Below are 134309 nucleotides of genomic sequence, written 5' to 3' on the forward strand. Positions count from 1 at the left end.
CACATGCCTGTAGTCCCAGCTACTTGGGAGGCTGAGGCAGGAGAATCACTTGAACCCAGGAAGCAGAGGTTGCAGTGAGCCGAGATCGTGCACTGCGCTCTGGCCTGGGCAAAACAGCAAGACTCTGTATCAAAAAAAAATTGTGAACAGTCTTTTTTTAATTTTTTAAACTTTTTTTAGTTTAGGAAAATGGATACAGGACATTAGACTCTTTTTAAAAGGAAAAATATAGGTCGACAGGTCAATGTATGTTTATTTGGGAGGACAAAAAATCTGCTTTATCTTCAAAAGAGGATTTTAGATGAATTGTTTCCTGATTTAGCTTTATACTATTATTAATGTCTTTCAACTAACATATGCCAGTTTTCAAATTGTTTCCTATAATGAAGATATTTTAACCAAGAAATGGAAAGGAAGAAACTCTTAATAATAAATCATGCTCCGTCACCTACAGAATCTTCTCCAGTTTTATGGCATTGAATCAGACATTGGGTGTCAGATTGATACCAATGCCAAGCTCTTCAACAGTTATACTTGCTTTAAGATACTTAGCAATTCACTAACTTCTCTGAAATTTAGTGTTTCTACATCTAAAGTAGAAATATTACTACCATGAGAATGTTAAATGTAGCTTTTCCATGAGGACACAGCTTCTCCATTGGTTGCTGGAATTTTGTTTTTCCTGTCAAACCAGTGGTACCACAGCATCTGGACTAGGGGTGTAACTGAGAACCACCATTTTTCTAAGAGACAGCTTATTTATTTCTCTCTCTTTTCTCATTCCCTTAGTTCCCCACTTCCTATGTAGCCCTTTAAAAATGCAAATATAGACTTTTACCTCCCCTTCACCAGACACTTCCTACAGGGAAAGTTCATCTAACTGTGTGCTCCAAGCCAGAACTCTCCTCCAGAATTAACAGTCAATTTACAAACTAAAGCATGCTGGCCTCTGAACTCTCACTCACCAGGAGGTTGCCTGAAGAGACAACAGTTGAAAGCATGCCTGCTACTCTCTCCCTTCTGGTTACAACTTATTTCTGCCCATGAAAAAGCCAACTCAACTGCCTAATAGATAAGGCACGAAGCCAGCACACAGACCCCTTCCCTTCTTCCTCCCCTACCTTTTAAAAGTGCCTGCTTTCTGCTCTAAAAGCCAAGCAGTGCACTTAAAGACAACACCTGTGCTTCTTCCCCTACGCTAGCTCTAGAATAAATCACTTTCTTTATACCAGATCTCCCTCTTGTTAACTGGACTTTGCAAACGGGAAGCCACTGATCTACTTTTCAGTTACAGGGGCTGATGCTTTCCTGGCTTCTCATTGCCCCTCCCAACCCATTCTACCTGGCTCATTCTTTAAACCAGTGGTCCCCAACCGTTTTAGCACCATGGACCGGTTTTGTGGAAGACAATTTTTCCACGGACTGGGGAATGGTTTCGGGACGAAACTGTTCCACCTCAGCCATTAGATTCTCATAAGGAGCGCCTGACCTAGATCCTTCGCACGCACAGTTCACACTAGGGTTCGCGCTCCTATGAGAATGTAATGCTGGGCTGATCTCACAGGAGGTGGAGCTCAGGCCATAATGCTCCCTCACCTGCCGCTCACTTCCTGCTGTGCCGCCCGGTTCCTAACAGTCAGTGGACCGGTACAGGTCTGTGGCTCTGGAGTTGGATATCCTTGCTTTAAACCCTGAGCCTCCTTTCAGCCATCTGACGGCTCAACAGTCACTCTCTCTAGCTCCTTGAATATTGCATCTCCTCGCTTGTTCCCTGTCCAAGAACACTCCTGTCAATCATGGGAGACATTTAGACTTCATAAATTCTTTCTATTCAATATTTTCGCTCGAGGACTCTGGGAAGGACAACTGTTAGGGTAACAGTCTGCATTCCCCACCAGGAACCTGGGGCTATGAAATTCGTTCCCCGTGGGTGTTGCGGGAAGTGTAATCGAGGAGCACCATGTAGTCGCAACACTTGCGCCTAAAGGGTGAGATGATGGACATTTTCCTTTTGCATCTGAGGCTCTGCAGTCCAGACACCTTGCGGGATTCCTGATACTTCAGCTCAGGTAGGCGTTTCCGGAGAATTCTGGGAAGAGTAGTCCCTTTTACGGGAAGTGTAGTCCACTGGCTCGTGGAACACTGGGCATTTTGGCTCTGGCAGGTGAACCGTTGAATTCTGGGAACGATAGTCCAGACACTCTGCGGAGTCCCGGGCCCTTTGGCTCAGGGGGGCGGGTCCGGGGAATTCTGGGGAGTGGAGTCCAGACACTCTGGCGCAGAGAGGACACTTCCGGTCTCCTAGCCTGAGGTTCCTGCTTTAATGACCGGGGTAGTTTGAGCCATTTCTGCGTCTTGCAGGACATTTTGAACGAACCCCCTTTGCTTGAGGCTCGCAACCACCCGATGATCGATGATCCTCTCAGGGGAAAAGAAGCCTTGGCGAAGAGCAGAGGTTTAGAGGTACGAGGGCGGGGAGGGTGTTTATTGTTCCCGTCAGCGGAGCCTTCTGGCGTCGGGGGGCTTTGCTCGCGTCCCGGGGGGTGGGATTGGGGTGGCCCTGTGTGCCCTGCTCTGAGGGTTTCCAGGACTTTGACCTCGCTCAGTCCGCCTCCCTACGTATGCAGTGTGTACACTCTTTCTCGCAGTGTGATGTGGAATGTTAATGTCTCTGTATTTCCCATTGCTGTTCTTTAAAATGGTGCTTATAGGGTCATAGAATTGTTTTGCGAATTGAAAGAGATAATACAAATGAAAGCCTTAAAGTTGTCCCTGTCACTTGGTGAGTGGTGGTCTCTTGTTTCCTGATATTTTAAAACGTTTGATATCATTTCAAAGCTATAGAAAAATTGCAAAAACAGTATAAGAAATTCTCATATACCCTTTACCCAAATTTGCCAAGTGTTTACATTTTTCCTGTTTGCTTTGTTGATGACCATCAACCAAATACCACCAGGAACATACCTGTAACCAGAGACAGCTGATTGGTAGCTTTCTGCAGCAAGGAAACCCACATACCACGGTAATTGTGGGGTGTCTTGGTAAGAGGCATTTAGGAAGGGCTGGTTATAGGGTTTCACATAACATGGTAGATAATATTGGATATTATGTTAAATAATACTGTTACCGATTACATGTCAGATAGATGTGTTAAAAGAATACTAGTATTTGTAGTGTACTTACTAGATAGTGTTGGATAGCATATTACCTAGCATCATGTTATCTAATCTGCAGTTCCATATATGAATTTGTTAAATTTTTCATTTAAAGTCCTTATGACTGTCCTCTGCCCCACCCTTCACCTATTCAAAGTCCAGTTTATGCGTTGTCTTTAGCTGTCACATTTCCATAGTTGTTCATTTGGAGTTTGATATTGAAGGGGGCCTGCCTCTCCACACCTGTGGGTGTTTCTCACAAGGTGGAAATGAGAAACTGAGAAAAGAAATAAGACACAGACACAAAGTATAGAGGAAGAAAAGTGGGCCCAGGGGACCGGCGCTCAGCAAGTGAGGACCTGTACCGGCACTGGTCTCTGAGTTTCCTCAGTATTTATTGATCACTATCTCTACTATCTTGGTGAGGGGGATGTGGAAGGACTATAGGGTAATGGTGGGGAGAGGGTCAGCAGGAAAACATGTGAGCAAAGGACTCTCATAAATAAGTTTAAGGAAAGGAGCTGTGCCTGGATGTGCACATAGGCCAGATTTATGTGTGACTTTACACAAACATCTCAGTGCAGTAAAGACCAGTATTGCCGCCAGTATGTCTCACCTCCAGCCATAAGGCAGTTTTCTCCTATCTCAGTAAATAGAATGTACGATTGGGTTTTACACCGAGACATTCCATTCCCACGGATGAGCAGGAGACAGATGCCTTCCTCTTAACCTCAACTGCAAAGAGGCCTTCCTCTTTCACAAATCCTCCTCAGCACAGACCCCTTATGGGTGTTGGGCTGGGGGACAGTCAGGTCTTTCCCTTCCCACGAGGCCATCTCTCAGGCTGTCTCAGTGGGTAGAAACCTTGGACAATGCCCAGGCTTTCTTGGGCAGAGGTCCCTGTGGCCTTCCGCAGTGTATGGTGTCCCTGGTTAATCGAGACTGGAGAATGGCAATGACTTTTACCAAGCATACTGCCTGCAAACACATTTTTACCAAAGCACATCCTGCACAGCCCTAAATCCATTAAACCTTGAGTCAATACAGCACATGTTTCTGCGAGCACAGAGTTGGGGCTAGGGTTACAGATTAACAGCATCTCAAGGCAGAAGAATTTTCTTAGTACAGATCAAAATGGAGTTTCTCATGTTTTCCTTTTTCTACATAGACACAGTAACAGCCTGATCTCTTTTTCTTTCCCCTACAGATATATTTCACATTTAGGTTTAGATTATACGTTGTTGGTGGGGATTCCACAGGAGTGTTAAGATGCCCTTTTCTTTTTTTTTTTTTTTTTTGTTTGAGACAGTTTTGCTCTTGTCACCCAGGCTGGGGTACAATGGCGCAATAGGATGCCCTTTTCATTGTAACATAACAAGGTCCAAGTGATGTTCGTTTGTCCCTTCATTGGTGATCTCAGCTTTGTCACTGGCCAAGAAGACGTCTTTCAGATTTGTCCACTCTTGTTACTTTTTTTTAAATTATGAAGTTTCTTATGGGAAAATACATTATTAGTGGGCATTTTCTTGTAAAAAAGAGCTTCCATTTCTCCTCATTGGTTCATTGATTTGTTCAACTATAAATATTCTATCAATGTGGACTCAGAATCCAGTCTTATTGATTCTAATGATATGTGCATTAACAGTTTTTTTTTTTAACTCTAGGTTTATTTTAGTTATAGCATTCACCCATCTCAGGTATACAAGTCAGTGGTCTTTAGGAACTTTGAAGTGGAGTAATCATCATCATAATTCAGCCGAGATCACTTTCATCCCCCAGTTGGACTCCTCATGCCCATTTACTTTAAACCTCATTCTCAACTCAAATTTAGAACAACTGCTAACCTACTTTCTATTCTATTCTACTTGTCTATTCCAGACATTTCATATAAATGGAATCGTAGGGTCTGTGGGTTTTTGTGACTTGCTTCTTTCATTTACTGTAATGTTTTCAAGGTTCACAGGTGTTGTTGCATGGTCAGTATTTCATTCCTTTACGTTTCCAAATAAGATTCCATTGTATGAATATGCCACAATTTTTCTATCCCTTTACCTATAGGAGAGCTTTTTGGTTGTGTGCAATTTGGGGTTAGTATGAATAATGCTGCTGTGAGCGTTCATGTGCTAATTGACAATATGAGTCCTTGTTGGTGGGTGACATCCCTGGCCACCATTTCATGTCTCTTTTTCTGTCTTCATGGCACTTTCCAGGCACAATTCTGCTTTCCCTGGAACTGTGTCATTCAGGACTCTGCAAATTCCCTAAAGTTGGAGGAAAAATGACCATGTCCAAGGTAAGTAGGACTTGCCTCTCTTACTGTTAAAATTCCATCTCACTACTCAGATTGTTGTGTGTTTTTCTCTGCCCTGGGAACACTCAAGGAGAACAGCAGGACTTTGAGGATCTCTTGTCACCTGGCTAATTTTTGTAGTATTAGTGGAGATGGGGTTTCATCATGTTGGCCAGGCTTGTATCGAACTTCTGACCTCAAGTGATCTGCCCGCCTCGGCCTCCCAAAGTGCTGGGATTATAGGCGTGAGCCACCGCACCCAGCCAGAAAGTCTTCATTTAAAATGGCTAGTAATACTGGGCTGGGTGCAGTGGCTCACGCTGGTAATCCCAGCACTTTGGGAGGCTGAGGCGGCGGATCACCTGAGGTCGGGAGTTCGAGACCAGTCTGACCAACATGGAGAAACCCCATCTCTACTAAAAATACAAAATTAACTGGGCATGGTGGTACATGCCTGTAATCCCAGCTACTCGGTAGGCTGAAGCACGAGAATCACTTCAAACTGGGAGGCGGAGGTTGCAGTGAGCTGAGATCGGGCCATTGCACTCCAGCCTGGGCAACAAGAGTGAAACTCTGTCTCAAAAAAGAAAACAAAACAAAAAAAGTCTAGTAATACTGAAGATTGGCCAGTCACTTGTGTACTGTCACTCATTTACTTCTCAGAGCAGCAGAATGAGGAGGTTCCTGATCTCTTCTCCTAAACTCATGAAATATGAGAAACCTGCTCAAAATCAGAGGCAATCAAGGAACAGGAATGTTAGCCATTCTGCTCAAGTGAAAGAGAGAGATGAGAAGAAAGAAAAATTCTCCATTGAGGGTCTGGTGCCCTGTTGTGTGAGTGTCTGGAGTGCTCCCTTAAGTGATGACATCCATAGGTGGCGCTGCTTCTCCCTGTCCTGGGTTGGTATGACATCTTCTTTTCCAGACCTGGCACCTACTCAGGTGTACTCATTGTTCCAAGTACCCAAGGACAGTGATTACCACAGCTGTTCTTATCTCCAAATTCCTCCTTATGGCAGAAGATACCTCACACATTTTTTCTTTGGCTGGGCGCGGTGGCTCACGCCTGTAATCCCAGCACTTTTTTGGAGGCTGAGGCAGGTGGATCACTAGGTCAGGAGATAGAGACCATCCTGGCTAATATGGTGAAACCCCGTCTGTACTAAAAATACAAAAAAAAAAAAAAAAAAAAAATTAGCCGGGCGTGGTGCGGGCACCTGTAGTCCCAGCTACTCGGCAGGCTGAGGCAGGAGAATGGCGTGAACCCAGGAGGCGGAGCTTGCAGTGAGCCGAGATCGCGCCACTGCACTCCAGCCTGAGTGACAGAGTGAGACTCTGTCTCAAAAAAAAAAAAAAAAAAAAAATCCCTAAATTCCTCCTTATGGCATAAAATGCCTCACCATTTTTTTTTTTTTTTTTTTTTTTTTTTTGAGACAGAGTCTCTCTCTGTTGCCCAGGCTGGAGTACAGTGTTGGGATCTCAGCTCACTGCCAGCTCTGCCTCCCGGGTTTACGCCGTTCTCCTGCCTCAGCCTCCCGAGTAGCTGGGACTACAGGCGCCCGCCACCACACACCCGGCTAATTTTTTTGTGTGTGTTTAGTAGAGACGGGGTTTCACCGTGTTAGCCAGGATGGTCTCGATCTGCCCTCATGATCTGCCCGCCTCGGCCTCCCAAAGTGCTGGGATTACAGGCATGAACCACCATGCCCAGCCTGCCTCACATATTGTTACCAGAAAAAATGACAACCTGGGGCAAAAATATTTACCCCTTGGATAGTTAAGGAAGAATAAATCCAGAATAAGAATCTTCTAAAAGGATAAAGAAAAAAGTTCAAACAGATTGGAACAAAGAATACTAAAAGGCAATCGTAAAAGAAGAAACAGAGATGGCCAATAATCTTGAAAAGTGGTGATACTCATTTATAATAATAAGTGAGAATGATAGAATGAATTGTTCTTCCTAATCAGATTACAAAACCGTGGGAATATTTATAAACTGCTCTTGGCTATCATAAGGAGAATTAGGGTACTTGTATTCTGTTGAATGATTAGAGAGGTAGGGAAAAAAGTGAGAAAAAAGTATGCAATTATATGATGATAATATTAAATGTGCTTATTCACATTTTAATTTTCATATGAAATTATTTTAAATGAGACAGAGTCAGATGTTCTTACATCTTACTACTTACCATATCATCTTTGCCAGACTGATAATGGAAAATATGTAAAATTAAATATTTATTCTTTAGTGTAGCTAAAAATAGATCATCAGTTCCCTGGAATACTATGGAACCCTGAAATAGATAATGGTAATAACAGTAATAAGTAATACCAGCTAATGTTCATTAAACAGTCTGTGCCGTAGACTTTTCAAAATACTGTATATTTCTTTTCTTAATTTTTGAAAAAACTCTGTCATGTAAGAACTATTATTCAGAGAGGGAACAAGGCTTGTAGGAAAACATGTCTGAGGTCACATGGTTAGAAATGGGCAGACTCTCAGAATGTGCACTGAGGCGTTCTGGCTTCTGATCAGGACACTAAATGCTGCAATAAGCATATGTGGTTTGTGCCTTGCTAGTACAGAAGAAACACTGCATAGCTGTCTCGGGGTACCATGGAGCAGGTTCACTGTGCACTGATTACCAACTCGTGTGAGTCCTGTGGGACAGAACACATTCACACGCAACAGATTGCATGAAGCAGATTTATTATTACAGATTGGCAGCAGGGGAGCCCAGAAGCCTAGGGTCCAGTGTGAGCTGGCCATCCAGGGCTCAAGAAAGCTACCTGGAGCAGATGGAATCTTGACTGTATGTGCCCCACTTGCACCAGAGCTGAGGCACCCCAGAAGGTAACCTGCCCCCATTTATATACCTTGGGGTGCCATGACTCATGGAGATAAACTTGAAGGTCATCTTCCTTCCAGGTGAGAGAGGAACAAAGCCCAGACTGTCAAAGGCAGTTCCTCCCCATAATATTGCATTCTTAGAATAATCTACAGTTATTCTTGAGAACTACAAGCAATAAAGGGGAGAGAGCTGGGTGGTGTCTGCACCCCAACTGTCCTGCAGTCCATCCCCTGACCCAGATATCCCTCTTAGCAAACTGGTCCATTTCATATGTGCATCGACCTCCCCTGGCCTCCCCTGATCTTGTTAGATCAGTGTAACACCTTGACTGACACAATCTCTGCCAACTTCATGGAATTATAGCTGGAATACATTCCGTGGACCCCAGAGGAGCATGACCACAAGCAGCACAGCCAGACCTTCCTGAAGTAGTAATCCTGCCCAGGTCCCAGTTATCAAAATAAGAAGCTGCTGAAGATACCAAAGAAGAATCATTCAGGTGGCCCCAGTGTCTGAAGCCAGTGGACCTGCTTCTGGGTTGCCTCTCATTGAGTTTTTACAATAGCTATGTATCCAGAGAAGGCCGGAGGTGTTGGCAGTTGCAGACCCACTCCTCCCAGTAGGGCTAAAAGCACAGAGCACTTGTGTTTTTTGAACCTTCCTGAGGGAGTGAAGGGATGTTGCTGGGCTCCCAAGGCAGTGGCCGTGGAATAAACAGTATCTATTGGCCATTGCCTGTGACAGGTGTCTCATCATTTTTCATGGGAATTCACTTGTAGGTGTAGGACATAAATCTGGAGCTAGCTGCACCTCCAGGCAGGTCCCCAGTCAGCCTGGGGCACAGCTTTAGCCTTCTTGCCCAGTGGTGCATCTCGCTCCCAGGGTGACATCTAGGGGCACCCCCAGCATGCCCAATGTTTAGGATCTAACAGTCTGCCAGCTTTCCAGGCATGACATTGCCCACCCTGTATCTGGGTCACCCTCCAAACCACCCACAGAGAAAGCCATAAGGCTCAGGTGCACACAGCACCCATTCCCTTGTTTGGCTGTTCTGTGACCCATTTGTGGGAATGGGGACATTATCTTTTGCCAGCCACATCTCATTTTTGGCACAGTTGCATAAGGTCAGTTGCCCCAGTATGACATTCATGCGGCTCTTACAGAGAGGAATACCACTCATCCAGTCCTGGTTTTCATTATGTGGAACATTTCTCATCCAGGTAGTCAAAGGAGCATGGTGTCAGAAAGCACAGTCCACTGTAGCTTTGTTGAGGTTGTGTGATTCTGCTGCCTTACACCAGTTACCACAGGGCCCTCCAGCTCTCTCTCATGTGGCAGGTGCCAGGTTCTGACTTGACAAGCCAGGGTTATGGAGCTGTTGGTGTGCACCGTGGCATGAGGGATGCTGGTGTGGTTTACCATAGTCAGGATGAGAGGGTCACTGTGGTTGGTGATAGAATAAATGCAGGGTAGCAGATGGAACACTTAGCCAGGTGACATGAGGTGACTGCAGCTTGAGATAAGGAATGTGCTGTGCTTCCAGGCCTCTGCTGCCATATCCTTGGGGGAACAGCAGATTAATAGCTGTTGGATAATGGGTGGGCTGAGGTGGTGCAGTGACCCAGTCTGTCTGTCCCTGTCCTGAGGCTACTATCATTGTAGACATCCATTCCCCTGGTTGTTTGGCTCAGACCTTCCTGCCTCAGTTGTTCAGTCAGGAAGGGAGGTCATGTCCTATACAAAAAATGCCTGCTAGTACCAGCCACCCAAATGGGATCAGGTGTCCCCAGTACCATCAGAAAGACCCTGGTACCCCCTATGGTATTCCGTGGTCTCATTCTTCACCACTGTGGGATCCCGTAGAAGTCAGGGGATGTTCAGGAAAGCATCACCTCCAGATTAGAGTCAGGAGGACCTTTGTCAGTTACCGCGGTGATCCGAACCGCAAATTACCAACAGGATGTGCATTATAAAGTGGAAAAGGAAAAATAATTATTGGGAATACTGAGATTGGGGTTTCACAGCCACAGCCTCATCAACCGGCTGCCAGGTCGGGCAGATACTGACTGAATTGCTCACTGTCGCTGGGACTATTAGCAAGGTTCATTGAGACCTATATACGTGTAGCCCAGGATGCAGCATTTAGACTCCTAGGGGGCTACATACAAGTAAACTCAATGAGTCCACTAAATAAGACCACAGGACTTCTTCGTCGTTGGACTTCTGATGACGCTTGGGATAATCAAGGTGTGTCATTGTCAGGACACAGACTAGAATGAATGGGAATTCTATAAGTTGACCTACATCTCTGAAGATCCTGAAAAACTTTCCATTTTTCCTCTTGGCCTCCTCAATGTTTCTTCTCTCCCAGTAACCATTGGTAGTGAGATTGAGGTTGCATATGTTTGATGCTGTAGGAGGCAGTGACCTTCAAGGATGTGGCAGTGATCTTCACTGAGGAGGAGCTGGGGCTGCTGGACCTTGCCCAGAGGAAGCTGTATCGAGATGTGATGCTGGAGAACTTCAGGAACCTGCTGTCAGTGGGTGAGGACAGGCATCTTCTATAAGGGAATGTCAGGCCCCAGGAGTGGTTTTGTATCCTAGGGTGTTCAAGTTTGAGTGTGCAGTGGGAACCTAAATTTCCAATAAGTGTTACCATGATATTATCTATAATATGTTGGGATTAAGCATGTGACTTTTCCTGTTTACAGGGCATCAACCATTCCACCAAGATACTTTCCACTTTCTAAGGGAGGAAAAGTTTTGGATGATGGATATAGCAACCCAAAGAGAAGGGAATTCAGGTAAGAAGCACGCAACTGTGTGTCCTTGTTTGTGACTTCCATCTGTTTTACTTCTGTGCACGTCCAACTCCATTACCTTCTTCTAAATGGCCAAACATCTTTGCTGGATTATTATAACCTCCTTCCAGCTGGTGGCCCTGCTCCGTGCCTTCCCACTCTGACATCTGTTCTCCTCATGGCAGGTAAAGTGATCCTTAGGACATGGATGTCAGATTGTCATTCCTCAGCTTAAGAGCCTTTCTGTCTTCTTAATTTTATGAAAGCCTCTTTTAAGTGGCTTCTAGAAACCCCTGTGGTCTACTCTTCATTCTTCACTGCCTCTTGACTACATCTCCCATACTCTCCCTCATTCTCCATCTTTTCTGGCCACCTTGTCATCCCTCTTATTTCTCCATCCTGCCAAGGACACTGTATCACCTGTTGCTGGTATCCAATGACCACGAACTTAGATGATTAAATAAGAAGCACTTATTATTTCTCTGTTCTTTAGGCCTGAAGTCTGACACATCTCACTGGGAAAAAATCAAGCTGTCTTAGGGCTTTGTTCCTTTCTGGATGTTCATGGGGAGAAGCCTTCACTTTGTTTTACCAGTCCCTAGACACTGTCCACACTCCGTGGCTCTAGTTTCCATTCCTCCATCTTTGAAGGCAGCTACATTGCATCCTTGACCATTCTTCCAGAGTCATGGTCCCTCTGCCACTCTTCTTATGCCTATGTCTTTCACCTTTCAGGTCCCTTGTGGTTGTATTCATCACTCCTGCATGATCCAAGTTGACTTTCCTACTTTCTGCTTAGCTGATTAGTGACTTCAGTGACATCTGCAGCCTTAATCTGCCTTGCTGTGTAATGTGTCAGAATCATAGGTCCTGAAGGTTGGATGTGGACATCTTTCAGGAACAATTGTGTTCCCTACTACAGAAGCTTCTGCCTCAGAGCCCCCACTTGCTTTTCTCTCTGACTGGAGTCCTCTGTTCCCACAAAACTTACTGACCCCCTCCATTAGTTTATGCAGGTCTGTGCTGAGTTTTAATGTCATGGAAGAGGTCATCTTCAAGCACCGTATTGAAAATACCATCCTATCTTTACTTGGCCTGCAAGTATTATGTGTCATATGCTTTTGTTTACTGATAGATCACCTGTTCCCTTTCAAATATAATCTCTACAAGGTGTTTATCTGTTTGTTTATGACTGCATCTTCAGCGCCTAGAATAGTCCTAGTACATGGAGGGATCTGTAAATATTTGGTATCCTGATGAATGAATTAATGGATGGGGGGACTTCACTGTCTGTAGGAATCATGGAGCTAGCTAATAAGTAATACATGAACCAGAGTGTATGAAGTATATTAGTCCCTTGGAAGCCATAGGGGTTTGATTTCAGGACCCCACATGGATACCGAAAGCCGGAGATGTTCAAGTTCCTGATATATGTGAAGTCTTTGCCTAAACCTATGTACATCCTCCCATATACTTTAAATCATGTCTAGACCAGTTATAATACCAAATGCAATGCCTACCTGTCACTTCATTCACAAGGATTCAACATAGGACTCAGTGTGTGAGAAATTCCAGTTTTGCTCTTTGGAACTGGAGTTTTTTTCCCTAAATATTTTTTATGTCCTGTTGGTTGAATCCATGGATGCCAAACCCATGGATATGGAGGGCTGATTATATATTGCAGAACAGATTTTTTTTTTTCTCTGTGGATGGCTGCTTATCCATTTTCAACTTTCTTAGGTTTCCTTGACATGATTGGTTTTATGTGTGTGCAGTTGACCCGTGTCCTGTGGAAACTTCTAAGCATAGCATTTTTTTTTTCATGACCGCACTGAGTAATATGCCTTCCCCGGCCCCTACCCTGGAGCTTTCCATAGGGAGCATATTTATATCTGAGAAGAAAGTCTTTTTGAATGAGGATTTGCAGCTAGCTTTCCTTTGAGAGATTTACCCATCTGCAGCCCATTTGCCTTTTCCAAAGTCGGCCCACACTTCACTGCCTCCAGTTCCTCCTTCCTTCCCTTAGAGGGGGAAGAATGAGGATGAGAGGACACAAGTTATGTAGCTGAATGTTGACTCTGTTTCTGGTCATCTTTCTTCAAAAATGTGTGTATTTCCCTCGTCTTTACATTATGCAAATTTAATTGTCAAAAAGTTAAAGGACAGGCTTTTTGTTTATTTTTATAGATTTAGTGCTATATTTTGAACTAGTAAGCTTTATGACCTGGAAGGAATTGGGGAATTACTCAAAATAGAAACATCCTGAGAGACCTTCCCATCTCCTGAAAGACCTCTTATTTATAAGTCACAGTGTATTAAATATATCCATGTACCTATTAGACAGGATTGTTCCCTTGACCATCTTTGCGGGCAGGAACTTCAGGGTTTGTTTCACTCAGCCCACCACTGTCGACTCCTTGCAGGAGGGAGTGTGCAAGCGAGCGAGTGCAGGAACCGGAGCAAATGAATGCTGGAATTGGCTGGTCGCTCCTCTCTGGCGAGAGCAGGCTCTATTGTGCACGCCCCACAGCAGTGTCCAAGCATGTTACAACCCATGCTGTTTCAGCTCTGCCATCTAGGGATGGCCAAGTGCCAGTCAGCTCAGTGGAGCGTCAGGGTAGCAGCCCCTGCCCTCTTGGCACCTGGGTTCTTGTCCAGCATCCAGGAAGAACCAGGTCACATGAACTGTGTGAAAGGTGATGAACGCAGAAGACTTTATTGAGTGGTAAGTGGTTCTCAGCAGAAAAGGAGGCTGGAAAGGGGATGGGAAGGGGATCAACATGTTCCTGAAGCCAGGCCATTTGTGGCTGGGCCGCTCTCCAAAGCCACAGCTTCTGAAGTTAGCCACATCTATCCATACTTTCCGACACTCAGTTGCTTCTCTGCTCACCGCTCAGTGACTTGTATCCTTGCCACTCAGCTGCTTGTGTTGCTCTGCCAGCTGAAATCTTTTATGGGCACAGGATAGTGGCAGGCAGGCCAAAAAAAGCAACATTTGGGCAGAAAAATGGGGTCATCTGTTTTCACTTAGGGCCGAGGTTCTAGGCTTAAGGTTGGAGTTTGGCCAGGTATACTGATGGGTGCCCACTTACCTATTAATATTTTCCAAGATTCAACCTTTGGAACTTAACTCTCCATCAGAAAAATTTACCTAATTCAGGACTTGGTAATATCCTGACAAAGTTTTGAACATTTTGTGAGCATGAACCATAATAAGAAACACCTCTTTCAGTATAACCTGGACAGTTTTCATGCACGTAGGTGTATGTGAGTGACTTTAGCTGACATTTCATGTAACGACACCTTTCCTGCTTGTCTCCACACTGTGATAATTTTCATTCTGGCTCCTTTCTATAAATGTCTATTGAAGGTTTTAACTTTATTTCAGCTCACTGATGTTTAGTCTTGAATATAAAAACAGTTATAAAGGCCTGTTTATCTACATCATAGGCTTTCTTTTCATTCCAAGTGATTCTTCACATCATTGATTGTCTGATGAAGAGCATCCTCCTTTGTGGACCTCTGGAAGGACAGCCTTTCAGATTCCCCTCAGAACTGCAGTTGTCTGTCTCTGTACTCTTTCAGATAACCAACTTATCACCCATATCAAAACAGAAAAATAAGATTAAGTATTTTATATGTGTCATGCAAAATTCTTGTATAGGAATACTTTTGATTTGTAGATATAAACATTCTAAGGTGTTTGATGTTTAGTATCATGAAGGGTTAAACTAAAAAGTTTAATGGGACATTTTACAGAGAACTGCTCTCACTTCACTCCAAGTGCAAATTCGGGAGTTTTTCAAAACTACCTTCACATTCAATAATTTCCTAGAAAAACCCTCAGAACTCACTGGATGCATTTATTCTCACAGTTACTGATTTTTACAGGGAAAAGATGCATATTATAGTTAACCAAGGGGGAAAAACCAAATAAGACAGAGTCCAGTGAAGTACCAAATGTGGATCTCCTCTTGTATTCTCACAGTAGAGTCGGGCATGTTACATACCCAAAATTAGCATGTGACTTAGACACAAGGAACCACCAATCAGGGAAACTCAACTGAGTGCTGGGATCCAAGTAATTATTGGGGCTCCATTACATAGCCATAATTGGTTGGTTGATTCCTGTGTGGTTATTTAGTCTTTTGGTCCACTGGTTCCCTGTGACCTAAAGACCTACATTAAATCACATCGTTATTTTTTCTGACATGGGGAACGCCACCTGCCATTTCCCATCCCCCAAAGCTGTGGCTAGTCACAACCCTAAATTATGTTATTTCACTATCAAGAGTTACCCAAGATTTGCCCCCAAGCAAACAGAGAGACTCTCCTCAGGCATGCCCTTTCAAGATTCTACAGATTACCTCTCAGATACTGAGGACAAAGTCCCGACCTCTTTTTAGTTAGGTTAACTCCTTTTCTTATTTTTAAAAATGTTTTTTAAGCCATCTTATACTGAAAGGAAGGTTAACTTCTTTATAAGGATATATAATATACAGGCAAATATACAAAGTATTTATTATGTTACTGCTTTCCCTTAGAGTTCCTTTTGATTCATATTTCAGTATGTACATAATAGTTTAGTAATTTATCATGTAAAATTTCAGACTGAGTTGGAAATTTTAAAAACAGTAACAGGTTAAATGTATGTGTCATATTAATTTTTTATTAAACTTTTTATTTCTATCAATGATTTTTTATTTGAAATGTGTTCTGTTTTTCTCTTTCTTTTTTTTTTTTTTTTTTTTTGAGGCAGAGTCTCACTCTGTCGCCCAGGCTGGAGTGCAGTGGCACGATCTCGGCTTGCTGCAACCTGCGCCTCCTGGGTTCAAGCAATTCTCCTGCCTCAGCCTCCCAAGTATCTGGGATTATAGGTGTGTGCCACCACACCTAGCTGATTTTTGTATTTTTAATAGAGACGGGGTTTCACTATGTTGGTCAGGCTGGTCCCGAATTCCTGACCTCAAGTGATCTGCCTGCCTCAGCTTCCCAAAGTGCCTTGGTCTCCCAAAGTGCTGGGATTATGGGTGTGAGCCACCGTCCCCAGTGACATGGTATGGTTTTAGATTGCTCTCATGCAAACCAGAAACCAGGGTGCACTTGGAAAACACAAACTGAACATTCGTTGAAGTTTCATACCATGTCCTAAGTGTGAACTCTTAAAAACACTGAACAGGGCATAGCTTGTCCTGATCTCCTAATTTTGTATTCTGATAGGAGGCAAGATCCAACCTGAGATGAAGACTTTTCCAGAAGCAGGACCACATGAAGGGTGGTCCTGCCAGCAGATCTGGGAAGAAATTGCAAGTGATTTAACCAGGCCTCAAGACTCTACCATAAAGAGCTCTCAGTTCTTTGAACAGGGTGATGCCCACTCCCAGGTTGAGGAAGGACTATCTATAATGCACACGGGACAGAAACCTTCCGATTGTGGGAAGTGTAAACAATCCTTCAGTGATATGTCCATCTTTGATCTTCCTCAGCAAATACGCTCAGCAGAGAAGTCTCATTCCTGTGATGAGTGTGGAAAAAGCTTCTGTTACATCTCAGCACTTCATATTCATCAGAGAGTCCACCTGGGAGAGAAACTCTTTAAGTGTGACGTGTGTGGTAAGGAATTCAGTCAGAGTTTACATCTGCAAACTCATCAGAGAGTCCATACTGGAGAGAAACCTTTCAAATGTGAACAATGTGGGAGAGGCTTCAGATGTAGATCAGCACTTACAGTTCATTGCAAATTACACATGGGAGAGAAACATTATAATTGTGAGGCATGTGGGAGGGCCTTCGTTCATGATTTCCAGCTTCAGAAACATCAGAGAATTCACACAGGGGAGAAGCCATTCAAATGTGAGATATGTAGTGTGAGCTTCCGTCTTAGGTCAAGTCTTAATAGGCATTGTGTGGTCCACACAGGAAAGAAACCAAACAGCACTGGGGAATATGGAAAAGGCTTCGTTGGTAGGCTGGATTTGTGTAAGCATCAGACGATCCACACAGGAGAGAAACCATATAATTGTAAAGAATGTGGGAAGAGCTTCAGACGGTCCTCCTATCTTTTGATCCATCAGCGAGTCCACACTGGAGAAAAGCCATACAAATGTGACAAGTGTGGGAAGAGCTACATTACTAAGTCAGGTCTTGACTTGCACCATAGAGCCCACACAGGAGAGAGACCTTATAACTGTGATGACTGTGGGAAGAGCTTTAGACAGGCCTCAAGTATTTTGAATCATAAGAGACTCCACTGCCGAAAAAAACCATTCAAATGTGAGGATTGTGGAAAGAAGCTTGTATACCGGTCATACCGTAAAGACCAACAAAAAAACCACAGTGGAGAAAATCCATCCAAATGTGAAGACTGTGGGAAGCGCTATAAGAGGCGCTTGAATCTTGATATAATTTTATCATTATTTTTAAATGACACGTAAGTGTTGTACATATTTATGGGGTACAGTGTGATATTTAAATGTATGTATATGATGTATAATGATCAAATCAGTATAATTAGCACATTTATCACCTCAATTATCTCTTTTTTGTGTTGAGAAAATCAAAAATTCATTGTTCCAGCAATTTGAAAATAAATTGTTGTCGATGATAGTCACCTTTAGTGCTGCAGAACAGCAGAACTTCTTCCTCTTATCTACCTGTACTTTTGCATCCATTAGCCAACCTTTGGCCATCCCACCTATCCCTTACCCTTCACTGCCTCTAGAGCCACTGTTCTCACTACTTCTAAGAAATCAGCTTTTTTAGCTTCCCCATGTGATTGAGGACAGTTTAAAGTTAGTGTTTCAGCCATAGCTCAGCATACCCCAGTGGTTGTGGGACTGTCAGAGCAGAGAATGCTGCAGGGTTTCTAACAGAAGTTTAACAATTAGTTATTATTCAGGAGACAGGTCTTAGTATAAGAGTTTGTTCACACATTTTCAAAACACTAATGATGAACATGTCAAAATTGATGACCACTAGAATGTCAGCCACATGTGTCTTTGTATTTTTGCTGCATCCTTACATTGCTTGAGTCTGGAAGATTGAGGCTACAGTGACCTATGATAGTGCTACTGCACTCCAGCCAGGGCAACAGAGTGAGACCCTGTCTCCAAAAAAAAAAAAAAATTAAATAAATACCTTTCTTTGTTTCTAGACTAGCATTTCTCTGTGTTTCTGGAATTTTTTTTTTGAGTGTACATACATAGTGTGTTACAATTATATTCTTATTTTCTTCAGCAGTGAATATTTGCTGGTATTTTTCTATTTTATAATTGTATGCATTATTTTTAGATTTCTCAGTGAACATCAGAAACCCCATCTCTACAAGAAATACAATAATTAGCCAGTTGTGTTGGTGTATGTCTGTAGTCCCAGCTGGAGACTACTGGAGAGGCTGAAGTGGGAGGATCGCTTCAACCCAGGAGGCAGATATATAGACAAATGGAATAGAAGTGAGAGTCCGTAAAGAAACCCATACATCTAAGGCCACTTGATTTTCAAGAAGGATCCAAGATTACTTTATGGAGACAGAATAGTCTCTTCGACCAATACTGCTGGGACACCTACACACAGACACACAACATAATGAAGTTAGATTGTATCTCACCCTACACTTAAAAGTTAATTCAAAATTCATCAATGACCTAAGGTAACAGCTAAACTATAAAAGTATTAGAAGAAAACATAGAAGTAAATCTTCCTGACTTTATTTGGAATGGATTCTTCAATGAAACAACATAAGCAAAAGCAAATATAAATACCTAAATGGGACCTAAGTTTTAAAAAATGCTGTGCATACATGGACATTGTCAAGAACATGAAAAGACCATACAGCATGAGTTCTACTATCCAGATTATATAAAGAATTCTTACAACTCAATAACAGAAACCACTCAATTAAAAAAATGGGCAAAGGGCTGGGTGCAGTGTCATGCCTGTAATCCCAGCACTTTGGGAGGCTGAGGTGGGCAGTTTACTTGAGGCCAGGAGTTCAAGACCAGCCTGGCCAACATGGTGAAAGTCTGTCTTTACTAAAAATACAACTAGCTGGATGTGGTGGCCTCCTGGGCTCAAACCATCCTTCCACCTCAGCCTCTTGAGCAGCTGAGACTACAGGCGTGCACCACAGCCTCTGGTTAAGTTTTGCATTTTTTTATAGAGATGAGGTTCCTCCATGTTGCCCAGGCTGGTCTCGAACTACTGCACTCAAGTAATCTGCCCACCTCAGCCTCCCAAAGTGCTGGGATTACAGGCATGAGCCACTGCACTCAGCCTAAAAAAAAAAAATCCTAATTTTTATGGGTACACATATGGAGTATATATGTTGATACAGGCATACAATGCATAATAATCATATCAGGGTAAATGGGGTATCTGTTACCACAAGCATTTATCAGATTTTTGTGTGTGTTAGAAACAATCCATACTCGTTTAGTTATTTCAAATGTACAATAAATTATTATTGACTGTAACTCTGTTGTGCTATCAAATACCAGATCTTATTCATTCTATCTAAGCATATTTTTGTACCCACTAACCATCCCCACTTCCCTCACCACCAACCCTACCTTTCCCTCCCTCTGGTAACCAACATTCTGCTCTCTGTCTCCATGTATTCAATTGTTTTAATTTTTAGCTCCTACAAATAAGTGAGAAGATGTGAAGTTTGTCTTTCTGTGCCTGACTTATTTCACTGAATGTAATGTCCTCCAATTCCATCCATATTGTTGCAAATAACAAAATCTCATTCTTTTTGTGGCTGAATAGTACTCCATTGTGTATATGTCCATTTCCTGTGTCCATTCATCTGTTGATGCATACTTAGGTTGCTTCCAAATTTTGGTTATTGTGAATAGTGCTGCAATAAACATTGTAGGGGAGGGTGCAGATATCACTTTGATATAGTTTTAATTTTTTGAGGAACCTCCATACTGTTCTCTGCAGTGGTTCTACTAATTTACATTCCCACCAACAATGTGCGAGGATTCCCTCCTTCACTCCTTCCACATCCTCACCAACATTTGATATTGCCTGTCTTTTGAATAAAAGCTATTTTAGCTGGAGTGGGATATCTCATGGTAGTTTTGATTTGTATTTATCTGATGATCTATGATGTAGAGCACCTTTTCATATACCTGTTTGCCATTTATATGCCCTCTTTTGAGAAATGTCTATTCAGATATTTTGCTCATTTTAAAATTGATTTATTAAATTTTTTCCTATTTGGTTTGAGCTCCTTATATTCTGGTTATTAATCCCTTGTCAGATGGATAGTTTGCAAATATTTTCTCCTATTGTGTGGGTTGTCTCTTCACTTTGTTGATTGCTTCCTTTGCTGTGCAGAAGCTTCTTAACTTGACGTGATCCCATTTGTCCATTTTTGCTTTGGTTGTCTATGCTTTTGGGGTATTACTCAAGAAATCTTTGCCCAGACCAATGTCCTGGAACATCTTTTCCCCAATGTTTTCCTGTAGTAGTTTCATAGTTCGAGGTTTTAGATTTAAGTCTTTAATCCATTTCGATTTTATTTTTGTATATGGTGAACAACAGGTTGAAGTTTCATTCTTCTATATGTGGATATCATGTTTTTCTAGCACCATTTATTGAAGAGACTGTCCTTTTCCCAATATATATACTTAGCACCTTTGTTGAAAATGAGCTCACTGTAGGTGTAGAAATTTATTTCTGGATTTTCTAGTTTACGCAGCATTAAAAGAATGTACTGTACATGAAGTGATTTCTAGGATATGTTGTTACATGACCATAGAAGAGTTAGAAACGTGCTTTCTTTTAAGTAATAATGGAAAATAAGAAATCTACACATACTGATATGGTTTGGCTGTGTCTCCACCCAAATCTCATCTTGAATTATAGCTCCCATAATTCCCACATATCATGAAAGGGACCTAGTAGGAGGTAATTGAATCATGGGGGTGGGTCTTTCCCATGCTGTTCTCGTGATAGCAAGGACAGATAGAGGAGTGACTTTGAATATAATGGGAGGCAGGTTTGCCCTAAGCGATTTCCAGCTTGAGGTTTCCTTAGTGATTTTGGGGGCCCAAGATATTTTCCTTTCACAATACTAAGCAGTTTAATTTCTCTTAAATGTGGCATTTCCACGTCTAAAGAATATTAATATGAAAACTTTAAAAGTGGGAAGATAGCTTTTCCAGGAGGGCAATTGGCCCTCCATATTGGCCCTTGACAGGGCACAAGCATCGCCATCTTGGACAAACACTGCCATTTTAAAGTTCGCGTTGATCAAAAACTGCCTAAATCCAAAGGGCATCAGCCTAATGGCTAAGGTCAGCATGACCATAAACCACAAATGACATCTCCAATCAGAAACATTCCAACCATAAGATAAACCCCTCCCTTACCAGTGACATGCCAGCCCCGAGATAACCTCCCTTCCATTGGAGAGATGTCAGTCCCAAGATAACTTCCCCTCCAACCAGAGATATTCCAACCCCACAACAGACTTCTCCCCAATACAGAAACATTCTAAGCCTGTGGTAAGCTCTCTCTCCCTAAAGCCAATACAGACTCTTAGTCCGTAAGAGAGAGCGCTCCTGACTGCAATCGGCCAGAAGCCCCTCTCAGGTTTATTCTCCAAAACGAACCTGTCTTTGACTGTTGAGCCGCTTTTCGTGTTTTTTTTTTTCTCTTTAACTCTTACAGCCCTCTTAAACACTTAAACTGTGGTTGTTTTTCTTGCCAAACCAGTGGTACAACAGTGTCTGGTTGTACCAGGGGCTGGTGCCCCACTCAATGCCTCTCCCAAACCATTTTTCCCAGCCCATTATTTAAGCTCTTAGATTTAGCCTCATACTGTTAGCGTCTAGTGTATTAGCCTTTCAGCCATCTCCTGACCGCTCCACAGTCACTCCCCGCTAACTCCTTGAAGATTGTATCTCCTTGCTTTGTTCTCTTTCAGTAACACTCCTGTCATCATGGGAGGCGTGTAGACTTCAGGAATTCCTGACTATTCAATATTTTCTCTCGAGGACGCAGGGAGAGGGAAGGACCACTCTCAGGGCCACAGTCCATATTCCAAACCAGGCGCTCGGGTCTATGGGATTCATTCCTCGTGGGCATTGCAGGAAGTGTAGTCAAAGAGCACCGCGGAGTCCCACGCTTCCCGCCGGAAGGTGATACTGTAGAACGTCTCCTTTGAGATTCAAGGAAGTGTAGCGCAGGAGATCTGTTGAATGACGAGCAAGTAGGCTCAGGAGGGCGTATCCGGGGAATTCTGGGAAATGTAGTTCACACGCTGCGCGGGGTAGGGGCACTTCCGCTCCCGGGGGGTGAGGTTGCTGCAGTGCATTCGGTGGTAGTTTGGTGTCAGTCCTGTGTCTTGTCGGTCCTTCTAAACGTGTCCCCTTACGATGCTGGCTCGCAACCACCTGGAAGTTGACTAAGGGGAGAAGGAGTCTCGTTGGAAAACGGAGGTTTGGAGGGACAACGGCCTCTCTTTTCGTTCTTGTCAGCGGAGCCTTCTTGGTCTTGGGGCTGTCCTCGCGTCCCCGGGGATGAGGCTGGGGGTTGGGACTTGGTCGGAACGCGTCTCGCCTGGTTTGAGGGTTTTGGGGGCTCTCAGCTCGCTCAGTCCGCCTCCCTCCATCCCACCTGTGAGGCTACTTTCTTACAGTTTAAGGTTGGGATGTTATTAATCTCCCTGTACCTCCCACTGCTGTTCTTTAAAATGGGGACTTTAGGACCATCCTAATGAAATCGTTTTGGGAACTGGAAGAGGTAACACAAATGAAAGCCTTAAAGCAGCCCCTCCCTTAGTGACTGGTGGTCTCTTCTTCGTGTTAATTTCTCACGAAGCCTGTCAGGTCCCCGGGTGGGGTCAGAGCTCCATCTACAGGGACCCCCGCCCTTGTCTCTGATTCCTGCAGGACGCTGGGTGATCCTGGACGCTTCTGACCTCTTTTTAGGAAGGCGAGGGTTGTTTCCACTTCCACGAAGGGAGAGGAACATTTAACTTTTATGCCGGACGGCAACGCGGTCAGGGTGTTTCACAGCTTTCTCCTTCCCCAGCCTGATTCTCAAAAAGAGCTGCAGGGAGGGACTTCTTGGCTACTGAGGGCAAAGCTCCACGAGAGTGGTCCTTGGCTTTTTTTCTTTTACAGAGATGCTCACCCCAACCAAGAGTGTAGGATGTGTCCTCAGCCATGGGTGTTGATAATAATTAAGCCTCAATTGGTAACTTTATCCCAAGAGCTTTATACAAGTAATCACATTTTCGCCACACCGTGACTCTGTGGAGAGGTACTACTTTTTTCAGTTTTAAAGATGAGTGAGATACAAAGGAGCAGGAGTTATCTGAGAATAGTCACCTAAGCAGTAAGAGGTGGAGCTGCGGTTGAAACCTGGGCATTACAGGTCAGAGCCTTAGTTGATAATCTTTTGGATACATTCTCATTGAGGCAGAGGAACTAGCTGGAATCTGGTGGGGAAAGCAAGCTAGGACTTGATTGAAGGGAGCCTTGAGAGCAAGGCTCATGGGCTTGGACTGTTCTGGGAGTTTATCAACTATTTCATTCATTAGAACTATTTCATTTATTACAAATATTTCACTTGTTATGCAACGGTATCCTTGTGGAGCGTTCAGAAATTGGAGAAATACGAGTAGTACAAGTTTATAATTACCCATGAATCCAGCATGTAAAGATAGTAACTGTTAAACTTCGGGTGCATTTTTTTTTTTTTTTTTTTTGAGACAGAGTCTCGCTGTGTTGCCCAGGCTGGAGTGCAGTGGCACGATCTCGGCTCACTGCTAACTCCGCCTCCCAGGTTCACGCCATTCTCCTGCCTCAGCCTCCTGAGTAGCTGGGACTACAGGCGCCCGCCACCACGCCCGGCTAACTTTTTTGTAGTTTTAGTAGAGATGGAGTTTCACCGTGTTAGCCAGGATGGTCTTGATCTCCTGACCTCATGATCCACCAGCCTCGGCCTCCCAAAGTGCTGGGATTACAGGCGTGAGCCACCGCACCCAGTGCATTTCTTTTTGGTCTTTCTTTGGCATATTTGCATATTTATTTATAAACATTTAAACAAAATTTTATGATTAAAAAATGTGTTTTCCCTTATGTGTTTAACTATGGAAATTTGGAAACACTGCCAAGAGGGAAATAGCTAGTGAGCTTACATGTTATATCATGCTCATCCTAATTTATCTCATTGTTATCTCATTTTTTTTTTGGTAAATGTTTCCTGATATTGGCCGGGCACGGTGGCTCATGCCTGTAATCCCCGCACTTTGGGAGGCCGAGGTGGGCGGATCACCTGAGGTCGGGAGTTTGAGACCAGCCTGACCATCATGGAGAAACTCCATCTCTACTAAAAATATAAAATTAGCCAGACATGGTGACGCATGCCTGTAATCCCAGCTACTCGGGAGGCTGAGGCAGGAGAATCGCTTGAACCCGGGAGGCAGAGGTTGCAGTGAGCCAAGATTGCACCATTATACTCCAGCCTGGGCAACAAGAGCGAAACTGTATCCTCTGCCTCCCGGTCTCAAAAAAAAAAAAAAAAAAAAAAATTAACATTTTATTTTCATATCATTTGAAACCTATAGAAAAATTGCAAAAATAGTGTTAGAAATTCTCATATACTCTTTACCCAAATTTGCCAAATGTTTACATTTTTCCTGTTTGCTTTGTTCTTGCTGATCACCCAGATACCACCAGGAACATACCTGTAGCCAGAGACAGTTGCTTGTAGCTTTCTGCAGCAAAGAAGCCCACATTTCAAGATAATTGTGGGGTGTCTTGGTAAGAGGTGTTTAGAAAGGGCTGGTTATAGAGTTTCACATAACATGCTAGATACTATTAGATATTATACTGGCTAGGCATGGTGGCTCATGTCTGTAATTGTAGCACTTTGGGAGGCCGAGGCAGGTGGATCACTTGAGGCCAGGAGTTCAAGACCAGCCTGGCCAACATGGAGAAACCCCATCTCTACTAAAAATACAAAAATTAGCTGATTTGTTCACTGTGAAGTTACTTTTTTAAAATTTGAGGGGGCGTGCGCCTGTAATCCCAGCTATTAGGGAGGCTGACGCATAAGAATCATTTGAACCTGGGAGGCAGAGGCTGCAGTGAGCTGAGGTGGCGCCCCTGCACTCTGATCTGGATGACAGAGTGAGACTCTGTCTCAAAAAAATAATTAAATATTATATTAAATAATATTGTTATCTATTACATATCACATCTGTTAAAAAGCTAATAATAGTAGTTGTAGTGTCATTTATTAGATAGTGTTGGATACCATATTACATAACGTTGTTATCTAATCTGCAGCTTCCATATTTAAATTTATTCAGTTTCTTCTTTTGGTCCTTATAACTATCCCTTGCCCCACTTTTTACCTGTAACCCCATTCAAAGTCCAGTTTTATGCATTGTCTTTATTGTCACATTTCTATACTTTTGTTTAATCTAGAAGGATTCCACAGCCTTTGTCTTTTATATGCATGGTTTTTTGAAGAGTATAGGCAAGTTGTTTTGCAGAAAGACATTCATTTGGGGTTTGTCTGGTAAATTTCATGTTTACGTTTAGATTATGCATGATTGGCAGGGATACCATAGTAGTGGTGAGGTGTCCTTTTCATTGCAACCTAACAGTGTCCAAATGATGTTGGTTTGTCCCTTCACTGGTGATCTCAACTTTGTTCACTTGGCCAAGACGAAGTCTTTCAGATTTGTCCACTGTGAAGTTACTTTTTTTTAATTTTGAAAATAATAAAGTTCCTTATGGGGAGATACATGATTAGTGGACATTCTACTGTAAAGAAGAGTTTCCATTTCTCCCCCATTTATTCATTCCTTCATTCAACTATAAATATTCTATTGATATGGACTCAGAATTCAGTCTTACTGATTTCAATGACATGTAGATTAACAATTATTTTTTCCAATTCTATCAAGATGTATTTCACATATAGCTTTCACCCATTTCAGGCATGGAACTCAGTGATTTTTAGGAATTTTGTGAAGTGGAATAACCATGATCATGATTCAGTTTAGATCATTTTTATCTCCCAGTTGGACTCCTTGTGCCCATTTACAGTTAAACCTCATTCTCACCTCAAATGTGAAGCAACTACTAATCTACTTTCTCTATGATACATTTGCCTATTCTGAACATTTCATATAAATGCGATCACACAGTCCATGGGTTTTTGTGACTGGCTTCTTTCATTTAACATAATGTTTCCAGGGTTCATGCATGTTGTAGCATGAGTCAATATTTCATTTCTTTAAATTTCCAAGTAAGATTTCATTGTATGGATAGGCGACAATTTGTCCATTTACCCATAGGAACGCATTTTGGTTGTGTGCAATTTTGGGTTATTATGAATAATGCCCCTGTGAACATTCAAGGGCTAATTCACAACACATGTTCGTACTGTTGGGTGGCATCCTTGACCACCCCTTCATGCCTCTTTTTTTTTGCCCTCCATGGCACGTTTCAGGCACAATTCTGTCTTCCCTTGAACTGCATAACTGGAGAACTCTGCAAATTCCCCAAAGGAGGAGGAAAAATGACCATGTTCAAGGTGAGTAAGTCTGGTCTCTTTTGCTGTTCAGATTCTGTTTTGCTACTTAAGATTGTCACGTGTTTTTCTCAGTCTTGGGAAGACTCAAGGAGAACAACAGTTATTTGTGCACCTGTTGTGTGCCAGATGCTTCCTTGTTTCTTTTGTGTTGAATTTGCGTTTGGATTTGATTGTGTTTACTTTTACCATTATTTATGTTATGAGTAGAAATTTAGTGGGAAGGAACAATTCTCCCATTTCACTACATCTTTTCTCACTAATTAGGCATTTTTATTTTCTCATGCTATTCCTCATGTATATTCATAACTGTATTTGTATTGATACTTATCTAATTTAAATTGTGTTCTTTTTGTTTAATATTATGTAATATTCATTATTTATGGTTGCATCATGTTCCCATTGAATTGATGCTCCTTTTTTTTTTTTCCTCGAGACAGAGTCTTGCTCTGTCGCCCAGACTGGAGTGTGGTGGCGCAATCTTGGCTCACTGCAACCTCCGCCTCCCGGGTTCAAGCGATTCTCCTGCCCCAGCCTCTCAAGTAGCTGGGATTACAGGCGCTCACCACCACACTTGGCTAATATATGTATTTTTAGTAGAGACGGGGTTTCACCATGTTGGCCAGGCTGGTCTCGAACTCCCGGCCTCAAGTGATCTGCCTGCCTCGGCCTCCCAAAGTGCTGGGATTACAGGTGTGCACCACTGCACCTGCCGATGTTTCTTTTTAACTACTTTATACTCACAGGCACTAGGAGCTCAGTTTTGAAAGAGTACTTTTGACATGTGCCACGTTGGTTGTTTTGTAGATAAAATATCCACATGTGGCATGGCACAGCAGGCTGTAACTGTGGCTTCACACAAGGATTTCTGGAGATTTTCACATAGGAAGAGCTAGCTTTTGTTTTCCCCATGCTTAAGTCATGCATTGTGTGTATTTTATTTACTGGTCTTTTCTTATTCCTTTATGTATTAAGGAGTTTGACCAAAATGTAGCATCCTGGGCTGCACATATATCGGTTTCAGTGAATCTTGCCAGTTGCTCCAGCAACATTTAGCAATTCAGTCTCAACTTTGTTTGATAATGCCCAGGGTTCTCGTACTTGAACCCTGGATGTAATCATTTTTCTGTCTTTTTTTTTTTTTTTTTTTTTTTTTAGTTTTTTAGTTTTGGTAGCTTTAGTTTCAAATGTCCATGATATCAGAAGATTCTCTAGTCACTGTGTTCTATTCCTTTGTTTGTTCCTCAGAACAGCTGAACGATGAAATTCTCAGCCTCATCTTCCTCTTAAATATGTGAAATATGAGAAAGCTGCTGAGGTTCAGAGAGGAAACCCAGGGTCGGCATGTTAGCTATTTTGCTAAATTGAAAGAGAGAGAGAAGAAGAAAGAGGATTCTCCATTGAAGGACCTATGCCTTCTGGTATGGGTGTCTGGAGTGCCCTCTTGAGTGATGACAACCACTGGTGACATAGCTCCTCCCTGACCCCTCCTCGGGGGTCCTCTTCTCTTCCTGTTGTGCCACCTCCTCAGGTGCACCTAGTACTCCAGGCACCAAAGGACAGTGATTGCTACACTCATTATAGAAAATCTTTAAATTCCTAATGGCAAAGATGGCTTATAGAGTGTTAGCAGGGAATATAACAGCCTAAGGTGAAAATATTTACAACTTTGATATCTAAAAAAGACATAATCCGAAATAAGAATCTTATGTACAGAATGGAGAAAAAAATTCAAAGGAATATGAATAAAGGACATTAATACATTAATTGGTAAGTTTTAGAGAAGAAATAGAAGTGGCCAATACATATTTGAAAAGGTGATAGTATTATTTATATTCAAATACATGGGATTAATAAGGTGAATTCTCTCTAATGAGATTATCAAAATCACAGGAAACTTGATAATCTGCTTTTGGCTATTTTAAGAAAAACCAGGGTAATATATCCCCTTGAAAGATTTTGGAGTTTGAGAAAAAATTGAGATCTGACATATATGATCACAATTTTAAACATTCTTATTTTTTGACACTTTAATTTTCATTTGAAATTATTGTATTATAGTTTATTCTTATTCTTTAGAGACAGAGTTTTGCTCTGTTGCCCCGGATAGAGTACAGTGATGTAAGTGTAGCCCACTGCAGGCTTGAACCCCTGGGGTCCAGATCTTCCTGCCCCAGCCTACCAAGTAGCTAGGACTACAGGCACGCACCACGATGCCTGGCTAGTTTTAAAAATTTCTAAAGATGGTGTCTTGCTGTGTTGCCTAGTCTGGTCTTGAACTCTTGAATTCAAGCAATCCCGCCACCTTAGCCTCTTAAAGCACTGGGATTACAGGTGTGAATCACTGCACCTGGTTTGAAATTATTAAATTAAATTAAATTATTATTTTATTTTATTTCTTTTTTGAAATAGAGTCTTGCTCTGTTGCCCAGGCTGGAGTGCAGTGGCGCAATCTTGGCTCACTGCAACCTCCGCCTCCTGGGTTCAAACGATTCTTCTGTATCAGCCTCCCAAGTGTCTGGGATTATAGTCACGTGCCACCATGCCCGGCTAATTTTTGTATATTTTGTAGAGACAGAGTTTTGCTATGTTGCCAAGGCTGGTCTCGAACTCCAGAGTCAAATGATTTGCTTGTCTCGGCCTCCAAAAGTGCTGGGATTACAGGCATGAGCCACCATACCTGGCCAAAATTATTTTCAATGATCAGACGGGAGAGTAAGGTCCACATACATGATTTTCTTTGCAGGATTGGTATTAATGAAAACTACATAAAATTAAATATTCATTATTTAGAATAAAGATAGATCATCAGTTCCCTGTAACAGTATGCAGACATGAAATGAAACAGATAACTATAATGAAAGTTATAATAAAAAATCCAAAGAAATACGAATAAAGGACATTACCAGCCAGGTGCGGTGGCTCACGCCCATATTCCCAGCACTTTGCGGGGCCGAGGTGGGCAGATCACCTGAGGTCGGGAGTTCGAGACCAGCCTGACCAACATGGAGAAACCCCATCTCCGCCGGGTGTGGTGGCTCATGCCTGTAATCCCAGCACTTTGGGAGGCCGAGGCAGGCGGATCACGAGGTGAGGAGATCGAGACCATCCTGGCTAACATGATGCAACCCCGTCTCTACTAAAAATACAAAACATTAGCCGGGTGTGGTGGTGGGCACCTGTAGTCCCAGCTACTCGGGAGGCTGAGGCAGGAGAATGGTGTGAACCCAGGAGGCGGAGCTAGCAGTGAGCCCAGATCGTGCCACTGCACTCCAGCCTGGGGACAGAGTGAGACTCCGTCTCAAAAAAAAAAAAAAAAACAACAGCAAAAAAAGAGAAACCCCATCTCTATTAAAAATACAAAACTAGCTGGGCATAGTGGCGCATGCTTGTAATCCCAGCTACTCAGGAGGCTGGGGCAGGAGAATTGCTTGAACTGGGGAGGCGGAGGTTGCCGTGAGCTGAGTTTGCGCCATTGCGCTCCAGCCTGGGCAACAAGAGCGAAACTCCGTCTCAAAAAAAAGACAAAAAGGTAATAAAATTAACTAATGTTAATTAAATACCTAGTCTGTGCCACAGACTTTCCCCATTTATATTCTCTTGCTTATTCCTGGAGAAAACTGATGTGACAGTCTTTATACAGAAAGGAAACGAATGCATGTAGGCAAACTTACCCACGGTCACGCGGCTGGGAAGGCAAAGGCACAGAGCCTTGGGATTGAGCCTTGTGAGTGAGCACACACACTCAGTGTGATCATAGGCACACTGGCTGCAGATCATGACATTCAATGCTGCAATTAATATATGTAGTTTGTGTCTTGAATACAGAGGACCCACTCCATGGCTGTCCCACACAGATCACCGTAAACTTGTTAGTTTGGCAGATATTAAAAAAAATGGGCCGGGTGTGGTGGCTCATGCCTGTAATCCCAGCGCTTTGGGAGGCCGAGGCCGGCAAATCGCCTGAGGTCGGGAGTTCGTGACCAGCCTGGCCAACATGGTCTCTACTAAAAATACAAAATTAGCTGGGCATGGTGGCAGGTGCCTATAATCCCAGCTATTCAGGAGGCTGAGGAAGGAGAATTGCTTGAATCCAGGAGGCAGGGGTTGCAGTGAGCTGAAATTGCGCCACTGCACTCCAGCCTGGGCGACAGAGCGAGACTCTGTCTCAAAAAATAAAAAGAAAGAAAGAAAGAAAGAAAAATGATTACATCCAGGGTTCAAGTACGAGAACCCTGGGCATTATCAAACAAAGTTAAGACTGAATTGCTAAATGTTGCTAGAGCAACTGGCAAGATTCATTGAAACCTATATATGTGCAGCCCAGGATGCTGCATTTAGAGTCCTAGAGGGTTACTTACAGGGAGACTTAATAAGTGCACAAAGTAAACCTATAGGACTTTTTCATCATTGCACTTCTGGTGGAGCTCTGGAAAATCAGTGTGTGTCATTGCGAGGATACAGAGAGAATGAATGGGAAATCTGTACGTTGACCTACATCTTTCAAGATCCACAGCAACTTCTCACCCATCCCCTTCACTTGCTCATTGCCACCCTTCTCCCAGGAATCACTGGTCATGAGATTGAGATTGCATACGTTTGATGTTGTAGGAGGCAGTGACCTTCAAGGATGTGGCTGTGGTCTTCACCGAGGAGGAGCTGGGGCTGCTGGACGTTTCCCAGAGGAAGCTGTATCGAGATGTCATGCTGGAGAACTTCAGAAACCTGCTATCAGTGGGTGAGCACAGGCACCCTCTGTAATGGAACATCAGGCCCCAGGAATGGCTTTGTATCCTAGGGTATTTGTGTTAGTTTGTTCTTATGCTGCTATGAAGAAATACCCAAGACTGGGTAATTTATAAAGAAAAGACATTTCATTGACTCACAGTTCTGCATGGCTGGGAAGGCCTCAGGAAACTTACAGTCATAGTAGAAAGCCAATGGGAAGAAAGGCACCTTTTTCACAGTGCAGCAGGAAGAAGTGCCAAGCAAAGGGGGAAAGGCCCCTTATAAAACCATCAGATAGGGCCGGGCGCGGTGGCTCATGCCTGTAATCCCAGCACTTTGGGAGGCCAAGGCGGGCAGATCACGAGGTTGGGAGATGGAGACCATCCTGGCTAACACGGTGAAACCCCGTCTCTACTAAAAATACAAAAAAAATAGCCAGGCGTGGTGGCGGACGTCTGTAGTCCCAGCTACTCAGGAGGCTGAGGCAGATAAATGGCGTGAACCCGGGAGGCGGAGCTTGCAGTGAGCCGAGATCGCGTCACTGCACTCCAGCCTGGGCGACAGAGCGAGACTCCATCTCAAAAAAAAAAAAAAAAACACATAAATAAAACCATCAGATCTCGTGAGAACTCATCCACTATCACGAGAACAGCATGGAGGAAACTGCCCCCATGATTTAATTACCTCCCACCAGCTCCCTCTTATGACATGTGGGGATTATGGGAACTACAATTCAAGATGAGATCTGGGGACACCGCCAAACCATATCAGCGTTCAAGTTCGAGTGTGCAGTGAGAACCTAAATTTCTAGTACATTTTACCTAAGATGTATTGGGATTAAGCATTTGACTTTGTTCACAGGGCATCAACCTTCCCACCGAGATACTTTTCACTTCCAAAGAGAAGAAAAGTTTTGGATCATGGAGACAGCAACCCAAAGAGAAGGGAATTCAGGTAAGAACCAAGCAACCATGCATCCTTGTACGCGACCCTTCTATCTGTTTTACTTCTGTCCATTGCCCAACTCCATTGCCCTGGTGTAAATGGCCAAACCTGTTTCCTGGATTCTTACCTCCTTCCTGCTGGTTGTCCTGCTCCCCCACCCCCTCTTCCCACCCTGACATCTGTTTTCCTCATAGCAGCCAAAGTGATCCTTAGGGAATGTAAGTCAGATTGCCATTCCTCAGCTTAAAAGCCTTTATGGCTTCTTATTTGTGTTAATGTTACAACTGCTTTAAGTGCCTTTTAGAGACCCTTGATCTGCTCTTCATCCGCCACTGCCTCTCTGACTGCATCTCCATTTTCCAGTCATGTTGTACTCCCTGCTGTTTCTCCATCCTGCCAAGGACACTGTATTGCCTGTTGCTGTCACCCAGTGACCACACACTTAGCAGATTAAACAACAAACAATTATCTTTCTGTTCTTCAGTCCTGAAGTCTGACACATCTCACTGGACAAAAATCAGGGTGTCCCTAGGGCTTTGTTCCTGTCTAGATGTTCTTGGGGAGAAGCCTTCACTTTAGTTTACCAATCCCTAGGCACTGTCCACACTCCTTGGCTCTTGTCTCCCTTCCTCCATCTTCAAAAGCAGCTACATTGCATCTCTAACCATTCTTCCGTAGTCATGCTGCCACCCTTCTTAAGCCTCTGTTTTCCACCTTTCGGGTCCCTTGCGATTGGATTGGTCACTCCTGCATAATCTAGAATGACCTTCGTACTCTCTCTTTAGCTGACTAGTGACCTTAATTGCATCTGCAGCCTTAATATCTCTTGCTATATAACATAACAGGTTCATAGGTCCTGGGAATTGGATGTGGACGTCTTTCAAGGACCATTGTTCTGTCTACTACAGAAGCTTCTGTCTTAGAGTTTATACGTGCTCTTCTTTCTGATTGGAATACTCTTTCACCTCAAGACCTTCTGATCCTTCCTTTATTCTGGTCTCTATTCAGTTTTAATATCATGAGAAAGGCCTTCTCTGACCACTCTATTTAAAATATTAGCCAGGCGTGGTGGCTCACACCTGTAATCCCAGCACTTTGGGAGGCTGAGGCAGGCAGATAGCATGAGGCCAGGAGTTTGAGACCAGCCTGGCCAGCATGGCAAAACCCTGACTCTACTAAAAATACAAAAATTAGCTGGGTGTGGTAGCACAGTCCTGTAATCCCAGGTACTCAGGTGGCTGAGGCTCGAGAATCACTTGAACCCAGGAGCCAGAGGTTATAGTGAGCTGGGATTGTGCCACTACACTCTAGCCTGGGTGACAGAGTGAGACTCTGTCTCAAAAAATAAATAAAGGAATATATATATATATATATAGAATGGAATACCATCCTATCTTTACCCTTCTGGTGTTGTCTTATACTGTGTCTTATATATTTCTATTTAGCTGTCATCTCTACCCACTGGAATGGAATGTCTTAAGAGGAGGACTTTTAGCTGTTCAATTTTTATTTTAAGATTCAGGGGGTACATGTGCAGGTTTGTTACCTGGGTATATTGTGTGATGCTGAGGTTTGCATTGCAGATGATTCTGTCCACCCAGGTACTGAGCACAGTACCCAATAGTGGTGGCAGGATAACCTTCAGGTTTCAAGGCTATGTGTACTGGTGTTAGAGGTAATAGTGATGGGCTGGGTGGGCCAGTCCGGAGGCCCCCACATGTTGTGTGCAGGTGAGTGTCAGCGGTGATGGTGGCAGCAGGCTTGTAGGACCTGTCCTCAGATCACTAGGAGGAGTACACAGATGCCAGTGGTGGTGATCAGGGCAGGGAAATCCTTAGGTCTCCAGACAGCATGCTTGGGCACCTGTGGCAGGGTTCTGGGTCTGTTGTAAAGCTCCCTGCATGGTACATACTCACGCCTGGGGCAACCAACATGGCAGGGTGATCTCAACAGCCCCAGGTGGTATGCTTAGGTAGTGGAGGAATGACGCCAGGCCAGGTGAGCCTGTCCTCAGGCCTTTCAGTGGTGCAGGCAGATATAGGCTGTGGTGGAAGAGGCAGCATGATCCCTAGGTCCCCAGATGGCATGCTCCAGCACTGGCAGCACACAAGCTGGGTCTTTGTCAGGTCTTCTGTTTGTGCACACGTGTGCCTGAGGCAACACAGGGTAGAGCAATCCCCAGGTCCCTCTGTGTCATGCTCTGGCACTGAGATGGGCAGTACCAAGTGAAGTGGGCTTGTCCTGTGCACAGGCACAGGTTGTGGTGGGCAGTGCAAGGGACTCCCCATGCCTTTAGGAGGTGTGCTTGGGTGGCAGTGGCAGAGTGTGCAGAGAACCTTTCCTCAGAATGAGAACACATATAAGTGTACAGTGGCCCTGCTGCTGGGGGTGAGGTAGCATTGCCGTTAGAGGCAGCAGCCCCAGACAGGCAGCTTTGAAGCTCTGGTGAGTGCACACACTTTGGGTCCCTTTGTACTGCACTGGGGGCAGCCTCCCTGGTGTCCTGCATGGCCCATTCCCCACAGTATGGGACACTGTGGCCTAGATTGCTGGGGACTCTGCCATACTGCTGGGTCTAACAGGCATTCTTGTAATCCTCTGGGTGGATGTGGAGGCATGTCGATGGGGCTTCAGGGATTTGGAGATGCAAAGGCTGTTGGGCCCCAGGGCAAGATGCAGTCTGGTGGGGGTGCGGCTCTCAAAATAGCGCTGTGCCATAGCTGCTTGAGTCTCGGGACGTGTGTGGGTCCCATCATGAGCACCCTCTCTGAGTGCCATTGCGTGGACTCCAGGTAGCCCCCTGTGCTAGTCTCAGGGCCCACAGGGGTCGAGGTCCTCTCTCATGGCTGATTGCTGGAGTCCACAGCGGAAATGTAAACCACTAGGGCTCTCTCACTTACCCTTTCCCAGCACTAGGAGCCTTTCCCGGCTTTCAGGTGATCACGGCCAGAAGGGCTACCTCCCTTCACTCTCCTTTTGTGCTTCGGGTGTTTTCTGTCACTTCTCTGCTGAATTCCAGTGATCCCTCTTAGATGCTATTTGATGTATGAGTATCTATTTGCTTTTTAAATTTTTTAGTAATAAAATATGTAGAACACTTCATGAATTTGCATATCGGCCTTGCGCAGGGGCTGATCATTCCAGTTTTACCATATGTGCTGCTGAAGTGAGCACTACTCATTATTTTGGCTCTTTGTGGAGGACGCAAGCTCTGGGTGTCTTTAGTCAGCCATCTTGAAGTCTTCCTACCCTTAACGTTCCTTCTGATTCATCATATATATAATTTAGTAGTTACATAATATACCATGCAAGATTTTAGACTGACTAGGAAATTGGTAGAAATAGTAACACATTAACTGTATTATATTAATATTTTAAATTAAGTCTTTCATTTCTACCACGTATGAGACATTATGTCGTTCAAAATTGGTTTTGTGACAACAAGAGACCGTGGTGCCCTTGGAAAACACAAACTGTACCTTCTTTGTATTCAGTAAAGTTTCAGGCCATGTCCTAAGTGAAATCCTGAAAACATTGAACAAAGGTTTCACTTACCCACATCTCTTAATTCTGTGTCCTTATAGGAGGCAAGATCCAAACTGAGTTGGAGTCTGTTCCAGAAACAGGACCACATGAAGAGTGGTCTTGCCAGCAAATCTGGGAACAAACTGCAAGTGAGTTAACTAGACCTCAAGACTCCATAAGTAGCTCTCAGTTCTCCACACAAGGTGTTGTCCCCTCCCAGGTTGATGCAGAACTATCTATAATTCACACAGGAGAGACACCTTCTGAGCATGGGAAGTGTAAAAAATTCTTCAGTGATGTCTCCATCCTTGATCTTCATCAACAATTACACTCAGGAAAGATATCCCATACATGTAATGAGTACAGGAAGAGATTTTGTTATAGTTCAGCTCTTTGTATTCATCAGAAAGTTCACATGAGAGAGAAACGCTATAAGTGTGATGTGTGTAGTAAGGCATTTAGTCAGAACTCACAACTGCAAACTCATCAGAGAATCCACACTGGAGAGAAACCATTCAAATGTGAGCAGTGTGGGAAAAGTTTCAGCCGTAGATCAGGAATGTATGTTCATTGCAAATTACACACAGGAGAAAAACCTCATATTTGTGAGGAATGTGGGAAGGCCTTCATTCACAATTCCCAGCTTCGGGAACATCAAAGAATCCATACTGGGGAGAAGCCATTCAAATGTTATATATGTGGTAAGAGCTTCCATAGTAGATCAAATCTTAATAGGCATTCCATGGTCCACATGCAAGAGAAATCATTTAGATGTGATACCTGTAGTAATAGCTTTGGTCAGAGATCAGCACTTAATAGTCATTGCATGGACCACACAAAAGAGAAACTATACAAATGTGAAGAATGTGGAAGGAGCTTCACTTGTAGGCAAGATCTTTGTAAGCATCAGATGGACCATACAGGAGACAAACCATATAATTGTAATGTATGTGGGAAGGGCTTCAGGTGGTCCTCATGTCTTTCAAGACATCAGCGGGTCCACAATGGAGAAACAACATTCAAGTGCGACGGATGTGGGAAGAGATTTTATATGAATTCACAGGGCCATTCACATCAGAGAGCCTACAGAGAAGAAGAACTGTATAAATGTCAGAAGTGTGGGAAGGGCTACATTAGTAAATTTAATCTTGACTTGCACCAGAGGGTCCACACGGGAGAGAGACCTTATAATTGTAAGGAATGTGGAAAGAGCTTCAGGTGGGCCTCAGGTATTTTGAGACATAAGAGACTCCATACTGGAGAAAAACCATTCAAATGTGAAGAGTGTGGGAAGAGGTTTACTGAGAATTCAAAACTTCGTTTCCATCAAAGAATTCACACTGGAGAAAAGCCTTACAAATGTGAGGAGTGTGGAAAGGGATTCAGATGGGCCTCAACTCATCTAACCCATCAAAGACTCCACAGCAGAGAAAAACTATTCCAATGTGAGGATTGTGGGAAGAGCAGTGAGCACACTTCATGCCTTCAAGACCAACAAAGAGACCACAGTGGAGAAAAAACATCCAAATGTGAGGACTGTGGGAAACGCTACAAGAGGCGCTTGAATCTAGATATGATTTTATCATTATTTTTAAATGATATATAATTATTGTCCATATTTATGGGTTACAGCATATTTCAGTACATGTATACAATGTATAATGATCAAATCAGTGTTATTAGCATATCCATCACCTCCTTTATCATTTATTTGTGTTGATCATTTATCATTTCTTTGTGTTTTGAACCTTCAAAAACTGCTGTTCTAGTTATTTGAACATAAGTTATTATTAATTATAGACACCTTTAGTGCTGTGGAACACTAGAACTTGTTCCTTTCATCATCTTACTGTACTTTCATATCTGTTAACCAATCTTTCATCATCCACCCTCTCTCCTACTTTTCCCTTCTAGTAATTGCTATGCCATGCTGCTTCTGCTTTTTTTTTTTTTTATTTTGAGAACAGAGTCTTCCAGGCTTGAGTGTAGTGGCATGATCCTTTCTCACTGCAGCCTCCACCTCCTGGGTTCAAGCGATTTTCCTGCCTAAACCTCCTGAGTAGCGGGGATTACAGGCACGCGCCACCACACCCAGCTAATTTTTGTACTTTTTTTTTTTTTTGAGACAGAGTATCGCTCTGTCGCCCAGTATGGAGTGCAATGGCCTGATCTCGGCTCACTGCAACCTCTGCCTCCTGGGTTCAAATGATTCTCCCTGCCTTGGCCTCCCGAGTAGCTGGGACTACAGGCGCCCGCCATCACACCTGACTAATTGTTGTATTTTTAGTAGAGATGGGGTTTTGCCATATTGGCCAACCTGGACTTGAACTCCTGACTTCAGATGATCCGCCCACCTCGGCCTCCCAAAGTGCTGGGATTACAGGCGTGAGCCACCATACCCACCAGGCCTAAAAATTTTTGTATTTTTAGTAAAGATGGGGTTTCACCACATTGGCCAGGCTAGCCTTGAACTCCCAAACTCAAATGGTCCACCTGCCTTGGCCTCCCAAAGTGCTGGGATTACAGGCATGAGCCACTGTGCCCAGCCAATGCTATGCTGCTTCTATGATGTCAACTTTTTAGCTTCCACATATGTGTAAGAACATGTGGTATTTATCTTTCTGGGCCTGAATTTACATCACTCAACATCATGTTCTCCAAAGCTTATCTTTATCTTGCCATAAATGACAGAATTTTATTATTTTTTTATGGTTAAATAGTGTACCTTTGTGTATGTATGCCACATTTTCTTTACCATTTTCTGTTGATGAACACTTAGATTGGTTCCATATGTTAGCTATTGCAAATAGTACTATAATAAATATAGGAGTGCAGATAGGAGTTCAACACACTGATTTCCTTTCCTTTGGATATACAGCTAGTAGTGGGATTGCTGGATCACTTGAATGCTGATATGCATAAGAGGATCTACACTGGAGAAAAACCATGGAAGTGTGGAGATTGTGGTACATGCTTCAGTCAGGGCTCACATCTTCAAATTCAGTGTCTGTTCTGTAGAGAAACCTTAATAATGTGATATATGTGACAGCAAAGAGTTATAAGGTATGAATATGTTAATTTTAGTAGATACTTCCGAAAAGTATTTCAAACTGGTTGTACCACTATAAACTCTGACCATTATTAGGCAAGAATTGGCTTTTTTTTTTTCTTTTGAGACAGTCTTGCTCTGTCACCCAGACTGGCATGCAGTGGAATGATCACGGCTCCCTGCAGCCTTGACCTCCCAGGCTCAAGAAATCCTTCTGCCTCAGCCCCTCAAAAGCTGGGACTATAGGCATGCAACAACACACCTGGCTAAATTTTTGTTGTAGAGATGGGGTCTCACTATGTTGCCCAAATTGGTCTCAAACTCCCGGGCTCAAGCGATTCTCCCTCCTCAGCCTTCCAAAGTGCTGGGATTACAGGCCTGAGCCATGTGCACAGCATTTTGTTTTGTTTTGTTTTTGAGATGGGGTCTCTCGGTGTTGCCCAGGCTGGATTGCTTATTCACAGATGCAGTTACAGTGCCCTATAGCCTCGAACTCCTGCGCCTAAGTGATCCTCTTGCTTCAACCCCCTGAGAAGCTGGGACTACAGGCATGGACCACCACCCCTGATTGATCTTCTTTAGTTTCTATCAACAAAATAGTACACAGTTTCCACAAACTTGGGAAGGCTAGTATTTTTGGAGGGGGGGTAGAAATCACTAAACAACAAAGAAAATCTGATGAATTGGACAGCATAAAAATATTGGCATAAAGATGAACATAACATAAGCAGAATATTTAAAGCACATACTTTTTATAGAGTGTCTCCCCTGTAATGTCTCTGGTTAAATGAAAGGGTTTCAAATGTGAAGACAACCCTAACCATACTAATTATCTGTAAAAGATGTAGCATTGTCATGGACTCCTTAATAAACATGAAGACTTTAATCCATCTGAAGGTGCATCACATTTCTGAAGTTTCCAACACTGACAGGGTGATGGGCTTATGGATGAAAACTCATGAATGGGAAAAACTCAGCTATCGTTAAAGCCCATATATCTTATTAAAGATATTGGGGCTGTCTCCTAAATCTAGTTAGTGATGAATTTCAAGTCTAGAGCCATCACTGAATCCTTGTCCACATTCATTACACATACGTTTTCTGAGAAAATTGTCTGCTGGTTATGAGAGGTCTTCTCCAGTGCCAAAGTGAGTATAATAACCTTGCTTTCGGCCAGGTGCGGTGGCTCACGCCTGTAATCCCAGCGCTTTGGGAGGCCGAGGTGGGCAGATTGCCTGAGGTCAGGAGTTTGAGACTAGTCTGGCCAACATGGTGAAACCCCGTCACTATTAAAAATACAAAAAAATTAGCTGGGTGTGGTGGTGGCGTGTGCCTGTAATCCCAGCTACTCAGGAGGCTGAGGCAAGGGAATTGCTTGAACCAGGGAGGTGGAGGTTGCAGTGAGCCAAGATCGCGCCACTGCACTCCAGCCTGAGTGACAGAGCGAGACTCCATCTCAAACAATAAAAATAAAAATAAAAGTTAACAAGCTTGCTTTCTTTTATGTGCTCCTTGATTTTGATGGTGATGTGAAATCAAACTGAAGCTGAAAATACAATAATCACATTTATACAGGGCATTTTTCAAGGAAATTTATTGATTTTTACTTTAATAATTTAGTGCCTCACTTTTGTAAGTCTCTTGTAAGTGGCCAGGCATGGTGGCTCACACCTGTAATTCCAGCACTTTGGGAGGCTGAGGCAGAAGGATCACTTGAATCTAAGAGTTTGAGACCAGCTTTTTACAGAGTGTCTCCCCTATAATGTCTCTGGTTAAATGAAAGATTTTCAACTGTGAAGACAACCCTAACCATACTCATATTCTAGTTCCTTTGCCTTTCCATATAAATTTTAGAATAATTTTATACCTACAAAATATCTTGCTGGAATTTTGATAGTAATTATTTTAACCCTGTGTATCAATTTGGGGAGAATGAACATTTTTGCTATATTGAGTCCCACGATCCTCAAACATGGAATGTGTCTCCATTCATTTAATATTGTTGGATTTTCTTCATCAGTGTGTTGTAATTTTCATCTTACAACCCTTGTACATCTTTTGTCAAACTTCCATCTAGGTATGAACTTTGATTTCCATGTGTTCATTGCTAGTATAATATATATAAATTAATTTTGGTATCCTGATCATGTATCCTATGATCATGCTGAATTCACTTATTGTCCAGGCATTCATGGATTGGAAGACTTCACATTTTTGTGATGACAATACTACCCAAACCAATCTACAGTTTTACTGCAATCACTGTCAAAATCCAAACAGCCTTTTTTTTTTTTTTGCAGAAATCAATTCATAAATTCATATGTAATTGTGATGGAGGCAAATATACAAAATCTTTCTTTTTTAAAGGAACATGATGGATGGCTCCCACTTCCCCATTTCGAAACTTACTACCAAGCTATAGTAATGGAATAGAATTGAGAGTCCATAAAGAAACTCATACATCTAAAGTCACTTGATTTTCAAGAAGGATCCAAGACTACTTAATGGAGAAAGCATAGTCTCTTCAGCAAATAATGCTGGGCAAATATATATACATATGCAACATAATGAAGTTAGATCCGCACTTCACACTGTACTTAAAAATTAACTCAAAATGATCAATGACCTAAATATAAGAGGTTAAGCTATACAACTCTTAGAATAAAACATAAAGGTTAATCTTCAAGAATTTTTATTTGGAATGGATTCTTAGATAAGACACCATATGCACAAGCTAAAAAAACCCCACATAAATTGGACTAGAGCAAAAAAAATGCTATGCATACAGAGACATTGTCAAGAGCATGAAAACACCATACAGCATGGCTTCTAGTATCAGAATATATAAAGAACTCTTAGACCAGGTGAGGTGGCTCTCACCTATAATCCCAGCACTTTGGAAGGCTGAGATGGGTGGATTGCTTGAGCCCAGGAGTTTGAGGCCTGCCTGGGCAACATGGCGAAAACCATGTCTCTACAAGAAACAAACAAACAAACAAACAACAACAACAAAAAAAAACAAAGGTAGCCAGGCATAGTGAACCATGCCTGTGGTCCCAGCTACTCAGGAGGCTGAGGCAGAAGGATGGTTTGAGCCTGGGAGGTCAAGGCTGCAGTGGGGCGTGATGTACCATTGCACTCCAGCCTGGGCAACAAAGAGAGACTCTGTTTCTTAAAAAGAAAAGAAAGAAAGAAAGAACTCTTACAACTCAATAACAAGAGGAGAAACCAGCCAATTTTCTAATGGGCAAAGATACAAATAGAAATTTCAGATATACAAGTTACCAACAATTATGTGAAAAGATGCTCAACTATTAGTCATTAGGAAAATGCAAATCAAACCAATAATGAGATGCCATTTTACAACAGCTATGTTAGCTATCATCTTTAAAAATAGAAAATAGCCGATGTGGTGGCAGGCACCTGCAGTCCCAGCTACTTGGGAGGCTGAAGTAGGAGGATCGCTTGAGCCCAGGAGTTTTGAGGTGTAGTGAGCTATGCCCACTGGGTGTCCACACTAAGTCGACATCAACATGGTGATCTCCCAGGAGCAGAGGACTACCAGGTTGCCTCAGGAGAGGTAAACTGGCCCAGGGTGGAAACACAGCAGGTCAGAACTCCCATGCTGATCAGTAGTGAGATGTTGTCTGTGAATAGCCACTGCAATTCTGCCTGCACAACGCAGGGAGACCCCGTTTTCAATTTATACACACACACATATACATATACATATATATTTTATACATACATATATACAAAATAAGTATTGGAGAGGATGTGGAGAAATTACTACCCTCACACACTGAAGGTGGGAATGTAAAAATGGTGCAGTTGCTGTGGAAAATTGTTTCGTGGTTCCCAACGTAGAATTACCATATGAATCACTAAATTTCATATCTAGGTATATACCCCAAAGAATTGAAAGTAGGTGATGAAACAAATACTTGTACACCACTGTTTGTAGCAACACTATTGACTACAGCCAAAAGGTGGAAAGAACCCAAATGTCCCTCAATCAATGAATGGATAAACAAATTGTGGCGCACGCCTGTAATCCCAGCACTTTGGGAGGCTGAGGTGGGCAGATCACCTGAGGTAAGGAGTTCGAGACCAGCCTGACTAACCTGGTGAAACCCTGTCTCTACTAAATACAAAAAAATTAGCTGGGTGTGGTGGCGCATGGCTGTAATGCCAGCTACTTGGGAGGCTGAGGCAGGAGAATCGTTTTAACCCAGGAGGCGGAGGTTGCAGTGAGCTGAGATCGTGCCATTGCACTCCAGCCTGGGCATCAAGAGGGAAACCCCATCTCAAAACAAAACAAGACAAAGCAAACAAAAAAAAAATCGTAGCAGAAACATAAAATATTATGAAGTACTGGTACATGCTGTGATGTGGATGAACTTTAAAAGCAGTATGCTGGCAGGGCATGGTGGCTCACGCCTGTAATCCCAGCACTTTGGGAGGCCGAGGCGGGAGGATCATGAGGTCAAGAGATCGAGACCATCCTGGCTAACACGGTGAAACCCCGTCTCTACTAAAAATACAGAAAAATTAGCCAGGCGTGGTGGCACGCGCCTGTAGTCCCAGCTACTCGGGAGGCTGAGGCAGGAGAATCGCTTGAACCCGGGAGGCAGAGGTTGCAGTGAGCTAAGATCGTGCCACTGCACTCCAGCCTGGCCACAGAGTGAGATTCCGTCTCAAAAAAAAAAAAAAAAAAAAAAAAAAAAAGCAGCAGTATGCTAAGTGAAAGGTGTCAGAAACAAAAGGTTCCATAATGTATAATTCCATTTATATGAAATGTCCACAATAGGTAATTCAATAGGACAGAGATTAGTGTTAGACAGTGACTGCTTAGTGGGTATGGGGTCTTTGGGGTGATGAAAATGTTTCCTAACTTTTTATTTGTACTACATATATCCTAAAATGGTGAATTTCACGTTTTGTGCATTACACCTCAATAGAGATGTTTTAAATAATAAAATACATTAAAATGTTTTGCATAGATAATAAAGAAAAAAATAAACGTTTTTGTTGAGAAAATATTTGCGAGATAAAATGTTAATATCATGAATATAAGAACAGTGCTTGAAAAGTGAGGGATAAAACCAAAAACTCAATAAGAAAGTGGGCAAAACATCTGGACAATTTACAAAAAATGTAATAATGACACCTGAAAATATGCAAGAATATGCCATCTTTACAAGAGATATAAATTAAAACTACATGCCACTTCTTACCACTGGCAAAACTTATTTGAAGAGTGTATCATCTCGCTTGTTCCCTTTCCAGTAACACTCCTGTCCTCACTAGAGGGGTTTAGACTTCAGGAATTCCTTTCTATACGGTATTTTCTCTTGGGCACCCAGGGAGAGGGAAGGACGACTCTCAGGGTAGAAGTCCACATTTCCCAACAGGCGCTCGGGGGTACGAGATTCGTTCCCCGTGGGAAGAGTGGTCAAGGGCTTCCCAGTAGTCGTCAACACTTCCCTTGAGTGTGATACTGCAGGAGTACAGTCCAGACCCTCAGTGGAATCGCAGTCTGTTTAGCTCCGGCAGTTGGGTCCCAGGGAATTCTGGGAAGTGTAGTCCAGACGCTCAGTGGAGTCGCGGTCAGTTTGGCTCCGGCTGGCGGGTCCCGGGGAATTCTGGGAAGTGGAGTCCAAACATTCAGTGGAGTCGCGGACACTTCCGCTCGGGGACTGAGGTTGCTGCAGTTTTTCCGCGATGGTTTGGGGCAGTTCCGCGCGTTGCGGACCCTTCTGAATTTCCTGGACCTACGCATTGGATCCTCAAAGAACTGGTGATCGAATTAGGGGAAAAGGGGCCTCGTCGGAGAGTAGAGGTTTGGAGGGGCAAGGGCCGCTGTTTGCGTTCTCGTCCGTGGCACCTTCTTGGGCTTGGGTCTGTCCTCGCTTCCCGGGGGCATTGGTACTTGGTTGGGTCGCGTCTCACCTGGTTTCAGGGTTTCCGGGGCTCTGAGCTCGCCCACTTCGCCCCCTGCACCCCACGCGCGTGGCCACTTCTTCGCGATATAACGTTGGGGTGTTAATCTCCTTGGGTTTCCCGTTACTGTTCTTTAAAATGGGGACTTTAGGACCATCCTAATGGAATCGTTTTGGGAACTGGAAGAGGTAACACAAATGAGAGCCTTAAAGCAGTCCCTGTCACTTGGTGACTGGTGGTCTCTTGTTAATTTCCCACGAAGCCTGTCAGGTCCCCGGGTGGGGTCAGAGCTCCAGCTGCAGGGGCCTCGGCCCTTCTCCCTGATCCCTGCAGGACGCTGGATGATCCCGGAAGCCTTCTGACCTCTTTTTAGGAGAGCGAGGGTTGCGTCCACTTTCATGAAGGGAAAGGAGCATTTAACTTTTATGGGGGACGGCGACGCGGTCAGGGTGTTTCACAGCTTTCTCGTTCCCCAACCCGACCTTTCCAAAAGAGCTGCAGGGAGGGACTTCTTGGCTTCTGAGGGCAAAGCTCTACGTGAGTGGTCCTTGGCTCTTTGACCGAGATGCTCACCCCAACCGAGAGTGTATAGGTTGTGTCCTCGGGCGTGGGGGTCGATAATAATTAAGTCTTAATTAGTAACTTCATTCTAAGGGCTTTATACAAATAAATTTACGCCACACCGTGGCTCTGTGGAGAAGTATTGCTTTTTTCTATTTTAAAAACGAAAGTGAGACACAGAGCGCATAGGCATCCGACTAGTGAGAGGTGGAGCTGGGGTTGGTTGGAACCTAAGCAGTCTGGGTCAGAGCCTGATTTGATCTTCTTTTGGGATACCTTGTCATTGAGGCAGAGGAACTAGTTGGACTTAGGTGGGGAAAGCAAGACTTAGGGGCTTGAAATTTTCTGAGTTTATAAAAATGTTGTCAACTATTTTGTTTCAATCATTACAAATATTTTGTATTCTTATAGAACCATGTCATTGTACAGCATTCTATTTTTCTTTATTAAGAACAAAATGGGCCTGGCGCGGTGGCTTACGCCTGTAATCCCAGCACTTTGGGAGGGCTAGGCGGGCGGATCACGAGGTCAGGAGTTCGAGACCAGCCTGGCCAACATGGTGAAACTGCATCTCTACTAAAAAATAATTACAAAAATTAGCTGGGCGCGGTGGTGGGCGCCTGTAATCCCAGCTACTCGGGAGGGTGAGGCAGGAGAATCGTTTGAATCTGGGAGGCGGAGGTTGCAGTGAGCGGAGATCTGCCATTGCACTCCAGTCTGGGCGACAGTGCGAGACTCCGTCTCAAAAAAAAAAAAAAAAGAACAAAATGTTTTTATTACCTACAAATCCATGATGTAAAGATAGCAACTGTTAAGCTCGTAATGTGTTTCTTTTTGTATATTTATAGGTTTATTTATGAACATTTAAAAATTTTTATAATTTTTTTCTTAATATTTCCCCCTTATGTGTTTAACTATGGAAATTTCCAAATACTGACAAAGAGACTAAACTAGTGAATTATCATGTTATATCATACTCATTAATCTCATTATTGTTATTATTTTTCCTATGACTGTTTCCTAAAATTATAAAACTTTTTATTTTCATATCATTTGAAACCTATAGAAAAGTTGCAAAAGTAGCCTAAGAAATTCTTATTTACTCTTTACCCACGTTTGCCAAGTGTTTACGTTTTTCCTGTTTGTTTTGTTGATGACCATCAGCTGAATACCACCAGAAACATACCTGTAACCAGAGACAGCTGATTATAGCTTTCTGCAGCAAGGAAGCCCACGTACCAGGGGCTGTCTTGGTAAGTGGAATTTAGGAAGACCTAGTATATGGTTTCACATAACAGATAATTTCAGATTGTATACCAGATAATGTTATTTATTAAATATTAGATATCTATCCAAAGACTGCTAATAGTAGTTTATTGTATTATCTATTATACAGTGCTAGATAACATATTACCTAACTTCATGTTATGTACTCTGCAGTTCTATATTTAAATTTGTTGAATTTTTCACTTAAGGTTCTTACAAGTGTCCCCTACCCATCTGCCACCACCACCTGTGTTCACAGTCTAATTTTATGCATTGCCTTTAATTGTCACATTTCCATAATCTTTAATCTTGAGGATTCTACACCCTTTGTCTTTCTATGCTTGATATTTTTGAAGAGTATAGGCAAGTTATTTTGGAGAAAGGCATTCATTTGGAGTTGTGTCTGATGTAATTCATGTGCGGGTTCAGATTATGCATTGTTGGTAGGGATACCACAGAAGTGGTGAAATGCGGGTTCAGATTATGCATTGTTGGTAGGGATACCACAGAAGTGGTGAAATGCGGGTTCAGATTATGCATTGTTGGTAGGGATACCACAGAAGTGCTGAAATGTCCTTTTCATTGCAACATAGCAGGGTCCAAGTGATGTCAGTTTGTCTCTTCATTGGTGATCTCAACCTTGTCCACTTGGCCGAGACGCTGTCTTTCAGATTTCTCCACTATAAAGTTACTTAAAAAAATTGAAAAGAATAAAGTTTCTTAGGAATAGATAACATTATTAGTGGGCATTCAGCTGTAAAATGACCTTCTCCTCCATTTATTCTTTGTTCAACTACAAATATTCTATCAATATGGCCTTAGAATTGACTCTTAAGTTAGATAATGTGTACATTAACAATTATTTTTTCCAACCTATTGTATCATATAACTTACTTATATCAGGTGTACATCCAGTGATCATTAGACAGTTTGCTGAATGGAGTAACCACCACCACAATTCGGTGATCATTTCATGCTCATATTGATCTCCTCCTGCCTACTTACGGTTAGACTTCATTCTCACTCAGATCTGAAGCAATCACTAATCAGTTTTCTCTATGCATTTTCCTACCCAGACATTTTATAGAAATGGAATCCTGCAATATGTGGTCCTTTTTAACTGGCTTCTTTCATTTAGCAATAATGTTTCAAAGGTTCATGTATGTTGTAACATGAGTCAGTACTTCATTTCTTTAAATTTCCAAATAAGATTCCATTGTATGGATAGACCATGATTTGTCTATTCATTTACCCACAGGAGGGCATTTTGGTTGTGCCGTTTTGGGTTTTTATGATTAATGCTGCTGTGAACAGTCATGTGCCAATTCACAATACACATCCCTGTTGGTGGGTGGCATCCCTGGCCACCTTTTCATGTCTCTTTTTCTGCCTTTCCTGGCACTTTGCAGGCACAATTCTGCTTTCCCAGGAACTGCATCACTCAGGACTCTGCAAGTTTCCAGAAGTAAGAGGGAAAATGACCACATTCAAGGTGGGTAGGACTTGCTTCTATTACTCTTAAAATTCCCTCTCAGTACTTAAATTGTCACAAGTTTTCCTCTGTCTTGGGAAGACTCAAGGAGAAAAACAGACATTTGAGAATCTCTTGTGTACCATGTACTTCCTTTGTTACTTTTGAGTGGATTTTGCATTTGTTTTTACTACTTGTTTTCTTGTATCATTTATTCTATGGAGTAGACAAGATTGTAGGAATGGATAATTATTTCATTATACTACTTCTCTGCTCACACATTAGCTATTTTTATCCTGTGATACTCTTCCTCATGTGCATTCATAACTGTATTTGTATTGGTGATGTTAATCTAATTTAAATTGCACTCTTTGTATTTAATATTATATAATGTTCATTTTTAATGGTTGCACCATATTCCCATTTAATCGATGTTCTTTTTTAATTACTTTATACTTCCAGACACCAGGAACTCAGTTTTGAAAGGCTGCTTTTGATGTGTGCCACGTTGGCTGTTTTGTAGATAGAGTATCCATATGTGGCACATCATGGCAGGCTGTAACTGTGGCTTCACACAAGGATTGCTGGAAGTTTCCACACAGGAAGATCTAGATTCTCTTTCCCCCATGCCTGAGTCATGCCTTCTGTGTCTTTTATTTACTGGCCTTTCTTTATTCCTTTATATATTAAGGAATTTGACCAAAGTAATATGTAAGCTAATTTTTTTTTTTTTTTTTTTTTTTTGAGATGGAGTTTCACTCTTGTTGCCCAGGCTGGAGTGCAATGGTGCGATCTCGGCTCACTGCAGCCTCTGCCTCCCAGGTTCAAGGGATTCTCCTGTCTCAGCCTCCTGAGTGGCTGGGATTACAGGCATGCGTCACTACGCCTCATTTTGTATTTTTAGTAGAGACAGGGTTTCTCCATGTTGGTCAGGCTGGTCTCGATCTCCCGACCTCAGGTGATCCACCTGCCTCGGCCTCCCAAAGTGCTGGAATTACAGGCATGAGCCACCGCGCCCAGCCTAACCTAAATTTTTTTGTGCATGATACTAGAAAATTTGCCAGTCATTTGTGTTTTGTTTCTTCATTTACTCCTCAGAACAGCTGAATGAGGCTGTTCTTATCTTCCTCTTAAACCCATGAAATATGAGAAACCTGCTCGGGTTCAGACAGGAGACCAAGGGTCAAGAATATTAGTTATTTTAGCCTTTTTACTCAGTTGAAAGAGAGAGAAAAAGAAAGAGAGAATTCTCCATTGAGGGAACTGTGCCCTGTGGTGTGGGTGTCTGGAGTGTCCCGTTGAGTGATGATGTCCACAGGTGGCATCGCTCCTCCCTGGACCTACCTTGGGAGGGGGGCATCTTCTCTTCCTGTCGTGGTACCTCTTCCATGGCCCCCAGCACTTCAGGCACCCAAGGACGGCAATTACCACAATCGTTATAGAACATTTTAAAATTCATTATGGGAAAAGATGCCTTACACAAACCAGAAAATGTAACAGTCTAAGGTGAAAATATTTACCATTTGGATATCTAAAACAAGATACAATCCAAAATAAGAATCTTATGCCCAGACCAGGGAAGAAAATCCAAAGAAATACGAATAAAGGACATTACCAGGAATGTATAGAAGGAGAAAAACAGATGTCAGTAAATATTTGAAAAGATGGTGGTATTCATTTATAATCAAATAAGTGAGAATAATAAAACAAAATCATGGCCAGGCCTGTGACTCACACCTATAATCCTGGCACTTTAGGAGGCTTAGGAAGGAGGATTGTTTGAAACCAGGAGCTCAAGACCATCCTGGGAAACATAGCAAGACTCTTATCTCTACAAAAAGAAAAAAAAAGAAAAAAACAATTTCTTCCTAATCAGATTACCAAAGTAATGGGAAGATTGATAACTTGCTTTTGGCTATGTTAAGAAAAACCAGAATAATGTATCCCCTTGAAAGATTTTGAAGTTAGGTAAAAAAAAAAAATTGAGAAAACGTGACATAATCATAATTTTAAATTTCTGACATTTTGTTATTTAAAACTTACTTTAAATAGGAGAGTAAGATCTACCTGAAATGTTCTTTATTGGATTGGTAATCATGGAAAAGATATAAAATTAAATATTCATTATTTAGAATAACAATAGATTAGTTCCATGGAACACTATGCAGACATGAGATAAAATCAACAATAATTGACAAAAATAAAAATAGCTAATGTTTATTAAGTATTCCGTCTTGCTACATACTTTTCCCCAGTAACATATGTATATTCCACTGTTTAATTATTTGAAAACTATATCATGTGACGATCATTATATAGAGAGGAAAGTAATGCATTCAGGCCAACTTGTCCAAGGTCACATGACTGGGAAGGGACAGAGCCTTATATATGCGCTCTGAGGCACGCTGGCTGCAGATCATGACGTTCAGTGTTGCAATTAATGTATGTAGTTTTTGCCTGGAGAGTACAGAGGACTCACTGCATAACTACTCAAACATGTCACCATAAGCTTGTCAGTTTGGCAAATGTTGAAGAAAAACAATAACATCCAGGGTTCGAGTTTGAGAGAGGAAGACAATGGGCATTATCAAACAAAGTCAGGACTGAATTGCTAAATGTTGCTGAGGGTGATTGTCAAGATTTATCAAAACATATATATGTGTAGCCCAGGACGCCACATTTAGAGTCCTAGAGGGTTACTTACAAGAAGACTCAATGATTGCACGAAGTAAAACTACAGGAGGTCTTTTTCATCTTTGTGTTTCTGGTGGAACTCAGGGAAATCAGTCATTGTCAGGATACAGACAGAATGAGTAGGAAATATATGAGTTGACCTATGTCTCTCAAGATCCAAAACAACTTCCCACCCCTCCCCTCTGTCTGCTCAGTGCCACCCCTCTCCCAGGAATCATTGGTCATGAGGTTGAGATTGCATATGTTTGATGCTATAGGAGGCAATGACCTTCAAGGACGTGGCTGTGGTCTTCACTGAGGAAGAGCTGGGGCTGCTGGACCTTGCTCAGAGGAAGCTGTATCGAGATGTGATGCTGGAGAACTTCAGGAACCTGCTCTCAGTGGGTGAGGACAGGCACCCTCTGTAACAGAACGTCAGGCCCCAGAAGTGGCTTTGTATCCTAGGGTACAAAGTTTCAAGTCTTTATTAGTAACTTGAACCTATGGTTCAAGTTTGAGTGTGCAGTAAGAACCTAAATTTCTGGTAAACTTTACCTTGATATTACCTAGAATGTGTTGGGATTAAGCATGTAAGTTTGCCTGTTTGCAGGACATCAAGCATTCCACAGGGATACTTTCCACTTCCTAAGGGAAGAAAAGATTTGGATGATGAAGACAGCAATCCAAAGGGAAGGGAATTCAGGTAAGAATCAAGCAACTGTGAATCCCTGTATGTCTCTTCCACCTGTTTTACTTCTGTCCATGCTCAAATCCATTGCCCTGGCCTAAATGGCCAAACCTCTTTCTTGGATTATTGACAACCATCTTACACCTGGTGGCCCTGCCGCCCGTCTTCCCATCCTGATATCTGTTCTCATAGCAGCCAAAGTGATCCTTAGGAAATGTAAGTCAGATTGCCATTCCTCAGCTCAAAAGCCTGTTTGGCTTATTTTTATTAAAGTTACAACCTCTTTAATTGACTTTTAGAGACCCTGTGATCTGCTCTTCATCCCCTCCCTGCCACCTCTCTAACTACATCTCCTGTCCTCTACTTCTTGCTCTGTCTTTACCAGCCACTTTATTCTCCCTGCTGTTTCTCTGTCCTCCCAAGGACACTGTGTTGCCTTTTACTCGTACCCAGTGACCACAGACTGAGCAGACAGAGACAAACATTTATTATTTTTGTGTTCTTTAGGGATGAAGTCTGATACATCTCACTGGGCAATTATCAAGTTGTCTGTAGGGCTTCATGTTTTCTGGATGCTCTTGGGGAGAAGCCTTTACTTTAGTTTATCAGTGTCTAGGCACTGTCCATACTCCTTGGCTCTTGCTTCCTTTCCTCCATCTTTGAAGGCAGCAACTTGCATCCCCACAGTCACGCTCCCTCTGCCACTCTTCTTATGCCTTCCTCTTTCACCTTTTGGGTCCCTTGTAATTGTTTTGATCACTCCTGGATAATCCAGGATGATCTTTCTGTTCTCTGGTTAACTGACTAGCAACCTTAATTGCATCTACAACCTCTGTTCCCCTGCTGTATAACAACGTGATCATAAGTCCTGGGGACTGGATGTGGACATCTTTTAGGAACCATTATTCTGTCTCTACAGAAGCTTCTGTCTCAGCCCTTACTTGCTTATCTCAGTCACTGGGATACTCTGTCACCTCAAAACCTTCTGGCATCTCCTTTAGTTATTCAAGTTTCTTTTCAGTTTTAAAGTCATGAGAGAAGCCATCCCAAACCACTCTCTTTATAATTCCATTCTATTTTGATTCTTTTTGTGCTCTCTTGTACCAAGTCTCACATACTTCTGTTTATCTGTCACTTCTACATGCTGGACTGTAATGTCTAAGGAATTTTAACTCTTCGTGGCTGTATTTTCAGTGCCTAGAATAGTCCTGGTACATGGCAGGTTTCCAAATTTTTGTTAACCTGATATATGAGCTAATGAATGGGGTGACTTCACTGTCTCCTGAAATTATGGAGAGAGCTAATAAGTGAAACACAAACTACGGTGAAAGAGAGATATTGCAGAACATGTTTTTTGTCTTCCAATGGCCATGTATTTAATTACAATGTTCTTAGATTCTGTTATTTGATTGCCTTGTGTGTTTACGGTGGACCCACATCCCATGGAAACTTCTAAGCATTCTATTTATTACCATACTGAGCTATATGCCTTCCATGTGACTTATCCTGGAGCTTTTCATAGGAAGCATATTCATTTCTGGAAAGAAATCATTTTTGAATGAGCATTCTGATGTCTACTAGTGAGACAGCTCTTCTACAAGGGGAAAAAATTCTCCATTTTTGTGATGTGTCAGATAATAACCAGCTTCCCAGCTAGCTTTCCTTTGAGAGATTTACCCATCTGCAGCCCATTTGCCTTTCCAAAGTCTGCATGCACGTCACTGACCCCAGGTTTCTTCTTCTCCTGGATGGGGAAGAATGAGGAAGAGAGCAACACAATTCATGCAGCTGAACATTGCCTATATTTCTGGTCATCTTTGTTCAAAAATATGTATATTTCTGCATCTTCATTGGATACAGATTTAATTGTTAAAAAAATAAAAGAATATAGATTTTACAACATAATTTTTCCTTTATTTTTTAGAGACCTAATGCTCTATTTTCAACTTTATAACTTGGAAGGAATCAGGAAACTGCCCTCTCAAAAATCGACATCCTGAAAGAGACTCTCTCTTCTCCCCAAAAACCTCTTAAGTAACAGTGTGTTAAATATATCCATGTTCCAGCGTGTACCATTGGGTATACATTTACCTATTACTGTTTTTCCAAGATTCAACCTTGGAAGTTAACTTTCCATTTGACTGACTTAATTTAGGACTTGGTAATATCCTGACCAAAGTTTTCAACATTTTTATGATTGTGAGTCATAGTAAGAAACGCATCTTTCACCGTAACCAGGACAAACATTTTTCATGCATGTAGATGTCTATGGGTTACTTCAGTAGGCATTTCATGAAATGATACCTTTCTTGCTTGTCATGAAGATGTGATCATTTCTTTTCTAGTTCTTTTTTTCTAAATGCTCATTAGAAGGTTTTAAATTTATTTTATAGCTCACTTTTTGTCTATATTCTTCCATTTGGAAATAAGTATAAAGGAGTATTTATCTATATCATATATTTTCTGCCCTCTTTCTTCTTCTTTTTTTATTTTTTTGAGACAGGGTCTCACTCTGTCACCCATGCTGGAGAGCATTGGCATGATCTCAGCTCACGGCAACCTCTGCCTCCTGAGTTCACATGATTCTCATACCTCGGCCTCCCACGTAGCTGGGATTATAGGCGTGTGCCACCACACCTGGCTAATTTTTGTATTTTTAGTAGAGACAGGGTTTCACCATGTTAATCAGTCTGGTCACCAACTCCTGGGCTCAAGCGATCTGCCCGCCTTGGCCTCTCAAAGTGCTGAGATTACAGACACGAGCCACTGTGCCTAGCCTCTGCTCTTTTTTATTTTAATGAGAGTCTAATATCCCCACATGGAACCAACCAGGGCATGACCCCTCAGGCATTCTTTTTATCCCAAGTGTTCTCACCACCTTTCATTGTCTCATCAGGAGCATCACCCTTTCTATACCCCTGTCAGGTCCAACCTTTCAGATTCCCCTCAAAACTGGTTGTCTGTTTCTTACCTATTTCAGTTAACCAAATTATTGTTCACATCTACTGAAAAATAAAAGATACATGTTATGTAAAATTCTTGTGTAGGAATATTATGAATATGTAGATATAAACACTCCTAGGCCTTTGATATTATTGTGAAGAGTTTAACTGGCTGCACAGTTTAGAGCAAGAGTTTACAGAAGATCGCTCTCACTTCACACCAACTGCAAGTGTGGGGATTTCCCAAAACTACCTTCACATTCAGTAATTACCTAGAAAGATAAGCAGAACTCACTGAATGCTTTTATATTAAAAGTTACGGATATTTACAGGGTAGAGATGCACATTACATTTCACCAAGAGAAAAATAAGAAACAGTTCTGGGACGTACCAAATGAGGATCTTGTATTGTATTCTCCCCATAGAGTAGGATGCGTTAAATTCCCAGAATTAAGGTGTGACGTAGAGAGTACAGCGAATCAGGGAAGCTCACCTGAGCCCTGTTTTTTTTTTCTGAGACGGAGTCTCGCTCTGTCACCCAGGCTGGAGTGCAGTGGCGCGATCTCAGCTCACTGCAAGCTCCAACTCCTGGGTTCTTGCCATTCTCCTGCCTCAGCCTCCTGAGTGGCTGGGACTACAGGCGCCCGCCACCACGTCTGGCTAATTTTTTTGTATTTTTAGTAGAGATGGGGTTTCACCATGTTAGCCAGGATGGTCTCGATCTCCTGACCTCGTGATCCGCCCGCTTCGGCCTCCCGAAGTGCTGGGATTACAGGCGTGAGCCACCGCGCCCAGCCGAGCCCTGGTTTTACAAGTAATTTTTGAGGCTCCATTACATAGCCATTATTTGTTGATTGATTCCCATGTGGCTAGTCAGTCTCCTGGGCCACTGATTCCATGTAACCTAAAGCCTCACCTTAAATCACGTTGCTCTTTGTGACATAGGGGGCACCAACCCCCAAAGGCGCGGCCAGCCACAACCCTAAATCATATTGTTTCACTTTCCAGTGACCTAGTTTTACTCTCAAGCAAACAAAGACACTCTCCTCAGGCATAAACTCCTAGACATTACCTCTCAGATCCTGAGGAAAACATCTAGACCTCATTTTGAGTAAGGTTATATACACAATATATACACAATATAAACACAAATGTACCAAGTCTTGATTATATTACTTTTCTTTAAAATTGGTTTTGATTCATATTTTATTATATACACAATTTATTAGTTTCATAATTTACCATGCAAGATTTTAGACTGATTAGGAAATTCACTAAGAAGAGTAGCAGGTATAATGTTTGTATCATATTAATTTTATTATTGTCTTTTATTTTTATTTTATTAAAAATTTTATTTCAGTAGTCTTTTTTTATTTTATTAAAGTATATACTGGTTTTTGGTTACATGGATGAATTGTCTAATGGTGAAGTCTGAGATTTTAGTGTACCCATCACCTGAGTAGTGTACATTGTACCCAACTTGTAGCTTTTTATCCCTTACCCTACCTTCCACCCTCCCCATTTTGAGTCTCCATAGTCCATTATATCACTCTGTATGCCTTTGCATACCCATAGCTTAACTCCCACTTATAAGTGAAAACACGGTATTTGGTTTTCCATTCCTGAGTTACTTCACTTAGAATAATAGCCTCCAGCTCCATCCAAGTTGCTGCAAAAGACATTATTTCATTTTTTATGGCTGAATAGTATTCCATGGTGAATATATACCATATTTTCTTTATCCACTCATTGGTTGATGGGCACTTAGGTTGGTTCCATATCTTTGAAATTGTGAATTGTGCTGTAATAAATATAGGCATGCAGGTGTCCTTTTGATGTAAGGATTTCTTTTCCTTTGGGTAGACAGTAGTGGGATTGCTGGATCAAATGGTAGATCCACTTTTAGTTCTTTAGAGTATCTCCATACTGTATTTCATAGAGGTTGTACTAATTTACATCCACACCAGCAGTGTATAAGCGTTTCTTTTCACCACACCAATGTCAACATCTATTGTTTTTCGTCTTTTATTTCTATCAAGTATTTTACATATGATACTTGGTTTAGTTCGAAATTGGCCTCATCCAAACCAAAGATTATGGTGCACTTGAAAAATACAAACTGAATGTTGTCTATACTCATGAGAGTTTCATGCCGTGGCCTAAGTGAAATCTTGATAACACTGAACAAAGGCTTCACTTGTCCTCATCTTTTAATTCTGTATTCTGATAGGAGACAAGATCCAAACTGAGATGGAGACTGTTTCAGAAGCAGGAACACATCAAGAATGGTCCTTCCAGCAAATCTGGGAAAAAATTGCAAGTGATTTAACCAGGTCTCAAGACTTGGTGATAAATAGCTCTCAGTTCTCCAAAGAAGGTGATTTCCCCTGCCAGACTGAGGCAGGACTGTCTGTAATTCACGCAAGACAGAAATCTTCCCAGGGCAATGGATATAAACTGTCCTTCAGTGATGTCTCCCTCTTTGATTTTCATCAACAATTACACTCAGGAGAGAAGTCTCATACGTGTGATGAGTGTGGAAAAAACTTTTGTTACATCTCAGCCCTTCGTATTCATCAGAGAGTCCACATGGGAGAGAAATGCTATAAGTGTGATGTGTGTGGTAAGGAATTCAGTCAGAGTTCACATCTGCAAACTCATCAGAGAGTCCACACTGGAGAGAAACCGTTCAAATGTGTGGAATGTGGGAAAGGCTTCAGTCGTAGATCAGCACTTAATGTTCATCATAAATTACACACAGGAGAGAAACCTTATAATTGTGAGGAATGCGGGAAGGCCTTCATTCACGATTCCCAGCTTCAAGAACATCAGAGAATCCATACGGGGGAGAAGCCATTCAAATGTGATATATGTGGTAAGAGCTTCTGTGGTAGATCCAGACTTAATAGGCATTCCATGGTTCACACGGCAGAGAAACCATTCCGATGTGATACGTGTGGTAAGAGCTTTCGTCAGAGATCAGCACTTAATAGTCATCGCATGATCCACACAGGAGAGAAACCATACAAATGTGAGGAGTGTGGAAAAGGCTTTATTTGTAGGCGAGATCTTTATACGCATCATATGGTCCACACGGGAGAGAAGCCATATAATTGTAAAGAGTGTGGGAAGAGCTTCAGATGGGCCTCGTGTCTTTTGAAACATCAGCGAGTCCACAGTGGAGAAAAACCATTCAAATGTGAAGAATGTGGGAAAGGATTTTACACAAATTCACAATGCTATTCCCACCAGAGATCCCATAGTGGAGAAAAACCATACAAGTGTGTGGAGTGTGGGAAGGGCTACAAAAGGAGGTTGGATCTTGACTTTCACCAGCGCGTCCATACAGGAGAGAAACTGTATAATTGTAAGGAATGTGGGAAGAGCTTTAGTCGGGCCCCATGTCTTTTGAAACATGAGAGACTCCACAGTGGAGAAAAACCATTCCAATGTGAAGAGTGTGGGAAGAGGTTTACTCAAAATTCACATCTTCATTCCCATCAGAGAGTTCACACTGGAGAAAAGCCATACAAATGTGAGAAGTGTGGAAAGGGCTACAATAGTAAGTTTAATCTTGATATGCACCAGAAGGTCCACACAGGAGAGAGACCATACAATTGTAAGGAATGTGGGAAGAGTTTTGGCTGGGCCTCGTGTCTTTTGAAACATCAGAGACTGCACAGTGGAGAAAAACCATTCAAATGTGAAGAGTGTGGGAAAAGATTTACTCAGAATTCACAGCTTCATTCTCATCAAAGAGTGCACACTGGAGAAAAGCCATACAAATGTGATGAGTGTGGGAAGGGCTTCAGCTGGTCCTCAACTCGTCTGACCCATCAGAGACGCCACAGCAGAGAAACACCTCTCAAATGTGAGCAGCATGGGAAGAACATTGTACAGAATTCATTCTCTAAAGTGCAAGAAAAAGTTCACAGTGTAGAAAAGCCATACAAATGTGAGGACTGTGGGAAGGGCTACAACAGGCGCTTGAATCTTGATATGCATCAGAGGGTCCACATGGGAGAGAAAACATGGAAGTGTAGGGAGTGTGATATGTGCTTTAGTCAGGCCTCAAGCCTTCAACTTCATCAGAATGTTCATGTTGGAGGAAAACTTTAGTGATGTGATGGTGCAATAAAGTCTTCACTCAGTCTTCATGAATGCAGTCTCATCTGAAAGTTCACAAAGGAGAGACACATTAAAATATGAGGCACATAGTAAGCACTTCCCTTTGAGTATTTTATCTCTGAATCCACGCTGGTGATAAATTTCACCCATTCTTGGAAGAGGGAAAACATTTGTTTAAGATAACATCAGTGCTTCAGCCATAGCTCAGCATGCCCCAGTAGTCTCAGGACCACCATAATGGAGAATCCTTGTAAATGGTGCAATAAAGCTTCATTCAGAAGTTTGATAATTACAGCTGTCATTCAGGAGACAGGCCTTAGAAAGAGTAAGAGTTCATGAATTTACCAGACTAATGGTGGACATGTCCAAATTGATGTCCACTAGAATGTAAGCTACATGTGTCTTTCTTTGCTGCTAAATCGTCACAGCCTTAACATTGATTAGCACTTTGTATGTGTTCAGTACTTGTTTGTTAAATCAATGAAAGGATAAAACATATGTATGGATTTGGATACAATTTTGTGTATCCAAAAAGGGAAGCCTGCAAAAAATAATTCTGGGAAACATGAGTTGAAATGCAGAGTAAACTCAGTACTGCAATCCGTAGCAATATTTTGCATATTATTATTTTTTCTTTTAAATTTTTTTCTTGATCAGATTTATCATATTCATTGAATATTATTTTATTGCACTTGGCTCCTGGCTTCCCCCCATCCTGTGCTCTGAAGTCAGAGTATTATTTGTGGCTCTATGAAATGTCCATTGCTTGTATACGGTATAAATTTAATTATCTTTTGTAGTTTTTCTCACAGTATAGACTGAAAAGGTTTGGTTAATTTTGCAATAACAGACCACTGCATATTTCACAATTAAGTGTTTTCAACAGTATTAAGGCAAGATTTACAGTAACACTTTTAAAGTGCCAGATGTACATTGACAGAAATTTTCTTAGTCAATCCTAGATTGATCATGATTTGTGATTTCTATGCAGGCCTTGGTATGATTGCCTTTTAATTGCTGTACAATTTCTTTTTTTTTAACTTCTCTGGTATAAAATATTCTAAATTTGAAGGACAGCTTTTGTCAACCTTCTTATCCAATATTCTTCCACCAACGCTATGAAACAGGAAGAGAAAATGGAGTTTGGTAATTTCATCAAATATATTCATTATTGGGGGCAGGAGTAACATTTAAATCCTCCTCTTTATTGCTGGCAGTAAAAATATGTCTTTTGGAGAGCAGAACATGCCAGAATGTATAAGGTGCAACTGTTTGATATGAAAACCATAGGATAGGAAACTATGCCTATGACACTAAAACTCCAAAAAGTAGAAGACCACATTGATGATGTCACTGCATTTTAAAATGGAAAGAACAAGTGTTCAAGAACAGGAATATGTGTGAATTGCATTTATTCCTATAATAATATGAACTCAATGAGATGATGACATAGACACAATAACAAAAGGAGAAAAACAATGTGGCTTTTTTTAGCCTTCATAACCTAATCAAATAAATATCTTTGTGTGTTTTATGTTCTTTTGAGTGTTTACATACTGTGTAAATGAATATTTTTACTGATCTTTGCTGGCAATGAGTATTTGCAGGCATTTTTCCATTTTATACTTCCATGCATTTTTAATTTTTTTATGCCACGATCTTTTAAACAACCAGCCCTTGTGTGAATTAAGAGTGCGAACTCACTCATTACCATGGTGGGGACACCAATGTTTATGAAGGATCTGCTTCCATGACCAAGCACCTTCCAATAGTCCCGACCTCCAACACTGGAGGTCATACTTGAACATGAGATTTGGAGGGGATACATATTCAAACTATTGTCTGTTGCTAATTCATCAGGTATAAACCATAGTAATATCTTAAGTGTGTTAAGTTAAAGTGATGTATTTTCTAAGGTATAGAACAAATAGGGCTTATCACCCCCCTACAAGCAAAGAAAATGTCACAATGCTTAGTGTGCCATTTTTGATATTGGATGCAACTTATTGTTTCGATTGTGCTACTCTGACTTTTATGAGTGACCCAAAAACTTTGACTTGTCCCAGACAAGAGAAGTTTGTGTAATATGTCCCAGCTTCCATGTAAGCTTCTCTGCCACTAAAACCCTGTGATCCCGGAGGTCCAAAAGTGTTTGAAATGTCCGTGGCAGATAGTATGTTTGAAGCCTATGGTTGGCCCTAATTGGAGAATCAAAATTCAGATGCTTAGTATTTTGAAGCAAATTTCTGCCATCCTCTGCATATACTTACTCTCCTCTGGAGAAGAAGCTTTTCATTTTGCTAGGGTGTTTTTTTTTTTTTTTTTTTTTTTTTTTTGAGATGAGTCTTGCTCTGTGGCCCAAGCTAGAGTGCAGTGGTGCAATCTTGGCTCACTGCAACCTCTGCCTCCCGGTTTCAAGCGATTCTCCTGCCTCAGCCTCCCAAGTAGCTAGGATTGCAGGTGCCCGCCACTGCGCCCGGCTGATTTTTGTATTTTTAGTAGAGATGGGGTTTCACCATCTTGGCCAGGCTGGGCTCAAACTCCTGACCTTGTGATCCACCCGCTTTGGCCTCCCAAAGTGCTGGGATTACAGGTGTGAGCCACCACGCCCGGCCACTAGGGGTCTTAAAAGGGACAGAACACTTGACCACAGACCACCAAATTAACATGTGACTTATGCTTTCCATCATGAATCGGGTGTTGACCCCTGCATCTTTTTAAGTTACATGTGCAGATTAGTATTCCATTTGGAAGTGGTATATATGAGATTGTGTTTGTGCAGGCTCTGAAGCCACAGGTAAGTGCACCTAATATTCATCTTCCTACTCTTGCTGTATTCAGAATGAGTGAATATAAAGAGAAGTCATCTGAAATTATTGTGTCTCAGCAGCAGAAAGAAGTGGAATACACGGTTGGACGCGGTGGCTCACGCCTGTGATCCCAGCATTTTGGGAAGCCGAGGCGGGTGAATCACCTGAGGTCGGGAGTTTGAGACCAGCCTGACCAGCATGGAGAAACCCCCTCTCTACTAAAAATACAAAATTAGCCGGGCGTGGTGGCACATGCTTGTAATCCCAGCTACGCTGGAGGCTAAGGCAGGAGAATCGTTTGAACGCGGGAGGCGAAACTCCCTCTCAAAAAACAAAACAAAACAAAAAAAACAACCAAAACTGAAAGCTGGTAATGAAACAAGTACGTATACACGAACATTTGTAGCAACACTGTTCACTACAGCCAAAAGGTGAAAAGAAGCCAAATGTTCGTCAATGTATGAATGGAGAAATAAATTGTAGTATAAACATAAAATATTCATCTATGAAAAGGAATGAAGTACTGATACGTGGTATGATGTGAATAACATTAAAAATATTATGCTAAGCAAAGGGAGTTAGAAACAAAATGTTCCATTCATTTTTATGATTTGTCCAAAATAGGTAATAGAAAAGAGAGACAGATTAATGTTTCCCCAGGAATGGGATTATGGACAACAGTAGTGATTGCTTAGTGGGCATGGGGTTTTCTTTGGGTGATAAAAATGTTTTGGAATTCAAGAGGTGGTGGTTTCACAATGAAGCAGCTACTTTGTCTGAGGTTTAAACCCGGGGTTCGTCGTTAAGCGCCAGGAAAATTTAGGACACGGACACACAAAAACTCCTCAGTTTAGGAGCGGAAGCTTAATAGGGAGAAGAGAAAGAGAAACAGGTTCCTCCATACAGGAAGGGGTCTCCGAGCGGAAAAGGGTCGGCTGGCAGTGAATGTGCTGAGTTTTACAGACCAGTCTGAGGAGGCAGCGTCTGATTTACATAGGGGTCATACATTGGTTCGATCAGTTATGACGTTTACGTAGTGCGTGGGGAAGGCTGGTCGCCCCACCCTAATCTTCTTATGCAAATAGGCTTCCCAGTTGATTGGCCCATCTTGTCAGCTTCTTACTGTGCACGTGGCTGACAAAGAGAAGGGAAGATGGAGCCGCCATCTTTAACATGATTGGCACAACTGCTGGTTTCTATGTCTGCGGCAGCTGGATTTTACAGGCTGCTCTTCCTTAGGAAGGGAAATGATTTGGGGCTGCTTTTCATTAAAAAGAAAAGCCTTACCGAGGGCTCCCATACCCTATCTGCCTAAGTGATGGCTTCTTAACTCGTATATATTAACAACACTGTATTCGTGCTAGATGCCATTGCCATTGAATTATGTGCCTTAAAATAATTTTGTTTTGTGAATTACACCTCAAAAATGTCTTTTAAATAATAAAACGACCACGTTAAAAACGTTTTGCATAGCGAAAAACAAGTCAAAGGAAAAAAGCTTTTTGGTTGAGCAATATTTGATACAATGTTAATATGAATATGTAAATAATACTTAACGGAGGGAAAAAAACTAAACACTCAATAGAAATGTGGGCAAACTATTTGACCAATTCACAAAGACTATAATAATGGCAACGGAAAATATGCAAGGATGTTCCACTTTATTTACAAAACAACAAATACAAAACTACATTTAGATACCATTTCTTACCATTAGATTAGCAAAACTTAACTCCTCGAAGACTGTGTCTTCTCGCTTGTTCCCTTTCCAATAACACTCCTGTTATCATTGGAGGCGTTTAGACTTCAGAAATTCCTGTCTATTCAGTATTTTCTGTCCTGAACCAGGGAGAGAGAAGGACGACTCTCAGGATAACAGTTCACATTCCCCACTAGGCAGGCGCTCATGGCTTTGGGATTCGTTCCCAGTGGGCACCCCGGAGTGGCAACGCTTCCCCCTGAAGAATGAGATTTTGAGCGTTTTTCCTTCAGCATTCGGAGGAGTGTAATCCAAATGCTCTGTGGAGTCGTACACACTGGCTCCAGGAGGAGGATACAAGCAATTCTGGGAATGGTAGTCCAGACGCTCAGTGGAGTAGCGGTCAGCTTGGCTCCGGCTGGCGAATCAGGGGATTTCTGGGAAATGTAGTCCAGATGCTCAGTGGAGTCTCGGTCAATTTGACTCCGGCCGGTGGATCTCAGGGAATTCTGGGAAGTGTAGTCCAGACGCTTGGGGTCGTTGCGGTCAGTTTGTCTCAGGAATTCTGGGAAATGGAGTCCAGACACTCAGTGGAGTAGCGGGCCACTTCCGCTCCGTTACTGTGAGGTTGCGGCAGTTTTGTCCCTGGTAGTTTGGGTCAGTTCTGCGAGACCCTTCTGAATTTCCTGGACCTACGCATTGGATCCTTAACGAACTGGTGATCGAATTAGGGGGAAAGAAACCTTGTCGGAGAGCAGAGGTTTGGCGGAGCGGGGCCGCTGTTTTCGTTCTCGTCAGTGGAGCCTTCTTGGGCTTGGGGCTCTCCTCGCGTCCCCGGGGTGTTTGGGACTTGGTCGGGTCGCGTCTCGCCTGGTTTTAGGGTCTCCGGGTCTCTGAGCTCGCCCACTCCGCCTCCCTGCACCCCACGCGCCTGGCCACTTCCTCGCGATAAAACGCTGGGATGTTACTTAATCTCCTTGGGTCTCCCGTTACTGTTCTTTAAGATGGGGGAGTTTAGGACCATCCTAACAGAATCGTTTTGGGAACTGAAAGCGGTAACACAAATGAGAGCCTTAAAGCAGCCCCTGTCACTTGGTGACTGGTGGTCTCTTGTTAATTTCCCACGACGCCTGTCAGGTCCCCGGGTGGGGTGAAACTCCAGCTGCAGGGGCACCGGCCCTTCTCCCTGATCCCTGCAAGACGCTGGGTGATCCCGGACGCCTTCTGACCTCTCTTTTAGGAAGGCGAGGGTTGCATCCACTTCCAGGAGGGGAGAGGAGCATTTAACTTTTATGGGGCACGGCGACCACGGTCAGGGTGTTTCACAGCCTTCTCCTTACCCAGCCCGACCTTTCCAAAAGAGCTGCAGGGAGGGACTTCTTGGCTTCTGAGGGCAAAGCTCTACGTGAGTGATCCTTGGCTTTTTTCTTTGACAGAGATGCTCACCCCAACCGAGAGTGTATAGGATGTGTCTTCGGGCATGGGTGTTGCTTTCAGTTGTCATGTTTTTCTAGTCTTTAATCTTGAAAGATAGCATAGCTTTCATCTTTTTTTCTTGATATTTTATTCTTGTTATTTTTGAAGAGTATAGATGAAGTTATTTTGGTCAAAGATGTTCATTTGGAGTTTTTCTGATGTATTTCACGTTTAACTTCAAATTATGCATTTTTTGCTGGAATACCACAGAAGTGGTAAATCTCTCTCTCTTTTTTTTCTTGAGACGGAGTTTCGTTCTTGTCGCCCAGGCTGTAGTGCATGGCACGATCTCAGCTCATTGCAACCTCCACCTCCTGGGTTCAAGCTATTCTCCTGCCTCAGCCTCCCAAGTAGCTGGGATTACAGGTGCCTGCCACCACATTCGGCTAATTTTTGTATTTTTAGTAGAGACGGGGTTTCACCATGTTGGCCAGGCTGGTCTCAGACTCCTGACCTCAGGTGATTCAACCGCCTTGGCCTCCCAAAGTGTGGGATTACAGGCATGAGCCACCGTGCCCAGCCTGAAGTGGTAAATTTCTTATTGCAACATAACAGGGGCCATATGTCAGTTTGTCACTTCATTGGTGATCTCAACTTTGTTCACTTGGCTAAAGTCATGTTTGTCAGATTTCCGCATTGTAAAATTATTTTGAATTTTTTTTTTACCCCAGGAACACAGATTCAAGTTGCTCTCAATATACACTCCCTAATTTTTTAGTTAAATAAAATTTTGTAAGGAGAAATACATTTATTAGTGCACATTCTACTGTAAAGGTGAACTCTCCCTTCTCCTTCATTTGCTTATTCATTCATTCAACTATAAATATTCTATCAGTGTAGATCCAGAATCCAGTCTTATTAAGTTAAATGACATGTGGATGAACAATTACCAATGCTTTGTCCAACTTTATTGAGGTGTATTCTACATATCATAGAAACTACCCATTTCGTGTGTACACTTTAATGATTTTTAGGAACTTTGTGGAGTGGAATAAACATCACCATAATTCAGTTTAAATAATTTTCATCCCCCGTTAAGACTCCTTGTGCTCACTTATAGTTAATCCTCTTTGTCACCTCAAATATGCAGAGACCACCTACCTACTTTCTCGTTATATACACTTGCCTACTCTGGAATTTCATAGATATAGGATCATGCAATATGTGGGCCTTCCTGTGTGACTGGCTTCTTTCACTTAGCATCATGTTTCCAAAGTTCATGTGTGTTGTAGCATGAATCAGTACTTCATTCCTTTTAATTTCCAAATAAGATTCCGTTGTATGGATAGGCCACAATTTGTCTATCCATGTACGCATAGGAGGAAATTTGTTGGTGTGCAGTTTTGGGTTACTATGAATGATGCTGTTGTGAACATTCATGTGTTAATTTACAATACACATTCGTGTTGGTGGATGGCATCCCTGGCCACACTTTCATGTCTCTTTTTCTGCCTTCCCTGGTACTTTCCAGGCAGGATTCTGCTTTCCCTCGGACTGTATCACTCAGGACTCTGAATATTCCCTGAAATAGGAGGAAAAATGACCACGTTGAAGGTGAGTAGAGCTTGCCTCTCTTGCTGTTAAAATTTCTTTTATGGAGACTTGTTCTGTCGCCAAGGCTGGAGTGCAGTGGCCTGATTTTGGCTCATTGCAACCTCCACCTCCGGAGTTCAAGTGATTCTCCTGCTTCAGCCTCCCGAGTAGCTGGGACTACAGGCACACACCACCACACCCAGAAAATTTTTGTATTTTTAGTAGAGACGGGGTTTCATCATCTTGGCCAGACTGGTCTCAAACTCCTGACCTCAGGTGATCTGCCTGCCTTAGCCTCCCAAAGTGCTGGAATTGCAGACGTGAGCCACCATGCCTGGCCGTATTTCTTCTCACTACTCATATTCTCACAGGTTCTTCTCAGTCTTCGGAAGACTTAGGGAGTACAACAGAGATATAGCATGGGACAAATAGAATCTAGCTCTACCTGTGTGAACACCTCCAATAATCCTTGTGTGAAGCAGCAGTTAAGCAGTTATAGCCTGTTGTGTTGTGCCAACACGAGAGCCAGCATTCACAGGTGGCACTGCTCCTCCCAGGCACCATTTTGGGATGATCTTCTTTCTTCCTGACGTGACACCTACTCAGATGCACCCAGTGCTCCAGGCACCCAAGGACAGTGATAACCATAGTCATGATAGAAAATCTTTACTTTCAGTATGATAAAGGGTACCTCACACAATGTTACCAGAAAATATAACAGCCTAGAGCGAAAATATTCACTACTTGTATATTTGAAAAAGATAAAATCCAAAATAAGAATCTTATGTACAGAATAGAAAAAGAAAATCCAAAGGAATGTGAATAAAAGACATTAACAGGCAAGTTTAAAAGGAGAAATTGAGATGGCCAATAAATATTTGAAAAGATGATGGTATTATTTATAATCAAATAAGTGAGACTGTTAAATTCTTCCTAATATGATTACAAAAATCATGGGAAAATTGATAACCTGCCCTTGGTTATGGTAAGACAAATCAGTGTACATGTATCCTCTTGAAAGATTAGGGTTTGGTAAAAAATTGAGACCTGATATTATATGATCACAATTTTAAATATGCCTATTTATTGACATTTTAATTTTCATTTAAAATTATTTTAAATAAACAGTAGTAAAATCTACCCAAAATGTTTTTTTTTACAGGATTGGTATTAATGAGCATATATAAAATTAAAGATTATTTAGAGTAGATAAAAATAGATTATCAATTCTTTGGAATACTATGCAGACATGAAATGAGATAAAATAGATGGCAACAATGACAATAATAATAAAAAATAATTTTAAAAAGCTAGTGTTTATTAGGTATTTAGTCTGCACTGATCAACTTTCCCAATGCTGCATGTATTTCCTTGTTTAATCATTGAAAAAACTATAATATGAAAATTATTAGAGAGGGAGTAAATAGGTGAACTTGTCCAAGGTCACGTGACCAGGAAGGCACAGAGCCTTGGGATGTGCTTTTAGGCACAGTGTCTGCAGATCATAGATAATGCTGCAATCAATGTATGTAGTTTATGCCTTGAGAGTACACAGGATGTACTGTATAGCTGTCCCACACAGGTTACCACAAGCTTTGTTAGTTTGGTGGCAGATATTAAAGAAAAATGATAACATTTAGGGTTCAAGTATGAGAGAGAACAATGGGAATTATCAGACAAGACTGGGACTGAATTGTTAAATGTTACTGGGGCAATTGGCAAGATTCATTGAAACCTATATACGTGCAGCCCAGGATGCTGCATTTAGAGTCCTACAGGGTTACTTACAAGGAGACTCAGTAAGTGCACAAAGTAAACCTACAGGAGGTCTTTTCCATCGTTGCACTTCTGGTGGAGCTCAGGAAAATCCATCATTATCAGGATACAGACAGAATGAATAGGAAATCTATGAGCTGGCTGGGCGCAGTGGCTCATGCCTATAATCCCAGCACTTTGGGAGGCCGAGGCAGGCGGATCACCTGAGGTCAGGAGTTTGAGACCAGCCTGGCCAATGTGGTGAAACCCCATTTCTACTAAAAATACAAAAATTAGCCAGGCATGGTGGCAGGCACCTGTAATCCCAGCTACTTGGGAGGCTGAGGCAGGAGGATCACTTGAACCTGGGAATTGGAGGTTTCAGTGAGCCAAGATCACGCCACTGCACTCCAGCCCGGGCAACAGAGCAAGACTGTCTCAAAATAAATAAATAAATAAATAAAATAATAAAAAAGGAAGTCTGTGTGTTGACCTATGTCTCTCAAGATCCAAAACATTCCTCCCCTCTGTCTGCTCAGTGCCACCCCTCTCTCAGTAGTCATTGGTCATGAGACTGAGGTTGCATATGTTTGATGCTGTAGGAGGCAGTGACCTTCAAGGACGTGGCTGTGGTCTTCACTGAGGAGGAGCTGAGGCTGCTGGACCTTGCCCAGAGGAAACTGTACCGAGAAGTGATGCTGGAGAACTTCAGGAACCTGCTCTCAGTGGGTGAGGACAGGCACCCTTTGTAAGGGAACATCAGGACCAGGAGTGGCTTTGTATCCTAGAGTGTTCAAGTTTGAGTATGCATTGGGAACCTAAGTTTCTAGTAAATTTTACTTAGATTTTTTTCTAGGATATATTGGCACTAAGCACATGACTTTTCACATTCACAGGGCATCAATCACTCCACAGAGATACTTTCCACTTCCTAAAGGAAGAAAAGTTTTGGATGATGGAGACAGCAACCCAAAGAGAAGGGAATTTAGGTAAGAAGCAAGCAACTCTGTGTCCTTGTGCATGACTCTCCTGTCTGTTTTACTTCTGTCTGTTGCCCAGCTCTGTTGTCCTGGTCTAAATGGCCAGACCTCTCTCCTGAATTATTACAGCTGACTTTCGGCTGGTTGCCCTGCTCCCACTTTTCCCACCCTGACATCTGTTTTCCTCATGGCAGCCAATGTATTCCTTAGGAAATGTAAGTCAGACTGCCATTCCTCGGCTCAAAAGCCTTTCTGGCTTCTTTTTTTTTTTTTTTTGAGATGGAGTCTTGCTGTGTCGCCCAGGCTGGAGTGCAGGGGTGCAATCTCGGCTCACTGCAAGCTCCGCTTCCCGGGTTCACGCCATTCTCCTGCCTCAGCCTCCTGAGTAGCTGGGACTACAGATGCCCGCCACCATGCCCGGCTAATTTTTTGTATTTTTAGTAGAGACGGGGTTTCACCGTGTTAGCCAGGATGGTCTCGATCTCCTGACCTCGTGATCCGCCCGCCTTGGCCTCCCAAAGTGCTGGGATTACAGGCGTGAGCCACCGCGCCCGGCTGACTTCTTATGTTTACTTAAGTTACAAGTGTTTTAAGTGCCTTTTAGAGACCATGTGATCTGCTTTTCATCCCCCACCACCTCTCTGACTACATCTCCTGTCCTCTCCCTTTTGCCTTGTCCTTCCAGCCACGTTGTCCTCCCTACCGTTTCTCCGACCTGCCAAGGACACTGTATTGCCTGTTGTAGTAACCAATGACCACACATTTAGTCGACTAAACAACAAAAATTTATTATCTTTCTGTTCTTTAGGCCTGAAGTCTGACACATCTCACCAGACAATTATCAAGCTGTCTGTAGGTGTTTGTTTCTTTCTGGATGCTCTTGAGGAGAAGCCTTTATTTTGGTTTACCAGTCTCTAGGCACTCCTTGGCTCTTGTTTCCCTTCCTCCATCTTCAAAGGCAGCTACTTTGCATTTCTGACCCTTCTTCCATAGTCATGCTCACTCTGCCACTCTTCTTATGCCTCTCTCTCCTGCCTTTCAGGTTCCTTGTAATTGTGTTGGTTACCCCTGGATGATTCACAATGACCTCACTTTCTTGTTAGCTGATTAGTGACCTTAATTGCATCTGCAATCCCAGTCCCCCTTGCTGTGTAATATAACATGTTCATAGGTCTTGGGTACTGGATGTGGACATCTTTGATGAATCATTGTTCTGTCTACTACTGAAGCTTCTGTCTCAGAGCCCTTACTTGCTTTTCTCTCTGATCAGAATACTTCTTCACCTCAAAACTTTCTGGCTTCTCCTTTAAGCATATTCAAGTCTCCGTTCAGTTTTAGAGAGGCCATTTCCAACCACCCTATTTAAAATACTATTCTAGGCCAGGCGCGGTAGCTCACGCCTGTAATCCCACTACTTTCGGAGACCAAGGTGGGTGGATCACTGAGGTCAGGAGTCGGAGACCAGCCTGGCCAACATGGTGAAATCCCATCTCTACTAAAAATACAAAATTTGCCAGGCATGGTAGTGTGTGCCTGTAGTCTCAGCTACTCGGGAGGCTGAGGCAGGAGAATCACTTGAACCCAGGAAGCGGAGGTTGCAGTGAGCCGAGATGGCGCCACCGCACTCCAGCCTTGGTGACAAAGTAAGACTGTCTCAAAAAAACAAACAAAACACTGTTCTATTTTTTTCTTCTTGTGCTGTCTTGCACTGTGTCTTATATATTTCTGTTTACCTGTCACTTTTACCCCCAGGAATGTGATGTCTAAGAGGATGAATTTTAGCTGTTTTGCTCATGGCTGTCTATTCACAGGCTAGAAGGTATTGTTCTGGTACATGGCAGATATCTAATTATTTGTTATCCTGATAAATAAATTAATGGATGAGGGGAACTTCAGTGTCTCCAGTAATCATGGAGATAGATAGCTAATAAGTGATACACAAACTAGAGTGAATGAGAGCTACTGCAGAACATGTTTCTGTCTTTTGATGGCTGCCTATCTAATTAGAACTTTCTTAGGATTCCTTGTTGGGATACTATTTTTAGGTATGTGCAGTTCACCTACATCCCATGGAAACTTCTAAGTGTTCTTTTTATGGCCACACTGAGTATTACGCCTTCTCTCTGGCTTGTCTTGGAGCTTTATGTTTTTATTTTTATTTTTTAAAAATTTTCCATAAATTATTGGGGTATAGGTGGTATTTGGTTACATAAGTTCTTTAGTGATTTGTGAGAATTTGGTGCGCTCATCACCCGAGCAGTATACGCTGCACCATATTTGTAGTCTTTTGTCTCTCGCCCTCCTCCCACTCTTTCCCGCAAGTCCCCAAAGTCCATTTCTCTCTTTTTTTTTTTTTTAAACAGAGTCTCGCTCTGTTGCCCAGGCTGGAGTGCAGTGGCGCCATCTCGGCTCACTGCAGGCTCCGCCTCCCAGGTTCACACCATTCTCCTGCCTCAGCCTCTCAAGTAACTGGGACTACAGGCACCCGCCACGATGCCCTGCTAATTTTTTTTTATATTTTTAGTAGATACGGGTTTTACCGTGTTAGCCAGGATGGTCTCGATCTCCTGACCTCGTGATCCACCCGCCTCGGCCTCCCAAAGTGCTGGGATTACAGGCCATTGTCTCATTCTTATGCCTTTGCATCTTCGTAGGTTAGCTCCCACATATCAGTGAGAATATATGATGTTTGGTTTTCCATTCCTGAGTTACTTCACTTAAAATAATAGTCTCCAGTCTCATCCAGGTTGCTGCAAATGCTATTAATTCATTCCTTTTTATGGCTGAGTAGTATTCCATCGTATATAATACCACAGTTTTCTTTATTCACTCGTTGATTGATGGGCATTTGTGTTGGTTCCACGATTTTGCAATTTTGAATTGTGCTGCTGTAAACATGCATGTGCAAGTATCTTTTTCACGTAATGACTTCCTCCGGATAGATACCCAGTAGTGGGATTGCTGGATCAAATGGTAGTTCTACTTTTAGTTCTTTAAGGAATTTCCACATTGTTTTCCATAGTGGCTGTACTAGTTTACATTCCCACCAGCAGTGCAGAAGTGTTCCCTGAACACCACATCCATGCCAACATCTACTGTTTTTTTGATTTTTGATTATGGCCATTCTTGCAGGAGTAAGGTGGTATCGCATTGTGGTTTTGATTTGCATTTCCCTGATCATTAGTGATTTTGAGCTTTTTAAAATATGTTTGTTGGCCATTTATATCTTCTTTTGAAAATTGTCTATTCATGTTCTTAGCCCACTTTTTGATGGGGTTGTTTGGTTTTTTTCTTACTGATTTGTTTGAGTTTGTTGTAGATTCTGGATATTAGTCCTTTGTCAGATGTACAGATTGTAAAGATATTCTCCCACTCTGTGGGTTGTCTGTTTATTCTGGTGACTGTTCCTTTTGCTGTGCAAAAGCTCTTTAGTTTAATTAGGTCCCAATTATTTATCTTTGTTTTTATTGCATTTGTTTTTGGGTTCTTGATCATGAAATCCTTGCCTAAGCCAATGTCTAGAAGGATTTTTCCAATGTTACCTTCTAGAATTTTTATAGTTTCAGGTCTTAGATTTGAGTCCTTAATCTATCTTGAATTGATTTTTGTATAAGGTGAGGGATGAAGATCCAGTTTCATTCTCCTACGTGTGGCTAGCCAATTATCCCAGCATCATTTGTTGAAAAGGGTGTCCTTTCCCCCACTTTATGTTTTTGTTTGCTTTGTCGAAGATCAATTGGCTGTAAGGATTTGGGTTTATTTCTGGGTTCTCTATTCTGTTCCTTTGGTCTATGTGCCTATTTTTATACCAGTACCATGCTGTTCTGGTGACTATGGTCTTATAGTATAGTTTGAAATCAGTTAGTGTGATGCCTCCAGATTTGTTCTTTTTGCTTTAGTCTTGCTTTGGCTCTGCGAGCTCTTTTTTGGTTCCGTAAGAATTTTAGCATTGTTTTTTCTAATTCTATGAAGAATGATGGTGATGTTTTGATAGGGATTGCATTTAATTTGTAGATTGCTTTTAGCAGTATGGTCATTTTCACAATATTGATTGCACCCATCCATGAGCATGAGATGTGTTTCCGTTTGTGTCATGTATGATTTCTTTCAGCAGCATTCTGTAGTTTTCCTTGTAGAGGTCTTTTGACTCCTTGGTTAGGTATATTCCTGAGTATTTTATTTTTTTTTGCAACTATTATAATAGGGGTTGGGTTCTTGATTTGATTCTCTGCTTGGTTGCTGGTGGTGTATAGAAGAGCTACTGATTTGTGTACATTAATCTTGTATCCAGAAACTTTGCTGAATTCTTTTATCAGTTCCAGGAGCTTTCTGGAGGAGTCTTTAGGATTTTCAATGTAGATGATCATATCATTAGTGAACAGTGACAGTTTGACTTCCTCTTTACCTATTTGGGTGCCCCTTATTTTTTTCTCTTGTCTGATTGCTCTGGCTAGGACTTCCGGTACTATGTTGAGGAGTGGTGAGAGTAGATGTTCTTGTCTTATTCCAGTTCTCAGAGGGAATGCTTTCAACTTTTCCCGATTCAGTGTTATGTTTGCTGTGGGTTTGTCATAGACGGCTTTTATTACATTGAGGTATGTCCCTTGTATGCCGATTTTGTGAGAGTTTTAATCATAAAGCGTTGCTGGATTTTGTCAGATGCTTTTTCTACATCTATTGAGATGATCAAGTGATTTTCGTTTTTAATTCTGTTTATGTGGTGTATCACATTTATTGACTTGGGTATGTTAAACCATCCCTGCATCCCTGGCATGAAACCCATTTGATCATGATGGATTATCTTTTTGATATGTTGTTGGATTAAGTTACCTAGTATTTTGTTAAGGATTTTAGCATCAATGTTCATCAAGGATATCGGTCTGTAGTTTTCTTTTTTGATCATGTTCTTTCCTGGTTTTGGTATTAGGGTGATGCTGGTTTCCTAGAATGAATTAGCAAGGGTTCCCTCTTTCTCTATCTTGTGAAATAGCATCAAAAGAATTGGTATCAATTCTTTGAATGTCTGGTGGAATTCTGCTGGGAATCCATCTGGTCCTGGACTTTTTTTGTTTGTAATTTTTAAATTACCATTTCAATCTCATGGCTTCTTATTGGTCTGTTCAGGATATCTAATTCCTCCTGATTTAAGCCAGGAGGGTTGCATTTTTCCAGGAATTTATCCACCTCTTCCAGGTTTTCTAGTTTATGTGTGTGAAGGTGTTCATAGTAGCCTAGAATGATCTTTTGTATTGCAGTGGTGTCAGTTGTAATATCTCCTGTTTCATTTCTTAGCGAGGTTATTTGGATTTTCTCACTTATTTTCTTGGGTAATCTTGCTAATGGCCTATCAATTTTATTTATCTTTTCAAAGAACCAGCTTTTTGTTTCATTTATCTTTTGTATTTTTTGTTTTGTTTCAATTTCATTTAGTTCTGCTCTGATCTTGGTTCTTTCCTTTCTTCTGCTGGGTTTGGGTTTGGTTTGTTCTTGTTTCTCTAGTTCCTTGAGGTGTGATCTTAGAATGTAAGTTTGTGCTCTTTCAGTCTTTTTGATGTAGGCATTTAGGGCTATGAACTTTCCTCTTAGCACCATCTTAGCTGTATCCCAGAGGTTTTCAAAGGTTGTGTCATTATTGTCTTTCAGTTTGAATAATTTTTAAATTTCTATCTTGATTTCATTTTTGACCCAATGGTCATTCAGGAGCAGATTATTTAATTTCCATGTATTTGCATGGTTTTGAAGGTTCCTCTTGGAGTTGATTTCCAGTTTTATTCCACTGTGGTCTGAGAGAGTGCTTGATATAATTTCAATTTTCTTAAATTAATTGAGGCTCGTTTTATGGCCTATCATATGGTCTCTCTTGGAGAAAGTTCCATATGCTGTTGAATAGGATGTGTATTCTGTGGTTGTTGGATGAAATGTTCTGTATATATCTGTTAAGTCCATTTGTTGCAAGATATAGTTTAAATTCTTTGTTTCTTTGTTGACTTTCTGTCTTGATGACCTGTCTGATGCTGTCAGTGGGGTATTGAAGTCCCCCACTATTATTGTGTTGCTGTCTACCACATTTCTTAGGTCTGTTAGTAATTGTTTTATAAATTTGGGAGTTCCAGTGTTAGGTGCATATATGTTTAGGATTATGATATTTTCCTGTTGGACAAGGCCTTTTACATTATATAATGTCCCTCTTTGTCTCTTTTAACTGCTGTTGCTTTAAAGTTTGTTTTGTCTGATATCAGAATAGCTACCCCTGCTCATTTTTGGTGTCCATTTGCATAAAATGCCTTTTCCACCCTTTTACTTTAAGTTTATATGACTCCTTACATGTTAGGTGAGTCACCTGAAGGCAGCAGATGGTTGGTTGGTGAGCTCATATCCATTCTGCAGTTCTGTATCTTTTAAGTGGAGCATTTAGGCCATTTACATTCAATGTTAGTATTGAGATGTGAGGTGCCGTTGCATTCATCTTGCTATTTGTTGCCTGTGTACTTTGGTTTTTGTATTTTTTTGTTTTTGCTTTTTAATATGTGTTTTTGTTTTATAGGTCCTGTGTGATTTATGCTTTAAAGAGGTTCTGTTTTGATGTGTTTCAAGGATTTGTTTCAAGATTTAGAGCTCCTTTTAGCAGTTCTTGTAGTGGTGGCTTGGTAGTGGCAAATTCTGTCAGCATTTGTCTGAAAAAGACTGTATCTTCCGTTCATATATGATGCTTAGTTTTGGTGGACACAAAATTCTTGACTGATAATTGTTTTGTTTAAGGAGGCTGAAGATAGGGCCCCAGTCTCTTCTAGCTTGTAGGGTTTCTGTTGAGGAATCTGCTGTTAATCTGATAGGTTTTCCTTTATAGGTTACCTGGTGCTTCTGTCTCACAGCTCTTAAGATTCTTTCCTTCGTCTTAACTTTGGATAACCTGATGACAATGTGCCTAGGCAATGATCTTTTTGCAATGAATTTCCAAAGTGTTCTTTGTGCTTCTTGTATTTGGATGTCTAGGTGTCTAGCAAGGCTGGGCAAGTTTTCCTCGATTATTTCCCCAAATATGTTTTCCAAGCTTTTAGAATTCTCTTCTTCCTCAGGAACACTGATTATTCTTAGGTTTGGTCATTTAACATAATCCCATACTTCTTTGAGGCTTCGTTTGTATTTTCTTATTCTTTTTTCTTGTCTTTGTTGGATTGGGTTAATTCGAAGAACTTATCTTCAAGCTCTGAATTTCTTTCTTCTACTTGTTCAATTCTATTGCTGAGACTTTCCAGAGCATTTTGCATTTCTATAAGTGTGTCCAGTGTTTCCTGAATTTTTTATTTTTTTTATTTAAGCTATCTATTTCCTTGAATATTTCTCCCTTCACTTATTGTATCGTTTTTTGGATTTCCTTGTGCTGGGCTTCACCTTTCTCTGGTGCCTCCCTGATTAGCTTAATAACTAACCTTCTGAATTCCTTTTCAGGTAAATCAGGGATTTCTTCTTGGTTTGGATCCATTGCTGGTGAACTAGTGTGATATTTTGGTGGATGTTAAAGTGCCTTGTTTTGTCATATTACCAGAGTTGGTTTTCTGGTTCCTTCTCATTTGGGTAGGCTCTGTCAGAGGTAAGGTCTAGGGCTGAAGGCTGTTGTTCAGATTCTTTTGTCCCACAGGGTGTTCCCTTGATGTAGTACTCTCCCCCTTTTCCTATGGATGTGGCCTCCTGTGAGCCAAACTGCCGTGATTGTTGTCTCTATTCTGGGTTTAGCTACCCAGCAAGTCTACCCAGCTCTGGGCTGGTACTGGGGGCTGTCTGCACAGAGTCCTGTGATATGAACTGTCTGTGGGTCTCTCAACCATAGATATCAGCGCCTGTTCCAGTGGAGGTGGTGGGGGTGTGCAATGGACTCCGTGAGGTTTCTTAGCTTTGGTGGTTTAATGCTTTATTTTTGTGCTGGTTGGTCTCCCTCCAGGAGGTGGCACTTTCCAGAGAGCATCAGCTGTGGTAGTATGGAGAGGAGCCAGAGGTGGATGAGGCCCTAGAACTCCCAAGATTATATGCCCTTTGTCTTCAGCTACCAGGGTGGGTAGGGAAGGACCATCAGGGAGGGGGAGGGCTAGGTGTGTCTGAGCTCAGACTCTCCTTGGGTGGGTCTTGCTGCGGCTGCTGTAGGGGATGTGGGTGAGGTTCCCAGGTTACTGGAGTTGTGTACCTAGGAGGATTATGGCTGCCTCTGCTGAGTCATGCAAATTGTCTGGGAAGTAGGGGAAAGCTGGCAGTCATAGGCCTCACCCAGCTCCCATGCAAACCAAAGGGCTGGTCTCACTCCCACCATGCCCCCACTAACAGCCCTGAGTCTGTTTCCAGGCAGTGGGCAAGCTGGGCTTGAGACCTTGCCCCAGGCTACCCACCTCTCAGCTGCAAAAGAAAAGGGCTTGGGTCTTCCCCTGCCTGTGAGTCTGCACACTGGATTCACACCCTCCCCCAGGTTCTGGCCAGGAGGCTTCTTGCCCGGTTCAAACTGTTATAAAGTTCAGCTGGATACTTCTTTCTCCTTGTGGAGTTCCCCACCCCCTGCTCCTCTGGCTGCCTTCCTGATGGATCCCTGTGATGCCAGGCAAGAATGGCCTGCTTAGGGACCCAACGAGGTCCCAAGGCCTTTCTGTTGCTTTGTCTACCCCTGTATCTTACTCAGCTCTCTAAATTGACTCAGCTCCAGGTAAGGTCGGAAACTTCTCCCACAAACAGACCTTCAGTTTCTCCAGTGAGGGTGTGTGTTCAGTAGAGGAGGCTTTTTCTCACTTCCACAGTTGGGGCACTCACAGTATTTGGGGTGTCTCCAGGGTCCTGCAAGAGCAGTCCACTTCCTTCAGAGGGTCTGTGGGTCCTCTTGGGATTGCTAGTTTGTTTTTGCAGTTGATCTGGAGGTAAAATTCACAATGGGAGACTGTATGCTGCTCTGTCCGTCTGAGTTGGAGCTGCAATTTAGTCCTGCCTTCCGTCCGCCATGATGATCTTGTCTTGGAGCTTTTTGTGGGGAGAATATTCATCTGTGGAAAGAAACCTTTTATTTTATTTTTCTTTCTTTATTTTATTTTATTTTATTTTTTGAGATGGAGTCTCCCTCTGTCACACAGACTGGAGTGCAGTGGTGCCATGTCGGCTCACTGTAGCCTCCGTGTCCCGGGTTCAAGTGATTCTCCTGCCTCAGCCTCCCAAGTAGTTGGAATTATAGGTATATGCCACCATGCCCAGCTAATTTTTTTGTATTTTTTAGTAGAGACAGAGTTTCACCATGTTGGCCAAGCTGGTCTCAAATACCTGACTTCAGGTGATCTGCCCACCTCAGCCTCCCTTTAAAGTGCTGGGATTGCAGGCATGAGCCACCACGCCTGGCCAAAAGAAACCTTTTCAAAGGAAGATTCTGATGTCTCCTTCTGAAACAGCTCTCCTATACAAGGGGAAAAAACTTTCAATTCTCTGATGTCTCAGAAAATAACCAGCTTTCCAGCTACCTTTCCTTTGAGAGATTTACCCATCTGCAGCCTGTTTGCCTCTTCCAATGTCTACATGTACATCACCAACCCCCAATTTCTCTTTCCTTCTCCTAGAGAAAGAAGAATGAGGATAAGGGTGACACAAGTCACACATCTGAATGTTGCCTGTATTTCTAGTCATCTTTGTTTGATAGCGTGGTATATATTTCTGCATCTTTATTTTTTACAAATTTGTTAAACATGTTAAAGAATACAGAGTTCGTACAATCTTCCTTTTCTTTGTATAGAGACATGGTGCTGTATTTTGAACTGGTGAACTTTATATCCTGGAAGGAATCAGGAAACTGCCCTCTCAAAATGTTAACATCCTGAAAGAGACTCCTCCTTCTTCCCAAAAATCTCTTATTTATAAGGGATGATGTTTTAGTTGTATCCATGTACTAATGTGCACCAGTAGGTACACACTTACTTACTAATGTTTCCTAAGATTCAGCCATTGAAAATTGACTTTCCATTTGATTGATTTACTTAATTCAGAATGTGGTAATATCCTGACCAAGATTTTCAATGTTTTATGACCATGAGCCATAGTAAGAAATACATCAGGCCGGGCGCGGTGGCTCACGCCTGTAATCCCAGCTCTCAGGGAGGCTAAGAGGCGGGAGGATAGCTTGAGCCCAGGAGTTTGAGACCTGCCTGGGCAATATAGTGAGACCCCGTTCTCCAGAAAAAAAAAAGAAATACATCTTTCATCATCACCAGGATGAAAATATTTTGTGCATGTAGATGTGTATGAGTACCTTTAGTAGGCATTTCATATAATGGCACCTTTCCTGTTTGTCACGATGCTATGATAATTTCTATTCTGGTTCTTTTTCCTAAATGCTTTTTAGAAGGTTTCAGATTTATTTTACAGCTCACTAAGAGTCTGTAGTGTTTATTTTGAAAATGGGTATAAAGGTCTATTTCTTTACATCATATTTTTTCTGCTATCTGTTTTCAATGAGACAGTCCAATAACTTCACATGGAACCAATCAGGGCATGACCCGTTAGGCGTTCTTTTCATCCCAGGTGATCTTACCAACTTTCATTGTCTCATCAGGAGCATCCCCCTTTGTGTATTTCTGTCAGGTCCAGCCTTTCAGATTCCCATCAAAACTGAAGGTTTCTGATCCTTTTCTATTTCAGGTAACCAAGTTATTGTTCATATCAGTACAGACAAATGAGATTATACATGTTCTGCAAAAATTCTTGTGCAGGAATACTCTGAAAATGTAGACATAAATACTCCTAGGTATTTGATATTTAGTATTGTGAAGAGCTTAACCAATTACAAAGTTTAAAGTGACAGCTCACAGAAGACTGCTGTCACTGCATAACAATGACAAATTCAGTGGTTTCCCCAAATTACCTTCATGTTCCATATTCTTAAAATTATGGGTTTTTATAGGGGAAAGATGCATATTACAATTAGGAGAAAAATCAAGTAAGACAGAGTCCAGGGAAGTATCAAATGAGAACTTTTTATTGTACTCTCCCCAGGAAATCAGGATGCATTACATCCCCAAGATTAAGGTGTGACATTAGACGGGAGGAGAGCCTATCAGGGAAGCTTTCCTGAGCCCTGGTATTCAGAGTAATCATTGTCTGTTAATTACATAGCCATTATTGGTTGATTTCTTTCCCGTATGAGTAGTCTCAGTCTCCTGGTTGACTGATTCCACATGACCTAAAGCCTCACCATATATCACATTGTTGGTCTTTCTCACATAGTGAGCACCACATTCTCCTCATAGGTGTGGCCACCCATAATCCTAAATCATAGTATTACACCATCCAGAGTGACTTACTAGACCTACTACCTCCAGGCAAACAAAGACACTCTTCTAAGGCATGACATTTTAAGGACTGAGAGATTGCCTCTCAGATGCTGAGGACATCACCCAGGCCTCTTTGTGACTTAGGATAATTTCTTTACTTCATAAGGATATACAATACAAACTAAAATATACAAAGTTTTGATGATGTTATGGCTTCTCCTTAAAGTTCACATTTGCATTCATATTTCACTGTTTACATAATTTATTAGTTATATAATTTACCATGCAAGGTTTTATTTCTACCAAGTATTTCACATATGACACTTGGTGTGGTTCTGAATTGGTCTCATGCAAACCAGAGTCCATAGTGTACTTGGAAAACACATTGGCTGGGCACAGTGGCTCAAGCCTGTAATCCCAGCACTTTGGGAGGCCAAAATGGGAGTATCACTTGTGGCCAGGAGTTCAAGACCAGCCTTGGCAACGTAGCAAGACCTTGTCTCTACAAAAAGTGTAAAAATTAGCTAGTTGTGGTGGTATGTGCCTGTAGTCCTAGCTACTCAGGAGGCAGAGGTTGGAGGATCACTTGAGCCCAGGAGGTCAAGGCTGCAGTGAGCCATGATTGTGTCCCTGCACTCCAGCCTGGGTGACAGAGGGAGACACTCTCTTAAAAAAAGGAAAATACAGGGCTGGGCGCAGTGGCTTACGCCTGTAATCCCAGCACTTTGGGAGGCTGAGGAGGGTGGATCACGAGGTCAGGAGATCGAGACCATCCTGGCTAACACAGTGAAAACCTGTCTGTACTAAGAATACAAAAAATTAGCTGGGCGTGGTGGCGGGCGCCTGTAGTCCCAGCTACTGAGGAGGCTGAGGCAGGAGAATGGTGTGAATAACCCAGGAGGTGGAGCTTGCAGTGAGCGGAGATCACACCACTGCACTCCAGCCTGGGGGACAGAGCGAGACTCCATCTCAAAAAAAAAAACAGGAAAATACAATCTGAACATTCCCTGTATTTATTAAAATTTCAGCCTATGTCCTAAGTATGAAATCTTGATAACACTGAATAAAAGCTTTACTTGCCTACATCTGTTAATTCTGTGTCATTATAGGAGGCAAGATCCAAACAGAGATGGAGACTGTTTCAGAATCAGGAACACATGAAGGCTTGTTCAGTCATCAAACCTGGGAACAAATTTCAAGTGACTTAACCAGGTTTCAAGACTCCATGGTAAACAGCTTTCAGTTCTCCAAACAAGATGATATGCCCTGCCAGGTTGATGCAGGACTATCTATAATTCACATAAGACAGAAACCTTCTGAGGGTAGGACATGTAAAAAGTCCTTTAGTGATGTCTCCGTCCTTGATCTTCATCAACAATTACAGTCAAGAGAGAAGTCTCATACATGTGATGAATGTGGAAAGAGTTTCTGTTATAGCTCAGCTCTTCGTATTCATCAGAGAGTTCACATGGGGGAGAAACTCTATAATTGTGATGTGTGTGGTAAGGAATTCAATCAGAGCTCACATCTGCAAATTCATCAGAGAATCCACACTGGAGAGAAACCATTCAAATGTGAGCAGTGTGGGAAAGGCTTTAGTCGTAGATCAGGACTTTATGTTCATCGTAAATTACACACAGGAGTGAAACCTCATATTTGTGAGAAATGTGGGAAGGCCTTCATTCATGATTCCCAGCTTCAGGAACATCAAAGAATCCATACTGGGGAGAAGCCATTCAAATGTGATATATGTTGTAAGAGCTTCCGTAGTAGAGCAAATCTTAATAGGCATTCCATGGTTCACATGCAAGAGAAACCATTCAGATGTGATACATGTGGTAAGAGCTTTGGTCTGAAATCAGCACTTAATAGTCATCGCATGGTCCACACAGGAGAGAAACGGTACAAGTGTGAGGAATGTGGAAAACGCTTCATTTATAGGCAAGATCTTTATAAGCATCAGATAGACCACACAGGGGAGAAGCCATATAATTGTAAAGAATGTGGAAAGAGCTTCAGATGGGCCTCAGGTCTTTCAAGACATGTGCGAGTCCACAGTGGAGAGACACCATTCAAATGTGAAGAATGTGGGAAGGGATTTTATACAAATTCACAACGTTATTCTCACCAGAGAGCCCACAGTGGAGAAAAGCCATATAGATGTGAGGAGTGTGGGAAGGGCTACAAAAGGAGGTTGGATCTTGACTTTCATCAGAGGGTCCACAGAGGAGAGAAACCCTATAATTGTAAGGAATGTGGGAAGAGCTTTGGCTGGGCCTCATGTCTTTTGAATCATCAGAGAATCCACAGTGGAGAAAAACCATTTAAATGTGAAGAATGTGGGAAAAGATTTACTCAGAATTCACAACTTTATACCCATCGTAGAGTCCACAGTGGAGAAAAACCATTCAAATGTGAAGAGTGTGGGAAAAGATTTACTCAGAATTCACAACTTTATTCTCATCGCAGAGTCCACACTGGAGTAAAGCCTTACAAATGTGAAGAGTGTGGGAAGGGCTTCAACAGTAAGTTTAATCTTGACATGCACCAGAGGGTCCACACCGGAGAGAGACCTTATAATTGTAAAGAATGTGGGAAGAGCTTTAGCCGGGCCTCAAGTATTTTGAATCATAAGAGACTCCACGGTGATGAAAAGCCATTCAAATGTGAAGAGTGTGGGAAGAGATTTACCGAGAATTCACAGCTTCATTCCCATCAGAGGGTTCACACTGGGGAAAAGCCATACAAATGTGAGAAGTGTGGAAAGAGCTTCAGATGGGCCTCAACTTATCTAACCCATCAGAGACTCCACAGTAGAGAAAAACTACTTCAATGTGAGGACTGTGGGAAAAGCATTGTGCACAGTTCATGCCTTAAAGACCAACAAAGAGACCAAAGTGGAGAGAAAACATCTAAATGTGAGGACTGTGGGAAGCGCTACAAGAGGCGCCAGAATCTTGATACGCTTTTGTCGTTATTTTTAAATGACACATAACTGTTGTACTCATTTATGGGGTACAGTGTGATAGTTAATACAAGTATACAATGTGTAATGATCAAATCAGTGTAATTAACGTACCCATCACCTCAAACATTTATCATTTATTTGTGTTGGGAACCCTCAAAATTCACTGTCCTAGCTATTTGAAAATAATACATTGTTAATTACTGTCACCCTGTAGTGGTGTAAAACACTAGAACTTATTCCTCCTACCTGTCTGTATTTCTGTATTCATTAACCAACCTTTGGCTACCACCCTGCCTCCTCACCTCTAAGAACTACTATTCTACTCTCTACTTCTATGAAGTTAACTTTTTGAGCTTCCACATATGTGTGAGAACATGTGGTATGTATCTTTCTGTGCCTGGCATATATCACTTAATATAATGCCCTGTAAGTCTCATTCACTTTGCTGTGAGTGATAGAATTTTGTTGTTTTTCATGGCTAAATAGTACTCTGATGTGTATATTTGCCCCATTTTCTTTATTCATTCATCCAGTGGACACTTAGGTTGATTACATACCTTGGCCTATTTCTTGGCTATCGTGAATGGTGCTGCAATAAACATGGGGGGTGGAGATAACACTTTAACATACTGATTTCCTTTTCTTTGGATATGTTTCAAGTATCATATAATAGTATGACATGACTCACAATTAAGGAATAAGATTGTGGAAATTGGTTTCCAAAAAAAAATTCTCTAGTTTGAATATAGAGAAAAATTGGTGAGTGTCTTCAGCTGTCCTCATACAAAATGCATGTGAGCTTGCTTTAAGCATAAGTGAAGGAGTGGAAAAATCCTGGAGATAGAAATCAAGGGGTATACATGTGGATGTAAAAAATCAACAAAGATTCTTTTAAGAAAAGGTGTGTATGGGTAGGGAACAATAGCATGACAGCAGTGCGGCCTCTAACAGTCTGGAACCAGTTAGGACAAAGAGCAGGATTGAGCGCCATTCCATTCATAGACACCGTGGTGATATTTTGAGTACATTAGGTTAAAAGGCTTTCTTCAGCAAAATCTATCTCTAGAGATAGATTTGATTTTTATAATCAAATCTACTAGAGATTTGATTTTTATAATCAAATCTACTAGAGATAGATTTGATTTTTATAATCAAATCTACTAGAGATAGATTTGATTTTTATAATCAAATCTACTAGAGATAGATTTGATTTTTATACTTAATGTTCTAGACTGTATCTTTTCAGGATGCTAGGTACTTTATGAAGATCCATGCTGTCTCAATTTGCATAGTGGGTTGGAGGTCCCTAAGACAATCTCTCCAGATTCTATGATTTGCTAAGAGGACTCAGAATATAGTTGTACTCATGACTATATTATAGTGACAGGATACAAATAATCAGCAAAGGGAAAAGGTTCTTGGATAATATCTGGAGGGAATCAGATGTAAATTTGTAAAGATCCTTTGTGCATGAAGTAACAGGTCTCAATTCCTCCCGTATTGAATTGTGATCGTACTTGTGAAATATCTACAATGCAAATTAATTATCAACCCGTACCAAAGGTTCTTATTGGGACTAATCATGTAGGTACCATCCCTCTGGTACATATCAAGATTCTAGACTCCAAGAAGGGGAGCAAGTGTTCAGAATAACTTGAACCATGCCTACCAGTTATGGAATGGTGGCAACCCTCTCAAACTCCATGTTTCCTAACACCAGCTAAAGGCCAGTCTTATAAGCAGTCCTTTCTAAGATTTGCAGTCTCAGGCCTGTTATATTAACTTTTTGTGCACATAGTATTAGAAAACTGTTGGCTGCACTCTTCTTTTTGTTTTGTGTGTTTTGGTTTTTAACTGTCACCGATACCAGAATAGCTCATCTCCAAGGTAACTGTAACAGAACACTCAGCAGATTAAACAGAAAATACTTGCCTATTATAATTATTAAAAGTTTGGTAGGGTCTATGTCTGCTCTCTGGTGTGTCCTGGATCATCAACTTGGTTACAACATGGTGTTAACATGTGGGACTGATTGTGTTTCTTGTTAATATTTCTGTTTCTCCCAACCACACTGAATATTAAATACCTAGTTCTATATCTAGTACCCTGAACTTATGTGGGGCTAATATTCTTTGCCATTTTTCACCACAGATTTGATTTCCTTTTTCTTTTGTGGACACTGGTGAGTTCCCTAATATAACTTTGACTTGGGTATATTTTCACAATCGGTGGGGATTATTACAGATTATCATCCTTCCTCTGCATTTGAAAAAGGAGGGAGGCTTCAAGTCAGGTTAGTTGACCTTCCTTTGTTGGTCTTATTATCCATAACATAATAAATAAATTAATGAGGATGGGCATGGTGGCTCACGCTAGTAATTCCAGCATTTAGGGAGGCTGAGGCAGCGTTTTAGACCAGCCTAGCCAATGTGGTGAAACCTCATCTCTACTAAAAATACAAAAAATATGCCAGGTGTGGTGGTGTGCACCTGCAATCCTAGCTACTCAGGAGGCTGAGGCAGGAGAATCGCTTGAGCCTAGGAGGCGGAGGTTCAGTGAGCCAAAATCGTGCCACTGTACTCCTGCCTGGGTGATACAGTGAGTCTCCATTTCAAAAAGATAAGTAAGTTTATGAGAAGTCTATTAAATTGTTACATAATCTATATAGGTAGAAGGTTTCTATTTCAAGTGAACCAAAGTGTAACTTGAATCTGCAAATGCAGACTCACAGCCCAAAAATAAATTCCAAGACATGTCCACTTTACAAATCCACAATTCCTTTGATGGGGTGGGAGGGCAGTTCTGGATAAGGATGGACCCTGCTAGATTGCAAAAAATTTACAGCACTAATTTTTTCCCCAGAGATCTCCATAAGGACCTATGGTCATGAACTTCTGTGACTGTGTACTCAAAAAGAGAAATAATCACACATTTTGGCAGTGACTGAATTCTTGTTTTCAAGTAGGATAAATCCAAAGAGACTCACACTGAGACACATTATAATCAAAAAGACAAGGAACATCTTGAAAGCAGCAGCATGAAAGTGACTTGTCATGTACAAGAGATCCTCAATAATATCATCAATGGCTCTGGTCAGGTACAGTGGCTCATGCCTATAATCGCAGCACTTCGGGAGGCTGAAGCAGGTGGATCACTTGAGGTCAGGAGTTTGAGACCAGCCTAGCCAACACGGTGAAACCCTGTGTCTACTAAAAATACAAAAATTAGCCAGGCGTGGTGGTGTACACCTATAGTGCCAGCTACTCAGGAGGCTGAGACAAGAGAATCACTTGAACCTGGAAGGCAGAGATTGCAGTGAGACGAAATCATGCCACTGCACTCCAGCCTGGGCAACAGACGGAGACTGTCTCAAAAAAGAAAAAAAGAAAAGATCATCAGTGGATTTCTCAGCAAACCTCCGAGGCCAGATGATGTATTAAAGGGCTGGGAAAAAACCTGGTATATTGAGGATTCTATATTCAGCAAAACTATACTTCCAAAATGAGAGATCAATTAATAACTTTTCAGAAAAACAAAAGCTGAGAGAATTGCCAGTAGACAAGTTATTCAAGAATTGAAAAGGTTGGGAGGCTGAGGCAGGCAGATCATTTGAGGCCAGGAGTTTGAGACCAGCATGGCCAACATGGTGAAACCCTGTCTTTACTAAAAATATAAAAATTAGCCAGGTGTGGTCGTGGGCGCCTGTAATCCCAGCTACACAGGAGGCTGAGGCAGAAGAATTGCTTGAACCAGGGATGTGGAGGTTGCACTGAGCCGAGATTGTGCCACTGCACTCCAGCCTGGGCAACACAGCGAGACTCCATCTCAAAAAAAAAAATTGATAAAGGGAATCAATCCTTCAAGTTGAAATGAAAGGATTTTAGACAATAACTTGAAATCATATGAAAATATAAAGATCTATACTAAAGGCAATTACATGAAGCAATACAAACAACATTATGATAGTAATTTTAGTTTGTAATTCCAGTTTTTATTTTCCATACAACGTAAAAGACAAATGCATAAAAATGACTACCAATCTATGTAAATAAGTACACGATATGTAAAGATGTACTATGAGATCAGTAACAGTGCGGGAAGGAAAGCTGTGAAGGAGTAGGGTTTTTATATCTGATTGAAGTTAAGTTGGTATCAATTTAAAAGACTGTTATAACTTTAGGATGTTACATATACTTTTGGTGACTATAAAGAAAATACCAATGAAAAATGCACAAAAGAAAATAAGAAGTGATTCAAGGCAAGGCAGGGTGGCTCATGCCCGTAATCCCAGCACTTTGGGAGGCCAAGGCGGGCGGATCACGAGGTCAAGAGATCGAGACCATCCTGGCCAACGTGGTGAAATCCCATCTCTGCTAAAAATACAAAAAAAATTAGTTGGGCATGGTGGCACGTGCCTGTAGTCCCAGCTACTCGGGAGGTTGAGGCAGGAGAATTGCTTGAACCCGGGAGGTGGAGATCTTGTAGTAAGCTGAGATTGTGCCACTGCACTCCAGTCTGGGTGACATAGTGAGACAACATCTCAAAAAAAAAAAAAGTGATTCAAAATTTATCACTACAAAAAAACTCAACACAAAGGACAATTGTAATGAAGGAAATGAGAGGCAAAAACACAATAGGACATATAAAAAACAAATTTAAAATGGTAGTCCTTACCTATATATAATTAGTTTAAGTGAAATTAATGAAACTCCCCAATAAAAAGATGCAGTTTGTCAAAATGATTGAAAGACAATATGTAATTATATGCTCTGCACATTAGAATTAATAACATGCATAGGTGAAAGGCAAATGATGGAAAAAGATATCCCATGTAAAAAAAATAACAGCACAGGTAGCTATACTAACAGATAAATTAGATTTTAAGTCAAAAACTGTTAAACGAGACACTAAATATTGCTAAAAGGTTCATTTCACTAAGATGAAACAGTTATAAACATATGTGCACCAAATATCAGAGTTCCAAAATATAAAATGTAAATACTGACAGAATTGAAGGGAGAAATATACAGCTCTCCAATAATAGTAAGAGACTCCCTACCTTTCTTTCAAATGCATAGGACACCCAGACAAAAGATAAATAAGGAAACAGATAATTTGAAGCACATTATACACCAATTCAACCTGAGAGACATTGACATAACTCTCCGCCCCCCAACAGAATACACATTTTCTCAACTGCACATGAAACATTCTTCAAGACAGACCATATATTAGGCCACAAGTCTTGATAAATGTAAAAGTTTGACACCATAAAAATATATTTTCCAACTACAGTCTAGATCATAATAACTAGACATCAATAGCAGTATAAAAAGTGAAAAAAGCCTGAGGCGAGAGGATCACTTGAGTCTAGAAGTTTGAGACCAGCCTGAGCAACATGGTGAGACTCTGTCTCTACCAAAAAAACAAAAAACAAAAAGGCTGGGCCGAGGTGGGCAGATCACTTGAGGTCAGGAGTTCAAGACCAGCCTGGCCAACATGGTGAAACCCCGGCTCTACTAAAAATATAAAATTATTCGGGCGTGGTGGTGCATGCCTATAATCCCAGCTACTTGGGAGGCTGAGGCAGGAGAATCTCTTGAACCTGGGAGGCAGAGGTTGCAGTGAGCCGAGATCACGTCATTGCACTCCAGCCTGGGCAACAAGAGGGAAACTCCGTCTCAAAAAAAAAAAAAGTATATATTTGCTAGTTTTGTCAGCTGAGAGGGTCAAGAATCAATAACACTAAAGTAGCAGCGATCACACCTAGCACTCAGTTCTTTGTTTCTAACTACATTTTCCACAAATAGGAACCAGAAGTCCTAGGAGAAATATCTGATCTCATGGCTAGGGTAGGGAAAATACCCAATGAACTTGAAAAATACCTAATTAACTTGGAACACACAGTATCAGAAAGTAAACCAGTGCACAAAGAGCTCATATCATGATGAACAGGAGGAGCCAGAAGGCAAGAGGGGACTGCTTGAAGAGGATTTTACTGGCAAAATCTGAGACAACCAGAGAATCAAAATACATAATAACAGTAGTAGATGTGAACTCATTAATATAACAAGAATTCACAAATCCACACTGGTATAAACAAATAAATAATATAGATGGAAAGCTTTTCCTTAGAGCATAATGCCAAAAAATCAACATAGAATGAGTTGGAGTATCTCAGTTTTTCACCAGATAGTAGTAACTTTTTAGGGGAAAAATAATTTTAGAGTGCAGAATTCTGGAGAGAAACCCCTTAATCAACTGTTCAAGTTTAGCAGCACCAGTAATGGATAAAAACTAGTATCTGGTACATCCTGAGATCATGCACTAAGGACAGAAATTGATCATAATCCAGAAAGACATAATCTTGAATGGAATCACTGAAGATCAAAATGTTAAAAATATAACCCTGGAAAAAATAATTTTAAATTTTTTAGAAGATATTGATTGACTTACATTTCTTTCTTTTCTTCCTTTTTTTTTTTTTTTTTTCTGAGACAGAGTCTCACTCTGTCACTCAGCTGGAGTGCATTTCCCTTCCTTCCTCCCTCCCTTCCACTTTTTTTTTTTTTCTGAGACAGTGTCTCGTTCTGTCACCCAGATTGGAGTACAGTGGCGTGATCTCGGCCTCCCAAGTTCAAGTGATTCTTGTACCTCAGCCTCCTGAGTAGCTGGGATTACAGGCATGTACCACCATGTCACGCCCAGCTAATTTTTTGTATTTTTAGTAGAGACAGTGTTTCACTATGTTGGCCAGGCTGATCTCAAACTCCTGGCCTCAAGTAATCCGCTGGCCTTGGCATCCCAAAGTACTGGGTTTACAAGCGTGAGCCACTGCGCCTGGCCGAGATGGAGCATCTCAATAAATTTTGTCATTTGAAAGGGCAGACTAGAGCAACAATACAGCTGTAACTAGTATAAAAATAGCAGTCAGTCAATTTTCAAAGAGGGGGATGTATGGCATTGTGTGGTTAGCATAGTAACCTTGTTTTCATGTGTAAACAAAATTGTGAAAAAGTCTTTTTTTAGTTTATAAAATGAATCTAGAATGTGAGACCTCATTTTTTAAAAAACAAAAATATAGATTGATAAGTGTATTAGTCCATTCCCGCATTGCTATAAAGAAATACCTGAGTCTGGGTAATTTATAAAGAGGTTTCATTGGCTCACACAGAGTCCTGCAGGCTGTAGAGAAAACATGGCAGCATCAGCTCAGCTTCTGGGGAGGCCTCAGGAAACTTACAACCATGCTGCAAGGTGACTAGGGAGCCAGCACTTCACATGGCCAGAGTAGGAGGAAAAGAGCAAGGAGTGAGATGCTACACAATTTTAAACAAGCAGATCTCATGAGAACTCTATCAGGAGAACAGCACTAGAGGGATGGTGCTAAACCATTAGAAACCTCCCTGATGATCCAATCGCCTCCCACCAGGCCCCAGCTCCAACACTGGGGATTACATTTCAACATGAGATTTGGGTGGGGACACAGATCTAAACCATATCAATAGGCCAATGTATGTTTATGGAGAGAAAAAAATCTGGTTATCTTTTTTTTTTTTTTTTTTCCGTGACGGAGTCTTGCTCTGGCGCCCAGGCTGGAGTGCAGTGGCACGATCTCGGCTCACTGCAACCTCTGCCTCTCAGGTTCAAGCGATTCTCCTACCTCAGTCTCCCGAGTAGCTGGAATTACAGGCACGCACCACCATGCCCGGCTAATTTTTGTATTCTTAGTAGAGATGGGTTTTCACCATGTTCTCCTGGCTGGTCTCGAACTCTTGACCTCATGGTCCGCCAGCCTTGGCCTCCCAAAGTGCTGGGATTACAGGCGTGAGCCACCGCACCCAGCCCCTGGTCATCTTGAAGAAAGATTTTAGATGGGTTGTTTTCTGATTTTGCTTTATTCTATTATTAATTTGTATCAACCAACGTAAGCCAGATTCCAAATTGCTAACTATAATAACGATATTTTAACCAAAAAATATAAAGGAAGAAAATAAAATATGTTCCTTCATGTATAGGATCCTCCTTAATGCTACTGCATTAAATAAATCATAGGCATGGGGTGTCTGACATCAATGCCAAGCGCTTCACCAGTTACACTTGCTTTGAAGTATTGGGCAATTTAAGAGCTTCTCTGAAATTTGGTGTTTTTACCTCTTCAGTAGACATAATACCATGAAAAGTGTAAACGAAAGAAGATAGCTTTTCCATGAGGACAGGGCTTCCCCACTGGCTCTCTCAAATGATGATTGTTTTTCCTGCCAAACCAGTGGTACCACAGCGTCTGGAGTAGGGGCTGGCACCTTCTTTGTTCTTCATTGCCTCTCCCAAACCATTGTACTTGCTCACTCTTTTAACTTTTAGTTTTGGCCTCATATTATCAGTTTATAGTAATCAATCATCAATCATCTACTGACCCCTAAAAAGTCATTCCCCATTTAGTCCTTGAAGATTGTATCTCCTCGCTTGTTCTCTTTCCAATAATCCTCCGTAGTCCTGGGAGGCGTTTAGACTTCAGGAATTGCTGTCTATTCAATATTTTCGCTCAAGGACTCAGGCAGAGGGAAGGACGACTCTCAGGGTCACAGTCCACATTCCCTACCAGGCGCTCAGCGATATAGGATTCGTTCCCCATGGGCAGTGCGGGAATCGTAGGCAAGGAGCACCGCGGAGTCCCAGCGCTTTTCCCTGAAGGGTGAGATTCTGAACGTTTTTCCCTCAGCATTCTGAGTGTAATCCAAACGCTCAGTGGAGTCGTGGTCCGTTTGACCCACGCAGGGGGATCCGGGGAATTCTGGGAAATGTAGTCTCGCCAATCAGTGGAGTCGCGGGCACTTCCGCTCCAGGGAAGCGGGGGCGGTTGTCACAGCACATTCCACGGTAGTTTCTTCCAGTTCCGCGACTCGCGGGCCCCTCCTAATGTCAGGGACTTAAGCTTGGGGCTCGCTGGGACCTGGTGGTCCGGTTATGGGAAAAGAAGCCTCGTGGGAGAGCAGAGGTTTGGTGGGGCGAGGGCGGCGGCTTTTGTTGTGTCAGCGGAGCCTTCTTGGGCTGGGGCCCCCCTCGTGTCCCGCGGCGGGAGGCGGGGGGCATTGGGACTTGGTTGGGTCGCGTCTCGCCTGGTTTGAGGGTTTCCGGGGCTCTGAGCTCGCCCACTCCGCCTCCCTGCACTCCAGGCGCGTAGTCACTTTTTTACAGTGCAAGGTTGGCGTGTTAATCTCCCTGGGCCTCTCCTTTCCGTTCTTTAAAATGGGGACGTTAGGACCATCTTTGTAGAATCGTTTTGGTAACTGGAATAGGTTACACAACACAAGCAGTCCCTGTCACTTGGTGAGTGGTGGTTTCTTGTTACTTTCCCACGAAACCTGTTAGGTCCCCCAGTGGGGTCAGAGCTCCAGCAGCAGGGGCCCCAGCCCTTATCTCTGATCCCTGCAGGACGCTGGACGATCCCGGACGCCTTCTGACCTCTTTTTAGGAAGGCGAGGGTTGCGTCCACTTCCACGAAGGGAGGGGAGCATTTAACTTTTCTCAGGGACAGCGACCCAGTCAGGATGTTTCACAGCTTTCTCCTTCCCCAGCCTGAAAAAGGACTGCGCGGACTGACTTCTTGGCTACTGAAAGCAAAGCTCCATGTGAGTGTGACTTGTCATTTTTCTTTTACAGAGACTGTATCTTTGTAGCATGTGTAATAGGGCATGGGCATTTATAATAATTAAGCCTTAATTGCTAACTTCAATTCTAGGGGATTTATACAATTAGATACGTTTAAGCCGCACCGTGACTCTGTGGAGAGGTACTGATCATCCAAGTAGTAAGAGGTGAAACTTGGGTTGGAACCTAGGCATTCAGGGTCAGAGCCCGAGTTGATCATCTCTTGGATATATTCTCATTGAAGCAGAGGAACTAGCTGTACTCAGGTGGGGAAAGTAAGTTAGAACTTGATTAAAGGACCTTAAGAGCAAGGCTAATTGCCTTGGAGTTTTCTCAGTTTTTAAAAACTGTCAACTATTTTGTTTCATTTATTACAAATATTTCACATTCTAATAGAACCGTATCACTGTGGAGCATTCAGAAATTACAGAAATACGAAGATACAAAAATTTTAATTACCTATGAAATCAGGATGTAAAGATAGTAATGGTTAAATTTCTAATGCATTTTGTTTTAGTGTTTCTATGTTTATATTACTTATAAATGTTTTACAGAATTTTTATTATACATTTCTCAATGTTTTTCTATTTATCTGCTTATCCATGGAAATTTCCAAATAAAGAGATAATAAACTAGTGACCTGCCATATTCTATCATGCTCATTCTTATTCTTCTCATTATTATTTCTCCTATGACTATTTCCTGATTTTTAAAAAAAACTTTAATACAGTAATTATATAATTTTAAGTCTATAGAAAAGTTGCAAAAATAGTATAAGAGGGCAGGGCATGGTGGGTCACGCCTGAGTCCTGAGTTATGGAACTGAGGCACTCAGGGTCACAGCCCGAGTAATCCCAGCACTTTGGGAGGCCAAGGCCGGTGGATCACTTGAGGCCAGGAGTTCGAGACCCGCCTGGCCAGCATGACAAAAACCCGTCTCTGGCCGGGCGCGGTGGCTCACGCCTGTAATCCCAGCACTTTGGGAGGCCGAGGCGGGCGGATCACGAGGTCAGGAGATCAAGACCATCCTGGCTAACATGGTGAAACCCCGTCTCTACTAAAAATACAAAAAATTAGCCGGGCGTGTTGGCGGGCACCTGTAGTCCCAGCTACTCGGGAGGCTGAGGCAAGAGAATGGTGTTAACCCGGGAGGCGGAGCTTGCAGTGAGCCGAGATTGCGCCATTGCACCCCAGCCTGGGCAACAGCGCAAGACTCTGTCTCAGAAAAAGAAAAAAAAAAAAAAAAGAAAACCCGTCTCTACTAAAGATACAAAAATTAGCCACATGTGGTAGTGCGCGCCTGTAATCCCAGCTACTCTGGTGGCTGAGGCATGAGAATCGCTTGAACCCAGGAGGAGAAGGTTGCAGTGAGCCAAGATTGCACCACTGCTCTCCAGCCTGGGCAACAAGAGCAAAACTCTGTCTCAAATAAATTAAAATAAAATAAAATTAATTTTTATGAGTAGATATACTTGTTAGTGGGCAACATACTGTAAAGACCAGCATCCCCTGTTCCCCTGTTTGCTTATTCATTCATTCAAAAGTAAATGTTCTATCAATATGGACTCAGAACGCAGTCTTGTTAAATTAAATGACATGTAGATTAATAATTTTTTTCCAACTTTATTGAGGTGTATTTTATGTATCAGAATTCACCCATTTCAAGTGTACAATTCAGTAATCTTTAGGAACTTTGCTGAGTGTAGTAATCATCATCATCATTTAGTTTAGATCATTTTCATCCCCCAATTGGACTCCTCTTGCCCATTTACATTTAATCCCCGTTCTTATCCTAAATCCCCATCAACAAGTAACCTACTTTCTTTATAAACATTTGTCTGTTCTGGACGTTTCATATACATGAAATCATACAATCTGTGGTTTTGTGTGCCTGGCTTCTTTCACTCAGCATAGTGTTTCCAAGGTTCATGCATGTTGTAGCATGAGTCAGTACTTCATTCCTCTTAATTTCCAAATAAGATTCCATTGTATGGATATGCCAGGATTTGTCTATCCATTTTTCCATAGGAGGGCATTTTGGTTGTGTGCAGTTTGGGATTATTATGAATAATGCCGCTGTGACCATTCATGTGCTAATTCACAGTACACATCTGTGTTGGTGGGGACATCCCTGGCCACGCTTTCATGTCTCTTTTTGTGTCTTCCATAGTGTTCCAGGCACGATTCTGCCTTCTCTCAAATGGCATAACTCAGGACTCTGCAAATTCCCAGAAACAGGAGGAAAAATGACCACATTCAAGGTGAATAAGGCTTGCCACTCTTGCTGTTAAAATTCCATCTCACTATTCTCATGTTTCCTGAGGAAGACTCAAGAACAACGGGCATTTGAGAACCTGTTTATGCTAAGTGCATCCTTCTGCCTTTTGAGTTGACTTTGTTTTTAGATGTTGTTTATTTTATTATTTCAGTTGACCTTCTGTATCTGTGGGTTTCACATCTAGGGGTTTTGCGTCTTTGAATTTTGCATCTGTGGATTCAACCAACCACAGGTTGAAACCTGAGTCTATGTAAGGCTGACCATACATATTTTCCTTTTGCGGTTGATTGAGTCTGTGGATGTGGAACCCATGGATGTGGAGGGCTGACTGTAGTACAAACACTATTTTAGATAAGGGACTTGAGCATCCACAAATTATGGTATCCTCAGGGGTCCTTGAACCAATTCCCCAAGCGTATTGAGCGACAACTGTATTTATTTTATGGAGTAGAAAAATTGGTGTGAATGAACAGTTCTCCTACTTTACTTCTCTGCTTACATATTAGCTGTTTTTATTTTCTTATAGTCTTTTCCTAATGTGCATTCATAACTATATTGGTATTCATAATATATATCTCATTTTTGTTATTTTTTCCTTAAGTACTAAATAATGTTCATTTTTTGAGGTTATGCCATATACCCATTTAATTAATGTGCCTTTTTATTTTTGACTACTTCCCATTCATGGACATTTAGGTGATTTAAGAATTTTATTGTTTTAAATAACACTGCAATGACAATTTTCCTACATAACCGTTTCCTCAAAAATCAATTCTGAAAACTTTCTGCTGATTTTTTTGTCACCGCAACCTCTGCCTTCTGGGTTCAAGCAATTCTCCTGCCTCAGCCTCCCGAGCAGCTGGGATTACAGGCATGTGCCACCATGCCCAGCTAATTTTGTATTTTTAGTAGAGATGGGGCTCCTCCATGTTAGTCAGGCTAGTCTCGAATTCCTAACCTCAGATGATCCGCTTGCCTTGGCCTCCCAAAGTGCCGGGATTACAGGCATGAGCCACAGTGACTGGCTGTAGATAGAATATTCTAACATGGCATAGCACAACAGGCTATAATGCTGCTTCACACAAATAATATTGTTGGAGTTTTCATATAGGAAGAGCTAGATTCTGTGTGCTTTGTGCCTCGATCATACTTTGTATGTATTTTATTTACTAGTGTCTTATTGCCTTTATAAAGTAACCAGTTTGACCAAAGTAGTAGGTAGTAACCTTCATTTAAAATGTCCAGTGATACGGAAGATTTGCCAGTCACTTGTGTTCTGTTACTGTATTTATTCAGAACAGCAGAATGAGGAGGTTTGTGGTCTCTTCTTCCTCTTAAACAGGTGAAATATGAGAAACCTTCTCAGATTGGCATAGAAAGTCAGGGGTCAGAAACATTAGTCATTCCATTCAAGTGAAAGTGAGAGACAAAAGGAAACAAATATTTCTCAATGAATGACCTGTGGTGTGGGTGTCTGGAGTGCCCTGTTGGGTGATAACGTCCACAGGTAGTGGCGGACCGCTTGTCTTCCTAATGTGGTGGAACCTCAGATGCACTAAGATGCTCAGCACTCCAGGTGCACAAGGACAGTGATTAGCACAGTGGTTATATAAAGTCTTTAAATTACTCTACAGATATCCCCCTCAGATAGTGGTTTCTCGGGTATATACCCAGTTATGAGATGGCTGGGTCAAATGGTATTTCTAGTTCTAGATCCCTGAGGAATCGCCATACTGTCTTCCACAGTGGTTGAACTAGTTTACAGCCGTCATTCTACGATCAATTCTGCTAATAAGTGGTTCATTCAACCTCTGCACCCTCATTACAACACAAGAACATCTCTGAGGAGTATCCTGAAGCATGGGGATCAGGGGTTGAGGTTTTTGGTAAGTGTTTTAGTGGGTTTGACAAAAGATACCTTACAGAGTATTAAGAGAAAACAAGTTGGGGCAAAAATATTTACCACACAGGTGCCAAAAAAGATGAAATTCATAATAAACATTGGTATTCATTTATAATCAAGTAAGTAAGAATAATAGAATTGTTCTTCCTAATTAGATTATCAAAACCACTGGAAAATTTATAACCTGCTTTTGGTCATCATATAGAGAAACAAGGTGCTTGCATTCTCTCTCTCTCTTTTTTTTTTTTTTTTTTTTTTCTGAGACAGAGTCTGGCTCTGTTGCCCAGGCTGGAGTGCAGTGGTACGATCACGGCTCACTGCAACCTATGCCTCCCGGGTTCAAGTGATTCTTCTGCCTCAGCCTCCTGAGTAGCTGGGACTACAGGCGCGCACCACCACGCCTGGCTAATTTTTGTATTTTTAGTAGAGATGGGGTTTCACCATATTGGCCAGGCTGGTCTTGAACTCCTGACCTCATGATCCACCTGCCTCGGCCTCCCAAAGTGCTAGGATTACAGGCGTGAGCCACCGCACCCAGCCAAGTGCTTGTATTCTCTTGAAAGATTAGGGAGGCAGGAAAAAAGGAAGAAAATCTGCCATTATGTGATCATAATTTTTAATGTGCTTTTTTTCTGATGTTTTATTTTTTATTTGCAGTTATTTAGTTTAATTTATTTTTTTGGGACAGGGTCTCACTCTGTAGCCCAGACTAGGGTACAGTGGTGTGATCATCGCTCACCACAACCTTGATTACCTGGGCTCAAGCAATTCTCTCGCCTCAGCCTCCTGAGTACGTGGGACCACAGGCACACGCCACCACATGCAGCTAATTTTTTGTATTTTTTGTAGAGACAGGGTCTCACCATGTTGCCCAGGCTGGTCTTGAACTCCTGGGCTCAAGCAATCCTCCATCCTTGGCCTCCCAAAGTGCTGGGATTACAGGTGTGAGCGACTGTGCATGGCCTGCAATCATTTTAAATACACACGAAAGTAAGATCTGACGGGCGGGTGACTCATGCCTGTAATCCCAGAATTTTGGGAGGCCAAGGCAGACGCATCACCTGAGATCAGGAGTTCGTGACCAGCCTGACCAACATGGTGAAATCCCATCTTTACTAAAAATACAAAATTAGCTGAGCATGGTGGCGCATGCCTATAATCCCAGCTACTCGGGAGGCTGCGGCAGGAGAATAATTTGAACCCAGGAGGCAGAGGTTGCAGTGAGCCAAGATTGTGCCATTGCACTCTAGCCTGGGCAACAAGAGTGAATCTCCGTCTCAAAAAAAAAAAAAAAAAAAAAAGGAAAGAAAGTAAGATCTACATGAAATGATGTTCTTTGCTGGATTGGTTATAATGAGAACAATATTGAAAATTAAATATTCATTATTTAGAACAGGTAGATGCAGATCATCAGTTCCCTCGAATAATATACAGTCATGAAATGAGGTGAAATAGATGATGATGGTAATAATGATAGATAATAGCTAATGTTTCTTAGGTACTTAGTCTGTGCCATACACTATTCCAAATGCTATATGTAGTCTCTTGTTCAACGTTTGAAAGAACTCTGTCATGTAAGAACTATCATACCAAGATGAAACTAGGTGAACTTATCCAAGGTCACACAACTTTGAAGGGTACCCTTGTGTGCACTGAGGCATGATGGCTCCAGATCATGACACTAAATGCTGCAGGTAATGCTGGTGCTGTGTGCCCTGGGTGTACAGAAGGAAAACTACATAGCAGTTTTAGATATGTTACCAAAAGCTTGTTAGTTTGGCAGACTTTAATGAAAAGGGATAGCATCCAGGGTTCCTATGTGAGAGAGGAGGAAGGTGGGTGTTATCATGTATGTTGGTTCTGACTTGCTAAATGTTTCTGGGGCAATTGGTAATATTTACCGAAAGGTGAAACCTGTATGGCTCAGGATGCATCATTTAGAGTTCTAGATGGTTACTTACAAATAGACTCAGTGAAGCCACAAAGGAAATGTCGAAGGCTATTGTTACTGATGTACTTTTACTGACACTAAGGAAAATCAAAGTGTGGCATTGGTAAGATGGAAGAAGAAGGGCTGAGAAATCTACACATTAAGTCTCTGAAAATCTGGACCAGCTCCCCCCACACATACTCTCTACTTTCTCAGTGCTGTTTCTTTTCAAGAGTTTGTTAAAAAGGCTGAAGCAAGGTGTGTTTGATGTTATAGGAGGGACTGACCTTCAAGGATGTGGCTGTGGTCTTCACTGAGGAGGAGCTGGGGCTGCTGGACCCTGTCCAGAGGAATCTGTACCAAGATGTGATGCTGGAGAACTTCAGGAACCTGCTGTCAGTGGGTGAGGACATGAGCTTTCTAGCACTCAATGTCAGTCTCTTGGAGTGATTTTGTGTCTTCAGGGGTTCAACACTTTGGAGGTCTTGAATTAGTCGCCTACATTTGTAGACCTGACTTTCCTATCAGTAGTTTTTAGTGAAATAAAATGAGATAGAAATATCAGAGTTCACTAAAATTAATGGAATACATAGCAAATAAAACTGGTAAATTGCATGAGTGGTGTGAGAACCTGTGGGAGGAGATTTAATGAAAATAAACAGGGGCCAGGCACAGTGGCTCACGCCTGCAATCCCAGCACTTTGGGAGGCTGAGGCAGGTGGATCACCTGAGGTCGGGAGTTCGAGACCACCCTGGCCAACATGATGAAACTCTATCTCTACCAAAAAATAAAAAATACAAAAATTAACCAGGTGTGGTGGTGCATGCCTCTTATCCCACCTACTTGGGAGGCTGAGGCATAAGAATCGCTTGAATCCAGGAGGCAGAGGTTGTAGTGAGCCTAGATCACGCCACTGCACTCCAGCCTGGGTGACAGAGTGAGACTGTCTCAAAAAAAAAAAAAAAGACATTGGTTAGAAATGTAATTTTAGTAATGCACCAAGATGTAACAGTATTTCTGTTGTTTGAGATAACACCCGGAGTTTTTTGTTTTATTTTTAAGAAGATTAATGAGTGCAGACAGAAATGTGAGGTTAGAGTGAAAGTTTAATAAGCAAAAGAAGAAAGCTTTTTGCCAGCAGAGAGGGGGACCCAAACGGAATTCCCCCTATGAGGCAAGGGTTTGGGGTTTTTATGGACTGGGAAGGGGAAGGAATGTGCTTAGTCTGTGGGCTATTTTGGAGAAAGTATGACTTAGCTTGGCCCGGGACCAATCAGGTTGAAGTAAAGATATATAGAGACCGGACTTACAGTTTGAAAAAAAGAAGGTAGAGTGCCCACTGGAACCCACTGGAGCCCACTGTACCCATGCCCACAAAAGGAGAAGAAACTTTTTCCTGGGAGCCCGCTGACTATACAAAGGACAAAGGCATTCTTATGCCAGGCCTTGCTCCTTTATCTGAGTGAGCTGGAGGTTTGTACAAGCTTTTATCCAAATGGGCTGGAGGTTTTTCTATCTGTGCAGCTGTGGGCATGTCTCCAGGCACAACACCCTGTGGTAGTTCCCTTATCGGTGCCTGCAGCTTAAATTTTTTTTCCAGGCTGCTTTTTATGTTATATAAAAATAAGGCACTAACCCATGGGTCAGGGGCTCTTCAAAGACCCTTCCCTTGCTGTCTACCTAAGGCAAGCGAACTAATTCCTTTCAGAAATAGGTTTTTATAGCACATATTTATGTATATGTGTCTGGATCTTGAAATACTGATATTTCTTCATTAGGTTTTTCTAAAAGTGTTTGAAAACACTACTTTTGATTGATTGATCAGTATACAGTAGTAATTCAAATTGCCAGTAAGTTCAGTTGTACCTTTAGTGTGTTTGTTTTAAATATGTGACTTTGCGTGTTCTAGGGCATCACCCCTTCAAACATGATGTATTCCTTTTAGAAAAGGAAAAAAAGCTTGATATGATGAAGACAGCAACTCAAAGAAAAGGGAAATCAGGTAAGAACCAAGCAGCTACGAGTCCTTGTACGTGATTGTCCATCTGTTGTACTTCTCTCCCCTGCTCTTGCTGCCATCTGGTCCAAATTGCCAAACCTCTGTCCTGGATGATTGCAACAGCCTTCGTACTGGGCGCACTGCATCCACCCTTAATAGTATAAAGTATGTTCTCTTACAGGCGTTCTCCATATCACAGCTAAAGTGATCCTTTGGAAATGTAAGTCAGATTGCCATTCCTCTGCTTAAGACCTTGTACAGGGCTGGGCACAGTGGCTCATGCCTGTAATCCCAGCACTTTGGGGGCCAAAGCAGGAGGATCAGGAGTTTGAGACCAGCCTGGCCAACATGGCAAAACCTCGTCTCTACTAAAAATACAAAAATTAGCCAGGCGTGGTGCCCAGCGCCTGTAGTCCCAGCTACTCAGGAAGCTTAGACAGGAGAATCGCTTGAACCCAAGAGGCAGAAGTTGCAGTGAGCCAAGATCGCACCGCTACACTCCAGCCTGGGCAACAGAGCGACACTCCATCTTAAAAAAAAAAAAAAAAAAAAAAAAAAAAATGCTCTGAATGGCTTCTTATTTTTCTTAAAGTTGAAGTCTCTTAAAGGAGCTTATAGAGTCCTGCGTGGTCTGCTGTTCATCCTCCTCTGCGTCTCTGACTACATCTCCTGTATTCTACCTCTTGCTCCATCTTTTCCAGCCACATCCTCCCTGCTGTTTCCCAGACCTGGTAAGGACATTGCTCGCTCTGTCGCCCAGGCTGGAGTATAGTGGTGCAATCTCAGCTCACTGCCACCTCCGCCTCCCAGGTTCAAGCGATTCTCCTGCCTCAGCCTCCCAAGTAGCTGGGATTACAGGTGCCTGTAACCACGTCCGGCTGATTTTTGTATTTTTTGTAGAGACAGGGTTTCACCATGTTGGCCAGGCTGGTCTCCTGACCTCAAGTGACCCGCCTGCCTCAGCCTCCCAAAGTGCTGGGATTACAGGCATGAGCCACTGTGCCCGACCTGGACACTGTATTTCTTACTGCTGCTGTAACATATTACCCCAAACTGAGTGGATTAAATGATAAAAACGTATTGTCTTTCAGTTCGTTGTTTGAAGTCCAACATGGGTCTCACTAGGCTGAAATCAAGCTGTCAGCCCGTCCCTGTTTCTTCCCGGAGGCTCTAGGGAAGGAGAATCTGTATCGTTCCCTTATCAGTGTGTAGGGGCTGCCAAATTTCATAGCTTGTGGCCCTCTTCACAGCCAGCAACATTGCTTCTCTGATCATTCTTCTATAGTTGTATTTCCCTTTTATTCTCTCTTCATCCTTTTTCCACTTTATAAGGACTCTCTAATTGCACTGGGCCCACTTGGATAATGTAGAATTGCCTTCTATTTTTAGTTCAGCTGATTTGCAACCTTAATTCCCTCTGCAACCTTAATTACCCTTTGTCATAACCTGACATATTCTTAGGATGAGAATTAGAATGTGGATTCTTTGGGGGATGATTATTCTGCCAACTACAGATACTTCTGCCTCAAAGCCCTTATTTGCCCTTGTCTTTGCCTGGAAAAACTCACCTACAATCCTCTCGGCCTCTCTTCATCCTGGTCTCTGCTCAGTTTTAATTTCACAGTGGTGGCCTTTTCTGACGTCCTTACTGGAAATGCCATCCTTTACTCTCTGCCCTACCTTCTCTTGTGTCTCATAGACTTTGGTTTACTTGCTTGTCCCCTCTCTCTCCCTACTGGAATATAATCTCCAAGAGTAGAGGAATTTTTTTGTTTGTTTGTTTATTACTCTGTCATCAGTGCCTAAATAGTCCTGTTACATGGCAGATATCTGTTAATATAAATATCTGTTGGCATAATGAAGGCATTAATGGATGGATGTGACCTCACTCTAGGGGTCTTGCAGCTAGGACAGGTCATACACAAACCAAAATGAATGAAGGGGGTTGCAGAACGTTATTTGTTTTCTGATGGCTGCACATCTAGTTTCTTCTGCCTTAGGTGCCCTTCACGTGAATGTTTGTGTGTGCACTTGAACCTCATACCATGAAAACTTACAAGCATCGTGGTTGTGACCACACTGAGTAACAAGCCTTCCCAGTGGCTTTCCTGGAGGCTTCCATCATATGGAACACATTCATTTCTGGGAAGGAATAATTTTTGAATGAAGATTCTGATGTCTACTTCTGAGATAGCTCCCCACACAAGAAGATAACTATTTCCTAAGGTGTCAGATAGTAACTAGGTTGCAAACTGCTTTCCTTTCAGCAGACTGCCCATCTGAACCTCATTTGCTTGTTCCAAAGTGCCCATCCGTATCACTGCCCCCAGGTTTTGCCTCCCCTGTGCCAGAGGTGGAAGATTTAAGATTTGAGTGGCAAAAGTGACACAGCTGAATGTTGCCTGACTCTCTGGTTCAAAAATATTCTGTGCTTTTATTTTCTACAAATGTAGTAGCCATTAAGCATATATTAAAGAATATAGATGTCATACAATTTTTCCTTTATTTTTATAAAGACCTGGCTTTTATTTTCAACTAGTTGACATTATAACCTGGGAAAAATGAAGAAACTTCTTGCTCAAAATTGTCACATCATCATAGAGACTTGTCCTCCTCAAAAAAACTACAATTTTTAAGGGTCAGTTTGTTAAATATAATCATATATTCATCATATATATATATGCCAAGAGTTACATACTCTCCTATGAATATTTTTCCAAGGTGTCACAGTTGGAAATTATCTTTCCATTTGAAGCAGTTTGTTTAATTAAGGACCAGGTAACTTCTAGAACCAAAGTTTTCGAGCTCTTTTGAGCATGAGCTATAGCAAGAAATGCATTTTTCATTGAAATTAGAACAATGAAACAAACATTTCATGTCTGTATAGATTGATATTATAGCTTTAGTAAGCATTTCAGAAGGACCCCTTTCCTGGGGTCCTGGTGGTAATACTCTGATAGTTTCTATCCTGGTTCTTTTATTCTGAATGCTTATTACAAGCTTTTAAATTTATTTCACAGCTCACTAAAAGGCTACGGTTTTTAATTTGAAAAACTGTTGTGAAAGGCCCAACTTACCTACATCGAGAGCTTCAGAAGGAACCAGTGTATAGGGCTTCCTGCTTTCTTTTTATCCCAAGTGATTCTTGCCACCTTCAAATTTTCTTATTAGCCTCACCCTGGATATACCTGTCTCTTGTACAACTTTTCAGCTTCTCTGCAAAATTAAAATTTTCTGTTCTTTTCCTATTTCAAATAACATTTGGAAAAGATGCTTTTCTCCTAGGACTTGGCTTAAATTCTCACACAAAAAAAGTCAAGTTGGGGTTCATTTGACATGCATTTATTGAGCATTCACTGTGACAGGCACAGTTCTGGACAATGGTTATAAAGTAGGAAAGTGTAAAACGAGTATTAAGTCAAAATTAGAAAATGCTTCCCTCATTGATGCTGCATTGTGGTGGGAAGGACATACATTAAACAACCAGTAACTTAGTGTGTCCAGTGGTTAAAAGTGCTGTGAAGAACATAGACAAATTCAAGTTGCTAGAGGTGAATTGGGTGAAGACAGGATTCATTATTTTTCAATGAGTAATAAAGCAGCCCTCATTGGTGAGCTGACATTGAGCAGAGACCCACAAGACATGAGGAACCATCCATCTCGCTATCTGGGAAGAGTTCCTCCCTGAATATAACTTCTGCTGTGGGGATGGCTTTCAAAGTTTACACTGTGACATCTTTTTCTTCTCCCTGTCTCCATCTCAATTGTGAAAGATTGGAGTCTACTTCTTTTTCACTTTTTTTTTTTTTCTGGAGGTCTAAATTACTGTCAGCTTTTAGAATAATACATGTTATCAGTTCAACTTTCTTTCCGTTTAGTCCTCATGTAGGAAACTTGCTGACAGAAACTAAAGTTTCACCATCTGCTTATCTGCTAATATTTTAGTCAGTATGTGGTTAGGTACTTGCTCCCAGCCTGCAAGTCATGTTAACCATTCCAGTCACCTGGATATTGAAGTAACTTTCCAATAAAATGACTCAAGGCAGAGTTATATAGACACCATTTAACAAATGTCTACTGATACAAAGGAGGAGGTAGATTTTTTTCTCTTTTTCTTTTCTTTTTTTTTTTTGAGACAAAGTCTCACTGTGTCCCTCAGGCTGAAGTGCAGTGATAAAATCATGGTTCACTGCAGCTTCTAACTCCTGAGTTCAAGCGATCCTCCATCTCAGCCTCCCAAATAGTGTTAACTACGGGTGCGTGCCACCACATCTGGCCAATTTTTTTAAAAGTTTTTTTGTAGGGCCAGAGTCTTGCTATGTTGCCCAGGCTGGTCTTGAACTCCTGGGCTCAAGTGATCCTCCGGCTTCAGCCTCCCAACATGCTTGGATTACAGGTGTGAGCCACTGCACCCTGCCAAGAGGCAGCTTTTAAATGACTATTCCTGCAGGAGGGGAGTAAGTTTTTCCTGTGTAAAAATTTTCTTAGAGGTACGTCTTTCCACTAAACTTTTGTGGAAGAGTTCATTTAAAAAATAATTTCCAAATATTTATATCTCTTTATACAAGATTAAACATTTTGGAATATTATTAAGGATAAACCTTTCAGAAGGGTTTAAACATTTTAAATCTAAGTTATATTAGAAGTGGTCAAGAGTTTATAATAGTTGTCAGCTCATTTAATGTCTGTCAACACAGAAAAATAAGATTAAGTGTATATGTTATGCAGAATATTCAAGAATATGGTTGATCCTTGAACAACTTGGGGGTTAGGGACACCAACTCCCCTCACAGTAAAAAATCCAAGTATAACTGTTGACTCCCCACTAAAACTTTACTCATGGCCTACTTTGACTGAAAGACCTACTGATAACATAGTCAATTAACACATATTTTGTATGTTATAATGTATTGTACACTATATTCTTACAATAAAGGAAGAATTCTTTATTCTTACAATAAAGAGAAGAGAAAATGTTATTAAGAAAATTATAAGGAGGAAGAGGAGGGGTTGGTCTTGCTGTCTCAGGGATGGCAGAGATGGAAGAAAATCCATGTATAAGTGAACACATGCAGGTCAAACCTGTGTTGTTCAACGGTCAGCTATATTTTGAACATGTAAATATAAACATTTCAGGTTATTTAATAATTTGAATATGTAACATGAACCTAAACTGCAAAATATTTGATTATTTTCTTACTTTCCCTTGAAGTTCTTGTTGATTTATATTATCTACATTTTTTTTAACTTTTAATATTTTTAATAGAGGTACATTCTTGCTTTGTTGCCCAGACTGGTCTCAAACCCCTGGCCTCAAACTATCCTTCTGCCCCAGCCTCCCAGAATGCTGGGATATACAGGCATGACCATGCCTGGCCTATGCTTTTTATATTTAGATAATTTACTATTTATTATTCTACACTGACTTTAAAATTTGATGGAAATGGCAGTACTTTAACAATTTGTATCATATTAATTTTTAAAATTAACTCTGACTTCTAACTTGTGTCTCACATAGGAGACTTGGTATGGTCTAATGCCTGGTAGATAGCAGCCAATTGGACCACCTCTTGATTTATCTAGGCATGGAAATCAGAGATCATGATACACAGTGGAAAAGACCATTACACAAACTGGACCTTCTCTGGATTTGTTAAAATCCCATGCTCTTGCCTAAGTATGACATCTTGAAAACTTTTAACAGAGCCTCCACATCTCTGAATTCTCTGTCCTTACAGCAGACAAGATCCAAAGTGAGGTGGAGACTGTTCCAGAAGCAGGACGACATGAAGAGCTTTACTGGGGGCAAATCTGGAAACAGATTGCAAGTGATTTAATCAAGTATGAAGACTCTATGATAAGTATTTCTCGGTTCCCCAGACAAGGTGATTTGTCCTGCCAGGTTAGGGCAGGACTATATACAACTCACACAGGACAGAAATTTTACCAATGTGATGAGTACAAAAAATCCTTCACTGATGTCTTCAACTTTGATCTTCATCAACAGTTACACTCAGGAGAGAAGTCTCATACATGTGGTGAGTGTGGAAAAAGCTTCTGTTACATCTCAGCCCTTCATATTCATCAGAGAGTCCACATGGGAGAGAAACGCTATAAGTGTGACGTGTGTGGTAAGGAATTTAGTCAGAGCTCACATCTTCAAACTCATCAGAGAGTCCACACTGTAGAGAAACCATTCAAATGTGTGGAATGTGGGAAAGGCTTCAGTCGTAGATCAACACTTACTGTACATTGCAAATTACACTCAGGAGAGAAACCTTACAATTGTGAGGAATGTGGGAGGGCCTTCATACATGCTTCCCATCTTCAGGAACATCAGAGAATCCATACTGGGGAGAAACCATTCAAATGTGATACATGTGGTAAGAACTTCCGTCGTAGATCAGCACTTAATAATCATTGCATGGTCCACACAGGAGAGAAACCATACAAATGTGAGGACTGTGGTAAGTGTTTCACTTGTAGCTCAAACCTTCGTATCCATCAAAGGGTCCACACAGGAGAGAAACCTTACAAGTGTGAAGAATGTGGTAAGTGCTTTATTCAGCCTTCACAATTTCAGGCCCATCGGAGAATCCACACTGGAGAGAAACCATATGTATGTAAAGTGTGTGGTAAGGGTTTCATTTACAGTTCAAGTTTTCAGGCCCATCAGGGAGTCCACACTGGAGAGAAGCCATACAAATGCAATGAGTGTGGGAAGAGCTTCAGAATGAAAATTCATTATCAAGTGCATCTGGTAGTCCACACAGGGGAAAAACCCTATAAATGTGAAGTATGTGGTAAAGCCTTCCGTCAGAGTTCGTATCTTAAAATCCATCTGAAAGCACATAGTGTACAGAAACCTTTTAAGTGTGAAGAGTGTGGGCAGGGCTTCAATCAGAGCTCACGACTTCAGATTCACCAGCTGATCCATACCGGCGAGAAACCATACAAATGTGAAGAGTGTGGCAAGGGATTTAGTCGTAGAGCAGATCTTAAAATTCATTGTAGGATTCACACAGGGGAGAAACCATATAATTGTGAGGAGTGTGGGAAGGTCTTCAGTCAGGCCTCGCATCTTCTAACCCATCAGAGAGTTCACAGTGGGGAAAAACCATTTAAATGTGAAGAGTGTGAGAAGAGCTTCAGTCGGAGTGCACACCTTCAAGCCCATCAAAAAGTCCACACTGGAGAAAAGCCATACAAATGTGGGGAGTGTGGAAAGGGCTTCAAGTGGAGCTTGAACCTTGACATGCATCAGAGGGTGCACACAGGAGAAAAACCCTATACATGTGGGGAGTGTGGGAAGCACTTCAGTCAGGCCTCAAGTCTCCAACTTCATCAGAGTGTCCACACAGGAGAGAAACCATACAAATGTGATGTGTGTGGTAAAGTCTTCAGTCGGTCTTCACAACTACAGTATCATAGGCGAGTTCACACTGGGGAAAAGCCTTACAAATGTGAGATATGTGGTAAGAGGTTCAGCTGGCGATCAAATCTTGTAAGTCATCACAAAATTCATGCTGCTGGTACATTTTATGAAAATGATGAGAATAGTAAGAACATCAGAGAGTTGTCAGAGGGAGGAAGTTCTACAAGGTGATTAAAAAAAAAAAAAACAGAACTCATGTACAACCTGAATGCTTGTAATCAGATTTCATAGGAGAGAAAAATTTTCTTTATCAACCTCTTTGAATTTATTTGATTTGTAACGCTCCACATTTCCACCTAGACTTTTTTTTTGTTTTTTGTTTTTGAAATGGAGTCTCGCTCTGTTGCCCATGCTGGATGCAGTGGTGCGATCTCAGCTCACTGCAACCTCCACTTCCCCAGTTCAAGCGATTCTCCTGCCTCAGTGGATTACAGGTGCACACCACCACGCCTGGCTAATTTTTGTATTTTTAGTAGAGATGGAGTTTCACCATACTGGCCAGGCTGGTCTCAAGCTCCTGACCTCCTGTGATCCACCCACCTCGGCCTCCCAAAGTGCTGGGATTACAGGCCCCTGCCCTCCATCTAGACTTTGAAATGATTGCCTTCTAATTACAGTAGCATTGTCTTATTTAAAATATTTGTTTTATTTAAGTCAGTGTTTAAGCAATAGCTCAACATATCCCAGTGGTCCAGTGACCACACAGCTGAGAACCCTTGTTAAGTGGTACAGTAAAGCATTCTGTCAAAACTTTGGCATTTATGACATGTCACCTAGGAAATAGGACTTAGAAAATGAGTTTGACCTGGGCTTTAAAAAAGTATACTGATTAAGATGCCAGAATTGATGTCCATTAGACTGTAAGCTCCATGGGGGCAGGAACTTTGCTGCTGAATCTATACAACCTTAACATTGACTAGTGCTTGTAGGTGTGCTCAATACTTGTTTGTTAACTGAATCAAAAGGAGTAAATGCACAATATTTGAACATTGTATCAAAAGGAAGAAACCTGCGAAATTATTTGCAGAAATGAACATATGTTGAAATGCAGAAAACCACTGGATACTGCAGCCTACAATATTAATATGATATTACTCTTTTACAGTTGACACCTGTCCTCTCTCTAGTCTCTTCTCTCAAATTTGGTTCTTATTGAGAGCCTGTCTAGTTTCCCAAAGGTTTTATAAAACATAAGTTGAAGTACCTTTATTTTTAATTTTATTTTTGAGACAGGACCTCGCTCTGTCACCAAGGCTGGAGTGCAGTGGCATAATCATGGCTCACTGCAGCCTCGTCCTCCCAGGCTCCATCCATCCGCCCATCTCTCCCTCTGAGTAGCTGGGACCACAGGCACGTGCCACCACACCCAGCTAATTTTTGTATGTTTGGTAGAGAAAGGGTTTCACCACATTGCCCAGGCTGGTCTTGAACACCTGAGCTCAAGCAATCCAACCTCCTTGGCCTCCCAGTGTTAAATTACAGGCGTAAGCCACCACACCCGGCCAAGTTGAAGTATGTTTTGTGATTTTTCTGATAGTGCAGACTGAAAAAAATTTAATTAACCTGACAAGAGTTTACTGAATATCACGCAATTGAGTTTTTAATCCATTAATGTTAAGGCAGGGGTTTACTCTAACACTTTTAAAGTGTCAGAAGTAGTTGCCAATGCAAAATTTTTATCAACCCCCTTGAATTTATTTGATTTCTGACTTTCCACATTTCCATCCAGACTTTGACATGATTGCCTTCTAATAACTGTAGCATTCTCTTATTAAAACTTCTGGCTGGGTGTGGTGGCTCATGCCTGTAACCCCAGCACTTTAGGAGGCCAAGGCAGGTGAATCACCTGAGGTCAGGACTTAGAGAGAGACCAGCCTGACCAACATGGTGAAACCCCATCTCTACTAAATACAAAAATTAGCTGGGCATGGTGGCAGGCGCCTGTAATCCCAGCTACTCAGGAGGCTGAGGCAGAATTGTTTGAACCCGGGAGGCGGAAGTTGCAGTGAGCCGAGACTGCGCCATTGCACTCCAGCCTGGGTGACAGAGCAAGACTCCATCTCAAAAAAAAAAAAAAAACTTCTGAGGTAGGGGCTCTACCATATTTTTGCCCCACACCCATTAAGCGAATACCAAAAACAACTTGTGGAAATTTGATAATTTTATCAAATTTATTATTTGGGCAGGATTGGCATTTACCATGCTTTTCCCTATTGCTGGCAGTAAAACATGGGTTTAAGGAAGAGTGTTTTTCAGAATTTACACTGTGTATCTCTGATTTGGAAGTTATATAATTGGAATTTATGATTATGAGATTAAAATACCAAAAAGACTAAGTAACATATCAATGATGTCAATGAATTGTTTTAAATGGAAGTGTGTGTTCCTCTATAATAATTTGACTTTTGATATTTTCATTCCTGTATTGACCTGAAGCCATTAAAATGGTGGCAGGTATCTGTAATGACAGGATAAAGAAAGAATACAGGCTTTGGAAGATCATAGACTATTGCCTTTGTAGTATAATGAAATCTATACGTTTTTGTGAGTGAGTGTGTATGTACATGCATAAGATAATGTGTAAAGGATACTTTTTTTTTTAGCAATTTTCTCTTGCAGTGAGCATTTTGTGGTATTTTTCCATTTTATAATTCCATAAATTATATTTTAATTTATTATTGAACATCAGTATTACCAAAGCAGTAAATTATGTACATTAGAATTTTGAAAAGTGCTATATGATAATCCCTTCAAAATATGATTGTTCTATATCGTTATATGGCACATAAGATCATAATTAAGTAATAGATTCTGGAAGCCAATTTTAAAAACAAAAAAATTCTCTGAATACGTGGATAAATGGATGAGTGTGAACAATTGTATCTTTGCAATTAATGCCTGCTACACTTCTTTTTTTTTTTTGAGATGGAGTCTCTCTCTGTTGCCCAGGCTGGAGTGCAGTGGTGCAATCTTGAATCACTGCAACCTCCGCCTCGCGAATTCAAACGATTATCCTGCCTCAGCCTCCTGAGTAGCTGGGATTACAGGGGGCATGCCACTATGTCCAACTCAGTTTTTTTGTTTTTTTTTTTTCCGAGACGGAATCTCACTCTGTTGCCAGGCTGGAGTGCAGTGGTGCAATCTCAGCTCACTGCAACCTCTGCCTCCCAAGTTCAAGCAATTCTCCTGCCTCAGCCTCCTGAGTAGCTGGGACTACAGGTGTGCACCACCACGCCCAGCTAATTTTTGTATTTTCAGTAGAGATGGGGTTTCACCATGTTGGCCAGGATGGTCTCGAGCTCTTGACCTTGTGATCCGCCCTCCTTGGCCTCCCAAAGTGCTGGGATTACAGGCGTGAACCACCACGCCTGGCCTAAATTTTGTATTTTTAGTACAGACGAGGTTTCACCATGTTGGCCAGGCTGGTCTCGAGCTCCTGACCTCAAGTGATCTGCCCGCCTCGGCCTCTCAAAGTGCTGGGATTACAGGCGTGATCCACTGTGCCCGGCCTTGCTTGCTACATTTTTTAAAGCGTTAATCTATAACACAGAGAGAATCCTGGAAATGAAAACAAAGTGGTATACATATGTTAGGGAGGTATGTTTAAAAAGGTTCACTGAGGAAAAAGTGTGCATAAGAGCAGAATATAGTGCAATCCACTTACCGGATGTGGAACCAGTAAGGACAAAGAGTGGGTTTGAATGACATTCCATATTCCTTGGACATGATGGTGATATTTTCAGTGTAGTTGATTAAAGCATGGATCCCTAACCCCTAGGCCACAGACCCTGTTAGGAGCAGGGCCAGACAGCAAGAGGTGAGCAGTGGGCAAGTGAGCAAAGCTGAGTTCTGCCTTCTGTCAGATCAGTGGCATGAACCCTATTGTGAACTACGCATGTGAAGGATCTAGGTTGCAGCCAGGCGCAGTGGCTCATGCCTTTAATCTCAGCACTTTGGGAGGCTGAGGTGGGCGGATCACCTGAGGTCACGAGTTGGAAACCAGCCTGGCCAATATAGTGAAACCCCATCTGTACTAAAAATACAAAAATTAGCCAGGCATGGTGGCAGGTGCCTGTAATCCCAGCTACTTGGGAGACTGAGGCAGGAGAATCACTTGAACCCAGGAGATAGAAGTTGCAGTGAGCCGAGGTTGCGCCATTGCACTCCAGCCTGGGCAACAAGAGCAAAACTCTTTTTTTATTTTTTTTTAAAGAAAGGATCTAAGTTGCTCGCTCCTTGTGAAAATAAAATGATAAATGTAATGTGCTTGAATCATCCCCAAACCATCCCCATCCCCCCACCTCACCTTGTGGAAAAATACTGTCTTCTGCAAAGCTGGTCCCCTGTGCCAAAAAGGTTGTGAACTGCTGGATTAAAGGGCTTTACTCAATAAATTATATCTAACTGGGGAGACTTTTTTCCACTATTGATTTTCTTCAGTATACCTTCACTGGATGCTTGCTACTCATTAAGGTCCATGCTACCTCAATGTGCATGGTATGCTGGGGATTGATGATACCACCTTCACATTCTTGTAATTCACTAGGGGGACTCAAGACACCCTATGTTATCATAGTCACTATGATTTATTATAGTAAAAGATACAAAGTCAGTTGAGCAAAGGGAAAATGTGCATGGGATGAAGTCCAGAAGAAATCAGGTACAAGCTTCCAATAATCCACTCCCTGTAGAATCATTCATGATGTACTGTTTTTTCAGCATTGAAACATGTGAAATGTCTACCCAGTAAGCTCAATGGAGACTTAGTGCCCTAGGCACTACGTTGTGTTTTGTTTTGGAACTGGTCACATAGGCCAGCTTGGGCCAAAATTCTAGATTCCCAGAAGGAATTCAGCATAAATCACATTATACAAATAGCCGGGGCATGGTGAGCCACTCTTATCAGAGAATTGTGGAAATCCTCCTGAAATTCAAGTTCCCAGACACCAGTCAAGGGCTAATCTTGTATCTTGTGCTGCTATAACAGAATACCACAGGTTAGGTAATTTATAAACAATATAAATTTATCTGTCATAGTGCTTGAGGCTGGGAAGTCCAAGGTCAAGATGCTGGCAGGTTTAACATCTGGTGAGGGCTGCTGCTGTCTGCTTCCAATATGGCATCTAGTTGCTGCATCCTCTGGAGGAGAGAGATGCTATGTCCTCATATGGTGGAAGTGATGAAAAAGCAAGAAGGGATTAAGTTTTAACAAGGGAACACCATCAAACTATAGCATGTTGCAAGCAGGCCTTTTAAGTACAACAGTCTCACGCCTATGTTAACTCTTTTCTGAACAAAGGGCTTCAGAAATCCAGTACCTATATTCTTTTCTTTCTTTTTCTTTCTTTGTATCACCAGATACCACATTAGGTCATCTTCCTTCAAGGTAATTTGTAACCAAAACCAGTAGACTAAACCAAATAATTTCTTGCCCCTCTGCCCCATAACTGATAAGACTGTAGGTACAGTCTACATCTACCCTCCTCATGACCAGAGTTTTCAGGTTAGTCACAAGACAGCTGTAGAAGCTGGGAGCTATCTGGCTTTGTTTTTGGTTGGTTGTTGTTTGTTCACAGTCAAGAGGAGAGAACTGTTTCATTTGTAATATTGTATAGTTCATGTCTCCCAAAATGCATGGCTACTCTAACTCCCATCCACACACAAGATTAATTCCTTAGCTCTTATCTAGTATGCCCAGCCCTTGTGGGATCATTCAGTTTTTTCATCTGTGGGCCTAACTTGCCTGTTCATCTTTGGCCGTTGGGATTTCCCTGTCTTAGCTTTGAGTTTAGCTACATTTTAACGCTTTAGGGGATATTGTCACATAACATTTTTCTATCTTTGAAAAGATCCACAATATTATGTAATGATTACCACTATCTAATCCTAGAACTCTTTCATCTGCTCCCAAAAGAAATCCCCTACATGAGCTGGGTGTGGTGGTGCATGCCTGTAGTCTCAACTACCCAGGGGGCTGAGGCGGGAGGATCACTTGAGCCCAAGAATTTAAGGCTGCAGTGTGCTATGATCATGCCTGTGAATAGCCACTGTACTCCATTCTGGGAAACATAACAAGACGCTGTCTCTAAAAAAGTAAGAAAAAAAAAAACCCTACATATTAACAGTCACTCCCCATTCCCAACTACATCTCCCCAGCCCTGGAAACAACTAATTTACTTTCTGTCTCTATGGATTTGCCTATTCTGCACATTTGATATAAATGGAATCATACCATATATGGTATCTTGTGTCTGCCTTCTTTCATCGGACATAATGTCTTCAGAGTTCATCTATGTTATAACATGAATCAATATTTTGTTCATTCACATTACTAAATAATATTGCATTATATGGCTAGACCACATTTTGTTTATCCACTCATCAGCTGATGGACATTGGGTCTTCTCCACTTTTTGACTATTATGACTAATGCTGCTATGAACTTTTTTAGAACAAGTTTTTGTGTGGATTATGTTTCAGTTCTCTTGGGTATTTACTTAGGAGTGAAATTGCTGGCACATAAGCCCCAGATCGGGTGCGAGCAGATTCAGTGTCTGGTGAGGTCCCGCTTTCTAAGTCATACATGGTCCTTCTGGCTGTGTCCTCACATAACTAAAGAGGCAAAGGAGCTCCCTCAGGCCACTTATAAGAGAGCATTAATCCTATTCATGAGGGCATTGCCCTCTTGATCTGATCACGTCCCATAGGTTCCACCTCCTAATATCATCTTCTTGGGAGTTAGGATTTAAACATACGAATTTGGTGGGGGCCATAAACACTCAGACCATAATAATACCTAAAGAGAAGTGAGGGATTCTGGGAAATGAAAACCAGGAGCTCAAGGTAGTTGGACACTTCCACATCAGAAGGCTTGGACATTCCGGAAGTGTAGTCCAGGAGGGCGGTACTGTTCTGTTTTCCCCCAACTCCAGCATTCTGTGATATGTAGTCCGGAGTTCCGTGTAGTCGCGCATAGCTCAGCTGCAGTAAGGCTGTAAATGTTTCCCCTGAGGAATCCTGGGAACTGTAGGTCCAATCGTTCTAGGTAGTTGTAGGCACTTCCGGCTCGAGGAAGGCAGTGCTGTGGAATTCTGGGAAGCGTAGTCCAGGTCCTCCTGATACTCGCAGGCACTTCCGCCCAGGAAGACGACGTAGCAGCCATCTTTTCCCTGGCTTTGGTGATTCAGGTCAGCTTCTCAGGAACCTTTCAAACTTCCCCGAAATGCACTTGTGGTCAGCAGCTAGCGGTCTTTTGTTTGGGGAAAAAAAGGAGTAGCGGCTAAGAGCGGAGGTTTGAGGGGCCAGGATGCTGTTTTGCGTTTCCCTGGGCGGAGCTTGTTTGCATTGGGGGCGTACTAGCTTGGGGCGGCTGGGGTGATGCTTCGTCGGGTTTGAAGGTCTCTCGGGCTGTTCGCTCCCTCATTGTGACTCCCCCACCTAATGAGCCAGCCCTACCACTTCATACAGTATCACGTTGAGCGAGTTAGTTAATCCCCGTGCCTTCGTTTGCTGTTCTAAAGGAAAATAAAAGCAAAAACTTCCTAATAGAATGTTTGGAGAGAAAACGAGGTAATACAAAAAGTGTAAAACTGCCTGGCACGTGAATTATCAATACTACTATAATTTCCCTAGAAACTCCCATTTTGTGGCGAAATTCTGTGAGTCCATGAAGCTGGATTGTCCCTGACCTCTTTTGAGGAAGGAGAGGGTTGCTTCTAACTGGTACTGGGAGATGCCACTGTGATGTATCCGGGATGGAGACACAATCCTGGTTACTTCATAGCCTGCTTTTCTTCCCCAGCCCTGACTTCTCAAAAAGCACTGCACAGAGGAGGAGGCAGCAGAACCCCATGTGAGTAAGACTTGTTATTCTTGTTTTATTCACATAAATCAGAGAATGTATGGGGTCATGTGTTTGGGCATGAGAAGTGATTATAATTTAGCGTTAGTTGCTAAGTTCCATTCTAAGGGGTTTATACAAATGAACACGTTTCCACTATACAGTGGCTCTGTGAAGTGATACTCTTTTTCCGAAGAGACTGAGACATAAGAATATAACTTGTTTGCTCATAGCCACCTAGCTAGTAGGAGGCAGAGCTAGCATTGAAACCGAGGCAGTCTGAGTCTAGACCTGAGTTTTCTTTGGTATGTTCTGCATGAGCCATAGGCAGCTGGCTAGTATCATGTGAAAATAGGTTGGGACTTCACTGTGGGGACTTTGCTCAAGGTCTGGGCTATTCTATGACTTTTAAAAAATAGTGGCTGGGCGCGGTGGCTGACGCCTGTAATCCCAGCACTTTGGGAGTCTGAGGCGGGCAGATCACTTGAGGCCAGGAGTTTGAGACCAGTCTGGCCAACATGGCGAAACCCCATCTCTACTAAAAATACAAAAATTAGCCAGGCGTGGTGGCCAACACCTGTAATCTCAGGAGTTTGGGAAGCTGGGGCAGGAGAATCGCTTGAACCCAGGAGGCGAGGCTGCAGTAAGCTGAGATCACACCGGTGCACTCCAGCCTCGGCAACTGAGCAAGACTGTCTCAAAAAAAGAAAAGAGTTTTTAAAAATAGTTTTCTCAATTATTAGTTTTATTTGTTTCAAATAATATAGAGGTAACACATAATCATGGAAAACACAGAAATATATTTAAAAAATGTAAATTCCCCATGACCTTAGGGTATAAAGATAACAACTATAGTTTAGTGCCTTTCTGTCAAGTTTTTCTTGTATATATTTCTGTTTATTAGGGGCTGTTTTGGGAGAGGGACTGAGTACAGTGCAACACTACTCAAACTGTGGTTCACAAAGCAGCAACATTGGCATCACCCAGGTAGAAAGGCTCAATCTTGAGCCCTACCGAAGGCCTTCTGATTTAGCATTTTTGCAGATAGGACCCAGAAATCTGCATTTCAACAAGATTCCAAGGTGAGCGAGATGCATGTTAAAGTTTGAGAAGCTCAGGAAAAGGTCTTATCTGGAAACTCAGGACTAGAAAACTGACCCTGCCAGATGTCACAGATAAAACTGAGCTGGCCATACTAGAACCCTACTCAGTCCAGTGATTTTTCTTTCCCACTAAATATTAACTGTCAAGTTTCTTTGCAAAAACCATGACATGAGTAGAAGGCAGCTGTCAAGTCTAGAGTCAAAATGGAGGAACTCAGAGTCCTGAAGATCTATTTCTCCCAGGCTTTGGTAGATTCCTTGCCATCTTTTGTACTGGAGGCCTTCTGCCTGAAGTGGGAAGATCAGCTACCTAGTTATTGTTAATTAACGTTAGATATTATTGCCATAGTTGTCATCATCTCGTCATCGTTATTATTCTGATTAATGACTTTCCTAATTTCTTTAACTTTTTTTTTTTTCTTTTTTTTTTTTGAGGCAGAGTTTCACTTTTGTTGCCCAGGCTGGAGTGCAATGGCGTGATCTCAGCTCACTGCAACCTCCGCCTCCCAGGTTCAAACGATTCTCCTGCCTCAACCTCCCGAACATCTGAGATTACAGGCACCCGCCACCACACCGGCTAATTTTTTTGTATTTTTAGTAGCGATGGGGGTTCCACCATGTTTGCCAGGCTGGTCTCGAACTCCTGACCTCAGGTGATCCACCCACCTTGGCCTCCCAAAGTGTTGGGATTATGGGCATGAGCCACCGTGCCCAGCCAACTTTTTTTTTAAATATAATTTCAAACTTGTAGAAAAGCTGCAAAAATGATAATGTAAGGAAATCTCATATGCTCTACACCCAGATTCACCAGTTGTTATGTTTGTTTGTTATGTTATGTTTTCCCTGTTTGCTCTGTTGATGACCATCAGCCATCACCAGGAACATACCTGTAACCAACAACAATTGTTTGTTTTAGCTTGCTGCATCCAAGGAGCCCACACATGCATGGGGTGTCTTGGTAAGAGGCAATTAGGAGGACCCTGGTTATAGGGTTTTGGTTTATGTTAGCTGAGTTGGAGAGTTTTAGGCAATGGGTTTGTTCTGGATTGGATGCTGTGAAGAAGCAGTAGTAATTTGATCAGACTATTGTAATTTTTATGTTGGAGGTGGGGAAATAACGAGACTGGAGTTGTCACTGATAACAGTGGTCATGTTAGATGGAAGAGGCAATTATTTGGCTATTTTTATCAATGTAGGATATATTTCTCTCTGTGTTACAAGCTGTTTCGTTTTTTTCTTTTTCAGCATGATCACTGAGTAGACCTGTCTCATTCTTGTTGATAAATTGGAAACACCAGGTTCTGGTTGTTGCTGCTGTTGTCAAAGCAGTTTTTTTTTTTGTCTTTTTGCTTTCACAACTTTGTCATATTTTGTTTTTGTCTTTTTGCTGAAGTATTTGAGAGCAAGCTAGAGATAGTGATGAAAATGAAATTAGTTACATTGATAACTTACTGTTATCTAACCCACAGTTTGTATTTAAACTTACTCCATTTTCCGATTAAAGACTTTGAAAGTAATTTCTTCCCCCAGGTGAGTTTCCAGTCTAATTGTATGCATTGCACTTAGTTTTGGTTTCATTAGTCACCTTTAGTCTAGAATGATTCCTCAGACTTTATTTCTTTTTTGCTCTCGATATCTTTGTAGAGTATTGAGAAATTATTTGTAAAATGTTCTTATTTTTTTGTTTCCTTAATATTTATTCATGATTAAATTCAAGCGATGCATTGTCAGCAGAGATGCCATAAAAGTAGGGAGGCATCCTTCTCAGTGCATCATAGGAGTCAAATGTTGGTTTGTGGGTTTGTCCCACTAGTGGTATCAACTTTGTTTTTTTGGATAAAATGTCTGCCAGGTTACCTTTTTCCTTTTGCACTTAATACTTTGAGACTATGTAGCCATCTTATTCCTCACCAAACTTTCACCAGTTTTTAGCAGCTATTGGTGATGTTCTAGTTATCTTTCATTCTACCTTTATTAGTTTATGTGTTCTACTATAGGATCTTTCTTTTGTCACCCATTTATTTATTACACATTCTTTTGTTTATAACAATATAGACTCAGATTCCTCCCTTTTCCTTTTTTTTTTTTTTGAGACAGAGTCTCACTCAGTCGCCGAGGCTGGAGTGCAGTGGGGCAATCTCAGCTGACTGCAACCTCCGCCTCCTGGGTTCAAACAATTCTTGTGCCTCAGCTTCCCAAGTAGCTGGGATTACAGGTGCCTGCCACCATGTCCAGCTAACTTTTGTCTTTTAGTAAAGACAGGGTTTCATCTTGTTGGCCAGGCTTGTCTTCAACTCCTGACTGTAAGTGATCTGCTTGTCTTGGTTTCCCAAACTGCTAGTAGGATTACAAGCATGAGCCACTGTGCCTGGCCACGTTCCTGCCTTTTTAATTTAAGTTAGGTATGGATTGTCAAATGGTGTTTTTTAATTGCGGTATCTTAGGTTTTATTAGTTCAGTGTTGGCAAATTATTGGAAAGATGACAAGATGTTTTTCAGAAGTTATAAGACACTTTCACGTGACATAGCAACAACCTGTGAACTCCAACTATCTTATAATATTCTGTTGGTGGAAATTATATTTTTAAGGATAATTTCAAACCATAGACCATCTTCTACTTATTGCAGTTGCAAATAAATAAGATACCTGACTGTGTTGTAAGAGCTTTCTACCTTCCAGCAATCTGATGAGGTTGGTACTGTTATTCTTTACCACTTGCAGATGACAGAAGTAAGGCAAAGAGATGTTAATAGTTTCCCCAAGGTGACACTTTTAGTGTCAGGGTTTTAACCCATGCATATCAATTCCAGGCCTACTGTACTTATATTGTCTCAATTTACGCTATACTCAGAATAAGAATTACTGGCGTGCAATTACAGGCACATGGGCAGTGAGGCCATTGTGTGGTTAGCCTGGTTCTGAACTACTGCTGAAAGGGGTTAGATGGATATCTGGGATCCATGTCATAATCTGCTTAAAAGCCACATAAAGCTGCAGCCACCCCAAGAAGCACACACCTTTGCTAATTCCTAAAGAGCAGCCACGTGGATTAGCAACATACTTACCCAGTTTTGATTTATTTCTCTCTTCTTTCCTAGTTCAGCTTCTTAGGACTCTGCACACTTCCCCAGAAGGAAGAATTAAAAATGAATATGTTCAAGGTGAGTAGAGCTTGCCTTTCCCAGCTGTTAAAAATACCATTTTAGTACTTAGAGATGGGACCAGGTTTTTCTTTTTCAAGTAAGAGTCAAGGCATTTGATGACCTGTTGAGTGTGCTAGGTGCTTATTTTGTCCCATTTAAGTTTAGCTGGTTTTGGTTTTAGTTTTATTTCGTCATTTTTATTTTACAAATAAAGGTAGAAAAATTAATAGAAATGATGGGTGGGTGCAGTGGCTCACACCTGTAATCCCAGCACTTTGGGAGGCCGAGGCAGGGGGTGGGATCACTTGAGGTCAGGAGTTTGAGACCAGCCTGGCCAACATGGTGAAACCCCATCTTTACTAAAAATACAAAAATTAGGCCGGGCACAGTGGCTCACGCCTGTAATCCCAGCACTTTGGGAGGCTGAGGCAGGTGGATCACGAGGTCAGGCGATTGAGACCATCCTGGCTAACATGGTGAAACCCCGTCTCTACTAAAAATACAAAAAATTAGCCGGGCGTGGTTGCAGGCGCCTGTAGTCCCAGCTATGTGGGAGGCTGAGGCAGGAGAATGGCCTGAACCTGGGAGGCGGAGCTTGCAGTGAGCAGAGATCGTACCACTGCACTCCAGCCAGGGCGACAGAGCGAGACTATGTCTCAAAAAAATAAATAAATAAATAAATTAGCCAGGTGTGGCGGTGCACACTTGTAATCCCAGCTACTCAGTTGGCTGAGGCAGGAGAATCACTTAAGTTTGGAAGGCAGAGGTTGCAGTGAGCCAAGATCGTGCCACTACTCCAGCCTGGGCAATAGAGCAAGACTCTGTCTCAAAAAAAAAAAAAAAAAATTAATAGAAATGAAAAAATCTTATTTCCATAATCTCTTCATTGTATGTACTTGTAATTATATATTGGCATTCATAACATAGATATAATTTTACATTTCTTACATTTATAACATTTATTTTTGTTGTATTTCTATCAAATATATGTATCCAGTTTTTAAACTATTCTCTATATACAGTTAGTGTAGGATTTTTACTGTTTTAGGAACTACAGTGTTAGTTTTCTTGCATTTAACTTTTTCTGAAAAAATCAATTTTAAAAAATACTGCCTTTTAAAATCCATAACATTAGGTATTCAGAATTGAAAAGGTATGTTTTGTGTGTGGTACTTCCGATTTTTTTTGATAGAATATTCAAATATGGCACAGTGTGTCAAGATTTAACAGCTGCTTCACCCAGAAAAAATATTAGACTTTTTTTTACTACAAGAGCTAGATTCTGTCTTCCCCATGCCTCAGTCATACCCTGTGTGTTTACTGGTCTTTTTCCCTTTGAATATTTTTTTTAGTCAAAGTAATATGTGACCTTAATTTAAAATGCCTGGTGGTAGGAAAGGATTTGCCAAGCACTTACACTCTGCCGCTGTATTGATACCTCACAGCAACTATGAAGAGGTTCTTCGTTTTGTCTGCATTTTAAACATAAATAGAAAAGGGCTTGTGAAAAATGAGGAACGTGCTCAAGTTCACATGGAAAACTAAAGATCCGGGATCAGTGTATTATATTCAAGTGAAAGACCAAGACAGGAGGACAGAGAGAGTCCTTCATTCAGAAACCTGACATGCCCTTTAGGTTTGTTTCCACATATAACGCTGCTCACTTGGCTCCCACCTCAGTAGGAAGGCAGGTGCTATCAAACGCTATTGGGACTCAATTGGTAAACCTTTCTGGGGAAATTGGCAGTGTTTTAGGTTCAGCAGGTAACAGTTCTAGGAAATTCCCTTATAAGAGTACTCACTGAGAGCATCCAGTAAATATACAAAGCTTTCTTCTTCACAGCAGCACTTTTGGTAAGTCAGTGTATGGCATTGGCAAGACAGGAGAAGGGCTGGGAAATCTACAAACAGCTCGGCATCCAGAACAACTTTCCACCTGTTCTCAGTGTTACCCATCTTCTAGTGGACATTGGTTGTAAGATTGAGGTCATTTGTTTTTGTCGTAGGAAGCAGTGACCTTCAAGGACGTGGCTGTGGCCTTCACGGAGGAGGAGTTGGGGCTGCTGGGCCCTGCCCAGAGGAAGCTGTACCGAGATGTGATGGTGGAGAACTTTAGGAACCTGCTGTCAGTGGGTGAGGACAGCCTCCCTCTGGAATATCTTTGTGCCCTTGGAGTTTTAAGGCTTTGTGGCCCTTGAAATTGTTCCCTGAGTGTGGGAATCTGACTTCCCTAATTTTTGTGGGATGCAGAGACACTGGATGTTTCTGGTCTTTCTGAACAGAATATTTTAGGTCTTTTTCATTTGTGTTTTATAGAAGAACTATAAATGAACAGAATACTGCTATGCCTTGTCTATTCTTTTTCATGTTTTACACCTGTCCCCGTATTGAATTATAAAACCAATTGATTGAATGCCACCAGCAGATTTTAATGAAATAAAATAGGGTAGAAAATACTAAAACTCCTTAGGAAGAATGGCACACACTGCAGCAAAAACTCTGGCCAATTGCTTGAGTGATGTGAGAACCAATGGGAGATTTAATGAAAACAGACATTAGTTAAAAATAGGTTATTCAAACTTGGTTTTCATAATATGTGTTTACACATGTGTGTCTGGGTCATGAAATAAATTGTGTTTCTTTACTGAGTCACAATTTAAATAAAAGTTTGAAAAACACTGCTTTCAGTGTCTTGAATGTGCAGTTGCAACTCAGATTTCCAGTGTATTTTAACTCTAATATGTTCATTTTCAACTTGTGATTTGGCATTTTCACAGGGCATCAACCCTTCAAACAAGATACATCACCTATAGAAAGAAATGAGCAGCTTTGGATAATGACGACAGCAACCCGAAGACAGGGAAATTTAGGTAAAAACCAAACAGTTGTGAGTTCTTATAGTTAACTGTCCATCTGCTTTGCTTCTCCTTAGCCTTGTTGCCATCACCTGGTCCAAATTGCCGACTGTCTTTCCTGGATTATTGCAACACCCTTTGTACTGCTTGCCCTGCTCCCACCCCTCTCCTCTTACATTCTGTTCTTTAAGTGGCAAAGTGAGTTTTTGTTACCTCGTGTCAGACTATGTTGTTGTTCTGCTCAAAATTCTCTGTGACTTATTTTACATGGAGTAAAATCCACTTAATGTGGCTGACAGAGTCTTACACAGTGTGCTTTTCATCCGCCACTACCTCTCTAAATATATCTTCTATACTCTCTTTCTGTGAATTCCAGCCACATTGTCCTCCCTCTTGCTTTTCAGACCTATCAAGGATGCTTCTGCCTCACAACCCTGTGTGTTCTTCCCTCTGCCTGAAATAATCTTTTACCTATAATCCTTCTGGTCCCTTCTTCCTTCAGTTCTTTGCTCAGTTTTAGTATTATAAGAAAGGCCTTGGCCGGGCACGGTGGCTTGCGCCTGTAATCCCAGCACTTCGCGAGGCTGAGGTGGGCAGATCATGAGGTCAGGAGATTGAGACCAACCTGGCTAACACGGTGAAACCCTGTCTCTACTAAAAATACAAAAAATCAGCTGGGCGTGGTTATGGGTGCCTGTAGTCCCAGCTACTCGGCAGGCTGAGGCAGAATGGTGTGAACCCAGGAGGCAGAGGTTGCAGTGAGCTGAGATCGTGCCACTGCACTCCAGCCTGGGCGATAGAGTGAGACTGTCTCAAAAAAAAAAAAAAAAAAAAAGAAAGGCCTCCTCTGACCACCCTATTAAAAATACAGTCTCTCCATTTACTCTCTGTGCACTGCCTTATATTGTGTGTAAGCACTGATTATCACCTCATATATGTTTTTGTTTAGTGACTTACCACCTTTGTCTCCTCACTGGAGTGTAATCTCCAGGAGTGGAGGAATGTTATCTATTTGCTTCTGTCTCCTCAGTGCTTAGAATAGTCCTGGTATATGGCAGAGACACTATAAATATTAGTTGAATAAATGAGTTAATGGAATCTGTCTTCCATGGAGGTAACTAATAGGTGGTGAACAAATCAGCATAAATAAGGGATATTGCAAAATATTTTTTGTCTTCCAATGAATTCCTAACCTAATTCTAATTTCTCTTTGTGTGTGAGTGTGTGTGTGTGTGTTTGCATGTGTTTGCCTGTCTGTACAAGTTGACCCATATCTTAGGGAACCTATAGTGTCATAGTTGTAACCAAACTGAATAACATGCTTTGCTTATGACTTTCTTTGAGCATTTGTAGCAGAGCATATTCATTTGGGGAGGGAATATTTTACAATAAGGACTTCTATGTCTGTTTCTTAGGTATTCCCCCATAGAAGGGAATAAAATTTGATTTCCTTATCCATTATATCAGGAAAGAAAAAGTAAAGCTAAAAACCAGGACATGAGCATTAGCCTTTCCCTCAAAAAGTTTGCACAGTTGCATCCCATTTGCTTCTTCCAAAGTCCACATTCATAAAAAGAAATGGATCTTACATTGTTGCCTCTCAAACATTTATATCGTGTAGGCTTATATGTATGTCTTTAGAAGGCCTTTTATGTAATGACACCATTACTGCTTGTGATTATTCTGATATGATACTTTATCTGTTTTTTTTCCTAAATATCACAAGCTATTAAATTTATTTCACAATTGACTAATAGACCACTTTGTCAATTTGGAAAACATTCTTGTTAAAGACAAACATGTCTACATCCAGAAACTTTCCATACCTTGCTTTCAAAGAGACAGCATTCTTTGCTAGCCTTCCAATTTTGACTCAGTGCAAAAGCCTTAGAAGGATCCAGTGCATAGGTCTTCATGCTTTCCTTTCACCCCAAGTGATTATCAACTTTGATTTTTCTCTTCAGCAATAACTCACTTGGTGTACCCCTACCTCAGGTACAGCTTTTCAACTTTGCAGCAAAACTGTACTTTCTAGTTCTTTTTGTATTTCAGATACCTTACTTGTAAAAGCTCTTTTGCTCTATGACCTAGCTCAAACTTAAACTTGGATTTGAAGTTAGAAGAAATGTTGGAAGTCATTTATATATGAAGAAATGTTGGAAGGACTCATATATGCATACATTCCTTGAGTGACTATGAATGGCTGCCGGGCAGTAACTTCTGGGCTGTGGTTGTAAACTGTGAGCACTACAAAATGTTTTTCCTTATTGATACCATATTATGGTAGGAAAGACATGGAATAAAAAATTTAGATAGTATGTCAGTAGTTGTGTTTTTAAATGGGTTTCATTAGTGCTTAGCAATTGGGAGCTTGGTGGACCATCTCTTGGTTTCTGTCAGTATGTAAACCAGAAACTTCAAATGTGTCACAAAAGATGAGCAGAACTATCCCAAGGCTCATTAAAGTCTTTTACTCTGTCCTCAGTGTGAAATCTTAAATCTTTGAACAAAAAAATTCACTATCTCTCTGAATCCTTTGTCCTTACAGGAGAGAAAAATCAAAGTAAGTTAATTACTGTTCAAGACAGAGAATCAGAAGAAGAGCTTTCTTGTTGGCAAATCTGGCAACAAATTGCAAATGACTTAACCAGGTGTCAAGACTCCATGATCAATAATTCTCAGTGTCACAAACAAGGTGATTTCCCTTGCCAGGTAGGGGCAGAACTGTCTATTCAAATTTCTGAAGATGAGAACTATATAGTAAATAAAGCAGATGGTCCCAATAATACTGGGAATCCGGAGTTTCCTATCTTGAGAACCCAGGATTCTTGGAGGAAAACATTCCTGACTGAGTCACAGAGAGTGAACAGAGATCAGCAGATTTCCATAAAAAAGACATTATGTCAATGTAAGAAGGGTGTTGATCTCATCCGTTGGATTTCACATCATGATGGTCATAGAGTACACAAAAGTGAAAAATCTTATAGACCCAATGATTACGAAAAAGACAACATGAAGATTTCGACATTTGATCAGAATAGCATGATTCACACAGGACAGAAATCTTACCAGTGTAATGAGTGTAAAAAACCCTTCAGTGATCTCTCCAGCTTTGATCTTCATCAGCAGTTACAATCAGGAGAGAAGTCTCTTACATGTGTTGAGCATGGAAAAGGCTTCTGTTACAGCCCAGTTCTTCCTGTTCATCAGAAAGTACATGTGGGAGAAAAACTTAAGTGTGATGAGTGTGGTAAGGAATTCAGTCAGGGCGCTCATCTACAGACCCATCAGAAAGTTCACGTGATAGAGAAACCATACAAATGTAAGCAATGTGGGAAAGGTTTCAGTCGTAGATCAGCACTTAATGTTCATTGTAAGGTCCACACGGGAGAGAAACCTTATAATTGTGAGGAGTGTGGGAGGGCCTTCAGTCAGGCCTCTCATCTTCAGGACCATCAGAGACTCCACACCGGGGAGAAGCCATTCAAATGTGATGCATGTGGTAAGAGCTTCAGTCGGAATTCACATCTTCAGTCCCATCAAAGAGTTCATACAGGAGAGAAACCATACAAATGTGAAGAGTGTGGTAAGGGCTTCATTTGTAGCTCAAATCTTTACATTCATCAGAGAGTCCACACAGGAGAAAAACCCTATAAATGTGAGGAATGTGGTAAAGGCTTTAGTCGGCCTTCAAGTCTTCAGGCCCATCAGGGAGTCCACACTGGAGAGAAGTCATACATATGTACTGTATGTGGGAAAGGCTTTACTCTGAGTTCAAATCTTCAAGCCCATCAGAGAGTCCACACTGGAGAGAAGCCATACAAATGCAATGAGTGTGGGAAGAGCTTCAGGAGGAATTCCCATTATCAAGTTCATCTAGTGGTCCACACAGGAGAGAAACCCTATAAATGTGAGATATGTGGGAAGGGCTTCAGTCAAAGTTCGTATCTTCAAATCCATCAGAAGGCCCACAGTATAGAGAAACCTTTTAAGTGTGAGGAGTGTGGGCAGGGTTTCAATCAGAGCTCACGACTTCAGATTCACCAGCTCATCCATACGGGTGAGAAACCATACAAATGTGAAGAGTGTGGCAAGGGATTTAGTCGTAGAGCAGATCTTAAAATTCACTGTAGGATCCACACAGGAGAGAAACCATATAATTGTGAGGAGTGTGGGAAGGTCTTCAGGCAGGCCTCAAATCTTTTGGCCCATCAGAGAGTCCACAGTGGAGAAAAACCATTCAAATGTGAAGAATGTGGGAAGAGTTTCGGTCGGAGTGCACATCTTCAAGCCCATCAAAAAGTCCACACTGGAGATAAGCCATACAAATGTGATGAGTGTGGGAAGGGCTTCAAGTGGAGCTTGAATCTTGACATGCATCAGAGGGTGCACACAGGAGAAAAACCATATAAATGTGGGGAGTGTGGTAAGTACTTCAGTCAGGCCTCAAGTCTCCAACTTCATCAGAGTGTCCACACAGGAGAGAAACCATACAAATGTGATGTGTGTGGTAAAGTCTTCAGTCGGTCTTCACAACTACAATCTCATCAGCGAGTTCACACTGGGGAGAAACCTTATAAATGTGAGATATGTGGTAAGAGCTTCAGTTGGCGATCAAATCTTACAATTCATCACAGAATCCATGTTGGTGATAAATCCTATAAAAATAATAGGGGTGGTAAGAACATCAGAGAATCCACACAGGAAAAAAAATCTATAAAATGATTCTTTGTGAAGACTCGTGTCATTTGAATTCTTCCAGTTATCAAGTCTCAAAGTCAGTGTTTCAGCCGTAGCTCCTCATGTCCCAGTGGTCCAAAGACAACAATCTTTATGATTAGCATAGCAAGGGCTTCTTTAGTCAGAACCTTGACCTTTATAAAATGTTACTTAGGAGAGGGGTGTTAAGAGTGAAATTTTTCTCAGGCCTTTTATAAAAGTATCATGGTGGACATGCCAAAATTAAAGTGTCCACTAGAATGTTAACTCCATAAAGGCAGAGACTTTGTTCACTACTGAATCTACATAATCTTACCATTGCCATATACTTCACAGGTGCTCAATATTTGTTAATAGGTCCTTTTTGAAAATTATGTTGAGATCACATGCAGAATATCATGAATTTGTAAACAGGAAACCTGAAAGTAGCCTTAATAAGATTAAGTCGGGAGACCATTGAAATGTAGAAAACCACTCAATACTGAACTCTCCAGTGTTAATTTGGCATTGTCTTGTGATTAGATCCTGTCCTCCTTTAGCCTCACCAATCAAGTTGGGTCCTATCTTCCCAGATGTCTAGTTTTCTACTGGTTTTATACCATATAGATTCAATTATCTTTTGTAACAGATAATTTTGTTCATCTTGTAATAACTGGACACTACATACTACACTTATTTTTTCAACACTTAAGGCAGGGGTTTAAGTGTCAGAGTTGCTAATGACACATTTTTTAGTAGATGTTCAATTGATCATTGGTTTTTTCACATTTTCATTCAGGCTTTGACATGATTGCCTTCTAAGGGCTTTAGCATTACTTTAATCAGAATTTAGGTTGTGGCTATTGCAGATTTCTTTTGTGAACTTCTCTCCCCCATATTCTGAGAAAAAGGACAAAATATTAGTTAAAATTTGATAAATTTCATCAAAAATCGATTTTTGGAGCATGACTTTCACCCTTTTTCCTAGTGGTGGCAGTGAAAAAAATGCTTTTGGAAGAGAAGTTAGTATGTATCAGAATATAGAATGTGCATCTCTTTTTTCTGGAATTCATAGAATAGGAATTTTTGATTAGGAGATTCAAGTAGAAAATGTGAGTAGCACATGAGTGTTAATGAATTTTGTAAAAATAGAAATAATTTTTTATATACTACAGTAAAAAGGATCCTTGAAAATGATGACCAAATTTTATGACAGAAGAGTGTAACAGTTTAGTTTAAGAACATCACAGGCTGGGTGTGATGGCCCACGTCCATAATCCCCGTACTTTGGGAGGCCGAGGTGGGTGGATCACCTAAGGTCAGGAGTTCGAGGCCAACCTGGCCAACATGGTGAAACCCTGTCTCTACTAAAAATACAAAAGGTAGCTGGGTGTGGTGGTGTGTGCCTGTAATCCCAGCTACTTGGGGTGTTGAGGCAGGAGAATCGCTTGAACCTGGGAGGCGGAAGTTGCAGTGAGTCAAGATGTTGCCACTGCACTCTAGCCTGGGTGATAGAGTGAGACTCAGTCTTTAAAAAAAAAAAAAAAAAAATCACATACCTTAAATTCGTGTGTGTCCATGTGAGTGAATAGTGCATCTAATCGTGAATCTGTCCTATGCCACCACAGCATCAAAGAGAACGCAGGAATTTTTTTTCACATTTAACTTCTATATTTTAATTTTTTAACTGAGCATTGGCTTTATAGTAAAATAGTTATTTTACAGTAACATAGTAAAAACATAATTTAAAAAATTACTAGAATATATTAATCCCTTACAGTTAAGAAATCTTGTGTCATCATGTAGCATATAAGGCCAAAATTAATGGAACTCTGGAAATCAATTATAAAAACTTGTATGGTGGTTCAAAGATACGGATGCATTGGTGAGAGTGAATATATATTTGCAGTGAATGCATTTGAAGCTTCTTCTTAGGTACAAATCTATGCAATCAATACAGTTTTAATGTAATTCCAGTAGTAGGAATGCTTCTTATTTCTTGACAGACTTACTCACTGGCTGAATGGATAGATAACCCAGGGCACTGGCTTGTCTTTTCAAGTGCTTGGTCTGATTGGGGGAAATGGCTGGGCCTTTCTAAGTACTGTATGGCAAGGAAAATCGAGCTGTGGAAAAAAGGAATAATAAAATTTACAGAGGCCAGGTGTGGTTGCTCGTGCCTCTAATCCCAGCACTTTGGATGGCTGAGGCAGGTGGATCACCTGAGGTCAGGAGTTCGAGCCCAACCTAGCCAACATGGTGAAACTCCATCACTATTAAAAAAAAATACAAAAACTAGTCGGGTGAGGTGATGGGCGCCTGTAATTCCAGCTACTCAGGAGTCTGAGGCAGAAGAATCATTTGAACCCAGGAGGTGGAGTTTGCAGTGAGCTGCAATCGTGCCACTGCACTCTAGCCTGGGTGACACAGGGAGACTCTCTCTCCAAAAAAAAAAAAAAAAAAAAAACCAAGAAGGTGAGGGCAAATTCTGAAGATATAGAGTGGAAATACATAATTTTTGAGGTAAAATTTAACAAAGATTGCCTGAGGAAAAGATGTGCGTAGGGAGAGAACAGCATGATGCCAGTGAAAACAAACGGAACAGGCAGTTAAGCAGGATTGAATACCATTTCTTTCTTAGGCATTTCTGTGACATTTAAAGCTTATTTGGTTAAAGGCTTTACTCAGCAAAGGATATATCTTTGTGAGGTTTCCACAATTTTCTCTATTTGGATTACAATTCCTGTTGTTCCTGGACTGCATCTTCACATGCTAAGTATGTAAAGTCCATGATACCTCAGGTTGTGTTAGATATCAGAAATCGTGAGTCTTCGATGTTTAGTTTGCTCTTAGATATCAGGATAGCCCACCAACTCTCAGTAGCTTAGCGGGTTAAGTCAGGGATCAAAAAACTACTGCCTGTGGGCCATATCCAGCCCACTTCCTTAAAGGTTTATTAGAATATAGCAATGCCTGTGTTTTAGTGTATTATCTATGCTTTCTTGCTGCAGTGTCAAAATTTAGTAGTTGTGACAAAAACTATGGACCACAAAATCTAAAATAACGTGCTTTCTGGCCCTTTACAGAAAAACATGTACCAAGCCTTCTGTTAAACCAAATGATTTGTCTCCCATAATTTAAAAAAGACCCCAGGTAGAGCAGGACTTAGACCTGCTTCTGTCAGGATTCCAAAATGATTTTTTTTGATTCTTATATCTGCCCTTCTGGTTAACCCTGGTCTTTAGGTTCAAGATGGGGCTAGCAACCAGGGAGCACCTATCTTTTCTTTTCAGTCAGTGGAAGGGAGGTGCTCTTTCATTTGTAGTGTTAGGTAGTTTACTACTCACAGTGTTTGTGGCTCCTCTGGCCTTGATTCGCATCTACACTCAAGATTAGACAGCTAGTTGTGTATCCAGTTCTTTTGGCCTTTGTGAACTATTAAGTTTCAACTCAGCCAGGTGCAGTGGCTCACACCTGTAATCCCAGCCCTTTGGGAGGCTGAGGTGGGAGGATGTCTTGAGCTCAGGGGTTCAAGATTAGCCTGGGCAATATAGTGAGACCCTGTCTCTCCAAAAAAAGTTTTAAAAGTTAGCTAGCCATGGAGGCGCACATGTGTGGTTTCAGGTACTCAGGAAGCTGAGATGGAAGGATCACTTGAGCCCAGGAGGTCAAGGCTGCAGTGAGCCATGGTCCCAACACTGAACTGCAGCCTGCTGACAGAGTTGAGACCCTGTCTCAAGAAAAAAATAAGTTTCATCTCTCCCTTGCCACCATGGACTCAACTTCCCTATTTTGAGCCTCAGGGAGATTTTTCTATCTTAGCTTTTAGCTTGGCTGCATATTAACATTTGGGAGAATTTGTTACATATTTTCAGGATTCCTTTGTTTTTGAGAAAGAGGGATGCAAAGCCAAAATCAGCGGCTGAATGACAACACATTTAATTCGCAACTTTTAGGGTGTCTTATGTCACAAGGCATCAATGAGAAGGAATGGAATCCTGAAAAATTTGGGAACAAATGAGCAGATTCCAACAAAGTTGAGGATTTTGCTCAATCTAGCTGAGCATCTCTTGCCATTAGAAGGAGCCCTTCTTCCTTTCTTTGAGGTCAGTCTTCCTTGCCTGAAAAGCCTGTGATGACCTTCCCTGAGATGGTTTCCTTGCAAAAGGCTTTAGATCCTCAAGACTTGCTTCCACTACCTCTCATTTTTCTAGACCAATAATGAAACTCGGGTCTTCACAGACAATGGGAGGAGTCACCAAGTAGAAAATACGACCATGAGGAGATATATCGCCAAAGTAAGGATTTTTGTAATTTATATCAATAGAAACCTGAGAAATAGATATGGTTGTAGATCTTACCAGTATTGAATCAGGTGGAAATAATATAATGATGGATTAGGCTGGATTTGCTGATACGAGTGTAGTGAACAGTGATTCCAGACCCACTGTTAGCTTGAGCACCTGGGAATAGTTTCAACAGTTTTCTCAGTTGTATGAAACTTGGGTGCAAAAACGTTAGCCTACCCTAAAGTAAAAAAAAGCCAGAACTTTGTAAGTATGTTATAGAATTTCTCGACCTTGGCACAACTGACATTTTGGACTGGATAGCTCTGTTAGGGGATGTTGTATGCATTGTAGGATGTTTAGCAGCATCCTTGGCCTCTAGCCACTAGATGCCAGTAGCACACGTGATGTGCACGCGCACATACACACACACACACACACACCTCAGTTATAGCAAGCAAAAATGTCTCCAGACACTGCCAGACAGCAGTGCAGGGGTTTGGAAATTGTCCCCAACTGAGAACCAGTGTTATAGAACATATACAGAGACATAGGAATGCCAGAATGCTGGAGTGGATGTATGTAAAGCCTTACTCAACCCTTGTACCCTTAATCAACCCTTAATCAACCCTTGGGAAGATTCGGAAGACACTCTTTGTCAAGGACTTGAGAAGTTCATTGGTGAGAGGAGCATTGGCAATTTGGGAGAGCTCTGTAGTAACTCTTCTCGGCAGACCAGGAATGGGAGAGGAAAATTGTGACATTGAAATGGGCTTAAAAAAAAAAATTCAATGAGGATGATGGGATCCTGGAGCATTAGGGGTCAAGTGGAGGCACTTTATTGGTAGAGACAAAATGAGTGTGTTTATCACAATGATCAGCAAAGTCAAAGGGATTATCAGAGATCTTTGCATTTGTTCATAGATTGTGGTGTCCCTCTGGCTGAAATAGACCAGAAGCCTACTGAATCCCTGCTTGATTTGAATAAGTGGAAAGACTCTGGGTCTGGTAAATCAACATGAGAGAGAATTGTGGCCTCTAAGGCAATTACATAATGTGAATGAGTTCTCATTCCCAGAACACCTTGAATAAAGTGTAGGTCAAGTCTTCTTGAGAAAGTACACTGATATGCTGCCGAAACTGACTTATACTACCATAAATCATCCTGCACTTCTGCAAAGTGACTTGGCAACCATATTTAATGGAGCTGTGATTAGGTAATTGGAAACAGCCTGAATATGGAGGGATTGATTACTGGTCACTAGAGCTGAATTGACATTAACTCTGAGAACCCTAAAATGTCACTGTAGCCCACCAGGTAGCAGAAGGGCTTAGAGAGGATGAATAATTAATGAATGTTTTTGCTTAGGCCCGTTTGTGGTGGTCTGAATGGAGCCCTGAACTCATCCTCTGATTATTTCCCAAGTTTCAGAATGCAGAGTTCACCAGCTGCATTCAATAGCTGGCAGAATCCTCATACTGAATATTCCCTGATCCATGGAAAGAGGGCTATTTTGCCAAGGACAAACACTATAAATGCTTTGTATGTGCCAAAAAAATGATAACCTGAAAGCAAAACCACATTCATGGAGGAATTGCAGAGGTTAGTGCCACTAGCAGTATCTTGAAAGTTGCAAGGGTTATGGTTCTATCACATCCTGATTCAACCCTGGTGATCAATAGGGTGATAGATGTTGCAGCCAGATCACCTTCATGTTCATATGCTGATTCATTCACTCAATTGACATGTGCAGAGATACTTACATCCTAGAGAATTACATGAAATTATTTGAAACTTAATTAGAAGTTGACTTCATTTGCAGTTCCAGATGTGGTTTTATTTCTACAGCAAATCAGCATGTCTGCTGGCACCTGATATAGAGAGCCACCAAGCCAATATGTGCCTTTTCCTCTATACCTGCCTGTAAATATCATCCACAGAAGTTTAGTTTGGTAAGGCCATCAATACACTTTTAAGGTCCCAGCTCAGTTCTGTATCTACTTTCCAGTATTTTTCACAATTTACCCAGGTATTGGTAAACTATGTTTCATGGACTAAATCTCCTGCAACTTGTTTTTATAAATTGTCTCATTGAAGC

The 134309-nt window shown here is 41.7% G+C and overlaps 6 protein-coding genes, 1 long non-coding RNA gene and 1 pseudogene across 23 annotated transcripts; 6 read left to right on the forward strand and 2 right to left on the reverse strand.

Moving 5' to 3' along the window:
* Window positions 1-1996: 1996 nt before the first annotated feature.
* LOC101136640 (zinc finger protein 223) lies at window positions 1997-20290 on the forward strand. The gene is made up of 7 exons (XM_055369658.2): window positions 1997-2069; window positions 2362-2463; window positions 5366-5448; window positions 10715-10841; window positions 11009-11101; window positions 16319-17528; window positions 18389-20290. Exons 3-7 carry the CDS (start codon window positions 5434-5436, stop codon window positions 18438-18440), a joined length of 1497 nt encoding a protein of 498 aa, XP_055225633.1. The 5' UTR covers window positions 1997-2069; window positions 2362-2463; window positions 5366-5433; the 3' UTR covers window positions 18441-20290.
* Window positions 20291-22373: 2083 nt separating this feature from the next.
* On the forward strand, window positions 22374-39799 carry ZNF284 (zinc finger protein 284). 3 transcript variants are annotated; one of them, XM_004060907.5, is made up of 5 exons: window positions 22374-22548; window positions 26582-26665; window positions 31274-31400; window positions 32252-32344; window positions 35920-39799. In XM_004060907.5, exons 2-5 carry the CDS (start codon window positions 26651-26653, stop codon window positions 37464-37466), a joined length of 1782 nt encoding a protein of 593 aa, XP_004060955.3. In that variant the 5' UTR covers window positions 22374-22548; window positions 26582-26650; the 3' UTR covers window positions 37467-39799. The 3 variants fall into 3 exon arrangements, with proteins under 3 accessions (XP_004060955.3, XP_063557492.1, XP_018871744.3); XM_063701422.1 differs by lacking the exon at window positions 22374-22548 and adding an exon at window positions 23831-24879; XM_019016199.4 differs by lacking the exon at window positions 22374-22548 and having other exon boundaries at window positions 23831-26665.
* Window positions 35419-35509, reverse strand: LOC129528974 (uncharacterized; annotated as a pseudogene).
* A 4748-nt stretch (window positions 39800-44547) lies between the features above and the next one.
* ZNF224 (zinc finger protein 224) lies at window positions 44548-60115 on the forward strand. Of its 2 annotated transcripts, none has more exons than XM_019016455.4 (6): window positions 44548-44751; window positions 46578-46666; window positions 48089-48171; window positions 51102-51228; window positions 51434-51526; window positions 56684-60115. In XM_019016455.4, the coding sequence occupies exons 3-6, from the start codon at window positions 48157-48159 to the stop codon at window positions 58570-58572; spliced, it is 2124 nt and encodes a 707-aa protein (XP_018872000.1). In that variant the 5' UTR covers window positions 44548-44751; window positions 46578-46666; window positions 48089-48156; the 3' UTR covers window positions 58573-60115. The 2 variants fall into 2 exon arrangements, with proteins under 2 accessions (XP_018872000.1, XP_018872001.1); XM_019016456.4 differs by having other exon boundaries at window positions 44551-44709.
* Window positions 55767-63585, reverse strand: LOC109024259 (uncharacterized). Its single transcript, XR_002003742.4, has 2 exons — window positions 63103-63585; window positions 55767-58625 (listed from the first exon to the last, which is right to left on the reverse strand). It is a non-coding gene; the product is annotated as an uncharacterized lncRNA (long non-coding RNA).
* Window positions 63586-63643: 58 nt separating this feature from the next.
* On the forward strand, window positions 63644-85198 carry ZNF225 (zinc finger protein 225). Of its 4 annotated transcripts, XM_063701424.1 has the most exons (6): window positions 63680-63808; window positions 64331-64495; window positions 66038-66120; window positions 68457-68583; window positions 68751-68843; window positions 81229-85198. In XM_063701424.1, the coding sequence occupies exons 3-6, from the start codon at window positions 66106-66108 to the stop codon at window positions 83112-83114; spliced, it is 2121 nt and encodes a 706-aa protein (XP_063557494.1). In that variant the 5' UTR covers window positions 63680-63808; window positions 64331-64495; window positions 66038-66105; the 3' UTR covers window positions 83115-85198. The 4 variants fall into 4 exon arrangements, with proteins under 4 accessions (XP_030859805.2, XP_055225635.1, XP_055225636.1 ...); XM_031003945.3 differs by lacking the exon at window positions 64331-64495 and having other exon boundaries at window positions 63644-63850; XM_055369660.2 differs by lacking the exon at window positions 64331-64495 and having other exon boundaries at window positions 63658-63883.
* A 6690-nt stretch (window positions 85199-91888) lies between these two features.
* ZNF234 (zinc finger protein 234) lies at window positions 91889-112695 on the forward strand. Of its 6 annotated transcripts, none has more exons than XM_063701428.1 (7): window positions 91931-92085; window positions 92666-92719; window positions 94909-94999; window positions 96724-96902; window positions 99126-99252; window positions 100760-100852; window positions 106588-112695. In XM_063701428.1, exons 5-7 carry the CDS (start codon window positions 99219-99221, stop codon window positions 108453-108455), a joined length of 1995 nt encoding a protein of 664 aa, XP_063557498.1. In that variant the 5' UTR covers window positions 91931-92085; window positions 92666-92719; window positions 94909-94999; window positions 96724-96902; window positions 99126-99218; the 3' UTR covers window positions 108456-112695. The 6 variants fall into 6 exon arrangements, with proteins under 6 accessions (XP_018869894.2, XP_018869893.2, XP_063557498.1 ...); XM_063701427.1 differs by having other exon boundaries at window positions 96763-96902; XM_019014349.4 differs by lacking the exon at window positions 96724-96902 and having other exon boundaries at window positions 91889-91967.
* Window positions 112696-115143: 2448 nt separating this feature from the next.
* Window positions 115144-127962, forward strand: ZNF226 (zinc finger protein 226). Of its 6 annotated transcripts, none has more exons than XM_019016216.3 (7): window positions 115389-115471; window positions 116086-116136; window positions 117029-117206; window positions 120327-120389; window positions 122378-122504; window positions 123149-123241; window positions 125775-127962. In XM_019016216.3, exons 4-7 carry the CDS (start codon window positions 120375-120377, stop codon window positions 127949-127951), a joined length of 2412 nt encoding a protein of 803 aa, XP_018871761.2. In that variant the 5' UTR covers window positions 115389-115471; window positions 116086-116136; window positions 117029-117206; window positions 120327-120374; the 3' UTR covers window positions 127952-127962. The 6 variants fall into 6 exon arrangements, with proteins under 6 accessions (XP_004060937.3, XP_018871761.2, XP_055225649.1 ...); XM_055369674.2 differs by lacking the exon at window positions 125775-127962 and adding an exon at window positions 125279-125705; XM_055369672.1 differs by having other exon boundaries at window positions 115428-115575.
* Window positions 127963-134309: the final 6347 nt, after the last annotated feature.

This window comes from Gorilla gorilla, chromosome 20 (genome assembly GCF_029281585.2).
Source record: "Gorilla gorilla gorilla isolate KB3781 chromosome 20, NHGRI_mGorGor1-v2.1_pri, whole genome shotgun sequence".
NCBI classification, from domain to species: Eukaryota; Metazoa; Chordata; class Mammalia; order Primates; family Hominidae; genus Gorilla; species Gorilla gorilla.

Coding starts and splice junctions, on each gene's coding strand:
- LOC101136640 (XM_055369658.2), top strand. Junction 10,842..11,008: donor CAGGAACCTGCTGTCAGTGG/GTGAGGACAGGC, acceptor TCCTGTTTACAG/GGCATCAACCATTCCACCAA. Junction 17,529..18,388: donor TCATTATTTTTAAATGACAC/GTAAGTGTTGTA, acceptor CATTATTTTTAG/ATTTCTCAGTGAACATCAGA.
- ZNF284 (XM_019016199.4), top strand. CDS start 26,345: ATGAGTCAATATTTCATTTCTTTAAATTTCCAAGTAAGATTTCATTGT. Junction 26,666..31,273: donor GAAAAATGACCATGTTCAAG/GTGAGTAAGTCT, acceptor TTGATGTTGTAG/GAGGCAGTGACCTTCAAGGA. Junction 31,401..32,251: donor CAGAAACCTGCTATCAGTGG/GTGAGCACAGGC, acceptor CTTTGTTCACAG/GGCATCAACCTTCCCACCGA.
- ZNF224 (XM_019016455.4), top strand. Junction 51,229..51,433: donor CAGGAACCTGCTCTCAGTGG/GTGAGGACAGGC, acceptor GCCTGTTTGCAG/GACATCAAGCATTCCACAGG. Junction 51,527..56,683: donor CCAAAGGGAAGGGAATTCAG/GTAAGAATCAAG, acceptor GTATTCTGATAG/GAGACAAGATCCAAACTGAG.
- ZNF225 (XM_031003945.3), top strand. Junction 68,584..68,750: donor CAGGAACCTGCTCTCAGTGG/GTGAGGACAGGC, acceptor TCACATTCACAG/GGCATCAATCACTCCACAGA. Junction 68,844..81,228: donor CCAAAGAGAAGGGAATTTAG/GTAAGAAGCAAG, acceptor GTGTCATTATAG/GAGGCAAGATCCAAACAGAG.
- ZNF234 (XM_019014349.4), top strand. Junction 99,253..100,759: donor CAGGAACCTGCTGTCAGTGG/GTGAGGACATGA, acceptor TGCGTGTTCTAG/GGCATCACCCCTTCAAACAT. Junction 100,853..106,587: donor TCAAAGAAAAGGGAAATCAG/GTAAGAACCAAG, acceptor CTGTCCTTACAG/CAGACAAGATCCAAAGTGAG.
- ZNF226 (XM_004060889.4), top strand. Junction 122,505..123,148: donor TAGGAACCTGCTGTCAGTGG/GTGAGGACAGCC, acceptor GCATTTTCACAG/GGCATCAACCCTTCAAACAA. Junction 123,242..125,774: donor CCGAAGACAGGGAAATTTAG/GTAAAAACCAAA, acceptor TTGTCCTTACAG/GAGAGAAAAATCAAAGTAAG.